This window comes from Lycium barbarum, chromosome 1, assembly GCF_019175385.1.
Source record: "Lycium barbarum isolate Lr01 chromosome 1, ASM1917538v2, whole genome shotgun sequence".
Lineage (NCBI taxonomy): Eukaryota > Viridiplantae > Streptophyta > Magnoliopsida > Solanales > Solanaceae > Lycium > Lycium barbarum.
In genome coordinates this window covers 168,539,145-168,663,478 of record NC_083337.1, presented here as the reverse complement: position 1 = coordinate 168,663,478, position 124,334 = coordinate 168,539,145, and the positions used below count along the sequence as shown (strand labels likewise).

General features: G+C 35.3%; 16 protein-coding genes, 1 long non-coding RNA gene, 1 other non-coding gene and 2 pseudogenes across 21 annotated transcripts; 11 read left to right on the top strand and 9 right to left on the bottom strand.

Moving 5' to 3' along the window:
- The first annotated feature begins 1,165 nt into the window (after window positions 1-1,165).
- On the top strand, window positions 1,166-5,647 carry LOC132606817 (cytochrome b561 and DOMON domain-containing protein At3g07570-like). Of its 2 annotated transcripts, XM_060320467.1 has the most exons (6): window positions 1,166-1,537; window positions 1,753-1,938; window positions 2,544-2,760; window positions 4,485-4,768; window positions 5,070-5,327; window positions 5,503-5,647. In XM_060320467.1, the coding sequence occupies exons 1-5, from the start codon at window positions 1,343-1,345 to the stop codon at window positions 5,298-5,300; spliced, it is 1,113 nt and encodes a 370-aa protein (XP_060176450.1). In that variant the 5' UTR covers window positions 1,166-1,342; the 3' UTR covers window positions 5,301-5,327; window positions 5,503-5,647. The 2 variants fall into 2 exon arrangements, with proteins under 2 accessions (XP_060176450.1, XP_060176443.1); XM_060320460.1 differs by lacking the exon at window positions 5,503-5,647 and having other exon boundaries at window positions 5,070-5,471.
- A 468-nt stretch (window positions 5,648-6,115) lies between these two features.
- TRNAI-AAU (transfer RNA isoleucine (anticodon AAU)) lies at window positions 6,116-6,189 on the bottom strand. The gene has a single exon. It is a non-coding gene; the product is annotated as a tRNA-Ile (tRNA).
- Window positions 6,190-6,350: 161 nt separating this feature from the next.
- On the top strand, window positions 6,351-7,721 carry LOC132626592 (high mobility group B protein 6). The gene is made up of 3 exons (XM_060341512.1): window positions 6,351-6,835; window positions 7,314-7,385; window positions 7,518-7,721. The coding sequence occupies exons 1-3, from the start codon at window positions 6,392-6,394 to the stop codon at window positions 7,584-7,586; spliced, it is 585 nt and encodes a 194-aa protein (XP_060197495.1). The 5' UTR covers window positions 6,351-6,391; the 3' UTR covers window positions 7,587-7,721.
- Window positions 7,722-16,303: 8,582 nt separating this feature from the next.
- On the top strand, window positions 16,304-25,940 carry LOC132606810 (auxilin-related protein 2-like). The gene is made up of 8 exons (XM_060320447.1): window positions 16,304-17,528; window positions 19,740-21,420; window positions 21,529-21,673; window positions 22,066-22,163; window positions 22,292-22,357; window positions 24,089-24,178; window positions 24,876-25,052; window positions 25,431-25,940. Exons 1-8 carry the CDS (start codon window positions 16,963-16,965, stop codon window positions 25,467-25,469), a joined length of 2,862 nt encoding a protein of 953 aa, XP_060176430.1. The 5' UTR covers window positions 16,304-16,962; the 3' UTR covers window positions 25,470-25,940.
- Window positions 25,941-37,040: 11,100 nt separating this feature from the next.
- LOC132606801 (uncharacterized) lies at window positions 37,041-41,491 on the top strand. Its single transcript, XM_060320435.1, has 6 exons — window positions 37,041-37,319; window positions 37,416-37,450; window positions 38,505-38,684; window positions 39,934-39,984; window positions 41,071-41,129; window positions 41,219-41,491. The coding sequence occupies exons 1-6, from the start codon at window positions 37,240-37,242 to the stop codon at window positions 41,321-41,323; spliced, it is 510 nt and encodes a 169-aa protein (XP_060176418.1). The 5' UTR covers window positions 37,041-37,239; the 3' UTR covers window positions 41,324-41,491.
- A 670-nt stretch (window positions 41,492-42,161) lies between these two features.
- Window positions 42,162-49,555, bottom strand: LOC132626591 (MLO-like protein 1). The gene is made up of 14 exons (XM_060341511.1): window positions 49,062-49,555; window positions 48,283-48,340; window positions 47,475-47,716; window positions 46,111-46,227; window positions 45,962-46,022; window positions 45,768-45,865; window positions 45,215-45,289; window positions 45,015-45,103; window positions 44,832-44,881; window positions 43,906-43,946; window positions 43,375-43,584; window positions 43,217-43,284; window positions 42,784-42,844; window positions 42,162-42,679 (listed from the first exon to the last, which is right to left on the bottom strand). Exons 1-14 carry the CDS (start codon window positions 49,188-49,190, stop codon window positions 42,485-42,487), a joined length of 1,494 nt encoding a protein of 497 aa, XP_060197494.1. The 5' UTR covers window positions 49,191-49,555; the 3' UTR covers window positions 42,162-42,484.
- A 1,399-nt stretch (window positions 49,556-50,954) lies between these two features.
- On the bottom strand, window positions 50,955-54,325 carry LOC132606790 (oligoribonuclease-like; annotated as a pseudogene).
- Window positions 54,326-59,347: 5,022 nt separating this feature from the next.
- LOC132606782 (mitochondrial import receptor subunit TOM40-1-like) lies at window positions 59,348-66,911 on the top strand. The gene is made up of 11 exons (XM_060320417.1): window positions 59,348-59,653; window positions 60,374-60,455; window positions 60,573-60,672; window positions 60,756-60,851; window positions 60,947-60,997; window positions 61,193-61,258; window positions 62,359-62,460; window positions 64,787-64,855; window positions 64,944-65,027; window positions 66,178-66,273; window positions 66,503-66,911. The coding sequence occupies exons 1-11, from the start codon at window positions 59,527-59,529 to the stop codon at window positions 66,557-66,559; spliced, it is 930 nt and encodes a 309-aa protein (XP_060176400.1). The 5' UTR covers window positions 59,348-59,526; the 3' UTR covers window positions 66,560-66,911.
- Window positions 66,912-67,178: 267 nt separating this feature from the next.
- LOC132606772 (small ribosomal subunit protein mS79 (rPPR3b)-like) lies at window positions 67,179-68,898 on the bottom strand. Its single transcript, XM_060320409.1, has 2 exons — window positions 67,767-68,898; window positions 67,179-67,654 (listed from the first exon to the last, which is right to left on the bottom strand). Exons 1-2 carry the CDS (start codon window positions 68,642-68,644, stop codon window positions 67,492-67,494), a joined length of 1,041 nt encoding a protein of 346 aa, XP_060176392.1. The 5' UTR covers window positions 68,645-68,898; the 3' UTR covers window positions 67,179-67,491.
- Window positions 68,899-69,703: 805 nt separating this feature from the next.
- LOC132626581 (LEAF RUST 10 DISEASE-RESISTANCE LOCUS RECEPTOR-LIKE PROTEIN KINASE-like 1.1) lies at window positions 69,704-71,505 on the bottom strand. Of its 2 annotated transcripts, XM_060341499.1 has the most exons (5): window positions 71,292-71,505; window positions 70,876-71,097; window positions 70,537-70,791; window positions 70,336-70,453; window positions 69,704-70,100 (listed from the first exon to the last, which is right to left on the bottom strand). In XM_060341499.1, exons 3-5 carry the CDS (start codon window positions 70,633-70,635, stop codon window positions 69,988-69,990), a joined length of 330 nt encoding a protein of 109 aa, XP_060197482.1. In that variant the 5' UTR covers window positions 70,636-70,791; window positions 70,876-71,097; window positions 71,292-71,505; the 3' UTR covers window positions 69,704-69,987. The 2 variants fall into 2 exon arrangements, with proteins under 2 accessions (XP_060197482.1, XP_060197489.1); XM_060341506.1 differs by lacking the exon at window positions 71,292-71,505 and having other exon boundaries at window positions 70,876-71,282.
- Window positions 71,506-78,523: 7,018 nt separating this feature from the next.
- Window positions 78,524-80,140, top strand: LOC132626578 (uncharacterized). The gene is made up of 2 exons (XR_009577449.1): window positions 78,524-79,274; window positions 79,397-80,140. It is a non-coding gene; the product is annotated as an uncharacterized LOC132626578 (long non-coding RNA).
- A 4,235-nt stretch (window positions 80,141-84,375) lies between these two features.
- On the top strand, window positions 84,376-86,921 carry LOC132606759 (calcium uniporter protein 6, mitochondrial-like). The gene is made up of 2 exons (XM_060320386.1): window positions 84,376-85,097; window positions 86,127-86,921. The coding sequence occupies exons 1-2, from the start codon at window positions 84,669-84,671 to the stop codon at window positions 86,610-86,612; spliced, it is 915 nt and encodes a 304-aa protein (XP_060176369.1). The 5' UTR covers window positions 84,376-84,668; the 3' UTR covers window positions 86,613-86,921.
- Window positions 86,922-87,058: 137 nt separating this feature from the next.
- On the bottom strand, window positions 87,059-89,250 carry LOC132606764 (LOB domain-containing protein 24-like; annotated as a pseudogene).
- Window positions 89,251-98,066: 8,816 nt separating this feature from the next.
- On the top strand, window positions 98,067-98,755 carry LOC132617886 (uncharacterized). The gene is made up of 2 exons (XM_060332958.1): window positions 98,067-98,514; window positions 98,628-98,755. The coding sequence occupies exons 1-2, from the start codon at window positions 98,067-98,069 to the stop codon at window positions 98,753-98,755; spliced, it is 576 nt and encodes a 191-aa protein (XP_060188941.1).
- A 1,530-nt stretch (window positions 98,756-100,285) lies between these two features.
- LOC132626577 (LOB domain-containing protein 4-like) lies at window positions 100,286-101,876 on the bottom strand. Its single transcript, XM_060341495.1, has 2 exons — window positions 101,680-101,876; window positions 100,286-100,759 (listed from the first exon to the last, which is right to left on the bottom strand). Exons 1-2 carry the CDS (start codon window positions 101,851-101,853, stop codon window positions 100,367-100,369), a joined length of 567 nt encoding a protein of 188 aa, XP_060197478.1. The 5' UTR covers window positions 101,854-101,876; the 3' UTR covers window positions 100,286-100,366.
- A 2,298-nt stretch (window positions 101,877-104,174) lies between these two features.
- On the top strand, window positions 104,175-106,483 carry LOC132606751 (large ribosomal subunit protein bL17c). The gene is made up of 2 exons (XM_060320377.1): window positions 104,175-104,454; window positions 105,978-106,483. Exons 1-2 carry the CDS (start codon window positions 104,253-104,255, stop codon window positions 106,385-106,387), a joined length of 612 nt encoding a protein of 203 aa, XP_060176360.1. The 5' UTR covers window positions 104,175-104,252; the 3' UTR covers window positions 106,388-106,483.
- Window positions 106,484-107,321: 838 nt separating this feature from the next.
- On the top strand, window positions 107,322-109,130 carry LOC132606739 (large ribosomal subunit protein bL17c-like). Its single transcript, XM_060320367.1, has 2 exons — window positions 107,322-107,605; window positions 108,615-109,130. Exons 1-2 carry the CDS (start codon window positions 107,395-107,397, stop codon window positions 109,022-109,024), a joined length of 621 nt encoding a protein of 206 aa, XP_060176350.1. The 5' UTR covers window positions 107,322-107,394; the 3' UTR covers window positions 109,025-109,130.
- LOC132606730 (reticulon-like protein B1) lies at window positions 108,938-112,365 on the bottom strand. Of its 2 annotated transcripts, none has more exons than XM_060320355.1 (6): window positions 112,066-112,365; window positions 111,400-111,603; window positions 110,292-110,472; window positions 109,937-110,078; window positions 109,777-109,846; window positions 108,938-109,643 (listed from the first exon to the last, which is right to left on the bottom strand). In XM_060320355.1, the coding sequence occupies exons 2-6, from the start codon at window positions 111,587-111,589 to the stop codon at window positions 109,474-109,476; spliced, it is 753 nt and encodes a 250-aa protein (XP_060176338.1). In that variant the 5' UTR covers window positions 111,590-111,603; window positions 112,066-112,365; the 3' UTR covers window positions 108,938-109,473. The 2 variants fall into 2 exon arrangements, with proteins under 2 accessions (XP_060176338.1, XP_060176345.1); XM_060320362.1 differs by having other exon boundaries at window positions 112,090-112,365.
- Window positions 112,366-113,382: 1,017 nt separating this feature from the next.
- Window positions 113,383-117,620, bottom strand: LOC132606723 (cytochrome P450 714C2-like). The gene is made up of 5 exons (XM_060320342.1): window positions 117,214-117,620; window positions 116,283-116,509; window positions 115,686-115,933; window positions 114,598-114,955; window positions 113,383-113,941 (listed from the first exon to the last, which is right to left on the bottom strand). The coding sequence occupies exons 1-5, from the start codon at window positions 117,482-117,484 to the stop codon at window positions 113,516-113,518; spliced, it is 1,530 nt and encodes a 509-aa protein (XP_060176325.1). The 5' UTR covers window positions 117,485-117,620; the 3' UTR covers window positions 113,383-113,515.
- A 2,182-nt stretch (window positions 117,621-119,802) lies between these two features.
- On the top strand, window positions 119,803-121,312 carry LOC132626570 (GTP-binding nuclear protein Ran-B1-like). Its single transcript, XM_060341493.1, has 2 exons — window positions 119,803-120,337; window positions 120,764-121,312. Exons 1-2 carry the CDS (start codon window positions 119,999-120,001, stop codon window positions 121,094-121,096), a joined length of 672 nt encoding a protein of 223 aa, XP_060197476.1. The 5' UTR covers window positions 119,803-119,998; the 3' UTR covers window positions 121,097-121,312.
- The last annotated feature ends 3,022 nt before the right edge of the window (window positions 121,313-124,334 follow it).

Sequence of the window (124,334 nt, the reverse complement as noted above, 5' to 3'; positions counted from 1 at the left end):
TCAAGCAGGCCTTTGACAACACTATTCTTGCTTCGAGCATGATTTTTAGTATTGTCTATGCAAGAGTGATGCTTGATTTATTATATAGGAATTAGTTCCTATGTGTAGTTCTACTTTGATTTCTAACAATTTGCTACATTGATGACATTGTCTCAGATATAGAAGTTCTTCCGAACCATTTACGGAGGAAGTATGCCTTACTGCGTGATTTAGATAAAAGTCTGCAAGGTATTACTTATATTCCAAATTTTATATATTATTGGACTATTATGGTTCTCTCATGCAAGTTAGTTGCTTTTTGACTTTCCATTGCTATGTGCTTCGTTAAGCATACTTTATGTATTTAAGTTATTCCTGATCCGACCCGCTCATTTGCCAACACAAGCGTGCTTATTTTATTTTTTGAACCCCCTGAACTGAAATCCTGCCTCCGCCACTGATCATGTTAGTCAAATCAATCAACTGAGTTCCAAATCTGAGTTAGTTGGAGTTAAATATATAAATTAACTAGAGGCATTTAATAACCGGGTTGGATCAAATCTAAACATGTTAAAACAGGTTATATCGATGAATAAGTAATGACCCAATTCATGGTTTAAGTTGTTTGATATGACCCAATGGATAAAATTCATAAATAACTTTCGGCCTATGTAATTTAGAAGTAGTCACTGTTATAAAGTTCCAAATTTGACAGGTAAAACTTCAAATTATCACAGAGTTTCACCTGTAAAATTTGAAACTTCATGATAGTGATTATTTTTCAATTACAGGAGTGAAAAGTGGCTAGCCCGCGCTATTACTATTAAACCAACCTCCTTGAGATTTCCATAATTCCTAATCTGCAAATTTGATTTTTGAGTTAAACTATTTGATCTGTTTTGACGAATATATAGTTTAATGGGTTGTGGGTCATTTGTAATTTAATCGGTTAAAACAAGTCAATAAATAGATAATAATTCAACCCATTTAAACTTGATTTTTTTTTAGAGGAAATGAGATTTCTTGCCGCTCTCTTATAATTTGAATAGAAGAAAATCACCTCTAATATAAAATGTATCCATTAATTTCAAATATTCACATGATTGATTATAGCACTATTTTTAAACTTGACATCAACAAATCACAATTCCCACCTTTTATTCCATTTCACATACACACCATGTTAGTTAGTTTATTTCCCAATACTATTTACTTGATGAAACTTCAACACACAACTTCTCTCTCCATGCACATAACCAACTAGGCCACTACTTCCACCCTTTACAATCATTTCTCCCACTTCTTTCACATTGAAATACTTTCTATTACACAAAGAAATAGTGAGAGATAAACAAGTTGAAAGATGAAGACATCTTTCAAATTCTCTGCCTTCTTGATCTTCCAAATATTTATTAGTTCCCAAATTCTCAAAGTAAATTCTCAAGGCAGCAGTACAGATTCATGCAGTTCCAGCCTCAACCTCGAAAACAAAATTCTCTTCGATACAACTTCTTTCCATTGTCTTTCAGTATGGGATCAACAAGGCTACATCCTCAGAGTAATTATTATAAATTTCCTTTCTCCAACTGCAGTTTTCATTATTACTATCAGAAAATCGCTAATTTTCAATGAAACTCGTTGAAATTTGGCTTGTCAGTAACATATTTTACGTCAAAAATCCTTTAGCGAGTCAATTAACGATTTTCTGGTAGTGTATATCTCATTAATTCTTCCATTAACATTTTCTTCCATATTTTTTTTTTCTCTCTAAAGTATATGAGAACAGATACAAATGTGTGGAGCTTTGTTCTCTCAGCACCAAACACAAATGCATACATAGCCATGGGATTTTCTAAAAACGGAAAAATGGTTGGCTCCACTGCTATTGTTGGCTGGGTCACTAATGACGGAACTGCCACTATGAAGAAGTATTTTCTTGGCGGACAATCGCCCAACGAGGTAGATTTTAATATTATCTTCCATTATATTGTGGGGTCATTCATATTCTCGTCATTAGCAAAAAGAAAATCACATTTGTCATTGATCTTAATGGAACTCTAGAGTGAAATAGGTGAATTTCATGTATTAAAATCCTTCGGAAAAATGTCCAAAATTTGAAATTATTCTTCGTTTTACTTTATCTTGAGTCCACGTTGAAGTTCTATTAGGGTTACGGGCAAATACTAGACGATTTACTAAACCCAAATGTATGAATAGTCCCAAATTATAGTGCATGATGAAATTAAGATATTTCGTTAATAATGGAGTATTTAAACTTGATCCTTTTCCCTTTTATCTATTGTCAGATCTAGGACACGTTACTATTGTTTTTGATATTTAAAAAAAAATAAAAAAATAGAATATCATTTTTATTTTGAATTTCTTGTCGATTTTATCTATTAGTAGTAAAATTTGATCACTTTTAATAAGAAAATAAAATCAAACTTTTCCACTCCTGTCGTTGTTTTTCTTTCTATTACTTCGAAAGTAACTGCTTCAGCTTTAGCCACTCAAATTTTCGATATTCTTTTTTGTGTCTGATCAAACGAATGGCCTTCGAGCAGGTATTGCCGGATGAGGGAAATCTCCAACTTGTCAACTTTACATCCTCCGTTGTAGCTAAGAACTCCAGAATTTATTTGGCTTTTCAGTTGAATACTGAAATGCCAAGCAATCGGCTCATCTACTCCGTTGGACCGACCGGAATGCTGCCGTCCACCGCTGATTTCCAGTTGTCGGAACACGAGGATCATACCTCTACTGCCTTGAATTATAACACAGGTTAGTGAATTGATCGAATTTTTGCTCTGGTTAATGGTTGTCGTAAGGACTTAATTTTGTTTTTCTTATATCAAACAAACAAATATTACAATTTAGATGTAACATAAAAATACACAAGTGTTTGAAAAATGTTAGAGTTAAATGGGCTGAAATGTGTCGGGGCTTAAATAGGCTAACATAATAAAAAATTTGTTCTTTATTTTGGCTATATATAACATATGTAAAAAAAAAAAAAAAAATTTAAAATATTCTGACAAGAGCTCTTCTTGATCAATTTGAACTACGTCACTTATCAACTCAACTTTTAAATGGGTTGAATTAGACGGATCAAAATGGATTGAGTTTATAAATGAATGTGTCATTGAGCGGGTTGGGAGGGGAGGGGTAATGTTTTTAGGGCTAATTGTCACTCTAATAAAAAGAGCTTCCTTTTTAACGGGTTTTATGCGGTACAAGTTTGAATTAATTTGGGAAACAATGTTAATACCAAACATCGATTGAGAAACAAGAAAAGTCTTACTAGTTACTACTATGGAGACTAGTGGTGGGTGGGTTCCATGAAAGCTTCTAATGAAGGCAATCATAATTGGTCAAAGAGTAAGAAGATGTAGTTGCCACGCACTAACGAATGTGTCAATTACTTATACTATTAACAACAATAATATTGAAGTACTAACAAACATATGTAGCTTTTAGTAGTTTTTACGTCTTTGACTTGGAAGTTGGAACCAATGTTGTTTGTTTAGTTTTCATGTTCTTTTAAAACAAGAATGGTCGTTTTGAGTTAGTTCAGTGTGGTACAAGGGGGAACTTCTTTTGATTTATAGGATGAACCTATCTTTAATAATCCCAATACCATTCAATCAACTATTTCTATAACCAAATTAGCTGAGATCTCATGAGTCATGCATGACTAGCAAACTAAATGTGTATTTCAATTTATTTAAGACCAAGCAAATCTTAATGTGGAAATATGAAAAGTACTACTACCCACAAGACAATTATGGCGTAGCAGTTAGTATAACATCTTAGTTGAATTCTGTCTTGTCAATTTAATAGTTTAAGCTTGTTGATTGAACTGGATAAATCAATGTGAAACAGACTATTGCATGATGCTGAATTTTAATGGGGTAGACATGATAGCTTATGTTTTCTCCTGATCTTTTGATATAAGGTGAATATGTTTAATTGAATCCTTTCAAGTACTCTCTCCGTCCTATTTTTATGTGCCACAATTTTTTTAACTTGTCCAAAAGAAGTGTCACATTTATATATTTTGAAACTTTATTATATTATCCCAAGAAGAGTGTCACACAACGTCGGTTTGGAGTAAAGTTTGAATCTTTACCATACACATCGTTATATGGAATTTTGATAAATGTTGGACTTGTGTTAATCATTATATGTTGTACTCGTTTACTTGTTGCATACATTTATGTTGTTATTGTGTTATGTGCCTATTATTAGACTTAGTGACATAATTTGTTAGGACCCACTTGATATAAATTTTCACCTTGTTATGATGAAAAAGAATATGTAAAACTCTAATAACCTGCAAGGCAAACCCAGTACTCATAGAAACTTAACGTATGTGTCAAAAATCTTCTTTTATTTCTTAACTTCACATCTGCTCAAATACTGCAACATAAAGTGGAACAGAAGGAGTGCGTTAGTTGAAGATGTTCTTGACAAGTTCTATATATCATTGTGTTGTTGCAAAACAGGTCAAAGTGAAACAAAGACACTTTATGCAAATCTGAGGAGAAGCCATGGGCTTCTAAACATGTTTGGATGGGCAATTTTCATGCCAATTGGAGTCATGGTAGCTAGATACTTGAGGCAATATGATCCAATCTGGTTTTACTCTCACACAACCATTCAATCACTAGGGTTCATCCTCGGATTTGCGGGTATTATCAGTGGGCTCGTTCTCAATGCTCGTCTTCAGAACAACGTCAATAGACACAAAGGCCTCGGCATCTTCATTCTTGTTCTTGGTTGCTTGCAGGTTTGTCTGAAGTGACTATACTTACAAAAATTATGAGTAACGTGACTCAATCCTAATATATATATATATATGGGTGCATGAATAGAGACACATTCAGGATTTTTAGATCACTAGTTTTCTGAATATCACTGCACTCATTACTATTTGAATATTAGTTAATCAGAAAAGATCTAATTAATATAAACCGCAGAGGCCAGTATTTTCATACATCTTTTATATAATTGAAAAAAAATTATGTCGATGATTTTGATTTTGACTCTTCATTGGTATTCATTTTGAATGCTTTTTCTTTATTGGACAGATTATTGCAATATTGGTCAGACCAGAGAAGGAATCAAAAATAAGAAAATATTGGAATTGGTACCATTACATCACAGGGAGACTTTTGATATTTTTGGCAACAATAAATGTTTTCTATGGTATCCATTTAGGGAATGCAGGAAGTTCTTGGAAGGGTGGTTTTGCTTTTGTGCTGGTTATATTTTTCATCACTGCTGCAGTGCTTGAGATCAGGATGTGGAAGAGAAAATAGAAATCATTTTTGTTATTGTTCATTCATGTAATATTTTGTTTATTTTTCTTGTTTGTGAAGGTTTTCCTTTGTATTTCACTATTCACATTGCATAAACTAACAGCCAATTCTTTCCAGAATTTAAGATTTATTCAATACAGTATGCACAAGACCAGTGTAAATTGATAGTAACTTCTTTTTTTCTCCAACAAAATCAATGTAGGTAATATCTATTAAGAGCTGGGAATAAGTGTATGTGAAGATGGGAAGACTTTTTGTGTTTCTGAGACCTTTCTTGGTTAGGAAACCACAGATACTACTGCAGTTTTTAAAATTCATGAGACCTTCTGACTTCTGAGGATTAAATGTCTCTGACCTGAACAAGGTCCTGATTCTTCTCTATTTTGTGTTCCTTCTGCTTTTGTCCTCAGGCCTCAACATATACTTCGTCATTCTTTGCTTTCAAGAAAACTCTTTCCACATGTTCAGTCACAAACAAATATGCCCTAATGGTCACTACTCTTCAAACTCTCATTTGCAGATTTGATTGATTTAATAAAAGAATATGGCCAAATCATTTTAATGTTTTTAAACAAGTTACTGCATTAAACAAATTTCGGGGATGCACTCAAAAGTTATTCCATCCAAAAATCAAGTAGAAAGCTACACGAAATCTATATACAGCATAGTTAATGAAGATTTAGTTTCATTTTGTATTTGAAAAGAAAAGACTATTTAGTTAAAAATGCAGATTACCCGTATAACAAGTGTAAAATAAAGTGACATTAGTAACAATTAAGTACTACAAATTTGGCAGAAAAAAATATGAAAAATTGTGGCCCATGCAGGTCTCGAACCTGCGACCTTCGCGTTATTAGCACGACGCTCTAACCAACTGAGCTAATGGGCCTCGTTGATGTTCTAAAGCATTAACTTACCTAAGTTACCTCTATTACCCACAAAACATTGAATTCCCGTGCCACATTTTATTTTTTTATTTTTGGTGCTACTTTCAAAATCTGCCACACACATTTTTATAAGTAGCCGTTGTTGTCCGCCTGAACCATTTCAAATTCGAACAAATAAAACTAAAGGTTTAGAAAAGAAAAAAAATGGCATCCACAGCTCCATCACCTTTTCCAAACAATCAGATCCACCCCCCAAAAATTGGCCGGAAACCACTTCAACCTAAAAACATTCCATCAATTCCACTTACCACCAATCCAAAACAACCTCAAAAATGCATCCAAAACTCAAATAAAGAGAATCTTGATTTTTATTCAGATTTTTCAACAACCAAAAAGGCAACAAATCCAATCAGCATTATTCAGGCAGAGCCATTCGATTCATCGTTAGCTGAGGAGCTTAGCGCGATTCGTGAAAAGCTAGAAAGACTGAGAATCGATAGAGAGAAAACAGAGAAGATGTTGAAAGAAAGGGATTTGATGTTAGATTTGCAGATGAAAGAGATGTTAAACAGAGGAGAGGAACAGAAAGAGCTTGAGCTTGAAGTTGATCGGCTTTTTCGATTAAAAGAACTCAGATTATCCTGCACGGTAACTCTATTTTTAGTTCTGATTGCTTTCAGGTGAATTTTAGTCTGACCAAAAATGGAAAGTTTTAAAAAAAAAATCCCTGTGTTTGAAAATAAGGTTATATTTGGTCACTTTAATAACTGCAGCGGTATATTTGACTCCAATATTAACGGAGGGTAAATCTAGACCATTTCGCATAGTTCAGAGGTAAATTTAGACCTTTTCCCTTTTGTAATTAGAGATTTATCTTAAGTGAAGATGCAAGAAATTTAAAAAGTAATTCGATTATAAGTTGTTTTTTTTTTTGAACAATTATCTTGTTTCTGGTTGTGTGAAATTCAATGAACTTGGAACTTGGGACCTTTTTTTTTTTTTTTTGGTATTTGAATGAAGTGAACATGATTACAGTGAAATGGATATAGAGATTTCGAAGAATAAACTGTTTCCCATTGAGATGAAGTTGATTGATTGATAGATTGAACGTGGTTGTATATTGCAGCTAAGAATTTCTCCAATTCGAACGCTGAGGGAGAAGGAAGAAGAAAAGAAGATAAAAGGAGATCATCTAAAGGCAAGTTTCACATTTCACATTTCATATTTATCTGGTGGAACTTAATTAATTTTAGTGCATTGAATCAAGTATAGAAAGCGTGTTCTGTTTCTTTTGTTGACAATTGATATGGAAAATTTATATTTCTTATAGGAGCTGAATTACGACGAAGAAGATGAAATCATGACCGATAGCTCATCGGACAAGGACCCAAGTGCATAGGGAATGAATTTTATAGCTATAGTCACAGCATTTTCCTTTTCATACAATTTCGAACCTTCAACATACTAGTTGTTGGTTAATTGTGTCATGTTGGACTATCATTCTATTGTATAAATATATCTTTGGTTTTATCAATGTGTTGGTGATAATATAATGAAATTACAATTACAATTGAAAAAATAAAATGAAGAAATAAAATTATCTTCGGCTGAGACGCGGATATCTCGCTCTCTTCAAGGAGATTCAAGCCCACTGCAGCAAATCTACCGGTCCAGCAGTAATCTTTCTGACTTGTCCCCTCCAGGATACAACAACCCGATCACGTCGTACAACTCAACAAATTCTGGACAAGATGTTGAGTCCAAAGTTCCACTAAAAACAAGAACACCTTCCTTCAACTAATAAACTCTCTTTTTTTTCCTTACTTTTCAAGAACTCTCCGAAGTATATATTTTTCTCTACCCCCAAAAGCTAAGGAAGACTCTATTTATAGTTTAGAAAATCATCCTAGAATTGAATAGGACATGAATGGGATAGTAAAATAGGTAGATAATGGAAGAATTATTATAAGGAGGTTACATAAGTTACAAAGGAAGAATAGTGGCCATATTCTTACCACTAACTGATTTGGTTTAAAGGAAATTAAGGCCACAATCTGGTACCGTGGGAGAAGAATTGACAGAGGTTACATGGGAAATTAATCTGCCACTAACTCATTCGTGTAATGAGGCACGAACATCAGCAGTAAAAGAACATTGAGGAACTTTAATATGAGGCAATTTAATATATTTTAATATTAAAATGCTAATAGGCACCATCACAATGTTTGTCCCTTGAAATTATTCTACTGTTTTATTGTCTTTCCTCGTTACTCTTCAGATGAGAATTCAAACTTTTTGCCAGTATTTCGTTCTGGAAGCAGGGGCGGAGGGAGGAAGGGCCGAGGGGTTCGACCCTGCGGTAAAAAATTATAATATTTATATATGGTTAAAATTATTTTTTGTGTAGGGCAAATCTGCAAATTAAATATACCCCTCAACTTTGCGATTTAGAGCAGATACCCCCCCCGCGGCCCCATACAAATAGTACAAATATACCTTTTTTTTTAAACGGGATTTAAAAATAAAATCATTTAGCTTATTTTTTAAGCAGGCGTTTGGACACGCGATAATGAAATTAGTGTTTGGACATGTGACTTCATGTCATGCGATGAAATCCCAAATCATGATTTCAAAATTTTTAAATGTAAACTTGACCCATAAGTTAATATTTTGTACAAAAAAGACACATACGTTTTAACATTTACCAACCTCATTAACTTCAACCAACCTTTATTTATGTTCTAACTTCGACCAAGTCATAGTTACATTACTATTCATATTAAATTTTCTTTTTTGTTGAACAAAATTTGGATTAATTGATGTTGTATTTTTTTTTTACAAAGGCCTTAAAATAGTGTATTAATTTTGTCATGAACTATGACCTGCACATTTGGTAAAATTGTATAAGAATTAGAAATTTTTTAATAATTTTCACAACTTATGGGGGTTTTATGCCTATAAGAAAAAATATAATTTAACAAATTCAAATTGCATGTCCAAACATGATTGCACCTCTTGGTTTCAAATCGGCAAAAGACATAAGTTGACCCTTAAACTTGTCCCCAAAAGTCATTTTCACACTTAAACTATCCTGACGATCCATTATACACCTAATATATTTAAAAGTGATTTTTTTACCCCTGATGCACATATAACCAGTTGCACTAGAGGAGAGTGTACACACTCTCTCGCCACGTCAGTACCACGTCGGAAATCCTCTAATTTTTAATTTTTATATTTTTTTCCTTTCCCCTTCCCCCAACCCTCCCTTTTTTCTTCATCCTTGCCCCCTTTCTTATTGTATAACCACCATTGTTTCTGACGAGCTTCAATATTGTATTTAAGGGTCAAATCATGTCCAAACTCCTAATTAAAAAAAAAATGCCATGTAGCTTTAAAAAAAAAAAAAAAAGGTCTACTCATTTTATTTTTAGTAGACATATTTTTCTAACACCACATGGTAATTTTTTTCTGATAGATCAGGTCTGGTTCCAGGGGCGGACCCACATGCTGCGGTATAGTGTTGGAGCACCCATTAACCCAGACGCAAATTATGTTTTTATATATAGAAATTTCTCCAAATTGGATATATAGGCCGAATAGCACCCACCGTTCAAAAGTTGGGGTGGGCGCTTTGGTTCAGTGCGTAAGTTGAAATTGCACAGTTAGCTGAGGATGTAGGTTCGATTCCCAGTGACAACAAAATTTTAAGAGCTCTCTTCTTTTTCTTCCTTGACTTTTCCTTAAATAACTTAAAAAATATCATGTTTCTTGGTTGTTCCAGCTGAATTTTCCTTCTTTTTCTCCAAAATATTTATATTCTTTGTTTTGCTTTTTTTTTTTTCCACTTCTTACGTTTAGTTTTAAAAAATTTCTTAATGTTCTTCGTTAGCTTTTTCTATTATTGTGTTCAAATAATTTTGCACTTCTATTTTATGAGCGGTAGCAGCTTTAAGGTAAGCGAATGCCAGCACCCACGACATTAAAATTTTGGGTCCGCCACTGTCTGTTTGTTTACAAAAATATCTCTGTGGCTTTAAAAAAATAAGACTACCCATTAACGAACCAGACCTGACACTCCAGAAAAAAATCATCATGTGGCTTTAGAAAAATATGTCTACTAAAAAAATGGGTAGACTTTTTCTTAAAGTCACGTGATATTTTTTTAATTAAAAAATAAACTAAATGATTTTAAGAAAAAAAATGTTGCGAAAAGGGTATATTGGCAACATTTTATAATGGCAGGATTATATTTACGCCATTTTTATGTAGCAAAGCAGTTGATGAAGTGTATTAGTTTTGCTAAATGACATGCAATACTTGTTTGAAGAAACACAATGGAAATGAAAATAATTGTTATGGACCGAGTCCGATATTTGAGAGAGATTGCATATATGTTTTTCTATTACAAGTGTTCTTGGAAAATGAAGAAGCCAACTCTCTCAAAGAAGGGGGACGAGCTCTATTTATAGTGTTGCCTCTATGGGTCTCACACAATTCAAATCATTAAAAGGTACGAAGAAGGACAACTCTGAGCGGATTAGGTAAGTCGTACTGACACACGCATGGTTGGTGGTTGACCATGGCAGGACGCTACCGACGCGTGGCTCACGCGCAACGGCTCTACCGGACCAATGACCACGCATAATCGGACTAACGGCCTCGACCAGCCCGGTGGTGAAGAAACCGGACCAAATGGTGTCTCTGCTTAGCTCCGGTCCAAGCGTTCCTCCGGTTCGGAATACAAGTCTTCATGTATGCTCTCGTCCTCTTCTTCCTTCGGTTCCTCGTCCCACCGGTTTGACTCATATCCGGTTTTACCGTATACACTACTAAGTAGGCGTTTGGCCATCAATTTTCAACCCAAGTTTCAAACCAGCGTTTGGCCATCAATTTTCCGTCATGGTTTGAACCCAAATCATCCAAAAAGCATGGTTTGGGTTTGAAACCATGGTTTCAACTTTTTTAAATACAAAATTTAATTCATAAGTTAATATTTTGTAAAAAAAGACGCATAAGTTGGTAAATATTTTTAACAATTACCCCCATCAATCATTTACCAATCTCATTAACTTCCATCAACCTTTATTTATGTCTACCAACCTTTAATTTATGTGGGAAGATTATATTAAATAGTAGTCACATTACTATTCATGTTAAATTTTCGATTTTATTGAAGTAAAGTTTGATTAATTGATGTTGCATTTTTTAGAAAAGCATTCTAGTAGTGTACTAATTTTGTTATAAACTATGATTTGCTCATTTGTTAAGATTGTATAAGAATTGAGAATGTTTTGATTGTTTTCACAATTTGTGGGGTTTTTATGTTTATAAGAGAAAATACAACTTAAAATATCCAAATTGTATGTCCAAACACAGTTTCAAATCATGACTTCAAACCATGTCCAAACGGGGCCTAAGTACTACTACTACTATCATATGAAAATTTAGTTGCTAAAAAGAAATTATGTAGTTCAGACATTTTTAGAGTATTTTTCTTCGATTAAACTAAAAGGGCTATCCAAATGGCTCTACTCTATGGTACACTTTTTGCACCTAGTAATTTTCTCGTTGATGTTTTTTTTTTTTTTTTTAACCCCTCCCCCGAGGAGCTCTGTCCTTGCTCCCTTGGTGACTCGAACTCGCAACCTTCGGGTTGAAAGTGGAGGGCGCTTACCATCTGAGCAACCCTCTCTTGTCTTCTCGTTTATGTTACATTATGTGTCTTATTTTATTTTTTGATTTGTTTAAAAGAGAATATCACATTTTATATTTATTAACTTTTTAAATTTTAATATCTTACGTGGCATATTTTAGATCATAAGATTCAAGTGAGTTTGGAGGAGGTATAGTAAAATGAGTAATGTTTAATTTCGAGTATGATATGCAATCACCCGGCACCACAAATCACCATGATCATAAAACCATTAACCACTAACAAAGATTACTACCATCAGTCACCACTATCGCCAAACACAACTATCAGTCACCACCGGTATTAGCCCATCTATCACTCACCACAATTATTAGTTGTCACCGGGGGCGGATCCACCCTAAAGGGTGGGGGTGGCATGACACCCCCTAGATTAATAATTTTTTTATGTACTTATGTTGTAATTTGCTTAAATTAGGTTAAATATTTGATCCTATCACCCCCAGTCTTAAATTAGACAAAAGTGTCACCGCTGGTAGACACAAGCTTGAATCTATCTTGAACATTTTTCGACTCCCATTTTTCTTTGTGCTTTTTTACTTCATTAGTTCAAGTAATTTCCTTTTCAGCTCTCCCAATTTTCTATTTATCTTTTATTATTTATATTGTCTTTCCTCTTTTCTATTATTTTATCTGTGATCTCTAGCGAGAACACACAAATATAAACTTTAAAATCCTTAAATTAAGCATTTCTCTTAATCTCAAATATGTGAGTATTTAAATCGAAAAACTTAGGTCTCAATGGGAATTTTGGATTGAGATCAAAATTCAATTTTTTTTTAAAATAATTTTCTTTGTTTATTACTCTTCCGTCCATGTTTACTTGTCTATATTTAACTTGGGACACTCTTAATAAGCAACAAAAAAAATGAGAAATGAATTGGAGTACTTCATAATAAAGGTAAAATAGGTATAAAATGGTAAATTATGTCTTGGTTTTTCAAACTATATAACTTACAAGTAAAAGGGGACATATATTTTTAGTATAATGGCCAAACAAAAATGGACGGAGGGAGTGTGCTATAAAAATTTATGCTATTCTATAATTGTTAAATTCAATTTAAATTACTTTACTAGTTAAACTGTGATGGAAATTTCGTAAGCACTGCTTAGAAAAAACATGAAATTTATGATTTATTTTTGAGAACTTGTAGTTTCTAATTTTACAATTACTTATTTGGTGTATTTATCTATTGAAGAGTTTTTCTATTATTTTTCTTATTTTGATTGGTGTAAATCTCTTATTGAAGATGTTATTTTACTTGTGCAAATTCATTTTTTAATATACATAAGAGATGCAAGTCCCTTGGTGAAAATGTTGATTTTACTTTTGTTGTTAATGGGTGTGATTCCTTGTTTAAGATGCTAATTATGTTCGTTCTTGATTTTTGAAATGTAATTTCATATTTGCAAATTAAAAAAAAACCTATTAAGTTGATCCGAATAAACTAAAAAGATATGAACCCGACCCAAATACACGTTCCTAACAAGATGGACATTGAAGAAAATTGCGGCACCCGCTGCCTTCAAATCCTAGATCCGCCTCTGATTGTCACTATCAGCTACCAACATCAACCATTAGTGTTAACCAATAATTTTGTTAATTACCATCACTACTAGCTACTATACACAACTATCACTATCAACCAACACCAACACCACCGCCAACCACAACCCCCCAATCGGCACCCACAACTACCATGTTATCCATCACTACAACGAACTATTATTTTTAAAATATATTTTCTTGGTATATTGTTGGATTAATTAGTGTATTTTATTTAAATTTTATATTTATAATCCAGCCATTTCAGCTTTTGTGTTTAATTTGATTAGACATGGGATTTTAAAAAAAAAATTGAATCGCATAACCTTAAACTAAAAAATGTGAATAATGTGTCAAAAATGTCCTTTACGAGAAAAAATAAATACCCCTCTTAGCCTATAAGTTAGTTTCCCAAAGCTATCTGGTTATCATCCAGGATTGAAATTAAAGACAATAAATCATGTTTTGCAACTGTGGTGGAGAAAGTATTATTGTAATAATAACTGAAGACATGTTCAAAGCTTCAAATTTCGGACACAACCTTAAAAAAGATTATGTTTTAAGAGGTGAATATCATAGTGGGGCCCCAATTGATTCCAAAAAGTGAAACGATCATGACATGATGAACATTAGATGGAACAATCTCACCCATTACAGCTGTGCAGTGGGCACCCATTGATGTGAGGAAAACAAAATCAAAACTTATAGTACTACTTTTTTTTTCACCCTATTATTTCTCAATAATCAAAGAGTCCATCCTCCAAAAGAATAATTTAAAACTGACAAAACACCATGAAGACTTAGGCCCGTTTGGCCATGAAATTTTTTCATTTTTTTCCTGAAAATGTTTTTACTATATTTAAAAATCAACATTTGACCATAGAAATTTCAAATATAACTTGAAGTTGTATTTGGAAGAAATTTAAAAAACACCAAAAAACTTATTTTCATTTTTTTCCTCACTTTTTCACTTTTAATACATTCGAACAATCAAATAAAGGGCAGCCCGGTGCACTAAGCTCCCGCTATGCGCGGGGTCCGGGAAGGGCCGGACCACAAGGGTCTATTTTACGCAGCCTTACCTTGCATTTCTGCAAGAGGCTGTTTCCACAGCTCGAACCCGTGACCTCCTGGTCACATGACAACAACTTTACCATTCGAACAACCAAATATTTTTTGTAAAAACTATAACCAAACATAACTCCAACTTCAAACTTCAATTTCAACTTCAACTCCAACTCTAAAATACTAAATAAAGTGAAAAATATTTGATTTTCATGGCCAAACGCCTACTTATATTCTAGTGGTATTGGTGCAATTCTTCACATTAATAACTGAGAGTTTGATTTCCACTTTTCGCATTAACAAAAAAGGATGGTTATTTTATATTTGAACCATATTTTTATAAAAGCTCAAGTGTCAATCACAAATGAAAAAAAAAGTCTCAATCAAAAACCGAATTAGTGGACTATTTACGGTAACTATAAACGTGTAAATCGAATAAAATATCATCAAGACCTTTTCTTTGATTGCAAAATTGTCGTACAAAACATAGAAACACATACATTTCAATTTTAATGTCCATAAATCAAATTATCATAAATATCATCAAGACCTTCATTTTGACCATTGTTTCTTTGTCATTTAAGCATTCTATTCTATCTTATCGTAAATGAAATTATATATGTTTCCATTGTAGCCAACAAATCAACCAGATAAGCATGCTTGTGCCAACAGTATGATAATCATTAAATAATTAGTGTAATTATTTTTTCAAACTACTACAATAAGAACAGTAACATCGATCTAACCTTAACAATTGAATATATAAAAATATCAAAACTATTACTAAAGCCGTTTACATTGCTTTATCCTGTTTATTTGTTGGACAAGATTGTACCACTTAATACAAGTTAAAGAGCAAAATCGTTCTTGATAAGGCAAGGTACGTTAATGATAGAGGACAAATGCTTAATGAAAAGCTTGGTAAAAAAGAAATTATTCGAAAATATTGCTACCAAAATTTGCACCAAGTCCACATAGCTCTAACAAGAGACATGTTCAGCACAAAAAAAGAAGAGACGGAGACCTGTCCAATATGGTATTGTTTTGTATTGTACTATATTAATGAACACAATATTTGGATAGACTGTATCATTTGTTGTGGTTTAATAATATTTGTGTTGTTTGGTTTAACTGTATGATACTGTATAATAACTTGTAAGTTTACTAAAATACCCTTAACTCTTAATTAGAAATTAGTTTATATATTTTAATAAAACTCAGGTAGAGAATAAAATAGAAACTTTAAAAAATAAGTAGGTAGTGGGTGAGAGTGGTGGAGGGGTCGGTAGGGTGAGGTGGGTGGTTGTGGGATGAGGGTGGAGGTAGTGGGTGGGGGTGATGGAGGGGAAACTGGTGTGAGATGGGTGGTTGTAAGATGAGGGTGGGGGTAGTGGGTGGTAGGGTGGGGGTGAGTTATTGTGGGGTGGAGTTGGGCGGTGGTGAGGGGTAGTGGGTGGTGGTTGGGGTGGGTGGCAGATGAGTGGGGTAGTTGGGAGTGGGATGGGTGGTAGGGTGGGATGGGGGCGAGTGGTAGGGTGGGGTGGGATGGATGGTGGAGGGTGGGACAGGGGTGGGGTGGGGTAGGGGTGAGTGGTAGGGTGGGGGCTGGATGGTGGAGGTGGAGTATAATGGGAAATGAAATACGTAACCACAGAAAAATCATCAAATTCATGGTTACAAAAATTGAAACTTTTCATGATTATATAATATAGAATGAACCACGAGTTTACGATACCATACCACATAATTTTAAAAACAATAATAAAAAACCATACATTAATGAAATAAAATTTCACATGAAACAAAAAAAGAATCATAATTTCGCCCAAAAAAGTAAAGGTTCTTCCACGAAAATGAACCCCAATCAATAACAACTGAGATAAAGAATCGCCGATAAACAAGAAAAAGAAAACGAGGTGGAGGAAGAAGAAGAAAGAGAGAAAAACACAGTCATCGATACTCAGTCCTCCCCTTTTCAAACCCTAAATTCACCAATTTTCTCTCTCAATCTATACGTACATATTAGTATTTCTATATACATATTGATATATCTATTCATGTTGTTGTAATTTCTGATCATTCACGTTTCTTCGTTGTAATTCCATTTACCGTATTGCCCTTCCAATTCCTCCTAATTTTCAGATCATACCAGCAGAAATTGTAGTGTTTCCAAGGGTAATTTCGTCCAGATCTGAAACAACTTAAATACTGACGGGAAATATATATATCTAATGGATGACCTGGATGTGCTGGCTCGAGATTTCGGATATTTAAATACACATATCATCATGTTGTTGTAGTTTTTGATTTATTCACATTTCTTCTAGGTAATTCGTTTTACCATATTACCCTTCCAGTTTTTCCTAATTTTCAGATCATACCAGCAGTAATTACAAGTGTTTCCAAGGGCAATTTAGTCCAGATCTGAAACAACTTGAATACTGACCGGAAATGGATGACCTGGATGTGCTGGCACGAGATTTCGGGTTCCGACCCGCCGGGAAATCAGCTCCGATGAGATCCGACGGTGGAGATCAACGTCGATCCTCATCCGTCCGATCAACATCAACATCTTCACCATTATATGATGATGACATGTTCGGTGTACCTCCAAAATACACAAAACCTAGTAACAACAGCAACAGTAATAAATCCTCATCAATGAATGATATCAATTACGATTCAATTTTCAACAATAATAATAAAACATCGTCTGTTCCGGTGTATGATAAGCCGGTTTACGACGATGAGGGTGATATTTTCGATGGATTGCCAGGATTGAAGAGTAAATCTGTATCTGAAAAATCATCTGTGAGATTTGATGATGATGTTTTTATTGCTACAATGACTTCGCCATCGGAAGCGAAGATTAAGGACGAGCATTTTGGTGATTTGTTGGGGAATTTGAAGTCGAATGAGAAGGTAACTGAGTCGAAGAGTAGTTCGAGCTCGAGTGCTAGAGAGTTTGATGATTTGTTAGCTGGTTTTGGGAATAGCACTTCCACCACTAATAAGAGGTACACCTTTTGTCATATTTCTCAAAGCTCCACCTGGTTATATGATCATAGTAGTTTAAAGAGTTAATGGTCAAAAACACACCTGAAGTTCAGTTAGAAAAAGCAAACAACTGATAGTTGAGGTGTGTTTTTAATAGATAGATGATGATAGTTCGGGTAGGAAAAAGGAACTGCTGATAGTTTGGGTGTCAAAAAAAAAAAAAAGGTTGAGTGTGAAACTCGCGAAAACCGATAGTTCAGGTGTGTTTTTGACCATTAACTCTAGTTTAAATATTTAGGCTGTTTCTCAGTGAAATTAAAGTCACAGCCAGAATTGGTATGAAATTTAGGCATAGTTGTTAAAGTTATTTATATGTAGCTGATCCCAGCTAGTTTGTGATTGAGGCATAGTTGTTGTAAAGTCTGAATAGTTGGATTTGTCTCAATTGCAACTAATGTCGATTTGAGTTCTCCATTGTTCTATTTCACAAGCCGAAAGTCATTTTCAAACACCTATTGTTGAACTTTTATTCGGGCTGCAGATTCCTAACTTGTAATTTGTTGTTTAGTTGGTTTAAGTAACTTTGTTAGATATGTCATAGAGGTATGAACTTGAGTAAGCTTTTGAAGATTTTCGATATACGTACAACAACTAGGCTTCAATCCATACTAGCTGCAATAGGCTGTATGAATCCTGAATATTCATTCCGTTAAATTTGGACCTGTGTTTCGATACTCAATTATTTTAGTTGACATACAAATCTTTAAAGAAACTAAAAGGACTCTCTGAAACGGCATACATAGGCTATTGAAACGGCATTAGCATGATATTTTTCTGGATTAAAGCGTACACAGGCTCGGAAGAAATGGTTCAGTAGCTGTATTTGGTTAATCAATTAAACTGTGCAAACTTAGATGGCCTTATATAGAGCAGCCATATTATCTGCTTCGAATAAAGATCACTGACATTGAAAATAATCAAAAAAGAAGAAAAGAAAAAGAGAGTTCAGTGACATCAAATTAACTTTTGTGGAGAGTCAACCTTGAAATGCTGACCTTATATAGAGCAGTTTAGTTAGCATGATTTGCTGTTGAAACTGGTCTTCTTTTTTCAAAAAACTGGTCCTGTACATGCTTGTGCCTTGTATGGAGTTATTTTCCCTTTGAGTTTTATTTATTTCCCTCTCAAGGGTGGGGGTTGGGGGATAAGGGGGTTATGGACTAGCAAAGAGAGAACATTTTTACTTCTTTAGGATCATACAAACATTTCTATTGTTTCTTTTTGTTGCTACTGCCTATTTTTCGTCTTTCTATGAGCCGAGGGTCTCCCGGAAACAGCCTTTCACACACACAAAGACCCCATTTGTGGGATTACACTGGGTATGCTGTTGTTGTTGTTGATCATCATACAAACATTATTGCCCTAAGGTGTAACAATGTATTTGGGTGCTGCAGAAGGCCATCTGCTCACCGGTCACGTGCATACTACTGTCTAGGGTATTGGGTACAGCTTGAAAGGGCTAACATGTAATGAACACTGCCCTCTTAGATGTCGAACAAGAATCTAAGATAGCCATATGGAATGTATTAGAAATTCTCATACTTCTAGCTTTTGGAAACTACGTATTTCTTATTCACTTGCCTTATTATGTCTATATGCTCAAATGCTATAATTAGGTGAAGAATAGCGTATTGACTCTAAGAGATGGCACGCAGAATATGTAACTGTAGTACCTTATCCATACTTACAAAAAAAATGGCGGTACTTTATCCAAACAATAAAACTATGTAACCGTTGTAGTGGAATACTATAATTCTGGTTAGCTTTATCAAAGTTATGGTAAATGTTAGTGCTTAGTAATTTTATGTGTCTTATCGTAAAGTGAAGCCAGTTCATTTCTCCATTAGCCCCTCACTTTTCAAGAATTTCTTTTTAAATTATCAGAGTGACTAGAAAAATTAGACTTGGCTTTTTGAGTAAATAATTGTAGAAAAAAGAAAACAAGATAGAACAGGGGTGTCTCAATGAAACGACATTGATAAAACAGGGGTGTCTCAATGAAACGGCACTGATTAGACTGTATTTGACATATAGGTGTATTTTTCCTTGGCATAGCAGTTGCGAGTTAGTGTTGTTGATTAGAATAAATTGATGTACTCAGTCAAATTATTATCTTATCTTTGTTATCCTGCAATTTGATTGTCTAATGAGGGACAGGTGGTTTTGCACAGGTCGTATACAGAGTCTAGTCATTACTCCAAACCCACTGGAAATTCAAATCGAAGTTCTAGTGTGCTGGATGACCCTTTTGCAGGCTTAGGGTCAACCTCTATGCCGGCTTCGTCTTCCCCGGGGGAGTTCATAGATCCACTTGAACAGATTGGTCAGCTTGGTAAATCTGGAAATGCAAAATCTGAAGCTTCATCGGTTAGTGGAGGAGTTCTTGATGATTTAGATCCACTGAATGGTTTTAGTAAGTCTGTCCCGCCATTATACCCTGCTAGGAATAACAGAGGGATGGAAGGGAGCCCTCAAAGGGCAGGATCAGGAAGAAGTGACACACAAACCTCTACTTCTAGAGAAAACATTGGAAAATCTTCTTCTAGATCTTCTGATAGCCGCTCAGAGAAAAAGGTGCCCGGGGATGGTTTTCAGGACTCTCCTCTGTTTGACATGCCTTCAGCTGATCCTCTGAGATCTTTTGGTCAAGCTGGTTCCTCTCCATATGCAAGTAACAATATTCATGAAACCAACTTCGGATCAGATACGTCCCCAAGATCGGAGGAACAAATGCAGCCTTCTGATGATGTGTGGCTTAGTGTATCAGAGATTCCTCTTTTTACACAACCTACAAGAGCTCCACCTCCATCACGGCCTCCGCCTCCGATTCCACAGCAAAATTTTAAGTCAGAGGCTAGTTCCTTTGCTTCGAATGCAAGAAAGAAGGGCGACGGATATTCTTCTTCTCCAAGTTACAACCAATACTCTCAAAGTCCTAAGCTTGTTCGTCCTGCAGCCAAGAGCCCTCCAATTTCTCAGTTGGATGAACTTGATGAATTTGCCATGGGTAGGTCTCACCATAGCGTGGATGAAAGTGCAGACGACGTTTCTGGTGAAGATATGAATGCAAACTCAGTAGCTGCTGCATCAGCTGCTGCTATGAAGGATGCTATGGATAGAGCTCAGGCCAAATTTAGACACGCTAAGGAAGTTCGAGAAAGAGAATTTGCAAAGGCAGCTAAGAGTAAGGAGGCTGTAAACCTGGACAGGGATGAACAAGCCATGCGTGAATCACAAGAAAAAGAATTGAGAGAAAACAAGGAGAGATTAGAACGTGAGTGTCAACAGAGGGAAAAAGAAGAGGAAGAGAGAGCACAATGGAAACTTGAGAGGGAGAGGCAGAGAGCTAGAGAGATAGAAAGAGATCGGGGTAGGCAAGCTGTAGAAAGGGCTACTAGGGAAGCACGTGAAAGAGCAGGAGCAGACGCTAGAGACAGAGCTGCTGCTGCTGCTCGTTTAAAAACCGAAAGAGCTTCCGTGGAGAAGGCTTCAGCTGAAGCTCGAGAACGGGCTGAAAGGGCTGCAGTTCAGCGAGCACAAGCGGAAGCCCGTGAAAGAGCTGCAGCAGAAGCTAGAGAAAGAGCAGAAAAGGTAGCTGCAGAAGCAAGGGAAAAAGAAGCACGTGAAAAAGCTTCAGCTGCAAAGGCTGAGGCTGAGGCAAGACGTCGAGCAGAACGAGCTGCAGTAGAAAGGGCTGCTGCAGAAGCTCGTCAGAGAGCTGCTGCAGAGGCTCGAGAAAGGGCAGCTGCTGCTGCAAGGATGAACCAACAAAAGAACGATGATGATCTCGAATCCTTTTTCAATATGGGTTCCAGAGCCAACAGTGCACCTAAGACAAGAGCAAGTTCTTCTGTAAGTGTAAACAAAACAACATAAGATATCAAGTTAAGCCTCTCGCGATGCTCTATCTTTTGTTCTTCATTTTGGTAACTGTTTCTTTTCTTCACCTGGCATTTCTAGGAGACTTCATCTGCTTCACAGTTTCAGAACAAAGCAGGTGCTGGAGGGCCAAAGCCAACATTTTCATCTACCACAACCTCCTCCAACAGGACAAAGGCATCTTCAACCACAAGTTTTGTTGATGATCTCTCTTCAATTTTTGGAGGTACCTACTTCACTAGCAAAATTCACGGGGCTAGACTGTACTACTAAGTCCTAATAAAGCCTCGTAGGCTAGAGTAACTACCTGGGCGACTAATTACTTTCTCCAACTTTACCCTCAATTGAATTTATCTCACGCAATTACAACTTAATTCAACCCATCAGTTATTAGCAGTTTTTTCTTGGATAACTCCCTCAATTGTACAGAAGGTGCCTTTTTTTTTTAACTGTCTCAATTTCTCACCATTTGTTTTTGTATTGTATTGTATTTATACTTTAAGGAGTCATTTAGGGAATACTATGGTTACAGATAAACTAATGGCATATCTACTGCGTGTCACGTTGTTGGTTTTTAGTCTGTCTCATCTATTTCCTAATACTATGTTACTTAACCAGCTGCCACGTCATCTGGAGACTTCCAAGAGGTTGAAGGGGAAACCGAAGAAAGAAGAAGAGCTAGATTAGAGCGCCATCAACGAACTCAGGACCGTGCGGTATGCCCCCTGGCACATGTGTTTTTCCTCTTATGTTTGGATTGTCAGTGCAAATTTCTGCTTACATCCTTTGAGCATGTATTGCATAGTTCAGCTGTAAGTATGATTTATGATATGTATATTCTCAGGCCAAAGCTTTGGCTGAAAAGAATCAACGTGACCTTCAAGTTCAGATGGAGCAGCAAGAAAGAAATGTAAGTAATGTTTTAATTAACTTGCAAATTACTTATAAATTAGGAAAGGTCGTATCACTTATGATACTACACTTCCTCAATTCAGTATATAATGCATGACACATGCTAAATGATGTAGCTCTGTTTTTTTTTTTTTTTTGGACAAAGGTAACATCAAATGCTGTAGCTCTTTCTTTTCCCGTTTGAGAGTATACTTCTGAACCTGCATCTCTTATTCATTTTAGTTAACACACTTGAATCACAAATTTGAATCCAGCATGTTTTTATGTTAACTAGTCTCTATAAACGTGCTTCGCACGTTACTCCTTGACAATCCCGATCATCGTAAAATTATTAGGTAATATTATTTGTAATTACATAAATTTGTTTTATGAAGTACGGAAATGTTGTTGCGTAAAATTGTATCTCTATCTTTGAAGATAGTGTTGTTGGTATGTTTTTTTTCTTCTTTTTCCCACATGGAAAATCCAATATTAGGAATTAAGTGACTCAACATTTATTTGTTGTCATTTACTTACAAATATAAATGTGTTGAAATCGTCACCAAACAAAATTAATTTATAAGAATGTCAATTAGTTTTGAGAATTTGTTTATTTAATTTAAAAAATTTAAGTTGTTCTGAAGTCATGATAGTGTTCACAATGGATTTTTTACGCGAAGAAACTATTTCAACTATTGTTTTTTCAACATAAAATTTTATATTTGCCAATTGGCATAAAATAATCGATCAACTTTGTGATGACTATTTAATATCTTTCGAGAAGTTTGTTGAATTTTTTTATCTTTTTTTTGAAGCAGTATCATAGCTTAAAAATTAATATTTCCTATAGAGTTTACGACGGGGAATATGGAATAATGGCTTTTTTATAGAAGTATCTGGCTTGCATATCATTTAAATTAGGAATAAAATTCAAATAGAAAAAGTAAAAGAGATCAATTCCTCAAATTACTATGAAAAATTGGTAATTTCAAAAACATAAAGGAATAGCATAGAAATAGGATCAGAACTTGAGTTAATTTCCTCGTTTAATAGGATAATACTCCTCACTTTTCTTTTAGGTTTTTAGGGAAATATGATTAGAGCTTATTAAGGGTATAAAAGTCATTCAATATTTGAAGGATATTTTGGTCAACCAACATTTATTTTTATGCTTTTAAAATAATATAGATGAATAGGTTCCTTGTTCTTCATGCAATAGAAAATTCACTTACTAAAGTGCAATCGAGGGGTAGGGAATGAACCTGTATTTCATATCCTCTTACACATGATAATTTTATCTGTAGATGTCTATGTTTAAGCAAGGTCGCTTGATCTTGTTGTGATTGGAAAAGCATTCTTTCTTCAATGTTGCCTAAACTTTGGGATCTTGTTTAAAATGTGAATTTGAACTAGCCATGTTATCAGTAGGATCACTTTCTTCTTTTTGGTGCTGAATGAATCAAGTTAAACTGAGAAATCGTCAAGGCCTTGTCTCTTTACGCATGGTGCTCTCTTGTATATAGCTAAATGAGTTGAATATTGTTCATTTCATTATTCTTGATTAAATGTGTGCTGGCAGAGCTTGGGTGCATCAATATTCTAGGATGAGCTTGCTTCTGTTTTTTTTTCTCTGTTGGCTTTGTGTTGTCTTTCATCCTTTTTCTTTTTTTTTGCTTTGAATTCTATGATATATCTTTGCTGTGATTTTTACTATTTTATCTATGTTATAGTTGCTTACTTTTTGTTACAGAGAATTGGTGAGACCCTAGATATTGAAATCAAGCGATGGGCTGCTGGGAAAGAAGGAAATCTGCGTGCACTGCTATCAACTCTGCAATACGTATGTTCCGTTTTATGTCCACTTATATTAGGAGATCAGTTGCACCCCAGAACTGCTAGATTCCACTTAACACACCACCTTGTTAACAAGAGAAAGGATAAATTTTGGAAGGAGTTATTTTTCCTTGAAGACTTGCCAAACAAATGACACGCACACGAGTCACATCCTATCCACTTTGCTATCTCTGTATTTCCTTGCTAATCATAGTCATGTTTTTTCTTTTGTGGGGGTGGGGGGATTGTTGCCTTCTACCTATTCACACCTTTAACAGCACTGGTGTTAAAAGAAAAACAAGCACCAGCACACGTATATACACAGGAAGCCATCATATCAGTTTACAGATTTTTCTTCCAACCATAGAAATTTATGCACCAACAGATTTACAGATGTATGGAACATCTACAGACCTATGTTGCTCGGACTCTTCAAAAATGTCAATGGGTGTGTGTCGGATTCTCCAAAACTAGTGTATTTTTGGAGAATCCGACATAGGTGCGGCATCGAAAGCGAAGAGTCCACCAACTTAACTACAGAGACATAAATACTTTGGATCTCTGGAAAATCGTGATTTTTCTGATTGACATTCAGCAAATTAATTATTTCTGAAAGGGAAAACCTATTATTTCTGATTTGTTTTGATTGTCTGTGCTTCTAATAGAATGGTTTTGATAAAGATCTAAATTGACTTGTGTCGTAGGTGCTTTGGCCTGAATGCGGTTGGCAGCCTGTTTCTTTGACGGATTTAATTACTGGTGCTTCTGTGAAAAAGGTATATAGAAAAGCAACATTGTGTATCCATCCCGATAAGGTGCAGCAGAAAGGCGCCACCCTTCAACAGAAATATGTTGCTGAGAAGGTGTTTGACATGCTCAAGGTACTTTTATCACTGGTCAACCTGATGTTCCATCAGTGCACACGAATTTGGTTCTTCGTTAACATGTCTCCACATTTGTTGTTAGTCAGAGATGTTACTAATTTATCACGAAACATTAATATCAATTAGTCTTTTTGGGCTGGGTGGATCTATCGAGTCCAAATTTCCAACAAGCCCAGTTTTCCCCTGGTATGTTGCTTTTTGAGTCATGGGTCAAGGGTTCTGAGCTTTATGAAGCCTCTTAAAAACAGATGTCCTGTGGTTTTATAAGGGAGGGTCTTTGTGCAGCCAAAAGACTTGAGCAGTCATTGCTTCTGCCATTTCTTTTACTCCTTTAAGTCTTTTGAGCTCTTCATTAAATTCTATATCTTGCAACAGGAAGCATGGAACAAATTCAATTCGGAGGAGCTTTTCTAGATGCTGCACTCAATTCTTTAGCTTTGAGCTACCTTCGGATTTTTTTTTATTTATAAAGAGGTAGGAATAGTCTCCAAGCAATGCTTGTGGTGACTCTGCATTATCTTCCCTCATCATGTGGCATTTGCTGGGCCAACGGAAGGGGCCTTTACAGCAGTGATGGTAAAGTGCTATATATACTCTGTTGCTGTAAATTGATGTGAGTGCCGGAGACATTTGTGGTGAATGGCACTTGAATTGACTGGTTCTGAGAGAAATGTCGGGCGTTGTTTATTATGTGCAGCATGAAAGGAGCATTGTCTCACTGAATTGTGAAGTTATACGAAATGTATTTTTCCTATTCATTTATGTCAAAAGATTTTGTTTCTGCATGAGAAGAACAAATCTCTCTTCCATCATTTTTTGAACTGATTTGTATTGAGTATCAGAATTATATTTCTGCACGATGTGAAAGGTATAGTTTAATGTGAACTTTAGTCTTCAGAGGCAAATTTTGCACTTACACGCTTGAGTTAGGGATGTGATGCGAGTATTTTACTCCTGCACTTGAGTTTGATACTGATTTCGGATATGCTTTTCCTTCACTCGAGATAAATACTTAATGCTGCTTGCTGGTTGCTACTTGTGGTAAGTTGAGTGAAATTTCTTTTTCCATGAAATTTTGCTCAATGTTTTAGCCAAAACTAGTTTAAAGCTTAAAAATTATTGGTGGAATAGCTGACAAAGACCAAAATCTGCTCTACAACTTGCACTTATCTTTTTTTTTTTTTTTTTTTCTCAAACGAGGATCAAACACGAACCAGTCTCTCTCTCAAAACTTATTACTATGATCCGAATAAAAACGAAGTCAAAATTAAAATTTTCATTGATTTACGGCTGCCTATAGGGAGAAGGCAATGTTGAAAGTTTCATATCATTTTATTATAAATACAAATAATGATTAATTTGATGAGATAAACAATGAGATAGTATTGACAGGCACTTTCTTAGTAGCAACAAGAAACAAAAAGAGAAATAATAAAACTTGACGGGCTTTCCTGAAGGATTCTTGAAAAGTTTGGGGATGAAAGTTATAAGAACCTAAGACTTTTGTAATCCCAAAATAAACTTTTGGAACCAAAATAACCCATTCAAAAAAAAAAAAAAAACGTAAATAGGTTTCACGCACAGATTATATGCGTAAAAGGACCAAAGTGTAGTTTTACACTAAAGTCCTTTTACGCATAGAATATGTGCGTAAAAGAGCCAAATATATCGGGCCCCAACCTTTATTCTTTGGAAATCAAACTGAAAATTAAGCTTTTTTTCATACTTTGACTGAAAATTAGTCACGTTTCAAAACATCGGAACATAAATATTTTATATAGAACTTAATATCTTTTTTAGCGTGCAATAATGTCGGCTCATTACATCAGGTATACCTATATGTTTGGATCGTCGTTTTAGGGGTTGTAAAGTGCTCCGAAGTAAGTTTGCAAACTTGTTATCTTTAAGTTTTTTTTGGTACTTTGACCGAAGATTAGTCACGTTTCAAAACGTCGGAATATAAATATTTTATATAGAACTTAATATTTTTTTCAGCGTACAATAATGTCGTCTCATTACACTAAGTATACATATATGTTTGGATCGTCATTTTAGGGGTTGTAAAGTGCTCCGAAGTAAGTTTGAAAACTTGTTATCTTTAAGTTTAATTGTCATATTTTATAGGGTTTTAATTAATCTAGGACGTCACATGAGTTATTAATAATCGACAATAAATACTAAAATAACTAATTATCATTAAAAATAATAATACCAAAAAATATATATAATATTAATATAAAATGTACATTTTAGGGAAAATACATAAATACCCCCCAACGTATACTTGGATTAATTATGACGCACCAAACCTTTGCGGGCAACCTATTACCCCCCCTGGCCTTATTTTTTTCAGTATTTTTGTGGCCTTTCAGGCTGGCATGGCACCAAAAAAAATTATAATTTAAAAATGGAGAGTGAGGGGCAGTATTTTAATAAAAATTAGTTTTTAAAAATTTATTTATATCCTCTCACCCACCCCCACCCTCCCTTTCTTCCACATTTCATATGCCCAATTGTTAAAGCTTCAATCTTTATTGATTTTGGAGAAGATTTAGCTTAGTTGGAGACCAACCCAAATGCTAAGTGTGAGTCCTTTATCTCAGCAAAATGTGAGTCCTTTATCACCACCATTATCACCACCGCCACCACTGCCACGTCAGCACCACCGCCATCCACCACCACCTCCAAAATATGTGCATTTTGCTCCGAAAACGACAACCTTAGAGAGTAAACACTCTAACCACGATAAAAACAACGATAAAAAGCATGATAAATCTCATGGGAAATCGAAAAAGAAGGCAAACTGGGGGATTTGTCACACCCCAATCCTGATAGGGTATGATGGGCACCCGATCCCATACTCAGAGCCGAGCAAACCCCTCTAGTTCTCGTTATGTTCATAACCTCACTGGACTCTTAAGTTACGAAATGAAATGCATAATAAAAACTTGTCAAAACCATTCTTTTCGTCGTTCTCAAATCAAGTAAAATCTGTAATCATATGGAATTTGTAACACAATGCATAATGGTATGTCGGCTTGCAGAGCCGCTTACAAGACTGACATCCTATGCACGTGACTCTGTCTGCAAAGTCTCTAACATCAATCAAGATACCATAACATGAATACTCTGACTCGGCAACACTTCGGAAGGAAATGGAGCTCGCCCATCCAGCTGATACGTCTCCTAGCAATGTCCTCTACTCATCTGTATACACCTGCGTGGCATGAAACGCAGCCCCGAAGAGCGGGGGTCAGTACGGAATATGTACTGAGTATGTAAAGCATGAAGTACAGTAAACAGAGCCATAATCGAAACAAGAAATATAAAAGTAAGTACACTATCCAAAATACCAAAATGCTTACTTTTAAAACACAAATCATGCATGTCAATGTCATATGTCATATCCGGCCCATTATGGGACTCGGTGAACAAAACATGGTCGCCACCCCGTCGTTGGCGCCATAACACATTATACTCCAGAATAGGGAATAACTCCGTACCCATCATAACGCCATAACACATCATACTCCAGAATGTATATACATATAACGTGTCCCGACCCTCTATTGAGGGACTCGGTGAACAATGCAGTGGAGTACGCACGAGAACGTGTCCTGGCCCGCGACTTAGTGAAGGACATATTGAGGCATGCACAAACAGAGTAGTGAGAAACCATATGCATATAAATCAATTTTTAAGACTCGATAGGTAAGTACACTAATCGACACTTGAAGGATCATAAACACGTTTCGAGTCAATCCGAGTTAGCGTAAGAAAGTTATGGACGTTATTCATGGCAGAAACCTCTATGAACGTTTCATAGCAATCCGAGACCGCCTATGAAAGTTAAGGACATTAATCCTTATAGAACCCTTTTAGGAACAGAAACTCTTTATGATTTGCTCGTTATTCAATCATACGATAGACTCGATTATACCAAGTATGCGAGTGTCAAGAAGTGAATAAGAATCATAAAAAATCTCGGAATTAAAGAATAGAGTTACCCTAAGGTGCGTTTCATACCTTACTTAGCTCTAGGACATGCCAAAAGAAAGAAAGGGTAAGCCTTACATACCTTGTCCGTTTCCTAGGTTAATCCAAACTTAAGTCTCGGCTTTTCCAAGATCTACAACAACGTCAAAAGATATCAAACATTAGCTATAGGTATTTAGGAATCCGGTTCTAAGCTAGCAATCCACCTACAGAAATTTGGGCAGCATCTCCCCTATAAATTCAACCAACCCTGAGAATTCAACTCAGCCAAATCATCAACAACAATACCAATCAACCACATTAGCAACTTCAACAATTAATTCAAAATGCATTCTAACATTAGCAACCCTTTCTACATAATTCGACGGCATTTCATTTACATTCCAATTAACCACAACAACCCAACTTACAATCTTCCAAACTCAATAAGAACAACAACAACACATCCCTCGCTTCCAAGCTCATGAATTACACCAACAACCACACATTAACAACATCATTCATACAAATATAAGAAACCATGCTAGTGTCACATCAACTTCTTCAACAATTCCACAACGATTACAACTTCATTTCAAGCCATCAAACCTTCATTTTTATCATGGAATCCACAACAACAACAATCGAAATACTAAATAAAATCATTTCATCACACCTTACCAGCATAGCCCCTATTTGGCCACAACCAACACACACATATTTCATGAATTTCATCCATTTCTACATACTACAACACTCACAAATGATCTCTAACACGTAGAAAAGGAGATTAAATCTTACCTTTACCCTTTCACTTCTCAACTTGGCTAGGGTTGGTAAATTGCACAAATGAATGCTTTGCTTGCTCCAACAACTACTCCATGTTAATAAGGGCCTTCCAATTGGTTGGAATACTAGAAAAACGTTATTTTTCTTGATCAATTTCTATGGCCTCAAATTCGGCTAGCCATGGCCGAATATGGCTCTCCCTCTTTCTTGAAGTTTCTTGAATTTGTAGAAGATGATTAATGTTAATGTCTTGCTTTGGTCATCTCTATCTATCTATCTATCTATCTATATATATATATATATATATATATATATATATATAACTCTCACAAATATAAGGTGGACACATGCCCCCACTCATTGCTTGAGTTAATTGGCCAAGCCATGGATGGGTCCCACTTGAGCCACACGGCCATGGTGGCTATTGTCATGAACCTTCTTGATTTTTTCCCCTTTTTACCCCTAGCCTTTCTCAATATTTCCATACCATTAATAAACAACTTGTGTAATAAAATAAAATCGGAAGGAAAATAATAGCCTTGCCCTTAACTTATCGCGATTATCTTGAAACATCCGAATGTGCAAAATACGGGATATAACAGAAACTAGGATTTATGTTTGTTGGTGTTATTGGGGATTTATGTTTGTTGGTGTTGTTGGGTTTTGCAGGTGTGTGTGTTGGGATTCTTGTTGATCAAGAGAAGACAATTAACTTTCAGTATTTGGTTTTGTTTCTTTGCTATATCTGTACAATCTCGATTTTTTTTGGGTGGTGGGGGGGGGGGGGGGGTGGGGTTTGGGGTGGCGGCCTGAAATGAAGAAGAAAAAGAAGGGGGGTTTATGATGAAATTGAATGTGTGTGTTAATGGAGGAAGAAAATGGGTTGAATGTTTCTTGAAAATAAGCTCTTTATGATTGATGATTAAATTGAATGTGTGTGTTAATGGAGGAAGAAAATGGATTGAATGTGTGTGTGTTAATGGAGGAAGAAAATGAGTTGAATATGTGTGTGTTAATGGAGGAAGAAAATGGGTTGAATATGTGTGTGTTAATGGAGGAAGAAATTGGGTTGAATGTGTGTTGTTAATGGAGGAAGAAAATGGGTTGAATGTGTGTGTGTTAATGGAGGAAGAAAATAGGTTGAATGTGTATTGTTAATTTTGAAGAAAATGGGTTGAATGTGTATTGTTAATTTTGAAGAAAATGGGTTGAATGCGTGTGTGTTAATGGAGGAAGAAAATGGGTTGATGGATTTCTTGAAATGATGAAGAAGAAGAAGAAGAAGAAGGGTTTAGTGATGAAGAAGACAAAATTAATGGTTAATTAGAGGTTAATTAGTGTAAATATAATTAATAAAAGAAAAATAAAAGAAAAATCAAATGAAAAAAAAAAAGGAAAAGTGGCAGTGACGTGGCACCAATGTGGCGGGGAGTGTGCAACACTCTCCACTGTGCAACTGAGCATCAATTGTTTTTTGCCACGTCAGTCAAAAAGGGGTACAAAAATACAGAAAAAATAAGACTGGGGGGTAATAGGTCGCCCGCAAAGGTTGGGTGCATCATAATTAATCCGAGTATACGTTTGGGGGGGGGGGGGGGTTAATGTATTTTACCTACATTTTATTTACAAATACACAATCTCCTAACGCCTAAAGCCAACCCCACCACCCTCACTATCATCAGAATTATCTCTCCTCCTCTTAATGACAGGATGATCTATGCCATGATCATCATTTCTTCCCTTCTTCAGGCCCTTGGTGAAAATATGCTTCCTGTGGGAGACGACGGCGGTCTCCACCTGAGTAGCCTCTGTAGATGCCTTAGGAGATAACTCAATCGGAGGAGACTGGACCACAGGAGCAGAAGAATGAACCTGAAATAACATATAAACAATTTAATGTTTCATAAACTAAACATGAAATAACATATAAACAATTATTTAATAAATTATTTCTTTGTAAAAAAACAAACCTGTGTGTCGACGGCCTCCTGAGATGGCTGGTCAGAGGGCTCCTTAGCTGGCTCCTCAACTGTCTCCTGAGCACTACCCAGAGCTGTAGCTGGAGGTGGAGATGGGTCAATCTGGACAGGCGGAGACGGGTCCACAGGCGCAGAAGAATGAACCTATAATACATGTAAATAATTTAGTTTAGATTAATAAAATAATTAATTAATACATTATTTTATTGTAAAAAAAAACCTGTGTGTCGACGGGCTCCTGAGATGGCATGTGAGAGGGCTCCTGAGCGGCCCGCGGAGTCGGAGATGCAGATGGTGCCATAGGCCCGACTGTAGAACGAAGAAAGTAGTCATCGAAAATAATATCCAAGTCCTCATCTCCGCCTCCCATATGTAGATCACCAACTGGCACCTGCGGAAATGATGCCCAAGGATCATAATGTGGGAACATCTCTGGCGTATATCCAGGTCTCTGTGAAGTTGACGGCCTGGAAGAAGAAGGGGTATCTGTAGCCGACAGAGCCTGACTGGCTATATCGTCAGGCTCATCTACTAGACCTCTGCCAGCCCGACCACCTCTGCCAGCCCGCCCACCTTTATCAGCCCTACTACCCTCAGGAACACACTCTGGTACATCCTCATCGACACGATGCCACTCCTGTGCCCGTGTCATACCAGTGTCCGTAAGATGAACTATCTGTGCCGCATATGCTGCTATCCCAGGGTCGGTGGACTCCGTAAGGGGAATGCTCTCATGGTGTATCATCAGAGTCATCCGTAGCTGCATATATTTGTAAATTTTAAGAATTGAATAAATTCGTAAAGTAATACATAATAAGACGACGATTGAATAAACTTACCAGCGCCTCGTACGCTCCTGAGAATGATACATATCCTAGGCCATCAGGATGCGGCGTCGAGGGGTTGGCAATCAAGGAGCGAGTGATATGCATGTACCAAGTCATGTACTCATGGACCGGAGTGTCATGTCCGACCGCCGCTAGAGTCGTCATTCTCGCATTCTATGCATTGACTTCCTGGTGCATACGCGCCCGCCATGCTGCACTATCGATCGAACGCTCGTCCCTGGTGTAGTGGTAGTGCTCCCAATGTGTAGCCGTGGGTATGTTCTGCACATGCCCAAACTGTTGTAATACACGGTCGGGTGCGTGATGCTCAATGATGTCCATATGGATCAATGGACACCGTGCAGTCCACATGTGCTCACCAGATCTACAAAACACCGGCAGCTGACCTAAAATCTGATCATACGGCGTCCATATGAAAGCCTATAAGAGGATTTCAACTAGTTAACAATAAAAGACTAACAAAAATAACAAACTAATGTTAAATCAAAAAAACTTACTTCGGGCACGGTCATGCGGTCTAACTGATCCCTAAACGAGAGAATGACATAGTGCGTCTCCACACCTCTGGTACGGCCTCGCGACCATCTCCGCGCATATAGCATATCCTCAGCAACATAGTCATCAGGAGGGTGAGCAGCTATGGGCTGAAAAGGTCTCAACCTAGTCCACACCCATATCTGTCATAGTCATCAAAAAAATTATTTATCAGTCGTCGTTTCGAAAAAATATATTTAGTGTTTTATCTACACACACTTAAATATATTACCTGAAGAAGAGGGCTAAATGCAGCGACCTCAAGCCTCTCGCCCATAGAGGCTCGATCAAATCCTCTGTACATGTAAGCCAGGATAGCGGCGCCCCAACTATAACATCCTAGCTGCTTTAGGTCTTCAATAAAGAGAAGATACCTAATGCTCATATCCGCACCTGACGTGTTCGGAAACATGATGCCCCCGAATATGATGAGAAGATATAAGCGAGCACGTCGGTCAACATCATCTTGTAGCGTCGCCTCGCCAATCGGATGCTGCAGATCTACGAGGCGCAAGTGAGCATGGAGGCAGGACTGCAACAACCGACTCCGTCCACGCATATCCCCCTGTAGAGGCTCGAAACCAGTGAGCCTGGCCATCTCCTGGCGATACGACAGCATCTCCGGAGGCTCAACTCTATATAATGCCTGTCCATCAATCTGTAGACCATAAATCACCTCGACATCCTATAGGGTGATGGTAGCCCAGCCATTGCAGAGATGAAACGTATGGGTCTCCGGTCGCCAGCGCTCAATCATAGCTGTCACTAGAGCCCTATCGTGCACAAACCGACCAACCTCGATGCACCGGTAGATACCGCCCCGACGTAGTATATCTATGACACGGGGATGTGGGGGAATAACCTCTACAATATCCCATGCTGACTCCCCCAAACGGGTACAGACCACTCTACTAGAGGATATCGGTGCATCCCATACATTCTGGGACCTAAGCTCATGCTGTAGATAAAGTACCTCTCTGTTGTCGAAGGGTCCCGGCTCCATGGTGGTGTCCTATCTATTTTAGGCATTTTAAATTAATCATTAATAAATGAAGTAAGGATTAAAGTGGTATATTTTTTACGCATTTTAAATTAATCATTATTTTTTTAATTAATCTCTAATACGTAGTATTAGTTATGTAATCTTTTACCGAGAAATTATACAAAGGATTGAATCCTAAACTACGGATTTTCAATTTCTAATTAGCAAATAAATAAATTAACAATTAAAGATATAAATATTAATAATTAACAAATCAAAAAATTAATAATTAGCTAGCAAACAATTAGCATATAATTAATAAATAAACAATTAACTAACTAATCAAATAATAAAAAAATAATTAGCTTATAATTATTAAATAAAGCGAGAAACTAACTAATCAAATAATTAACAAATTATTAACAATAAACAATTGGCTTAACAAAAACTAAAAAAATAATTAGCTAGTCTAACAATTGAAATAACTAATCTAACAATTACCAAATACTAAATAAGCGACTAATAAACAATTAACAAATTAACAACAACTAAACAAAAAAAATAATTAAAAAAAATGAAAAAAGGGGTTGAAAACAGTCCTTTTGCGCACAAAAAAAGTGCATTTTTTTTTTTGTCCATATTCACACAATAGTAATGCTTAGGTTAATAAATTAACAATTAACAACAAATGAAGAAAAAAAAATAAAAAAAAAATAAAACGGGCTAAAAACACCCCTTTTACGCACCAAAAAAGTGCGCAAAAGTATTTTTTCGTCCACATAGTAATGCTTAAGTTAATAATGTAATAGAAAAATCGTAGTGAAATACTTAGATTGAAGCTTTGATTTTAAGTTTTTGAATTGAATTATACGCCACTTTATTGCGAAGAAATTTATTCCTAGACTTCAATATACCACTTTTGGGTTGGAAATCAATAAGAAAATGATGTTTTTGATCGCGTGGGACCTCGGAAAGGGACCTTTAATGGCTGATTTTCGTTTTATTTTTCGAATTCGGGGGGACCAGTGGGGAAGATGATGGGCTCGATATATTTACGCACATATTCTGTGCGTTAAAGGACTTTAGTGTAAAACTACACTTTGGTCCTTTTACGCACATAATCTGTGCGTGAAGCCTATTTACGTTTTTTTTAATGGGTTATTTTGGTTCCAAAAGTTTATTTTGGGGTTACAAAAGTCTTGGCTTCTGCTAAAACATGATAGTATGATCTGCCCTTGCTATAAATATAGGAGCCCCGCACTTTTGTAACAAAAAATAAATAAATTTTGGAACCAAACTAACCCATTAAAAAAAAAAACCAAACTAGGCTTCACGCACAGATTATGTGCGTGAAAGGGTTTTTTTTTCTTTTTTTCTTTTTTCTTTTTTAAGCTATCAAAAATCAGGTTTTTTTTCATACTTTGGGCAAAGATTAGTTATGTTTCAAAACCCCGAAATATCAATATTTTATATAGAACTTAATATATTCTTTTGCGTACAATAACGTCGGCTCATTACATCAAGTATACCTAAACGTTTGGATCGTCGTTTTAGGGGTTGTAGAGTGCCCCGAAGTAAGTTTTGTTTGCTTGGAAACTTTATTTTTTGGAAATCAAACTCAAAATTAAGCTTTTTTTAGTACTTTGACCGAAGATAGTCACGTTTCGAAACACCGGAATATAAATATTTTATATAGAACTTCATATTTTTTTTAGCGTAAAATAATGTCGGCTCATTACATCAAGTATACATCTATGTTTGGATCGTCGTTTTAGGGGTTGTAAAGTGCCTCGAAGTAAGTTTGGAAACTTGTTATCTTTAAGTTTTTTTTCTTACTTTGACCGAAGATTAGTCACGTTTCAAAACGTTGAAATATAAATATTTTATATAGAACTTAATATTATTTTTAGCGTACAATAATATCGGCTCATTACATCAAGTATACATATGCCTCTTCACTCATGTAAAGAAAAAATAAGGATCGGAGCATAGGTGGAAAACTAGTTGTAAATTGTTGAAACTTTAAATGGTCATAACTTTGCGCTCGGATGTCCGATTTACGCGATTTTCTTTTTTGATTCAGGGTATTTTTTCGAGATCTACGCAGACAAAGCCAAGCCGATTTTCCAAAAAACGCCCGTTATCCCATTCAATTTGAATTTTGCCCCAAATTTGTGCAAAAAATTCATTCTTCTCTAGTAAAAATCTAATGATAAAAAATCTATTTCGAGATGCTAATCCCGTGGTAATGATGTTTTGAATGTCAATTTCGAGGTTCAAATTCAATTTATGAAAACGAGTTAGATAGCATTAGTGAACAATATAAAATATAAAAAGTGTCTACTTTGTGACATTCACCAATTTGGCTTGGTGGTTTAGCCTCCCATTTTTACTCACTTCTTTTTTGTGCCAACAATGTGGGATCAAACCTTGGTGGGAACATTGAATGAGATATATTATACCTTGGTTGAACCTTTTTGAATTGGATGAATTATTTTTTAATATAATATTTTTATTTCAAAACACTTAAATCAAAATCCTATAAAATATGACACTTAGATGACGTTATTGTACGCAAAAAAAATATATTAAGTTGTATATAAAATATTGATGTTTCGGGGTTTTGAAACATAACTAATCTTTGCCCAAAGTATGAAAAAAACGTGATTTTTGATGGCTTAAAAAAAAAAAAATACCCCTTTCACGCACAGATCAAACTTAAAAAAATATAGTTTGGTCCTTTCACGCACAGATTCTGTGCGTGAACCTTAGTTTGATTTTTTTTTCTTTTTAATGAGTTAGTTTGGTTCCAAAAAAATTTTTCGCATTACAAAAGTGCGGGGCTCAAGTTATAAAGGTGCAAAATTGGAGAGTGCATTCACTCTCCCATAGCGCGTAACTTGTATTGCTTAGAAACCAAGCAAAACACCACAATATCGATCAATCAAAACCCAAACGCAGAAAGCATGAACTTATCACACGTCCTCTGATGCTCAACTGAGAATATCACCGGTACTTCACATTAAGAAAGTGGTGTGGCGGCGGCGCGTGGAGGCGCGTCGAATACGAAGGGGGAGATGCCGGAACATCCTGCCGTAGACTCATTAGTCGCCGACAATACCGTAACTGTCAAACGTTATGCTCCTCCCAACCAGCGGTATCATAATTAATAATGATATTTATATACGAATTGCTCTTTCTAATTACGGACATGTTTTATGTAATTGAACTGATTTCGTGTGATTTTTACCAGGAATCGTTCACTCGGTAGGCGAAAATCTGGAGGAGGTAACTAGTTTTCATACATCTACAAGTAAAAATTTAGCTATTGAAGGATTAATTGAGATTATGTTAAGCTTAATGCGTCAATTTACATGTAATGTACTGTTATTATAGAGACTAATCTCACTTAAACGATAAACACAAGCTACTACAAAACGAGTTGTAGCTCTCATGATGAGCATTGTGTTCAATGTTCATCCTACAAGGCTATTTTTTGTTCTCAGCTGACCTATAATAAAAGAATATTCTCCTTTTGCTCTCAAATACTACTATCATCATTCACAGTGTTTTTGAAATATCTAATGGTGTAATTAAATGGTGATCATACATCAGAACTTGCCTGTGTCGATAGTGACAAGTTTGAAAGTGGCAAGTCTGGAAGATGTTGAATTTCCGATGAGATGAGTTAACTCTAATAGGACATAAGGATGCATTATACGATTGTCTCTATACCAGCGGCCAATCAGTGGAAGCTATCCTTTTGATCTTTTAAGCTGGCATTTTAAAGTTGGTTTCTTCAATGTAACTCCAAATGTTTCTCTTTTCTTATTGTTATAGCATCAGCAAAACATGCCGCTCAATGCAACTATTAATTTTTAGAAAGGAAACAGTTTTCATATTCGGTTTTGCTATAAACGCCTTCTCCTTGATTATATATATATATTTTTTTTTTCTAGGGACTCTCTGTATCATGTGTTTTTAGCTGTTATCAACTAGTAGAATTGAACCTTTTTTAAGGTTATACATGGTAGACTAGTAGTCATCAACAAGATTAGCCAATGTCGAACCCCTGAGAAAACATAGGGAAGGGTAAATAATTCCTATAATCTGGGTTGAACTATTGACATAGAATAAAACCTTTAAAGAGTGTTAAACTCTCAACTGGTTGACTAGTTTTTTTGTATTTGAAACTGGTGCTCTTACTGGTTGACTAGTTTTATTTGTGATGTATGCTTCGAAGAAGTAGGATAACTGGTGTACTTTGCCTATGAATGTTTGGCTGGATTTAGTCTTCTAAACTAGGAATCTAGATCGACCTTCCTAATATTTTAGTTTACAGATCGACTTGAACGAGCTAGCAGCTATGCTAGTGATGGAGAGAAGAACCAAATGAGTGCCTCTAAGTCTGTATCTACCGTAGCTGATGCTGGTGTCAATCGAGTGAATGAGTATCCTCCGACAAGGTTAATACCACTACAAGGGTGTTCTACAAGCGATGCTTTTCAGCTACTGAATGACCGTATGTATCTTAGATCAAATCATGAACTCCTAAGTTTATCAATTCCATTATCTATTTAATCACTTTTATCTCAATTATGTTGTCATACCTTCCATATCTTTTTCAGTTCTCCCATTTTCTGATGCCTTTTCGCGCCGTTCAGTTATTCAGATTCAAGTGTTTTTTCAGTTCACTTTTGTTGTGTATGTCTATCATATTTTGCTTTGTATATATTTCACTTGTCTTTGTTATCAACACCAACGTTGAGCTCTCTATCGATGCTGAATTCGTATAGTGAACTATAAGAGATCATATGGTGATTTGGCTTTTGATGTGATTCTTCCATCATCTATGAGCATTTACTGGTTCTCTTCAAATTATTTTCTTTAATTTAGCCTGTTTTTCATACCAATCATTTTGGACCTAATTGTTGACAAAGATGAGATACGTATCAAAGAGTAGTAGCTTTCATAACTTTTGACTTATTGGAATCCCCTCGACGATAAAGATGCTCTCAGTCTTTGGAATGTCAAAATTTTCCATTGGAGTTATTTCATTTTGCATTTTCCTTTGATGAAAAGCTTAGCATTTCAACTTGATTGAGGTAATCGAAGTGAAAGTTGTCGGTCAAGACGACATTTTAACGCAGAGTACTATCATATGTGTTGTTAACAGCATTTTTTGCACAGTGCTTTCATGCTTGTTTCACAGTAAGACACCTTATTCCTGTATCTATCAAGAAAATAACGAAAATTTTCATTTACTTTATATATATCAAGGAAACAACGAATTAATCAGGTTTAAGAGGAAAGAATTAATTGCTGCTTCTGACAATAAGAAACTATCAATAACAACAACAAAATCTCAGTTCCAAGTTAGTTGGTGTAACTTGTAAGTTATATGAATCATCTAGTCATTTTTCCCCATTGAGACCCACTCTTAGGAAACTGTCAGCCATAGCCAAAAAAGGGAGAGATATTGCAATCAAAACTTTGATCCTACGCAATAGAACACCGTACTAGCATGTTGACATCAGCAGTCCCTAGGGAAAAGCCAGCTCAATATTTTATGATGTGTGGGTTTTTTGTCCCCCCTCCCACGTGTCACCGTGCCATCATTTAGATATTCTGGTGATATATTTTATAATGATATTATGGTAATTTGATAACCAGCTTTCTGTCTTGTGTATGAACGTTGGTATGTTGCCTCTATTTACTATGACAAGAAGTTACAATGAGAATGGTGATGGAAGTTTCATCTCTTTTTGTAGGCTGGGCAGCTGCTCTGACTGCTCACAATAATTTACCTGAAGATTCTCCTGGTAAGTTAAAGGGTGGCCCTCTACTAATCAATTGCTCTGATTTCTTCCTTGAATTGCAATGTAGAGAAGTTATCCAGGAATAATTTTTTGCCACCTTTCGCAAATTCGATTTGTGTAAGAAATGCATATTTTGTGAACATCTAATTTCACTACGTAACGGATCCATTCTGGTGCTTCTTTCGAAGTAAAGTTCATTTACTCTTTTAGATGGCATGTTGAACGCTTCTAAGCCTGAAGGAGTCTGAGCTTTTGTTTTGTATATGCCATTCACCTCCTGGATGCTTAAAATAATAAAATTGACCCTCATTCATCCCAAAAAATGTTATAATACTTCTAAATATTGGTATGATGGGATTCTAGAATCCTTTTGCGTACAAAAGTTCATGCTTACCAGGTAAGTATGCCAAGTTTCAATGACCTATTTGCGTTTATCATCTTATATAGTAATGTCAAGTGTCGATGTCCTTGAGTCTAAAATAGGTTTAGAGCAATAAGATGGATTTGCATTTTCCAAAGGACATCATTCTACCTCTTTGATTTGGGTTACTTCTCTGTACCATAGAGTAAGTCAGCACACTCTTGTGAGAGTTCTAGCTTTGATTATATGGTTGAAAACTGCAGGAAGTGATGCTTTTGTTTTTGTAGTTCTCCGTGATAAAATAATGCAGAAAGTATTGAATTTGTTATAATCTGTTTAAGTGGTTGATAGTCTTTGGCTTTGTTTTATATTTGGTAACTAAGCTTTGATGACTGTGCCTATGGGCGTAGATCAGAAAGAATACCCTGGAGATATTGAGCATGAATAAATTTCACTTCTATTTGTAATGAAATCAGATGATTTCTCCAATTATCAGTGAAAACTAATAATAATAACCTTTCATCTACTCTTCTGATCACAGATATATATATTTTCATATGAAAAAAAAAAAAAACATATCTGCATTTTTTATTTATCGTATATAATTTTGGATTAAGATGAGATTAAATGGAGTAACATGGTCAATAAGGATTCATTTAGCCGCAACTTGCTTGGGATTGAGGCATTGTTTTGTTGTTCTATTCTGATCGGCTGTTCTGTTTACCCAGAAAGGCCAGTAATGTACACAAAAAGATCACCCTTGGGGCATGCTATGCTTCCACATCAAGTAAGATACAATCTGCTTATTATCTCCCCCTTTCTCTCTCCCAGGTCATCTCTCCAAAAATACTGAACCATTTATCTTTTTGCCTTCAGTTAATGTCACAAGCAGGAGCTGGATCTTCTACTGGGTTACAAAAGGACTTTTTAAGCGAACTTCGGCTGGCAATGCTCAATGCAAATGTCATTTCTGATTCGTAATTATTACCCATCAAGTGCCCAAACTAAGTTTGGCATTCAGAATTATTTGCAATGCAATGTTAGATACCTGTTTTAAGCCATCATCAATCTGGATAACCACTTGATATTTAATCTGTTTGAGAAAGACAAAACTCTGCGTTGTCTATCATTAAAGTTGCAATTCTGCAATCTTTCTCGTTTTTCTGTTTTTTATGTTCTTTAGTGCACTATTTTTTGTAACTACGGTGGCAGGGGCGGAGCTAGTAAGGCGAGAACCCCCTTCGACGAAAGATTACACTATATATATAACGTGAAAATTATTTTTTATGTATATATAGTAGATGTTGAATCCCCTTGGCTTCTTCATATGTTTACTTCTTTGTATTTTTGAACCCCCTTAGTAAAAATTCTGACTCCGCCACTGTACGGTGGTGTTCGGGCTAGCTCACATGAACCTTGACTATTTTACCAGGTACCTATTATCTCCCACTAGCACAGGCATCGATAACTCTGTCCGTTAAGTTTAGGCAGATGAGGAATCACCTATCGGCTTTTGTCTCGTCTCTCGTAGGTTTTCAGCTTCGGTTTTTTCATGATTTCACCCATTTCATTGATAGTTAGGCAACACCCTTGGGTGCTGGCTGCACTAATAAAATGGTTAGGGAGTGCGTAGTCTCTACCCTCTCCAGACCTCATTTGTGTGATTACACAGGGTATGTTGTTGGTCTCTCCGACCAATGCGACTGCTAATTTGGCGAGAAGAGAATCATCTCAAAGCTGTCTTCTTCAAGATGGCACAATTTACCTAAGAAGAAGGGGACAAATGGTACTTTTTGCTGAAATCAAGTGCAAGACATGGTAAACATTGCGAGCTGAATATATCTAATTCATCGAACGTTAAACATGCGAGGGAACATATACAAATCTCCCTACTTCAGCTTAGGGACAGCCCAATATTATTACTACAACAACACCTCAGTCCCAAACAAGTTGAGGTCAACCATGATTCTCCATTTAAACTCATCACGCAAAATAAAAATCTAAAGCCCAAGATTTATATGCAGGAACTAAATCTAAACCTTTTTGGCACTGTTATCATACATCCATATTTAGAAGATTGAATATTTGATCATACTCCAGTTTTACACAATACAATCTAAATCACATGGATCCAAGTGTCAGCTAAACCCCAGTTTGATTTAATTCTTTCTGCCCGTTTACAGACATTGGTGATCCTAGAGAAGAACCCTCAGTTGAATGGCTAAAGCTATCTCTAGCAGCCTTATGTCCCTTCTTCTTTTTAACCTTCTCAGCCCAATCCAGAAGACACGCTTGAACATGATCATCAAACATCGACTTCTTATAATGACTCCCCATCTATAATATCATGTCCAAAAAAAGGATTTAGAAGGACATTCAGGTTTAAATTTCATTGATAGAATTCAAACGTATTGCATTTAACTGTTTGAGTAAAAGCTTACCTGTGTGACTAAAGCATAAAGTGGCAATGTGCTATAGCTGCATAAAACCTGAATGAATACCCTGGAAAAGATGAAGACAGCGTTCAAATATGAGCATACAAATCAGATATAACGTAAGTGAAAGGAAGGCAAGAACATTTGCCCCAAGACAGAAGGAAAAGGGTGGGTGGGTGAGGGGTCTTGGGGGGTGGGGGGAGTGCAGGGACGGAGCTAGGGAGTTTAAGGGGTTCGTCCAAATCCCTTTCGTTGGAGAATTCACTGTATATATAAGGTTATAAATATTTTTTTTGTGCATATATATAGTAAATGTTACTTGGCTCCTTCATATGTTTAATTCGTTATATTTTGAATCCCTTTAGTGAAAATCCTAGCTCCACCACTTTGTTTTGGGGGGGAGGGGGATGTAGAGCTGATAAGGAGTAATGTACTCTACCCTATGACAAGCCGAGGAATAACGAACACGTATTTTCCCATAATGCAGGAGTAAAAGCCATACTGGTACTACAAAGATCAAAAAACCATGAAATTAAGAAAAGAGCATTGAACTGTATTAAACATTGAAATGAATGTTGTACTTGATTACTAGCTCACCAAGATCCAGAAGAAAAATGCTATCTCAAAAGCATTTTGGAAGAGAATAAAATGTATCAAGAAGAGGACAATTTGAGGTCGGTCGAACCAAAAGTGATTATCAGATGGTGTTACAATCAATTCACCTTCTACTGCTACATGTTTCTCAGCAATCTCATGAGCTAACTGTATAATCACATGCTCCAATTTTGTCCCCACAGCAAGCAGAAGCTGAAAAATACGAAAAGAAGAACAAAAGGACACAGAACTAAGTCAGCTTCTTGCTGCACAAGTGTTATAATGCCAAAAGAAAAAAAACTAATAATAAGAAACAAGACAGAAAACCAGACACATTACAAATGAAATTTTTCATGTTTAACTAGCATTGATTATGACTTGAACACGAGTACCAGAGAAGATACTCTATCTATTTTTCTTAACGACAAAACCTAAAAGACAGCAATCAGGAAAAGCGATTGCGTCCTAGAATATTAAATCATAGTATTCTGATAAATAGCACACACAAGTAAAATTTATGATGGGGTCACTCACAATAAAAGGGATGAAAGCAATCCAGAAATATGTATGCCAACCTGCACAAGCGTAATGATTTGTCAGCCGTCAAATCATAAGCCACAACCCAATGACCAGAACTATATGTGCAATTGAAGAACCTTGGTAACATGAAATTAAAGTAGCATGAAAGTTATTCCATGCAAGCATTCAATTTTCAAAATATTATCGTGAAATTTCTCATCTTATGAGTGATGAAAACTTCAGGTAAAACGATGTACAAAAGCATTTTAGTAAGAGTCTTGATTTTATCACAACTCACAAGAAAGATGGAAGAATACCTTATTCCAAAAAAAAAGAAAGATGGAAGAATACTGTATACATAAGCATAGAAACTACACCTCAGTTAACATTTGGCACATCAAATGTGTCATGGTTGGGTAATCAAGTGACTAACATTGTGTTTATAAACTGGGAAGTCCAATATCCTTATAAGAAACTATACGAAACACGGACTTCAATAGACCAAGAAGCTAAATGCAGCCAGAGGCGGATCCAGCATTTAAGCTTTGCCAATTCAACCTTAAGGTTTTTAGCATTGAGCCTATTATAGTTTTAAAGTTATGTGGTCATATCTACTATTTGTAACAATTTTAGTGGACTTTTATGCATAACTTTGTTCTATGTGTCGAAAGTACTGGGTTTAAATGAATCCGGTAACATAATGTTGCATCCGCCCCTAAATGCAGCTTCTTCCTCCAAACAGATATTCTAGTCTGTGATACTGCTAAAATCACTATAAGCAAATTATTACTACTCGTTTCCAAGAGAACAACAATCACTCCTCCCATGCCTTCTACATAAGAGTAAAAATCAAGTGGGCTATAGCACTTGAGGTGAAAAGAGTACAAATGAAATCGTAGCAGCAAGGTAAACAGCTCTATTCCAAGTTTTAACTGGCATACCATTAATATTGAGCAACAAGAAGAGGATTACGAATATCCAGAGATACCAACTGCAAAAACAAAAGCAAAGAACAACAAGTTAATTTGAAAAACCAGCGGTGAGAAATTATGTTTTCAAACCCTCTTTAAAGAGTTGGAGAGGAAAATGTCAATAGTTTTAACATCATCCTATCTATCACTTACCTGATACCGACAACTGTCCTAAAATCGTCTTCCAGTGCACGTATCATGTACCTGTGAAAATTGAATCTTGGATTTCCCCTGCAGTGTGTCTACAAAAGGAATATGCTTTTACTATATCATAAGCCAAGTAAAAGCACCCAATACATGGTAAAACAAAAGCCAATATCTAACAACTCAATCGGGCAAAATAACATACTTACCATAATGAATCCCAAACGAAGTGCTCTATAATCTGACTCGTTGACAGAAGAATAAAATTGCTTAAAGAAAGAGTGCTGCAAACTTTCACCAAAGCACAGTAAGTAGTAAACTTATGACTAGCATAAATTTATGATACTTTTCTGTTCTATTTGCACCGATGAAATTTCAACCAGAAACAGACCATTTCTGAACTAAGACATTTGAGGACCAGTTAGCAGGATCAATCTTGACAGTAACAGAAAGATACATTTATTTCGATCCAAAGTATAAAAGACTAATATATACTCTCCAAAACTAAAATCACATAAAGTCCTATCCGAATAAGTTTCTTGAACACTGAGAATTCTATGATTGCCTAACATATAATCATGTTATATTCTAAATTCAAATGCTGTGTTAACCAAAAGAAAAGAAGAAATGAGTATAGGCTGAGGTAACCTAAGATATGTGACTAACTATTAGACTTTTATACATGCTAAAAAAAGAGAGGCTCTTTTGCATGTAGTACCCGGAGAATGGCCAAGATACTCAGTAGGGAGGGGAAGTGCTTACCACCCAACCCAAAATGACTGACTGTTTACCGATACCCTGAAACCGGTTCCTGATAAAATCATGTTCATGGACATGGGTAACTGCCGGTCTCAAATGATCTGCAAAAAGGACCATCAATACTAGTTTCCGTATTAAGAAAAAAAAATTATGTGCCAAAAAGTTGGACGTAACTCTTCATGGGTGACAATTCATACCATGTTCGGACTCAGGATTATCTTGCACTATTGCATCCTCCCAGGACTTCCATTGACGTATCTAGGCCATTATTAAAAAGGTAACAAATTATCAATTAGCCCGAAAGACAAAAGTATAAGAAACTGAAGCAGAAAAGCTTAGTACTGACCTTTGTTCCTCCAAATATAATAGTCAGAACAGTGAAAGTCACATGCACGATAGCTAAGACAAAGATAAAAATATGAAGGTGATGCAACGCCTCAAGAGATAGTAACGGGACCTTATGCTGAAAAAAATTAAGTAAAAAGGATTATACTTAGAATTCAATGATATAAAAGGAAAATTTGATATACATATTTCGGAACCAGAATTTAAAATTACTCCCTTTAGCTTTAGCATCAAGAAATTAAGAACAGCTACACAATATTTTCACAGCTCGTCTTACTTGAAATCAGCAAGAATATGTTACCAACAATTGGTTTCTTTTGGCACAATAATGCAGTAAATGAAAAATTATAAAACCGAAAAAGTTCCAACACAATTTTTCTTTTTTTCTTTGTATAGAAGCATCGATCACATAAGTTCTCTTTAATCAAGACAGATACTCCCTCCATTCCAATTTATGTGTCTGAGTTTGACCGAATACGAAGTTTAAGAAAGTAAAAAAGACTTTTCAATCTTGTGTCTTAAACTAAAGATGTGTATATTGTACCAAACTGCCCTTTGAATCTTGTGGTCTTAAATATGCCCCGCAGGATATTGGATTCAAAGAGTTACTAAATATAAAAGGTGGTATTCTTGTTGAAACAAATTAAAAAAGGAAGGTAAGACACATGAATTGAAATGGATGAAGTATCGTATAAAAAGAAACAAGGAGTCTCTTGGTATCTCTCTAAATATTTTATTGTTATATCCCAGTTCATTTTAGATGATTTTTCAATGAACCGGCACAATCTCATGAATTGTTAACCACAGAAAGACTGCTACACATTTGTTAAATTAATGACAACCTTACACCATAGAAAACTAATACTCCCTCCCCTACAATTTGAGTGTCTTAGTTTGACTTGGCATGGAATTTAAGAAAATAAGGGAAACTTTTGAATCTCGTGATCTTAAACTAAAGATGTATCTAATGTACCAAAACGCCCTTTGAATCTTGTGGTCCTAAACATGCCATGTAAAATTTTGATATGAAAGAGTTACAGAATATAGAAAAAGCGTTCTTTTTTAACGGTGGCGGACCCAGGATTTTGAGTTCGGGGGTGCTGGACCCAGGAATTTTGAGTTCGGGGGTGCTCTATTAACTATTTATATATGTTTCCTTTATATTTTCTATACAGCTATACACTCCGTGACTGAGTTTAATGGGTGCTGGAGCACCCAAAATTTGCACATGGGTCCGCCACTGTTTTTTAAACAGATTAAAAAAGAAAGTAAGACACTTAAATTGAAGCAGAGGAAGTATACTAAAAATTCACCAATGCAAAGTACTAGAAGTAGGAGGAAGATAAAGAGCAAGGACTTAAGTACTTTTTTATGGCAGTAACCCTCAGCAGTCATTTCTTCTGCAAGCAAATGCCGATGGTGATGAGGACCAGCATGATAGTGAACCGACTGATTACTAGCATGAGGCTCTTCATGAGATGAAGAACCCTCCAAAGATAACGCGCATGGAAGTAAGTGTGTTATGACACGATGAGGCACACAAAATTTGACTATACGACTTTGAAATACTGTTAATAGCAGGGATATGAACCCCAAGAGCATCAACTCTGCACATACACATTCAAAAACCAGTTCATAAATGAAGCCTCAATTGATCAATTTAAACTTTGAAGATCTAGATGGAGAAAAGTTTACAGATATATTAATTGATCGTTATTAAGAATGTTAAGTGCTAGTGATAGAATAATAGAGTTAGAATATCAGAAGATTTAAGTTACATCATCTCACACTAGTAACTATTCCATCAAATATCTTGTGTTTGAAACTTATAATAGATGTGTCTTGTATTATCTTTTCTTTTCTCTTGATTTCTCACAATTACTAGTACAAATCAAGACAGAATAAGAGTCCTAGCCAGAGGCGGAGCTAGGATTTTGAGTTCGTCGGTTCTGGATTCTAGAAAAGGCAGCTAATATGGGTTCTGGATAAATTAGTTATACACGTTTAAGTAAATTTTTTAACACAAATACAGGATCTAGCCTAAATTTACGGGGTTTTGTCGAACCCGTTGACAAAACTATAGCTCCGCCCCTGGTCCTAGCCCACCAAGACTTGTACGTAAAATAAGAGTATCAACTTCTGCGTGACTGAGATAAAAGAGAGATTTTAGAACCTTCTTTAACTTTCTGTAAGGCTTCATAGAGATGCTTCTGTTTCTTCTTCTTCAGATGCTGCACATATTGTTAGCAAAATAAAGGAACATGAGCAACTATAGAAAAAGGCAAAGCAACAGCAAACAGTAACAGTGCTGATAACAATCGCTTTTCAAAGCCTAAACAAGTTTGAGTCCGCTATATGAATTCTCTGTATCATATTTCACTCTATTTAGTTTGGAACCGTTTCATAAAGAGGCGAAAAAAGATACTATTATGTAAAGATTCTTTTTTATTGTCATCTTCATAGTATTGGTTTCTTAACGTAAGACAAACTCAAATATGACAATCCTTTATATGCAACGTGACAACAAAATGGGATTGCAGACCCTGATCTTTAGAGATGCAACAAAAGATGTTATTACAGTTATCTAAAAAGTGACAGTCGAGTTTTCATGTGATCTTAAAAAGTGTTAGTGCTTTTTGGCTATGTTGCTCGGACTCTTCAAAAATGTTGATGGGTGCGTATCCGATCTTCAAAAAGTTCTACATTTTTGGAGGATCCAACTCGGAGTGACAACATTTTTGAAAAGTCTGAGCAACATTGGTTGTTGCTGGATCTTAATCTCTCTCATTTTTTCAGAAAATTATTAATTAAAGGACATAATTTCAAAATGTTGAAAAGTTTTCAAGAACAGAGTTTTTTTGTTTTTGTTAATAACCATGCACTTTTTCATATAACAAATTATATCCAACGAATTGTTGAAAAAGATGATAAAAAAAAGATGCAAAATAAGACCTTTCCAGTATAGTGGAGGAGACGTTCAAGAGCAAGAGAAATGGAAACAATGACGGTGCATACAGCAGCAACCACCCATGTTGGTGTAAATTCCAATGACCCTTCTCCTTCATCTCCACCTCCACCCATTTTTTACAAATAATTATATATCTTTTTTCCTATCAAAATAACTGCTTTGATTTCTCGTGAGTTTTTTCATGCAAGGTGTAATAGAAAAGGGAAGAATATTGGATCAATTAAATGAAATAGAGATATGTACTCTTGAGAAGGAAATTTAAAAAAACAAAAAAAAAAAAAAAAAACACACACACACACATACACACACACCCGCAATTACTAGCGGGAGTGATTATGAAATGTATAAATGATCAAGAAAAGAATAAACAATTTGGAAGAGAATTGGCAAAATGGCGAAAAAAGAAATTCGGCTATATTTTCGGACAACGATGGTCTGCATGAATGATATTTGATGTGTTTTAAATGAAATGATGTTTATATGTCGTCTCGTTTTGTTTGGTCTGTGTCACGTGTGGGAGGTTTATAAACGTAGGCATTAACTAATGTATATGGAAAAAATTGTTGCAATTTATTGAAGTAAAAATGGAACTTGCACTTCATTTTAAGATAATATATGGTACACTTTAATCACGTGACTACTTTGAAATAGTAGTAGTAATAACTCATTTAGACAACAGTATAGTGAGTTTTTGCTAGTGTTTTTTATAACTGAGTAACTATATCCACCAAGACTTAAACAAATAATAAGAAATCGCCCTAGTATTTTTGCATCCGATAAGATCTATTACATTGCCTAGGACGTCATTACAAAAAAAATGGAGTAGACGCATTTGGGGCTTCGCTCGGTGCCATTTCTCGGACCAAGCAGTAGAAAAGGAACAAATCATCCAAAAATGAAATGAATTTGCAAATAATATCACAAGATCGTTAACTCTTGAAAGTTAATATTTGTTATATGTATTTAATTAAATTGAAGAATCTGTGTTACGAGAATTCAACATATATTGAATAATTCTACCCCAACTTCCAAGCTACTACAACTCTACTACTTTACCCGAGTTTGAGAACGACAATATAAACAAGCTCACATGGGCAGAGTTATTGAGTTATCAAGTAGCTTGCCATCCCAATTTGCTCTTTTTCAACAACTTATCTTGTACACAGAGCAACACAGCTCACCTGATTACTAAATGAAAAGGGCAGAAATGGAGCGGAATGGATATGGAACGTCCAACCAACCCCGATTAGTTTGGGATTTACGCGTAGTTTTTGTTGTTTTACCAAATGGTACATGTGCTTCTCAAACAAGTCAGGTCACATACTCTACAAACATAGTATTCTTCATGTAATAGGCAAACTGAATTGGCAGCAAGACATAACGAAAATGATGCTTGCTACATCTCTTCTTTCTTTATACACATCTGAAAATAAGAGGGAGAAAAGGTAGAAGAAACTAATAATTTTTCCTACTGGAAATGTATAGAGATACTATTACACTATAGGGAACCAATTCAATACATGCGTACAAGTACTAAAATACCAAACGCTTTCTTATGGATATTAAGTGTTTGTTGTTTTCTTTGTTTAGTTCGAGAACTAGACAAAGTGCGTGCGAGAAAGAAAATATGTGTGTTTAGCTGACTCATATTGATAGACTTCTAGGAGTATTATACTATATTAGAATTAGATGTTTGTCTTGATGAATCTCTTACGTTAATATTTACTTAATGTTGAACCGTTCATGTAAATGCTATTCAATCTACAATAGTCTTATTCCTTGTCCTGTTCCCAAAATTATTATTTCTTCATTTCATTCCAAATATGATCACAGGATAGTTGGACTACCCTGCCACCGAGCAGGAAAACACAAACAAATGTACGAATCAATAAACATTAGTATGCGAACAAAGGGAAAAGCAACCTTTGTTGTGAAAAGCTCCAAATAGAGACACGGTAGTTTAGAGTGGAAGGAGCTCTAAGTTGGAACTCATCTACGTTACAAGCCGACCCATAACCGTGAACATTTAAGCTATGGTTTCAGGGTCGGGCGTAAACTTGTTACTTCTCTCTCCCCCAAATTACATATGATAGCCAATAATGTCATATTATAAATTCAGCTTGCCAAACCTGGCTAAGCTCATAATTTAGACCAAAGACCTCTACATCAAAAGCCATTATCATTTTACACTGGCAGGTAACACCTCAATTTGGGAATCATATCAAGAGAACCCTTAATCATGAGATGAGAATTTTCTTCACTGTCACTTTTTAGACTTGGAGACTTTGAATATGTGCTCCTTGTAGTATTTGAGTTCAGCTATGCTCTCCTTAATGTCATCCATCGCTCTGTGCTTGTTTTGCTTTTTAGGAGCCTTTCTGTTGTCTAATAAAAAAGCAGCAAAACTCAACATGTAAAAATGGAGAAACAAAGATTTTAACCTCAAAATGCAGTGTAGTTTTACCTCTTGGATACCAGCGAACACACAACGCCTTTACGCTACTGACGTCAACAAGTACATGCGAAAACAAACTTGCCAAATTTGGCATATATTTCTGTAACAAATAAATGAGAAAAGTAAAATTACTCGTGACCTTACATGCCTGAACATCGAAAGGCTATCAAGTCGACTAGAGTAGAAACATAGAATAATCCTGAAGTTAAGTGGCACCACCAGAAAGATATAGTAACCACATGTCCACATCCATCTATTTCTGGATGAGATTCCTCAAAATGGTATCTATAGATTCAGACAAACATACACCATACCTTCAAAAAAAGATGATCCGTATAGATTGAGTTTCCTGCGAGCAGTGGTGTATACGTCCTTATGTTCCTCTTGACAAATTCAAGAACCTGCACGGTGCGAGGAAAAAAAATAGGAATATTACTCTGATGAACCAACTTGTAGAACCCAGGACACATGAGGAATGTATGTGATTCATCTTAGCCAAATGGCCGAGAAAGGTGTAGATGTCTGTGGGTTCTTTCAGATCCAGAATTGTCATGCAGCTCAATCACGGCAACAATATCAAACGTATAGCAAAAAGTTGAAATGTGATTTACATTCTAAATCTAAATTCTTCTTTTGAATAAATCAAGGGTGTGGCCTAGTGGTCAATGAAGTGGGTTGAGAATCATGAAGTCTCAGGTTCAAATCCAATCCCAGCAGAGACAAGAAACACTAGGTGATTTCTTCCTATCTGTCCCAGCCTTGGTGGACACAGTTACCTGGTATGGTGGTACCTGTTGCGGGTGGAAGGTGCTTTCTGTACTCACGTCCCTTTTGCCGAGGGACACTTTGTTCATGTTGCAGGTCTAGGCATACAGGTTGGCAGACTTCCTTACTGGATAATGCGGACATTCAGCGGTAGTATTGTAAGCTCCACTTCTATCTGGAACTGAGTCAGGTCTAGCATCTTCATGTGTAGACTACGGGTAGATCGGGGATTATCCCAACGCTTATATCAGTTGTTCAGTCATGGGTTTTCGTAGAGGCTTCGTAGACAATATGGGTGTTTGTATTCGATTGTATGACAAGTGCATACCATAGGCCAGTGGCCACGTTTATGAACAAAAGTTACTTAAAGTTCTCATATGTCTTTTAAGTTACGTAATACAGTTTGTCAAAGATTCATAGTAGTTGCATGTAGAACATGGTCCGTCTCAGTCAGGTTTGGGGCGTGACAAAGTGGTATCCCGTGGAATTAGACAAGGTGCGCGCAAGCTGGGGGCCCGGACACCACGGTTATAAAAAATAAAAAAATAATAATAATAAAAAAAGAATAATGTCCATGACAAAAGCATATTAAAGACGCTTCGATGGTATTTGGATTGACTTTAAATTGGTCAAACCAGCTTAAAAGCACTTTTTGGCTTATAAAAGGAAATAGGATACCTGCTTCTCGGCTTCTTCTTCGGTGATGGTACTCTTGAGCACCTTCTGAGTCAAACCTAAATTACATTCAGTTTCATATTTGAACTCACTTTAGAATCAACAAATACTCTATTGTGAAATGTTAGTCATATGCATACACATTAAGCCACTCACCACTTGCCGCGTGATGGCTCTGACACCATTCTCCCATATTGTCCATACACTCCTTGGTTTGATGTATAACTAAATGAGGACCCTATTTGTGAAAGCACAAAATGAATTCCTTTTGGTAGAAGAATGAGAATATGTTGAAGAGATGTATAGACGCACAAGTGATCATGCACAGCTAAATTCTAATGATAGAGAAGGTGGACAAATTTCTGTAAATTTCAGAGGATATTACCACCCTAGAGCAAAGCAGAGACAGAAATTTCATCAGCCAATTGGCAGTATGGTGATAAGTACCATAACCATTACTTCAGATCTCTCCTCCTAACTCCAAACAATATCATACATAATTCAATCATTATTTCCCTTTACCTTAATAACCACGTGATCAGAGAAATAATCAACTTTAACAAAGAAATCTGTGAAATTGAATAGATGATGATGTTCACAGCGCGCAAAAATAGATTAGAAATATGGGATAAGTTAGAAAGGAGAGACAATTCTACCTCAATTGATTTGGTCAAATTTCCATCTGTAATTATACAAGCAATTTCCAATATCTGATCAACTTCGATATTCAAACCTACACAGGAAGGAAATTCAAAAGAAAAATTGGTTGAACTCATGTCTCTTAAGATAACAGTATTATCATCTTTCAGGATAATTTATAGTATTATCTTTATTTTGTGAAAATAGTAATTAAGGATGTGCAAAGTTGGTAATCATGTGCTTCAGTATGCCAACTTTAAGAACCAAACCAATTTCACCGGTAATGAACTAATAATTACCAGTCATCTCAAGGTCAATCCATACAAGTGGCAATTTGTACTCTTCTGAGTTGTCATCTTTTTCCTTGGCTTTACCTGCATAGTTCACAAATTGTCATTTTCTTGCAAGGATTAGCTAAATGTTAGGGTTTCTGGTATTAAAATTATGCTGAGAACTGGGAATTAACTATTTCCCCTCCTTTTTCTAATGACTATTCAATTATTTAACTATTCTTTTTTAACACAGCTATTGATCTACAAATCTTAGCATGACGCAGGCACTTAGTTACAAATTCTGCTTCCAGCCTTACCTTTTCCATTTACTGTCTCAATATCCCCAAGAGTGTCAGTGTCATCCCGGCTATCGGCGACATCCAAATTCAGCGATAAGAAGCCATTAGAGAGTTGACTCATTTCTGTGAAAGCCTTTGATCATTAAACTCCTGAGGAATGAAAAATAAGTTAGTAACGGAGCATAAAATATATGCAACTCCTCCACGTCACCATACTCTCATGAATTAATCATGGTTGGGTCTCTAGAATACTCGATGCTTCTCCTCGATTGCTCGAGAATATTCAGAGGGAGCGGAGAAGAATATTCACTCCCGCATTACAGCCTCTCTACCCCACAAAGGTAGGGGTAAGGTCTGCGTATATCCGACCCTCCCCAGACGTCACTTATGCAACTACACTGGGTATGTTGTTTTTGTTGCACTAAGAGAATACGCTGATAAATAAACATGATAGAATGGAACATCAGCAAGCCCTTGGCTTGTACTCCCTGTTTCCCAATTTATGTGAAGGTGTTTGACTAGACACAGAGTTTAAGAAATAAGGAAGACTGCTGAAAATTGTTATCAAGATAAGCTATAGATATTTGTGTAGCCATAAATCACCTCATTAAGGGTAAGAGTATTTTAAAGTTAAATTGTTACAAAATATATCACCACATACAAAGTCCTCGCATTACCAGGAGGATAAGGGTAGTATAGCCCCATCAAAACAAATGCAGAGGGGCGGATGTGGTATTGCTAAAAGCTGTCTTTTAGGGTTACAACAAGCTTTCCTCTAAGAGACTAAGTAGAGAATAATGCTTCCTATCTTTCTAGCCATACGAATATCTGTTTACTCATCTAGGATCAATGTCACTTTACTAAAATCATATCATATGTGAAACTTCCTTGAAACCTGTACTCCCATCAGCTTTCAAGTAGATAAAGAAGTTGAAGCTTAGTTACATCAGTTATTAACTACACACACAAACACAAATACAAAATAACTGCAGGTGTAGTGGTACTCTTTTTTCCATCACCAGTACTCTGCATCTTCTTCTACTAACTAAAAAACCTGAACCCCCTTGTCGTGCTAAGGCCCCAAAATGTTGAAACATGAAAAAGAAATGCAATACAAGAAGTAAAAAAACAGTTCTTGATCCCAAATGGCAGTTTGTCAAACACAGAAGAAACATGATGACATAGGTAAAGATAGTTGTATTTACATGTGTTTGTTTATAATATAATACATATAGGTGTAAGGAAGAACAAAGCAGTTTACCGGCAGCAGGGTGGTATAGGGGTCGCTGGAGGTGACTCGAGTGCTTGAACACTGTTGTTGATTGTCAGAATGAGTAGACCCAACTGACCCACCAATTATTTCTCCTTTTATTTGAAAATCTGGCATATTGGGTTTCTCCTTTGGGCATTTGGACAAAAAGTTCGCTTGTATCCCATTTGGATATTACTAAAAATCAGTATTTATTAAATTTTAGCACGTTTATCCACTTCAAAATAATTTTAAATTGGCTAAACTCATCAACAGACATCTGTGATCGTCCACTTCTTTCACTTGAGCATCTAAAGTGACCTTTGTTCCATCTAAACACTTCAGGTGGGTCATTCTTATTCCACTTAGACACTTTTTGCACCGTTATCGGAGCAAAACCAACACCAAAGGGGGCGTCACCCCATTGCACATCCAACCAGCCCAAAAGCCTCAATTTTTAATGGTCAAAACTCCACGAATTTACAAATTAGTGAATTTACAATTACAATGAATTGGCACAATTTGATTGAGTTGACACAATTTAAATGAGCTGGCACAATTTAATTGGCCACTTAATCCACGTAGGAGACGACTGGTGTTGGTTTTCCTCCGATAACGGTGCAAATAGTGTCTAACTGGAATAGGAATGGCCCACCTAAAGTGTCTAAATCAAACAAGGATCACTTTAAGTGCTCAAGTGAAAGAAGTGGAGACGGCCATAGGTGTTTGTCGATGGGTTTGGCCTTTTAAATATGCAATGTCTAAAGTTTTTAAAATAATACAATGTCTAAAATTAGATATAATGGGTATGAGGAGAGGTAGACAACTTCAACTTACTGACCTTAAATGTCACGCCCCGAACCTGGGCCTGGACGTAACACGACATCGGTGCCTGACTGCATGTAACCGAGCAAACCAACTGGCTGGCTGAATCAACATGTGATATCAAAACATAACTGAATGTGGAAACAACTAAACACATGCTAATATACTAAAGGTCTGACTGAAATCATAACGTTGAAATACTTAGACAATCTGAAATATCTGAACGTAGCCAACATAGCTAAACCAAAACAACTGAACAACTGCCAACAAGGCTAACATAATAAATATCTGACTGTCTGGACTATGTCTATGAAGCCTCTGATGAATACTGAAAGGTAACTGTCTAGAAAAACTGTAAGAACTGCATGACTAATATCGCCCCGGAGGAAACTGGGCTCACCAAAGTAGCTGATACGAACACTCCTAAGTAGCTGGATCGTCAATCTGTATGTCGTTGCCTGCATCGCGAGATGCAGGCCCCCAAGCAATAAAAGGGGACATCAACACATTTGAATTGTACTGGTATGTAAAGCAACTGAAGCAATAAAATACTGGAACTGAAACTGAAACTGATAAATGTAACTGTAATAGCAAGGAAGTAGAGATATGAATACTCCCTGCTCTGTATCTGAATCATCTGTATTATCTGTGTTTGTATATGTGGGGCCTCGACCCATAATAAATGCACATTGTGGCCTTGGCCTAGTAGTGCGTCGGTCAATGACCTCAGCCATGTATACGTATACACAAGACTGTACTGTGCCCTTGGGCAAAATCACATATGTTTAATTATGGCAAATTAACAATAAGGACTGAGACCACAATAATAATGAACAAAGCTGAACTGAAATAGACATGCTGGACTGAATTGGAACCACTGACTGTTTCTGAGCATACTGAATTTCTAGATTGAGACTCATGTGGTAACAATACATAAGTCTATAAAGATTACGTGCTGAGTTTATGATATTCAAATTGACAACCATGAACGAATTCTGTAACTGCAACCCTAGAAGATAAAGTTCTACAACATATCATGAAACTAGGGATAAACTGTATATTGAGTCAAATTACTTACAAGTATGAAGAATGAGGCGTAGGGAGAATCATGAACATTCCTTAATGTAGATAGTTAGCCTCACATACCTGTATACGCTCCAAGTCTTGCAACTATAGGTCTGAAATTGAGAAGAATCCCAAAAGCTTGAGTCTTGAATCCTTTAAATGGGTTTTCGTGAAAACCCTAGGTTAAGAATGATGAATTCTTGCTTAATGCTCATTAACACATATGTTAGAATCTAGTTGAAATAGGTTGGGATTGCTTACCTTAGCGTATTCTTGAGTTTTGGAAAGGAAGATTTCGTCCTAGGGCTGGTGGGATTGAAAAGTGGGAAAAAAAATAAGACCATACCCATTTTAAACCAAATTTTATGCCAAAAACGGTGAAAGTACGGCGACAAAGTACGTCCCATACTTTAAAGTACGTCCCGTACTTGTAGCCCGTACTTTGGCTGCCAAAAAAAGTGAGGAACGGAAGAAGGACGACCTAAAAGGACGTCCCGTACTTTAAAGGACGTCCCGTACGTTCTGGGCGTACATTGGGCAAAATTTTCAGCTTTTGTGCCCTTCAGTAAAACGGACATAACCCCTACCACAGAGATCCGTTGGCACTGGGAGACCTACCGTTGGAAAGGTATTTCAAAGGTCTACAATTTTGAAGAAGGAAGTTTTCTCAAATTCGTAACATATTTTCATGATATCTGGCTGGAAGTCAGACTAGCCGATTCTATCGAATCTTAAGCACCTCTCTACTAGCGATTTTTCAACGATCATATCTCCGAACTCTGATTGGACTTATCCTTATATGCCTGGAAAGGAATTTCTACATACTACAACTTTCATTAAGAAACCTTTTCCAAAATTCTCAACGAATCAAGGGGTTATGGGTTCCCGAAATAGGCCTGTCGACCATTTGTTTTTGCAAAAGGCACAAACTCTCAAAATTTTTCGCTAAACTCCAACGATACAAGTCTACCCTTTGTTGTAAGATACGGGATGTTACATTAAATATGAGGGTATAGAAGTATTGGGATAGAAGGTTAATAGGTAGTTGAGAATTGTCTTGCTTCTCTACCGGATTAGGCTTAGTGGCTCTGCCGGATTAGGCTTAGTGGTTTGTCTAGAGCATTATGTCTGTCATTGTATTAGCTTATTTACGTCGTTTTCTTGCTTTTGATATTTGTTACCATATGTTGTTTATTGTGTTCCGGTTATTATACTATTTTGCTGTTGTTACGGGGCTTTTTTCTGAACGCTCTGAACTACTTTCCTTATTATTTGTTATGTTTTATGCACTGTTGTAGTTCCTTTTTCATAGCTGCTTTAATTTGTTGCATTTGAGTCGAGGATCTATCGGAAACAACCTCTCTAATTCCACGAGGTAAGGGTAAGGTCTGCGTACACTCTATCCTTCCCAGATCACACTTGTGAAATTACACTGGGTATATTGTTATTGTTATTGTTGGTGTAGATCTTTAAAGGTTTTTAGTTGAAATCAGGTAAAATGACTAAATTTCAGCTATATATAGTTGAACTTCAAGCAAAATGGCTGAAAAGGATCGAAGTCAGACCAAAAAAAAAAAAACTCAAGCGAAAATGATTAAAGTTCAATTTTGTAAAGACATATTTAAATTAATGTATGTCCGAAGTTGTTTCGAGATGGCTAACAGTACAAAAACCTTTATAATATCAGCACTAGTTAAACTTATGTTAATAACCTTCCTTTTTTAATATCATATTAATTCTATTTGAGAGGTTTTTTTTACACACAAGTACCCTAATTAACGTATCTATTCAAATATTAAATATTTAAAAGTATATTGTTCGCTCGTAAAATTTCAATATACTGTTATATAAAATCAAAGCAGAACTCATAGTTTGTGTTTGCGTCGAAATAATAAATACAAGATATATATTTTGATAGTAATTATTTAACTATAATTAAGTGGTATAGTTCTTAAGATTAAATTATTGATTTTACATAAACATTAATTGTGAGTAAATAGTTCAATGTCAAATGGTTGAGTCACCCCCAAGAAATTAAAACAACTAGCAATCACAACCTAAAACGGGTCGGGTTTTAAGGGGTTTTGTAAGGGTTTTAACTCCTCGCTCTCACTGAACTCTTCTCAGGCAAATAGAAGAAGAAGGAGGAGGCTATATACATTTTTGTTTCACATTTTCGTTATTTGAGTTCCAAATTTTACACAAATGGCCACTTTCGTCCCTCCGGCAACTACAGATTCTTCAAAGCCAACGGTGATTGAACCGGAAAAAGTGGATTACTTGAACTTACCTTGTCCCATTCCTTATGAAGAAATTCACCGTGAAGCTCTCAGTTAGTACTATACCGTGTTTGATTTTCATTCCATTCCATTATTTTGCTCATGTGGCTGAATAGAGTGAAATGGAATTAAATGATTAATATGAGTGATCCTCCTCATTAGTTTTGGATTGAAACAAAGTTGGTCTTTTGCTCCAACTTGCTCACTCTTTAGTTAGACTGAAATGTAATTCAAGCTTGCAGTTTTAGCCTCATTATTTTGTTAACCTAATTGATAATATCACATAACCAGGGTGTGTTTGATATCGCCGGTTGGAGAATAAGTGATTTTACTACTCATTTTCTTTCTTGTGTTTGGTGCGCTAGTTGGAAAATGTCGTTTTAAGACCATTTGCACATATATTCAAAGCAAAACACGATGAGTTTTATGAATTTGGAGTGCAACTTCTGGTGGTGGGGGCTAGAAGGGGTGGGTGGGGTAGGCGCGGGGCGGTAGGTGGGGTGGGTGGTATAGTCCGCTGCAAGCTAGATTAGTAATCAACTGCTAGAAGAAGTTTTATTTGCATGTAAACTCTCAACTTGTATAAGTTTATTGTTAACATTGTTTTTATTGTTGTTCATGTTAGTGTTATTGCCGTTATCAATATTATGTCTTCAAATCGTCGTCAAGTTAATCATATACAGTGGCTGGCCTGCTGTTAAGGCTGCTATTTATTTGTGTATTTCTGTATACATAAAGGGATGTATTAATTAATGCATGTCTTATCTTGGCAGTGTCTTTAAAGCCTGAACTTTTTGAAGGCGTGCGTTTTGACTTTACCAGAGGACTTAATCAGAGATTTTCACTCAGTCACAGGTAGATTTTGGCATTTCCAAAAACTTGTATCAGATTCATTACTATGCTTTCTCCTTTCTTGGAGGGATACTGGTGTTTTCTCAATGGTAAAAGAAATCTACTTGCTACTTCTGTTAGTGTTTTAATGGGGCCCACGGAACTTCCTACTCAGTCTGCGGACATAGTCAAAATTCCGACTGCTCACTATGAGTTTGGTGCCAACTTTATAGATCCCAAGGTGTGTAGTTGATACTATCCCTATCTAGTGTCTGAAACTCATATGATTATCTAAGTGTTGGAGTAATGGCTGTTTTGTGACAGCTGATGCTTTTTGGGAGAGTAATGACAGACGGTAGAGTGAATGCAAGAGTGAGGTGTGATTTGTCTGAGAATCTTGCAATGAAGGCCAATGCGCAGGTATGCATATTCTTTGCTGAGCTTTGATAGTGTCAGCGAGCAATTAATATATATCAAGAATAAGTCATATAACTTGTGTTTTTCTACTTACCCAGCTAACGGGTGAGCCGCACATGTCGCATGGGATGGTTAATTTTGATTACAAGGTACTTTTCTTTACTTATATGCACAAAATTCATTGCATAGAATCCATTGGATTTAATTCATGATTTCAGTTGGATTGTTATGCGTCATTCTATTCTTGTTTCAGTCAATCTGTGCTATGCACAAACTATGGTAATAGCCTAGATGACTTGGGAAGACTAACAATTGCGTATTCTCGTCTTTTATTGTTTACAAAGGGTAAAGACTACAGAACACAATTTCAACTTGGGAATGGTGCATTAGTTGGAGCCAACTACATCCAGGTAAATGATCAAAACTTTTAACTCTGGAATTTAGCCAATGAAAGATATCATTAAAAGAACTAATATTTTACAAAAGTAAATGGCCTTGTCTCTGGTAATTTACAGTAAGAACCGATTTAAAGGTCTCGCACATTTATGTCCACGAGTTACATGAAATATCTTGAAGTCTCAAACAGAGTCAATTTTTGGTTCAAGCTAGGGACCTCCACAATTTGACTAAGTTGAAATAAGGTGTTATAACCTATAGGGGTTGTGTATCAAGGCTAGAGTAACGGTAAGAAGAAATATCACAATGGCAACTGGGACTGAGAATAAGCAAGAGAAAACAGCACGGGACAGGTCTCCAGCATGTCCTAAATGCTGATGAATACACAATTACCAGTTTCAAAAAAAAAAAAAAAAAACAGCACGGGAATTTCTTCTAGTGTCAGCAAGAGATAAATATCCTGTAGTGTCCCTATTTCAAAGAAATAATATCACACCGTGTGTCAAAAGATCAGATCATTTGGGCAAAATGCAAAGAAGAGAAAAAACCAGTGACTGATGCCAGCTCAAACGCTACCTTCGATGGCCAGGTTAAATATAACTGAGATATCTTAGTTTGGATTTAGAATATAATACATGTTCCTCACCACCCTCATGATCCTATAACCCAAAGTGGTAAGAAGAATAATAAACTGATTGTGCCACCCTTTACTCCATATGATGTGCTACTTATGCATAAATCTAGGATTTTTTGTAAATGCAGTTTCTTGTTTGAGGAAAGGTCATCTCATGTGAATAATATTGCATATATTATGATACTTTTAGCTTTGAATTGAAAAAGCCAGTATCTACTCAATGGTTTGGGATAACGACAATTTTGCTAACTCCCATGGGACTTAACTCGCCAACAGCTGGTAGCAATTTGATATTGCAGTCTTCATTACTAATATATAAGCAGGGTTATTTTTTGCCTATGCTTCCGTTGATTGTGATTGGAGTTCATTTTACTTAATTTTTGGGTGTATGTCACATATATTATATTTCTTTCAATCCTCTTGATGAAGCAATGTATTTCTGAATTAAATTTGCTAACGACACCTTTATATCTTTTGCAGAGTGTTACTCCGCATTTGTCTCTGGGTGGTGAAGTGTTCTGGGCTGGTCAGCATCGGAAATCTGGCATTGGCTATGCTGCTCGCTACAACACAGATAAGATGGTATGGTGCCTGTTATTGGATACTCCTATAACTCCCTATTAGAGTAGCGTGCTCTTTGTTTATTCTTTTTTAAATAAAATTTGAAGGTATTATGATGACAACAGATAAATAAATGTATGAAAGAACATTTAGAACATGAAGTTGTTAGTTGATGTTAGCAGAGGCGGACCGATGTGTTAGGGTGAGGGTGCACCGGCACTGGGAAATTTTAGATACATTTAATTACCTTCAAGAAGTAGAGATATATTAGTTGTGGCACCTACATGCACAAATTACCAGCTGGTTCATTGGTAGAAGGCTCCTTAAGTCCCTCCATATTGAGAGAGAAAAATCTTAATGAAGTGAACTAATTTTGTTTCACCCATCGTTTGTTTATAAATAAAAAATCTATTAAACTGAATTGATATTAATCATGAACCGACTGAATGTGCCAGCTATTATCAGTCCTTATGACTGGTGATGGGTTTGCATTTAATGTAATAGTGCACCCGTGGCTCAAATCCTGGGTCTGCGTCTGGATATTTGTAATTCGATTTTCATTAGTATTAGACAGATTTTTGGCAATATTATAGCAGTGTTTTCTTCTTTTTTTGGAGGCATTTGCCAGCAATTTAAATCGATCGACCTGCCCTATTCTGTTTCCTCTGTGATTTGTTTTCCGTAAATAAATGCATTTTTATCGTGTCAATTAGGCGTTTGGGATGATAATCATGGGGTGATGGTTGACATATGCTTGTCAGGAAAATATTTGATCTATTTAAAAGGTAAGGAAAATACTTGATGTATTTTCCTTTCTAGCCCTGCTGTCCTTTTTACTTCCATTAATTAATTTCCGGCTTAATACCTAGATAGCCCCTTAAACTTGGCAGGTTTTATAAGATAAACACTCAAACTTAGCTAGTGACCAGATAGACACTTAAACTTGGCAAAGGTGTATCTTTTAAACATCTCATGTTGACATGGCAAGTTGATTGTTTTGCATGCACATAGTAGCGCTTGATAACCCAAATTGTGATTCTGTTTTCCCTCAAAACGTGTATGTAATTGATTTTTTACATTTCAAAATAAAAATATTATTCCGTGTGGGTCCCGTAGTTTCAACTTACTCCTTCTTTAACTGTTAGTATTATCAGATTCTTCTCCTTGGATAATTAGCGTGTGTTCTCCATTTTTACAAAGATCAATTACTTTTTCATAATTAGGTTATTACTATATCACCAAAAAAACATAAAATTCAAGTAGGCTATCAAATTTTATGAAAGAAAACCCAATATACAAATAAATATCCCAATATTTTCAAGTTTCATACTGTAAAAACCAAACATTGTACCCAATTGATGAAGTCATAATGAAGTAAAAGGTCTGAGGACTGAGGTTGAGGTCCAATTTTAAGTAAAGCTTTTAACTCATCATAACCAAGTTGAGTTATTTCTGGAGTTCAAGTTGGTAGATGGAGCACGAGTTAATGAGAGGGCCGGAGTTTTCTTGAGAAAGAAGATGGAAAAAGGGGGTTGGGGGAGAGGGTGGTGGTGGCGAAAGGGAGGGGAAGGGGGAACTGCCTGGGTAGTGTATAGTGGGAGGAGGGTTTATTTCTTTTTTTCCTTACATTTTTTCTATATATGCTTTATTTTTTTGTAATACTTTTTAGTTATATTTGTCAATTTTTTTTCTTTGAAATTACACGTGTCATTTAATAATTGGTCCACATAACACATTAGAAGCAAGTGTATTTCACACACTTAGCCTTATGTACACAGGTGTCTGAAAGACACACTTCTACCAAGTTCAAGTGTCTATCGGTTACTAGCTAAGTTTGAGTGTCTATCTTACAAAACCTGCCAAGTTTAAGGGGCTATCTAGGTATTAAGCCTTAATTTCCTGTGTTTATTTACATAGTCGCCATTCTAAAAGTTGAGGGATTTAAATTTTTACCATTAGGTATTTTGTTTTCCTTTTAAAGAGTTCAAGTAGTAAGCTCCTTTGAAAGATATCTCTGGAAATGTTGAGGCCATTGTTGGGTCTCTCTATTCTCTGTAATATGAACTCCGTCACACTAAATTTGAATGGTCTTCCAGAAAGCAAAATGCTTATATTTGTAGCTTTTTAATATTTTCGTGATGCAAAATCTCACGGAATTGAAGCTGTTTCTTCTCTTCTTTTCTAAACATATTTAAGGAGTTTACAGAAGAACCTTTATCCATTGTGTTTTTATATGCTGATTTCACCAGCATTTAATATCTATGGTTTTTGTTTAATGAGTATGTTACAACTTGCTTGGTTGATTCAATTTTTCTGTTAATTAGTGCATGTTTCGTTCTGCGTGCAGGTTGCTACAGGGCAAGTTGCTAGCACTGGAATGGTTGCACTGGGCTATGTTCAGAAAGTTTCTGAAAAGGTTTTAAAAAGGCACCCCCTTTTCTAGAGATAGAGTTAATGGTGACTTGGTTTGGTAACTTTTTTCTTAAATCCTTTCTTGCATGCAGGTGTCTCTAGCATCAGACTTTATGTACAACTATATGTCTAGGGACGTTACAGCAAGCTTTGGTTATGATTACATCCTTCGGCAGGTAACTTTCTGTGATAAACAAACAATTAGAAAATGTTGACTGGAAAGCTTTGCACTTACAAGTTGTAGTTTTTTCAGTATCTATCCTGTCATCTGGTTTTGATGAGTGTATTGCACTGTTGCAATCATGTCCGCTATTTAAACAGGCGTGCCAGTTTGATGCTGGGAAAATTGTTTTTTATTTACGAACTGATTGCATGCTGACTCCAAGAGATCATTTGTTGCCATTAGATTTTGACACCTTGATGGCTGAACAACATCAATATCCACTTCTAGTAAAACTCTTTCTTCGTACCACCTCTTCCATATCTGTGTTATGGCATAGATGATCGGCGTGCATATTGTGTATGCAGCATGCGTTCTTGCTTGATTTCCATTTGCATCTCCTCTCGTTCATCAGTTGAAAACAAGTGTAAGGTGTCTTTTTTTTTTTTTTTTTTGGGCGGTAGACGGAGTGTGGAGGGTTGAAATTCCTCATTCCCGCACATAACCTAAAATCATCCCTCTTATAAAATATAACATATGGTATTTAGCATTTGCTTACTGATATTTCATACAAGACAAGGTAAAGAAGTACTTTCATCAAGTGTTTAATGCTATACATTTCAATTTGTCTCTTGTTTCTACATTGCAATTAGAGGTTGCTGCAAACTACAGAGGAATTACAAGTTTCCTGAATTTCGGTCGTTGTAATGCCAATTGATTCATGCATATCTCTAATTCTGCTCTAGTAGAACAACTTCTGGAAAGTGGCTTCTGATCCACAACATACATTGGGCTTTTTGCGATTGAACTATTTCTTTGATTAGTGGAGTGTCTTACCCATTAGCTGCAACTTAGGACATCTTTGCTGATAAATCTTACGCATAAGATTAGGCATTATTCTACTTATCAGAAAAAAAAGAAAGAGGCATTATTCTACTTATCAGAAAAAAAAGAAAGAGGCATTATTCTAGTTGCCTCATATTATCATGATTGCGAAACAGTTAATACTATAAGTTTACTTTTTAACTTTCTCATGCTGTTTTGGGTGCATACCTATAGTTGACTCATTTATTATGTCAAAGGTGGTCTGTATTGGGATGACTAATCAGCAGTATTTATGAAGACTTTACATTCTTTGAAAATCAGTAATATTTTGTGCATTACAGTGTCGTCTTAGAGGGAAGATTGATTCCAATGGCTGTGTTGCTGCTTTCCTGGAAGAGCGCTTGAACATGGGTCTTAATTTCATTCTTTCTGCTGAGGTGAGTGTCATATGTACTGCAGGTCTAATGCTATTTCTTTATATACTTGTTTCTTCCCCATCCCACTTCTCTTTTTCTCAGGTGCAGTTTTCTCTTTCTTAAGGATGACATACGATTCGATTATGATTTACTTTTTGAGCTTTTACTTTCAAATAACTACTTTCGTTGTTTTTATAAGTCTCCAGTCTCATGCACACTTCACTGTTGTCCCTCCTGATTGCGCCTGCAGGTTGATCATAAAAAGAAAGATTACAAGTTTGGATTTGGGCTGACAGTGGGTGAATAGAGGAGGCAGTTTAGACTAGGATTAATTTTTAATTGGTAACATCCGTGGAATTAAAAGCATCGTAGGTGATTCTTTTTCCTCACAATAAGAATCAAAGCATCAGTTTTGTATTTTTACTGAGCAACATGGTATGGAGCATCAGGTGCTGCAACTAGCCCACCAGATGTTGATTTTGCAGTGTTGGGGTGTTATTGTTCAATATTCAATAATATGCCCATAGAATGTTGTAGAGTTGAATTCATTCCGAAAGAAAAAAATAGAATTCTGATTTTAGTGTTTATGAATAGTGGCATTTGCCCACTGGAGCACTTGAAGTTTGTTAACAAGTGGACATTCATGTACTTAGTTTCCAGCCTCATCATTGTCACAAATTCAACACCTATCCCCACTTTTAGGTGGTTAAATAATTCATCTGCATACACTATATTAGCAAAATTATGAAAGACTGAGATGCTAGAGGTATCTGACTGAAAAATGTACACATTTAACTGTTCTCCATCAATATCTTTATCAGTATCACAATCCGCTGCAATGCCAGAAGTTACTTCTGCACCAGGACTTACATTGTGTTAGTTGTTCGAAATGATTGAAAGGCTTAAAAAATTCAAACCACGACAAAGACCACATTAACTGGTTACCAAATTAGGGCAAAAATAAAGTACAATATTAGTAAACCTATAGTTAATATAAGAATTGAAAATCTGTTCAAGATTTTTAATTTCTAGCTCTCGTCTAAGATAATAGTAGTAATAAATTTGGGAAATATATTAATGAAAAAGCTTTCCCCTACACACCAAACTAAAGTTTCTATAGTCCATCCAAGCATTCCTCAGACCTTGTCTAACTTCATCTTGAAGGCAAAATCAAGCTTGATACAAGCTCAAGTAAACAAGCAAAAGATTAAATCATAGGGAAACAGGGATGAGAAACAACTAGTCATGCAAAGGCAAAGAAAGCCGATACCGGAATCTCTCACAAGACTTGGCCAACTTAACCAACTCCTTTGCATTTTCAATCATAGAGTGCTCAACTAAGCCATCAACAACCCTCTGCATTATTGCTCTATAAACAAGTACTTGTGAATCAATAGCTTTCCTGCACAAGTGCAGCGCCAAATCAAAATTTTTTCGTGTCACAAGCCAAAGGAATAAGCATATGAAACGTTGCAACATCTGGCAGGCAATAATTTTGCACCATCTTTTCATACCACATTTTAGCCTGGTCCAAATTCCCCTCATCAACATACATTTTTATCATAGTATTGTAAATGAATTTGTTTGGCTTCAAACCCTTGTTAATGATCTCCTCGAAGAACTGAAGCGCCTTTGAAACCCCATTGACTTTAATTGAGCCTCTTAATCTAATATTATGGCTGCAAATATCAGGAACAATATTTTTCTTTTCCATCATAATCCACAAGTTTTCAGCTTCAGATAACCCACTTTCATAAAACGCGCTTAACAACGTATTACAAGTCACAATATCAGGCTTAATCCCATGCTTTTCAATCTCATCCATCAAAAGCACTGCAGAATCCAAAGAACCAACCTTGCACAACGCCTTCATCGCAAGGTTATACGACATTAAATTTGGCTCAATTGACAATTTCTCGGGCAATTCACGAAACAATCCGCCAATTTTATCATATCTCTCTGATGTAATGCATGATGTCAAAAGGGCATTGAAGGAATAGACACTCCGCGGGGGACAATCTAGTTGAGGCATTTCGTCGAACAGTTTACGTGCATGATCATACATCTTAGCTTTCCCGTAAAGACGAATAAGCCCAGCGACAAAGGACTCGTCGCGAATTTCTGGGTAGTGTTTTAAATGCTCGATAACTTCTTCGATGCCTGAGAAGTGGTTGGCTTTGGCAAGGCGGTGAATGGCAATTTCATAATTGGGACGCCAGCGTCGGAAACTAGGGCATTTTGATGATTTCTTAAGGAAATTTACAATTGCTTGGGGTGTGTCATTGGTGAGGTTTAAAGAGGTAAGGGTAGGTTTGGGGGTTTTGGTTGCTGATTTTTTGTTATTTCCGGCGAAGATACCTCGCATACGGCGGACAGTTGAAAGACTGGACATTTGAATGCTTGTTTTGGAGCTAATCAGCAATTTGCCAGTTGAACTTCAACTTTTTTTGCAGGGGCGGATTTAGGGTGCCTAGGGTGTTTACCGGTACAACCTCCATAAAAAAATTATATTGTATATATATAAGGTATATTTTTTGTGTTTATGTACATATATTAACTTCTAAATATTTTGAACAAATGTAAAAAGTTAGCTCAAGTGGTCCAGGATCTTCAAAATTGTCTTTGGTGTCCTAGGTTTGATTCCCAGTAACATTATTATTTTTTTATATTTAACTTTTGTTATTTTTCCGAACCCCCTGAGTAAAAATTCTGAATCCGTCACTGGGCGTTTGGCCACAGAAATCAAATATTTTTCACTTTATTTGGAATTTTTGAAGATGAAGTTGTGTTTGGTTATACTTTTTGCCAAGAATAACCAACATTAGTATGGAAGCTCTAAGTGGCGAACTAATTCAAACTGAGGATGTCCTTGATCACGAAGAAATTACTAAGTTCTATAAATCCTTGCTGGTTCTGCAGCTGAACAACTACTAGCCTTACTTGAGCTTGTTTCAAGCTTATTTTGCCTTGAAGACGTAGTAATACCCGGTAGAATAGTTGAGGTGCGCGCAAACTGGCCCGAACACCATCATTATTAGAAAAAAGAGAACTTATTGTACGGAATTGCTGATCTTTCATGAAGTGCTCCTTATTGTTAAATTTATTTTATTTATGTATTCATGTTTAGTAAATTAGATTAATCTAATTTTAAATTTGTAAAAAAAAAAAAAAGGGTGAGAAACTTTGTAATACCTAGCAAAAAGTGTAGATGGGGCATTTGTACTAGATCTTGAACCTCTTTTGATTTCTACTTCACCTCCACATATCCAGCCTTAATACATGCAATCCAACTAACTGATTCCTGTCTTTTTTATTTCCCGCCCGTTGTCCAGTAACCATATTGAGACATGATTAAATCCGGATTTGCACTTCCTAATAGAGGCACTCCTTACCTAGGACTTGAACTCGAGACCTTTAGCTAAGAATGAAAGAGTACTTACTACTCCACCTGTGCACCGCAACCCTTATTGGTGAATGTACAAAAGGGAAGACTAAATGATTCATATTAAGTACTAATTCTTATCAACAGAATACTAATTAACATTGTTCTTCCTTAATTGGGAGTTGCTCCTACCAAATTAGACAAATTGGCAAAGACATCCTCCATATGTGGGCGTTCATTTGGATCCTCACTCAGACATTTCACTGCTATTTCTGTGATGCTATTAGCAAGCTCATCATTATCTTGCAGAATTGATTTATCCACTATTGATGTTTTTCCTTCTTGGAGCTGCTTCAGAATCCAGGAGTGAGTGCCATTTTCCTCTTTATATCTCTGTAGTTATTGCCAAGCAATTCCACAAGTAGAACACCAAATATGGAAACATCAGCTTTTAAAGTCCGAACACCTGCATGGATCACAAACCATACTAATGTTAATGTCAGTTGCTCAAATTCAGGATGTTCTGCTGCTCGAATTTCCTGAGAAACAAAGTCATATGCACGTAGCATCAGAGCTTAGCTGGTTCTAGTAATCAGTTAAGAAAATAGAGGTGCCACTGACCATCAATTCCTCACCATAAAGTTCACTAGCAGTAGTATAGATATTGAAGTAAATAAGACAATAAAATTAAAGGGACGCACCGTATCTAGCTCTAGCCTCGCGAGCATCTACGTAACGAGAATAATACACGGGAACTCCGTTATCCTCCACCCTGACAGGAGCAAGGAAACCAAAGTCGAATACTTTTATGTTGAAATTCTGCAGGCCGGTTTGAACAGTAAATTGTAAAACGTCAAGAAGTTAGGTAGTCCAAAATTAACTAAGGTTCAGCTGTTATATACCTTGTCAATCATTATGCCAGAAGGCCTGACACTACCAAATGCAAATCGCCTCTCATGAAACCAGGCGAAGAGACATGCAAGTTGAATCGCCACCTTCATTCTACCATCCCATAATTCCCATTCAAATTTTTCCGTGACAAAAGTTTAGTTGGTAATTTCGTCATAAACCACTGCAAGTATGTACTGAAAACAGAACCCCTTTGTCTTCATCAAACATGGATGTTGGTTTTCAGCCGGCAGTATTTCAAGCTCGTTCTGCAAATTAAATTTTCCAGATATCTCAGCGAAAAAACGTTAACGGAGAAAGAGAGAAATGTGATCAAACAAATTAAAACATACACAAAATCTAGACTGATGGTCAGGATAACAGCATTGCTGTGGAACAAAGAAATCCTATGTTTTGATAGCAACATTGCATTCATCATGACCTACGAACATCCTCCCGTACATAGTCTTGTCGATTAAAAGTTGGCAATAGTCTTGTCGGTCAAATCTTTCAAATCCTGAAAGCTATAAGGCTCAGCATTTCTCACAGGTGTCAGTTTCATTACCCAAAGAGATCTGCAGACATTCAACAAGAAATAATCCTCAACGCGATTTGGAACTCATAAACAAATGATCAATAATCGTTAAGGTGATGTTCAGACTAGAGCAAATGATATTGCATTAGACAAAATGGAAGAAAATGACCAGCATATATGCATTCAAAAGAAAAATATACGAATAATTAAACATAAAAAGGAAGAGTATTATACTTGTTCAAGGCCTCCTCCATTTTGGAACAGCTACTCATAAACGAGTCAAGCAACATATAACCGGCTTTCTTTTTCGACTCATAATAGTTGTGCTTTTGATAGTAATACGCCGAATAATCCCAACGCTCCAATTCCTTCCTCAATTTTTCCAAGCTTTCCATTGATTAGGAGAAGAGAATGGATGTAACTTCCGTTCCGATTTGGAAAAAATGATCAAAATGGTCCTTGATGTACGGGGGTTGGACCATTTTGGTCCTTGATATTGTTGGGATATATACTATTAACCATGTGTTTGGATATAGTATTTATTATAGAACAATTATTTATTCATTGTTTAATAAAGAATTAAATAGATCATGTATCAGTATGTGTGTCATTTACTTATATAGTAGATGATTTAATGTATAGAGTTTAGCTTATACACGAAAGATTAAATCGTCGGTTCTTATAAGTATAAAATTTATGTTCACAATCTAAGATGGAAATTGGACAAAGCCATCGGTATGATTGTAGCCCAAGATTAATATAATGTATCTTCATGATGGGAACGGTATAGTTTCATCTTCTTGTGCTAGTATATTTTTTATGTATTGAACGGACCAAGTAGAGATAAGTGTTTTTGTACTGAATATATAAAACAAATTCTCTAGTTCATTAAATGTATTTATACTCTTAATCTTGATATAATTATTATGATCAGTGTGATTTGTTCATTATTTTGATTTATTAAAAGGTACGACTCAATTCGGGGTCTATGTATTCCTGGTGAATTGGATGATGACAAATTACATTTGTGAAATAATAATTAGTTGATAGAATTCATGTCTCGACTTTGAGATTGATGATACTCCTTTATGGATGCTTATAAGTCTCATGTGAAAACCCTGTAGGTGGATTTTGTATCCGTCACAAGATGTAAGTTAAGCATAAATATAAAGGATTCAATTAGTCAATGAATTAAATTGTCAGTAATTTAATTTAATTGATTGGTATTTGTAATCTTAACATGGGGAGTTAAATAAGTTTTAATGTATGATTTCGAAATTGAACTGAGGAGTGCAGTTACGATTTTTTAGTTGAGTAATTCGTAATTTATTATGGTAGGATTAATTCAGATTTCTTGAATTAATTCCATAATAGGAAGCCTCGTTAATTAAATTCTGTGGTCCCTGCTGTGCCCGAATAATAAAGAATTAAATGGAATATTATTTCTTGGTGAAAAATAAAAACCCAATAAGTTTTGGAAAAGGGGAAAACCCTAAACCTGTAGTGATAAAATAGGGGTCTTATTCCATAAGGAGTCTAAGGGTTTTAGGAGTTTCTTCAACTTTTTCATAGAAATTCGCCCACACGAATTTTACAAATTCTAGTATTATTCGGGTTACACAGCAGAAAACCGTGGAACTGAAGGATAACGATCTGGTGGATGGTGTGTGTTCGTGGTTGAAGATTCGATTCTTGATCGCGGTCACGCTTCAAGAGATAAGTATCAATTTTATGTTTGATTAATATCTTGATTATGTGTTGTCTGTATTACATGCAAATTCGATCCTGGATATTTGCTTCCGCTGCGTATGCCTGATTTCCATCAGATATATCCCCTTGACAGAGATAGTCCTTAATATGCATTTGCTCCGGCACCATAAATTTAGCTGTTCAACTCAAAAAATCCATTAAACTAACAGATGCTGCTTTTCTGAACTAAGAAAAAAAAAGAAAATAAACAAAAGTCGTTCCATAATTTAGCTGATAGACTCTGTTTATTTCTTTTCAATTTTGTCTTTATGTTTTTTGTTTGGCCAATTAATGCGACCAAGTTTCATTTAGACACCTAAATTTCAGGTACGTACCCGTTGAACATCTAAACTCCTTAAAAATGTATCCATTAGACACAGTTTATTGACATGGCAAAGTGTGTTTCCATTAGACACATTTTGTTCTCAATTTGTACTTTAGTATGCTCATATTTTAGAAATAGAAAAGCTACGGATTAGTGGTACTTGAATCTTTGGCGGTGCAATAACTTGTATTGTATGAGTAGTGTTTCAGATTCCTTTCTTTCCTAATCAGATTATGCCCCTGGATAAAGCTAACCCTCTTGTCCAACTGCAGGCTTTAAATTTAAGCATATGCACTTTGCTTTATGAGATGCCACTGCGACATCTATAATCTATTGCTTAATACTAATGCCAGAAAAGCATATGAGAGGGAGAAAGAGAGCTTGTTGTCACCTCTCGAGTCCTTGGCAAATTTAAGAGGTAATTACTCTCTCAACATAAATATCGAGTAACTCTGTTCACTTATAAGGTTTGAACATATGAAAAATGTTGCCTTATGATTTTCAACCACTTCATTGACCACTAGAACATATCTTTTGGTGTATGAAATAAATGAAATTTAACTTTATTAATGGACTCATTAGAAATGAACATAAATGATGATGCATAAATATGAGCTAAATTGATTGTAACTCGATGGGTTCAGACGTATACGTATCTATTGCTTTCAATCTCAACTATTTAAACTGTTTGTCTATAGTACATACACACACACAAAACATGGCTCTATTATGAAGAAACATTGATCGAGTACAATTTTATCTATTTCTATTGGACGAATAGTTACGTATATCTGACTAAGCTCCACATGCCAATCTGATTTGGCTATGATACAAAACATGAAAATAACACACAAAGGACGTGTCATACAAGATAGTGATAATGAAAACGAAGGCAGCAGTGCAAATTAAAAAAAAAAAAAAAAAAACCAAGGAAAAAAAAATCAGCCGTGCAAGTCAAATTTGACATGCCAACCAAAGCAAATTGTTGGCATAGAGCAGCCAAGCACCCTCGACGAAAGTCAAAACCCCATACACGATTAAAATCTTTTTTTTTTTTTGCGCGGATTGCCCTTTATTTGGGCTGGTCTTTAATTTTTGCCCTTCAAATTGGTGGTCTTTAAATTTTACCCCTCGCTAATACTCCAAGGTTGTGAGTTCGAATCCCACCTCAGTAAAAAAATAAAATCGCAAGATAGATTTTCGCCAAGCAAACTTTACAAAATTTTACCTCAGGCAGAATTTTACAAATCTGCCCAGCAAAATTCTGCCTAAGGCAGAATTTGGGCTGCAAAGGCAGAATTTCTGCCCGTGCAAATTCTGCCTGAAGGCAGAAATTCTGCCTGTGCAGGCCAAATTCTACCTGAAGGCAGAATTTAAAGACCACCATTAAAAATTAAAGACCACCTCCAACGAAGGCTGCAAATTGCCCGATTAAAATCATTGTTCTTTGATTGGTTACACAGAACTATTTTTAAATAATGTACTTGTATACAATTATTACTATCATGTACGTACCACTTGTTTTAATCAACAGGCAAACTTTAATTCAGTTTTAATAGTAAAAAAGAATTTAATTTGTATGCTAGTGTAACAAATTTAACTCTATTAGTCTTTTTTTTAAATGATCTAATTGCAGAAATATTTTTGACAATGTTATTACTTATTACAGTAACGTAAACTCTTAAAAGAATATTACAAAGGGTCCGTGGTCAGAATGTTTTCTCCCATTTTTGGTCAACAAAAACATATCAACGAAAGATATCCCAAAGAAAACAAGATGCAGGAATTTTTCTTTGTATATTCACTGTCTGTTTTGTATGCTGTACAAACGTATATTTATAGCTAGCCAAAAAGGAATCTCTATTCTAACAGAATGTACACCTGTCAAAAAAAAAAAACTATTCATCTTTATCTAGCTAATTCTAAAATAAAAAAAAGGAAATACATAAATGTATTTACAAGGAATGTTCTGGAGGAATACTATGTAAAGCATATCCTGTATACAGCTGAAATATTCTTTGTACAGCTGTATTGTACTCTTGAGCATATGGGCTTCAGGTTGAGAACGTGAGCACAAGGGCTTTGGAACGATATTGTATCCAAGCCCAAATTTGTCTGAAGCCCAAAATGATTAAATACCCAACAGCAGTGGGTAAAAAAAAAAACTTTACGGACAAAACAACTCAGTATTCATCAGAACACCATTTTCATCTGTACTTTGTTTGTCACTGTAATCTTTCTCACCAACACCCCCCCCCCCCTCAAGTTGGAGGGGGAGGTACGGACACCCAACTTGCACAAAATAGAGTGGTGAGAAGTCCCTGATAAGGGCTTTGTGAATAGATCTGCCAACTGGGAAGATGAAGGCACAAAGGAAAGGGAAATTAATCCGGCCAAATACTGCTGTCGAACAAAGTGACAGTCCAAATCCACATGTTTAGTCCGCTCATGAAAGATTGGATTTTTAGCAATATGGATGGCGGCTTGGCTGTCTGATTGAAGAGAGATGGGTAAACTTGGAGGAATCGAAAGATCTTCAAGCAATCGGACAAGCCAAGTGATTTCTGCAACAACTCTGCGCATTGAACGATACTCTGCTTCTGCAGAGGAAAGGGATACCGATGGTTGTTTTTTTGACTTCCACGAAATAGGGCTTCCACCCAAACTGATGAAGAATCCACTGACGGATCGGCGAGAATCTGGACAACTAGCCCAATTCGCATCGCAAAAAGCGAGCAATTGAAAAGAAGGAGTGGAAGACATAAAAAGCCCTAAACCGGGAGTGCCAAGCAAATAGCGAAGAACATGAATGGCGGCATTGTAATGGGGTTGTCGAGGCTGCTGCATATATTGACTAAGATGTTGAACAACAAAGGCGAGATCTGGACGGGTATGAGTCAAATAGTTGAGCTGCCCAATCAGTCTTCTATAAGAAGTTGGATCAGGAATAAGATCACCTTCATCAATTTTCAATTTCAAACTGGGATCCAAAGGACATTTAGCAGGAGCCAGATCAAAGCAATGATATTCAGATAGAACCTCTAGGATAAATTTCCTCTGATTGAGAATGAGACCTTCAGATTCACGGAGCACCTCCATGCCCAAAAAATAATGTAAGTTCCCCAAGTCTTTGATTTGAAATTCTGTGTGTAAAAATGATTTTAAAGCATGTATCTCTTCAATGTCATCACCTGTTAGGACTAGATCATCCACATATACAGCCAAAATTGAAATAGAACTCCCTTTGCGTTTGTAGAATAGAGAATAGTCATTTAAGGAATGAACATAACCTTTAAACTCAAGAGCAGCAGTCAAACGAGCATACCATTGTCGTGAAGCCTGCTTTAATCCATAAAGAGACTTCCTTAGGCGACAAACATGTGAAGGAGTAGGAGGTTGAACCCCAGTGGGAAATTTCATATATACTTCTTCATCTAATTCCCCATGTAAAAAAGCATTGTTAACGTCTAGTTGAAATAAACCCCATCCTTTCTTGACTGCAATAGTAAGAACACATCTGATTGTTGTAATCTTAATAACTGGACTAAAGGTTTCTGTAAAATCAACACTCTCCTTCTGAAAATCCCCTCTTATAACAAGTCGTGCTTTTAGCCTTTCGAATGAACCATCTGATTTAAGTTTGACCTTGTAAACCCATTTACAAGGCAGTGCCTTTCTACCGGGAGGAAGTTCAACCACTTCCCAAGTATTATTAGAAACCAAAGCATCCAATTCTTTAGCCATAGCATCCTGCCTGGGAAAAACTGTTAGGTTCTTGAATTTGAGAGAGAGAGTTCAAAAAATGTTGGTTAGGAGAAGATAAGGCATTAAAAGAAAAAGTAGGAGCTTCGACAGAAGATAAAAAACAATGATGAGAAACATTAGCCAGGTGAACTGTGCTGCATACATAATCATCCAAGTAGGCTGGTGTTTTAGTGGATCTGGTAGACTGTCGAAGGACAACAGGATTAGTAGTAGGAAGAGGAGGTGCAATATCAGAAATAGGAGGCGAAACAGAGGAAGAAGTAGAAGAAGATGAAAGAGGCGAGGAAACAGGAGAAGAAGGAGTAGTAGAAGGGGATAAAGAGGAAACAGAAGGTGAAATAGGTGCAGTTGGAGGTGCAAAATCAGAATAATCAAATGAAGAAGGCACAGTAGAATGGAAGGGAAAAATAGGAGCAGTTGAATTAAGTGTTTTGAAAGGAAAGATGGTTTCATGAAAGATAACATTTCTACTAACAAAGCATTTTTGACTTTTGAGATCAAGTAACTTATAACCTTTTTTTCCAAAAGGATATCCAAGAAAAACACAAGGGGTAGCTCTAGGGTCCAACTTGGTTCTTCCTTGACTTAAAGTAGAAGCAAAACTCAAACACCCAAAACTTCTTAAATGACTATAGGAAGGAACAGACCCAAACAAGATCTGATATGGTGTTCTGAATTTTAGCACTTTAGTAGGACATCTATTGATCAAATAGGCTGCTGTCATAACACAATCCCCCCAAAATTTAGAGGGTAAATGAGATTGAAATAAGAGTGCCCTAGCCATTTCTAAGAGATGTTTATGTTTTCATTCGACTACACCATTTTGTTGTGGCGTAGCCACACAAGAGGTTTGGTGGATAATACCTTGAGAGGAAAGAAAAGAAGAGTTGTCATGACTAGAACCAAGTTCCCAAGCATTATCAGATCTAATGATTTTAACCTTTTTGTTAAATTGCCTTTCTACCATAGCTAGAAAATTCTTAAGAACTGAAAAAGCGTTGCTTTTGGTAGATAAAAGATAAACCCAAGTTCCCCTACTAAAGTCATCGACAATAGTGAGAAAATATTTATAACCATCATAGGTAGGAATCTGAAAAGGCCCCCAAATGTCGATGTGAATAAGTTCAAATATTTGTTTACTAGTAATGTCACTGTTGGGAAAATGCAGCTTAGTTTGCCTAGCAAGGGGACAAATCTCACAAGGGACATCAAACTTTGATAAAACTGAAATAGGAATTGCATAGATGTTTTTCATATTGGACAAGGGCATGTGGCCTAGTCTAGCATGCCATAACTTGTTGATTACATCAGATCGAGAAAAACTAGAAAGAGCGGTAGAATTATTGCCTTTTGATTGAAAAACAGAATTGGAAATCCTACTACAAGAGTTACTAGAACTGGAAACAGTAGAAGTACTGCCTTTTGATTGGTGAACAGAATTGGAAATCCTACTACAAGAGTTACTAAAACTGGAAATAGAAGGTTGATTATGCTGCAGCACATATAGACCATTTTTGGATTCACCAAGCACTATTGGGCTCTTCATTGAAAGCCCCTGCATGAAACAATGAGAAGAAGAAAAATTAGTAAGTTTTGGAACTGTTGACATATTCTATGGGCAGAAAGAAGATTAAAATGGAAACTAGGGACAAAAAGGACATTAGTGATGATGAAATTAGGGAATAGTTGCACTGAACCTGTATGAGTTACCATAACTTTGTGAGAATTAGGTAACTTAACGGAGATTGCTTTAGGTAAAGGATTAAGGAAAATAAAAAATTTCTTGTCATAGGTCATATGTTGACTAGCCCCTGAGTCTATAATCCAAGAATTTGGTTTAATGGAATTTTGAATTTTAGTTTCAGAGTAAAAAGAGAATGGTAACAGTCCTATACCAGCACAGTTAGCAGCAGCTGTAGCCTCAGAATCAGTGCTCTGGTTTCCAATCTTTTCTTGATGGAGAAGTTGCATGATTTGGTTCAGCTGTCCTGGGCTCAACAACTTTCCTGTGTCTAATGAATCCATGTTATAGTAAAACTGATTACCAGCAGTTTCTCCAGTCATAGCAGCATTACCTTGAACTGAATTGGTATATGGCCTAGACTTAGTAAACTTAAAATTTGGCGGAAAACCATGAATCTTATAGCATTTTTCAACAGTGTGCCCTGGTTTTTTGCAATACTTGCAAATAAGTGAAGTTCTCTTGTTCTCATATGGTCCTCTTACAGGCTTAAAATAAGAAGGATCAGATCACTGATTAGAGGTGCTTTGTCCCATAGCAACAAAAGATGAACTCTCTCCTGGAAACTTTGGATTGGAATGAACTTCCCTCTGTTTCTCTTCTTGCATCAGAAGAGCATAGACATTAGCAATAGAAGGTAAGGGAGAAATCATCAAGATATTACCTCTAGCTGCACAATATGTATCATTTAGACCCATGAGAAACTGTACTAGTCTCACATCTTGCTTAGCTTTGATATTTTTGTCCTTTGCTCCACAGGTACAGTCACACTTGCAAATGATGAATGCGTCCAAAGTGTCAAGCTCATCCCAGAGTCTTTTCATCTTTGTGTAGTAACCAGCAATGTCATTGGTACCCTGAACAAGATCACTCAGCTCTTTCTGAAGCTGAAACAACTTGGCACCACTGCTTTGCCCAAATCTAGCCTCCAGTTCACTCCACAACTCTTTGGCTGTGGAGGAGTAAATGACGCTATCAGATATTTCTTTTGAGAGAGAGTTCAAAAGCCATGATATGACCATATTATTGGCCCTGGCCCAAGCCTTGTGAAGATCAGAGTCACCAGTAGGTTCAGTGCTAGATCCATCTATGAATCCGAATTTGTTTTTGGCTGTTAAGGCAATCATCATGCCCCTTTTCCAACCAGCATAGTTTTTTCCATCGAAAGGACTATTCACCAGTAGACTACCTGGTGAATCTGATGGTGCACTGAAGTAAGGGTGTGAAGGAGGAATTGGATCAGTGGAAGAAGCCTTTTGAGCCACCATTGCTGTACTTTCACCCATTGCTCAGAGAAGAAGAAAAATGATGACAGTGGAGAGCTTGAAGATGAACAGATGAAAGAAAGGAAAACAAAAGAAAAGAAGAATTAGATATCCTGCTCTGATACCATGAAAGAAAACAAGATGCAGGAATTTTTCTTTGTATATTCACTGTCTGTTTTGTATGCTGTACAAACGTATATTTATAGCTAGCCAAAAAGGAATCTCTATTCTAACAGAATGTACACCTGTCAAAAAAAAAACTATTCATCTTTATCTAGCTAATTCTAAAATAAAAAAAAGGAAATACATAAATGTATTTACAAGGAATGTTCTGGAGGAATACTATGTAAAGCATATCCTGTATACAGCTGAAATATTCTTTATACAGCTGTATTGTACTCTTGAGCATATGGGCTTCAGGTTAAGAACGTGAGCACAAGGGCTTTGGAACGATATTGTATCCAAGCCCAAAATGATTAAATACCCAACAGCAGTGGGTAAAAAAAAAAACTTTACGGACAAAACAACTCAGTATTCATCAGAACACCATTTTCATCTGTACTTTGTTTGTCACTGTAATCTTTCTCACCAACAGCTATCGAGACAATAAGATTCTTTATTTAAGATAAAACAATTTTAAATCAAAGTTAATGGCATTAATTTATTCCTGCCATGTTTGCTAGTGGATTCGTCATCATCAAGCAACTAGCGTATTTCTTCGCGCGTATAAAAAAATAAAAAAATAAAATTGAATACTAATATCATTACTTTTATAAAAGAAAATATTTTTTTATTAATCGTTATATTTAATTATTTCTTAAAAGACAACTTATAAACAAATTAGATTAAATACGAAACAACTCATTTAAGAGATTAGTATTTGTGAACTTGAAAAAGAAGAATATTAAAATTAAAGTTAATGAAAAAAATCTTTGGATGTAAATCTGAGATTTGACCTCCTTTTTCTTCTTCTTCTAAGGCCATTAGTATGATTTCTGACATCTGTTCATGAGATTCACATTTTTTCATCAAATAAAAATAAAAGACTAAAAGAAGAAAATAAAAAGAATTAGAAAATTTTGGAAAAATAAGAAATATCAATTAAATGCATCCCTGTCATAGATATTGATGGGATCAAATTCCCTAATATCTAGTTCTTTTCCTTTTCCTTTGTACACCCTAGTAATCCCACACTTTATTCCTAAAAATTCACTTGACGTATATTTTCGTTTTTCACCCATATGCAAACTTTGTCTCGATGGGTGCAATAAATGGATTAGACTTATGTAGAGAACTTAAATAAATCAAAAGGACTTTTTGTAACAGATGAATTTAAGAATTAGACATTAGTTTGTAATAAATTCAATAAATAAGCTAGAATATATATAGAATATAATTCCCAAATTAAGAAAAATAGGTTAATAAGTTACCAAGAAGAGAGAAAAGAGATATGTGTTTGTGAGTGAGCTAATTTAATTTCAGAATACTATTTTGTTATGTTAAAAATCGAGAAATAAGGTAGAACTATGTATATAGTTTGGAGATGAAATTTAAAGTCAGAGAAAAGGTATTTTTTTTTTAATAGTTCATCTTTGAAAATGAAAAGTATTTCGTCGACTTCTATTGAATGTGAGGTATCTTAGTGTAGACAAAAATTAAATTTACTTCATACTGATTATAAATAAAAAAGACTATTGAAAAAAAAAAATCTTGTACACATTAGAAATGTTACCTGCCACCATTAAAATTATAAATTAGGCCAATGAAAAAAGCAAAATAAAAAACTCCTCCTTGTCATTTACTTGTGCTTTATCTATTTACTAAATTCTTCAAAATCTGTCAATTAAAAACAGAAAAAAGAGAAACGTTTTAAGAGAGTTATCTTGAAAAGAAAAGAAAAAAGCGTTATTATTTCATACTCTCTCTAAAACAAATGCAACTAACAAACAAAATGAGACTTAAGAAGTAAACTTTATGCTATGAAATTTTAGTTGTTACATATTAGTTAAAGCTATATCATATATTTTAAATTCTAACGTCAATGAAGAAAAATCCTGGTTAACATGTGGAGGGAATAAATCCATCACAGCAGGAGAAAAATTGGCCTATGATCCTGGTTACCGGCCATGTCTATCAAAGCAAAGAGTTCCTTATTAAGCCTAAATTTAGGATGCTATCACCGCATTTTGTACCTCTTCTTCAGGATCTCAATTTATCTGCATATGTTGTTACACACATTAAAAAAAAAAGATACGATAGTCTTACAAATAAATTCATCCTGTAGCATAAATATATCCAGAATTGGATTTCATCCATAGCAAAAACTAATTAAGGAGAAGATAAACCTTTTCTCCTCCATTTGCTTAGCCGTGCATATGGTGGGGCATATATGAAGAAAGAAATTTGAAGAAAAAGAGCTACATGTTGCAGCCATATAACAATTTTTACCTTATTCGTTGCTGCCATGTAGACATTCCATAGCAAATGAAACAATAGTCATATCACCATTCACTCATCATTTCTCATTTAATTAGATGTAAAGATTTCTTTTTGAAACGGTTATAGAGGGAGGGGGAAAGGTGCAATTAATTAAGAAAATGAAGAGCTGCAAATTGCAATTAAGAGAATTAAGAGAGTAGCTTTTGATTTATTTTTTTAATATATAACACATTAAAATAAGAGAAAAGTCCAAAAAAGGAGAAAAAAGATAAATGCTATTCTTGGTATAGAGAGGTGTCATATCATCTTGTCTATACCTAGTTTTATATTATAGATTATCTGTGATAATGAATGCGAGTAAATTAATCAGGCTGACTAATAAATTTTGTCCTGATTATCCAGGTCCTGTCCAGAGTCCACAGTTGAGGGTTCAATTTTATCTTTATATTAGTTGACGGATAAAATTAAGACAATTGAATAACAATGATTAAAAGATTACTCCTATTAGATAGTGAACTCGTGACATTGTAACTCGAATCAGTATCTTTATTATATATATATATGACATTATATTCAACCAAAGATCCTTTACTGTCCACTGTACTCCATTCAAGAAAGAAAAAAAAACTGCAGTTAAAAGTGGTTTGGTTATAGTTTAGCTGGTTATAAGGAATTGTATTAATGCATGTTTTAATTTTACCGTGAAATGATAATCCAAAGATAATATCCCAATTCGCTAAAAATTGATAGAATCCCTTTTTACATCCCCATATTCCTTCCACGAGTAAAAAGGAACGGAAAGGTTGCCACCAGTAAATAAGTGTAGAAATATAATAACAACAACAATAATTTACTCCGTGTAATCTCACAAATGAGATTTGGGGAGAGTAGAACATACACAAACCTTAGCCCTACTTTAAAAGATAGAGAGGCTGTTTTCGACATTAAACTTAAATTATCGAAAATCAAACAAAATTTATGTGTATAAACTTTTATGCAATAATTAAGTTTCTTTTATCTCTCCAACCAACAACAACATATTCAGTGAAATCCCACATAGTGGGGTCTGGGGAGGGTAGAATGTATGCAAACCTTACTTCTATCTTGGGAGGTAGGTAGACTGTTTCTGATAGATACTCGGTACATAGAAAACAGTTCAAAGCAGTATAAAAAATATGAAAAAATACTGTAAAAAGCATGAAAAATTATAAATTACTATAAATTTAGAGATAATAGTAAAAAATACACCTCAAGTATCACCTTTTTTAACTTTCGTACCTGAACTATCAGGTGCGAGAGATTCCTATCTAAATTATCACCAATTAGTTTGCAAAACACACCTCAACTATCACTTGTTCACTTTTCCTACCACAACTATCACCAACTAGTTTGCAAAAGACATCTCACCTCAAAATTGATAGTTTCCTACCTAAACTATCACCAATTAGTTTGCAAAACGCACTTCAACTATCACTTGTTCACTTTTCCTACATGAACTATCACTAACTAGTTTGCAAAACACACCTCAACTATCAATTTTGAGGTGTATTTTGCAAACTGGTTAGTGATAGTTCATGTAGGAAAAGTGAACAAGTGATAGTTGAGGTGCGTTTTGCAAACTAATTGGTGATAGTTTAGGTAGGAAACTCTCACACCTGATAGTTCAGATAGGAAAAGTGAACAAGTGATAGTTGAGGTGCATTTTGCAAACTAATTGGTGATAGTTTAGGTAGGAAACTCTCACACCTGATAGTTCAGATAGAAAATTTGAAAAAAGTGATACTTAGACGTGTTTTTGACCCTTAAATTAATCAAATCGGTAAATTTTGGGAAACTCAAAAAAAGGTGGGGATTCTAATACTATCAAAGGATTCAAGGGCCCACTTTATCCCAGAAGAGCACACACTACAATGTTTTTTTTTTACGAAACTTCCTATGAACTGTCGCAAGGAAACAAACATAAATTGAACAGACCGTGTGACCGTGTCAAATGCGTGGTAAAAGGTTAAAAAACCCTAGCCCTACGCCGTGTTATTCTCTTTTTTTCTTCTTCCTATAATAAAAACTAGAAATGGTTCCTTCCTCTCTCATTTAGCGGGCTTCCATAAACTCATTTTCAACCGTTACAAAAACAGACACCGTCATTCTCGTATTATTGTTCTTTCCTTATCTCCATCTTATTATTATTTCTCTTGCTTTATCCAAGAATTTCATAGCAAAATCATGGCTCGATATTCCAACATCAGTTCTTGATTATATTACATTCATATTATTCGCAGTTTTAGTTTTTGTATCAAACGAAAGTATTTTAACTATTAGTAGAAAAAATGTGGAGAACTTCGTGTAATTTATTGAAACAGACAGTTACATCGGCTGTGAGGACAAATTCGATTAACTATGGCGGGACAAGGCCGATTCGGGTCGGGTTCTATTGTGGCCCGAACCGAATGATGGGTGGGTATTATTTTAGCTCTGATTCCAATAATGAGGAAAAGAAGAATGTGAATGTGAATAATGGGGATACTATTACACATGAGGAAGCTAAAAGGTTAATGAGATTGGTGAATGTTGAAGAGTTAAAGTGGAAATTAGGGATGAAGAATACTGAGGTTATTGGGTATATGGATCTATTAAAGGCTTGTGAAAATATTGGTGTGGCGAAAACTCGTGAAGAAGCTGTTGGTTTTGCTAGAGTTCTTGATGAAGCTGGTGTTATTTTGCTTTTTAGAGATAAAGTTTACCTTCACCCTGATAAGGTAAATTTGTTTTTCTCTTAGTTTTTTCATTGTTTTGGGATTTGGGGTTGTGTAGATTGATGATATGTGTTTTAAATTTGCATTGTTTAGCTGTAATATCTAAGAAATCATGAAAAAGGGGAGATCTTTGTGCAATCTTGATTTGGCGTTTGGTTTTATTAGCCTCTAAGATGGAGGGAGGAATATTGTTTAGAGGAGAAAATGTTATCGGTAACATAGAAGGGGAAATGAAAAAGAATACAATCATTGGCATCTGCTAGAATATCAAGAACCAACATGAAGAACAACATAGTTTCTGTAGCTTTGCTCACTTATTCTGCTTTTATTGTCTGCCTTCAGTATGTGCTTATAAAAAGGACCTATGTTGATCAGTTTATCCTGAGAATTAGCTGTTAAATAGTTTATAAGCGTTAATTACATCAGGAAATTTGCATTATTAATTCGAGAAAGTGGTGCCAATCGGTATAATTTTCCATCAGCACCTATGTTGATCAATTTGCGTTATTAATTCGTATTTGAATTTATGTTTCCTTAGATCGGTATATACTTAGCAGAATCATTTAGCGTTAATGTCCTGCCTTTGATTGTAGAATTTATGAGAAAACACAACGAAAGGTGTAAATGACGTGAGTTTGGGCATTCATAATTCATTATCCACCTTTTTGTGGACATTGTTTCATATTACCAAAAATGCGGTGGATTCTCAGTCGATAAGTTAATGGTGTGAAGATCCCTAAATTATTGTCATGTCATGCTTCAATTACTTCTTTTCTGTATTTGCATAACGTCATCCAATTACTTACTTTCTAGTTTTATGAGACGAGAATTAGAAAATCACGAGAGTTAGAACTTAGAATAATGCTTTCTTTGATCACCAATTTAACGCTTAAGTTGCCTGAGAAAGTAAAGAATGTGTGAGTTTTAAATATGCATACTTGGTTGTTTCCGAATATGGATTTGAGTGACATTTCTTAAGAAAAGTCCATTTCTAGCGGGCCCTCTTAAAAGCTTTCTTCCTTTTGTTTTCAGGTGGTGGATGAAATTAGAAAGGCAGTTCCCTTAGCACTTCTACCTGAAGATGACCCCACAATAGAGGAACTAAAGATTCTGACGGAGAAGAAGGATAAGATAGACGAGCTTGCGCATAAGTTTGTGCGCCGTATTTTATGGACTGGTTTAGGGGCTGGGCTTTTGCAGGTCGGACTCTTCTTCCGTCTTACATTCTGGGAATTCTCTTGGGATGTGATGGAGCCCATTGCTTTTTTTACAACTACTGCTGGAATAGTAGTAGGTTATGCTTACTTCCTTGTTACTTCCAGAGATCCGTCATACCAAGATGTGCTGAAAAGGCTCTTCCTCTCAAGGCAGAGGAAGCTGATCAAGAAGTATGATTTTGATATTCAGAGGTTTGTGGAATTACAAAAGAAAATCAAATTACCAGTGAATAGTCAAGCTTCCATGAAACATCGGTTAGGGGTGGAGCTGGAACCGGAGGATCTTTTACATGGTCACTAAATCACATATTCTCACATAATTATCTTTACTGAGCTTTTACTTTCCAACCAATGTAAGCCCTTCATTTTGTCGCAGAGGGTGAATATCTTAACTGTTAACAATTGTCCCTGATTTTACCTTGTAATTTGAAGATTTGAAGGTTGTAATACTAAATCTTCTTTTACAAGATAGGCTTAGATAGTAGTTCTGACCATCACAATTCCTTCAAGCCTCTTACTCTGAAGTTGTTGTCCTGTCATATATACTTGAAGTTGTAACTAGATACTGATGTTATATCAATGATTTTTGGATGTTTGTTCTTCCGGATAACCCAGTTATTGATAAATATTTCTTAGGCCATTGATTGCGCAAGAAGATTTTCATTGACTAGAATGCCCGGGTTTTTTACAAGCCCTTTTAATAGAGCTTTCGTCATAGTTTCATTTTGTGGGTTATTGTAATCATACGGCTGGATTTATTTAACTTTTTGCAGTATCGATACTAGATACTGATGCTATATTAATGATTTTGAATGTTTGTTCTCTCCGGTCTCCACGAATCAGACACAATGCTGGAAGGTTTTATTTGACTTGAATGCCTGAGTCTTTTACAAGCGCCTTTCAGATACCTTTTTATCATGGTTCTTTTTTGTTGGAAATTGTCACCATACAGTTACTTGATTTTAGTTTCTTGCAGTACAGAGAGCCCAACTATTTTGGTGCATAATATCATGAATCAGTTGCAGTGCTCACTGGTAGTTCATGCGTTATTCACCTGCTCTACTGACCAGCTTTGTACATTTGCACCATCAGGTAAAGTTGACCTACTAACACACTTAACTTCTGATATCAAGCATGATATGATGACCCTGGAGTTAAATTGCACCGATAGTGTAAAAGCTTTTACAGTGTTGGTGTCTATGATAGTGTAAAAGCTTTTACAGTGTTGGTGTATATAACTTAAATCTTTTTTCATTCGGAGATCCAAAGCATGAAGAAACTAGTATATCTGCGGCGTTGGAACATTATCTTAGTGAAATCCACTTATATATTTGACTAGATGAGTAGCAGGGGAAGAAAAAGAACATGATAAGGTGTTAAATGAAAGGCAAATATTGACAGTCTACTGTTGTCCATATTGGAGACCTATGTGCCCAAATAAGACAGTGGAAGAAGAACTTCAGTTTCTTGGAAACAATAATCTGCTGCTTCTGGAAGTAGAAGCAAGGCATCTGAGTCATTAGCATATGCATTTTGCTCCCTTGGATTCTGAGAATGGTGAAACTCATGGTTCTCTGGAGTGAATGGAGAACCTTCCAGCAGGGAGGGTAAGGATAAAGGATCGGGTAACTGGATTCTGAGAGACATTGCTTCACCTAAAGCTTTGTTTAACTCGGATTGTAAGTGAAAGACATGTTTCTGGAGGGCAGAAATGATGCCTACACTGCCATAAACTGGATCTCTGAGTCTTGCCGTAGCTTCATAGACCATGCTGATCACTGCATCTTCTCTATTCTCCTTTGGTATCTCCTTCAAAAAATAAATGCCAAACATACAAAGGAAATTTCAAAAAGTTTCATTTCGTGGAGTGCATCTTTTTAACTTGCAGTCTTAGCATTATATGAGTTCTATGGATTTAACTTGTATATTCTGATCGGAGGGGCAGAGCTAGGGGGGTAATCTGAACTCCCTTGGCTTGAAAATTACAACAGCAACAACAACAACCACCCAGTGAAATCCCACAACATGGGGTCTGGGGAGGGTAGAGTGTACGCAGATCTTACTCTTATCAAGGTAGAGGCTTGAAAATTACACTAGGTCAAAATTATTATTTATGTATAAATAGTAGATGTTGAATCCCTTGGGTTCTTAGTGTGTTTAATTCTTTGTAATCTGAATCCCCAAGGTGAAAAATCCTAGCTCCGCCACTAACTAATCGTTTATGGTGTATTATTTACTACTGGTAGCATGTTGCCTTATTTTCAAGTAACTAGTTCCACATATGCTGCGTAGTTGCTTGTAGTTATCTTTTAAGTGACATACTTGTGTAAAATTATGTTGCATTGTTAATGTATAGCACTTAAAATCTAATTGTATTATAAATAAATAAAAAGATAAATCTAATCTTTTATACTTAAGCATCCTTGGCATTGTATTTTAATAGTAAGTTATGGTTCAAAACCAAATAGGGACAGAAGGCGTGCAGTGATTTCTTCTTATTTGCCTAAAGTTTAGTGGTCATAGCTATCCAGTCTTGCAGCAGTTGTGCTGGTAGCAGATAGGTGGTGAAAAGACTAATTGTGCACAAGCTGGTTCAAACACGAAGATGATGGCCAGTGGCAAAGCTTAATCGCGCACAAGCTAGTCCATACACAGACTGCTGTCATAAAAAGAAGTTAAATGTTTTGAAATACGTACTTGTAACATTTTGCTGATGTTGCTAGCACCAAAAATGCGATGAACAGCAATAAATTTTTGTGGTTCAGCAGCTGGAAAATGAGGCTAGAAAATGCAATCTTCAGTGCAGCGTCTACGAAGAAGCTTGCATCCTGGGCATGGCATATGTTTGTTCTTCTTGCTTATAGAACTCATTAGAAACAATGAATTAAAGCAGTTTGCTTAATTTGGTAAGTATTTATTTTTAGTTGAAATTAACGCAAATGCACTTAGTTGAGTATTTGAAGGCACAAAGTAAAGCATGGGGCCTAGAAATTACAAAGGGGTCCAGAAAATTAGCTGGAGGAAAAGAAAAATCTTTAAAGATCCTAATTTTAAGATCTTGAGTGTAATCACCTTCTTACCTCCAGGGTCATTTTCATGGAAAAATTCATTGAACAAAATGAGAACTATTTACATTAATTGCTTTTGATCCCAGTTCGTCAGTCGTCACTAATATAATTTTGAGTTTTAACTTATATAAACAGATAGTATAAGGAAATTTTAATTTTCATGTCACTTTTACTTCTTGTAGAGGCAAGCTGTCTTATTTTCAAAGTCATAATTTTCTTTATGGATGGTTGCTGGTAGATATCTTTTATGTGACTTGATCAATGTAAAATTAAGTTAATTTGCTTATATCATCGGTATATATAACTTAAAAATAAAATATAGTAATACTTTCTTGCTAGTTATTGTGTGGAAAATTCGATGAATGATTAAGAGCCTAGTAATATTAAGAAGTACGACAAAAAAAACTTCACACGTGAGGGTCCATAACAATAATTAGGTGATGGAATGGTGATTAGTGGCAAGAGTGTACAAAATAAACCGACAAATCGCACTAAATAAATAATCCGAATCAAATCGGGAAAAGAAAACACGATTAGTGGTTTGGTGTTGGAAAAAAAAATCGATCATAATTGGTTTGGTTTGATTTTAACTTTAAAAAAAAAAAGTCAAACCGAATCAAACTAACCCCACATTACATGTATATAAATTTTTAAAACATTTTATACAAAAAGATTTACTTATAATGTAATTTATTAATATTTCTTAAGTTTTTTCATAGTTTTTGTCTTTTGACATATTATTTCAAATTTGGACTTAAAATTTTGAATGTTCCAATAAAATTTATAACTCATAGATGTTAGTAACTCAAACAAAGTCAAAACCAAATCAATAGTAATACTAACAAAAGTGATTCAAGCCTAACACTAGAAATGATAATAATGTTGGATATCTATTATTTAGTTTTGCATTGTTAATTCAAACAATGAAAATACATAGCTTAATATTTCTTTTTATCTTGTAATTAACATATACTTATTAGTCGTACTTATTTTAGCATAATTTAGTATTTTTAGGTGATGATCATTTTCATTATGCCTTATTGATTAGCTAAATTTATTCTATGCTATTTCATTATCTCTTTTGCTGAATATTTTATTACAATGTCATCACTCATTTCACATTTTTGTTCTTTTCTTAAGAAATACCTTAATTATATAGTTTATCTTACTAGGACTAAATAAATATTTGAAGTAAAAGTTTTATTTTGTATGAAAATTTTTTGGAAAAAAAAAAAAACCTGAAAAACCCGAGATCGAAAACCCGACTTTTATTAGTTTGGTTTGATTTATCGATTTAAAAACCCGACGCAATTAGTTTGGTTTGATATTTGAAAAACCATAACTAACTCGGTCCATGTCCACCCTAATTAGTGGAGGTGACATTTTGATAATATAAGTGAAAGACGTTTGAGGCTGAGACAATAAGTTTGAAAATACATGATTAATCTTCTACTTATTTGGATATGTATGCTTTTAGAGGTCTTATTTTTTTTTGCAGAATTAAATCAACTTATTTTGTCATTTGCGGTGGTTGCGCAAGATTAGGAATACGCGTAATTGGACCTATTTTTTACATATCTCTATTGGGACCCTATTCATCTCTTTGACTGAATCGAGAAATAGGTTTGATTGTCCATCCTTTTGATATTAGTGTTGATCTATTGTTGAAGCGTAGTAATTGTTGTTGTTGTTGTTGTTGTTGTTGTTGTTGTTTTCTATAGCGACACCCACATATAACAACATCTCTCTATAACAACCAATTTTTCTTGGAACCGGTTTTTTATGTTATATTTTACTTTTCTATAACAACATTTCACCTATAACAACAGCAACAAACAACTTTATAATAGTACGCTCTATGTAAAATTACCCCCATATAACAACTTTTTTTTTTTTTTTTTGGTAATATAATAATTAACCATCTTTATAAAAATAGAATATCTATGATTACCAATAATAAGTATAGAGATTTTGACCAAATATTTGATCATTTAATACACTGTTACAACAAAAAAATATTTTATATATATATAAAGTTAGGCGTAGACAAAGTGACGTGGCACCTCTCTATGAACAAGAATCATATTTATCTTTTTTCTCCTTTTCTTGGCCTTTCTTCCTATTTAGCTTACTTCATTGTTAAAGTAAATTACTTAGTTTAATTTATTATGAATACATGACTTAATATTGAAAGAACATTTACAACAAAGACTCTTCACATGCCAACATACAATTGCAAAGATAACGTATAGATGTTAGTCATTTCAGAAGTTATTAACCGTACGTGGTATAATTAGGATCCCATCTTAAATGTCTTAATCATTTTGTAAGATTAAAGCTGAAAAATTAAAGCAAAAGCTCTCCAGATACCATGACAAATATAATATACAAATGTTTCTCATTTGAGAAGGAGGTACTATGAACACATGTCATCCCTGTCATACGGTGCTTTCTTTTCACAAATGGTTGTGCTCATGCGAACTCTAGAGGATCCAATTTTAATAGGTATGTATAGGATGATTTTAATAGTTATTTGAAATATTGTTGAATATACAAATGTCTCTCATTTGACAAGGTACTAGCTATGAACATATATCATCCCTCTCATACGGTGCTTTCTTTTCACAAATGGGTGCGCTGATCCGAAATTCTAGAGAGAATCCAATGTTTATAGGTATGTATCGGATAATTTTAATAATTATTTGAAATATTGTTTATATATATATATATATATTTGAAATATTGCCCCTCAAATAATTTTTTATCCACTAAAATAACCCAACCCGACCCAATATATTTTCCAGCCAAAGTGATACGGACCCAACCCATTACCCCTCGGTTGGAAAAAAATATATATTGGGTCGGGTTGGGTTATTTTAGTGGATAAAAAATTATTTGAGGGGAAAATAATTTTGAAGGGCTGAGATGATGCCACGTGGCAGCTGTTAGACATAAGGGTATAATTGACCCCATAGTATAACGAAGGGTATAGATGAACTATTTCCCAAAGTTCAGGGGTAATTTTGGCCCTTTTTTTACTAAGCCAGTTTTTTTCTGTACCAAATAATTCATTACTTAACATAAATTGGGCAGTCCAAAGCAGAAAGAATCTAAAGTTACATATTATGTCACTTTGGTTATGTATAAGCAACTTTGTCTACGTGCTTATGTAAAATTACGCAATATATACCACCATAGAAAAAGGACATATTTTGAAAAAAAATGCTACATCTCTTTTGAGTGAGAAGAAGAAATTAAAGGAACACGCTATATAGGCAACAGATAATGCTGCGTCATATGTAGAATAATTTCCTACCAGAAGTATAACACTAAACTCTTAATGTATATAGGATAAAAAGACTTGTCTAAATTATTTGGAGTAAAATAATGCGATCGCACATGAACGGTATGTGTGTGTCTATATATATATATATACACGGAAAAGGGCCAAAATTACCCCTGAACTTTGGAAAATAGTTCATCTATACCCTTCGTTATACTTTAGGGCCAATTATTACCTTACCGTTATACTATGGGGTCAATTATACCCTTATGTCTAACAGCTGCCACGTGGCATCATCCCAGCCCTTTAAAATTATTTTCCCCTCAAATAATTTTTTATCCACTAAAATAACCCAACCCGACCCAATATTTTTTTTTCCAACCGAGGGGTAATGGGTTGGGTCCGTATTACTTTGGCTGGAAAAAAAAAATCGGGCCGGGTTGGGTTATTTTAGTGGGTAAAAAATTATTTGAGGGGAAAATAATTTTGAAGGGCTGGGATGATGCCACGTGGCAGCTGTTACACATAAGGGTATAATTGACCCCATAGTATAACGGTAAGGGTATAATTGGCCCTAAAGTATAACGAAGGGTATGAATGAACTATTTTCCAAAGTTCAGGGGTAATTTTAGCCCTTTTCCGAAAAATTAATGTAGAAGATTCATATATAACTGATAACTAGATTGGAATTGATGAATAACTGATTAAAATGAGAATAAGAATGAGTTTGGATTTTAATATACAGATAGTTATAAAAAAAAAAGATCATGTTTTTTAAAAATTGGACATAACATATGAAAAAAAAGTAAAAAATCCTAGGTGATTTTTCTTTTGGACCGGATGCTAATGAGTGTAGATTTTTTTTTTTTTTTAAATGAGTGTAGAATGCTTATAAGATATTGTGATATTTGTTTCCAGAAATTACATCATGATATAGACCGAAATGCATACTGAAGACGAGAATTCTGAAAAGAAAAAAGGATAAGTAAGAGGGTGGCAGATCAGTTTTTTTTTTTTCCCTCCGGATAGACTCTCAACTTTCCCTACTATCCTATCAAGAGGTCAGTCAATATCAGTAGTGGAGAAAGAAGAGTAGTACCCTTTTTTCAATTAGTCAACATAGTTTCATAATTCAACTAGTGGTCTTCTTGCAGAGACCTCGTCCGTGAAGTAAATCATCGCACCTACGATCCAACCAATTGGGTCATGATATGGAGGGAGGATTTCGTAGCGCAACATCGTGGTTGGGGCATTCCTCCTCCTTTTAAAAGAAGACTAGAGGACGAAAGAAGAAGCTCCTACATCGGATAAAGCCTACTCCTTGCTTGTTGAATATATATATACATTAACCTTTTTATTGGATACAAATCGCTCGAACAATATGATTAAGTTTTAATGATGCAATTTTTTTTAATTATCAAAAATTGTATTAACTTTTGTCCGCGATTGGGAGTGGAATATTGCATTATTTTTCAAGCAATATTGATCTACAGTAAACATTTATAATATTATTTTTAAAATCTATTTTATATATATATATATATATATATATATATATATATATATATATATATATAAACAAAATTTTCAGCGAAGCAGTTGCAAGTGACACCAATATATAATACACACAGCATTTTAAATTAACAATCAAAACGGTTTTCTCACTAAAAGATTTATTAATTCTATATATAAAGGCTTTCATGCACGAGGATAGAGCTTAAATACCTACCGGACAGTTTTTGCATTAAAATGATACTCCGTACTAAAACTTGTAACTATAACACCTTATATACGATAAACAGAACACAATTCTTCTATGATCGAGTAACGAATTAAGTGATGGGAAGTCAATGTAACAAAATAAAAATTGAATCTTTGTATATACTACTTTGTTCCACCTTCTTACATACAGTGGTGGAATAAAAAAGTTAATAAGAGGGGCAACGTCACATCTAGAATTTGAACCCGTGACATAAAATAATATTTGAACCTCTTCTGCCATTATATTAAAGTCTTTAATTATATCAAGAGAATTCAACAGTTGTTTATAACAAAAATAATTTGTTTTTGTCTTATTTGCTAATATGCCAATTTTTTTGAGCTTTTGCATTATATATTTTCTAATTATTATTACACTAAAATGGCCCGTCCAAAATTCAAGATTGGAAAACGGATCTTAGAAAAAAAAGAGAAGATGTTTAGCTGATCAAAGCTTCTAGGTTACATGGGTCTTATTAATCTTGCATGACAAATTTCAATCTTTTTTGGGGTTCAGGCCGGCTAAGGTCTCATTTATTTGCACTTATTGGAGGTCTGAATCTGAATAGTTCAGACCTTAAGTCATTAAGTGTATTTGTTTGCATTAAGATATAAACACTTATTGGGTCTGAATAAGTCTTAATCACTAAAATCTTGAACCAAGTTTTAATATCATTAAGAGATATTTTTGTATAAATTTTTTTTATCACCAGCTCCAATTCCAACCTCAACCCTCCACCTCAACCCCACCCCACCACCCACCCACCCTCCACTCCAACCCCCCATTCCCACCACCACCACCCCACAACCAACCCCAATCCTCCCTGCACACCACCCACCCCTACTCCCACCACCAACCCCAATCCCACCCCACACCACCCACCCCCACTCCCCAGCACCAACCCCTACCCCATACCACTCACTCCCCACTACCCCCACCTCCCACCACCAACCCCACCCCCACTCCCTACCAACCCCACTCCACACCACCTACCCCCACTCCCCACTACCCCCACCTCCCACTACCAACCCCGCCCCCAAAACCACCCCCACTACCTCCCACTCACCCTTTCACCCCCACTCACCACCTACCACAACTACAAAACATTTCCACCATTACTAGTGAACATAAATGTTTCATTTTTTTTTTATCAGATAATATTTTTTTTTATTAAATTTGTATTTATTTTCTACTATTTAGTCACTTTTTAATTTGAATTATATATTTATTATGTTTAAATAAATATATTATGCACATTTAGATATTGAAAAACAAACAGTCTTAATCATTCAGTGTTCAGACCTAGAGACAACATCTTAATCATTCAGATTCAGACGTCTTAATCTTAACGAAAAAAAATGAGGCCTAACTCACTTGTTGTGCTTTCAGTCTTCAGCAATTGAGATGAAGGGTTCAAATTAAATCCCATTAAGATCGAAAGATTTCCTTTTCCTTTTATCTTTTCTCCTTCACCACTAGAAATGTTTTCTACGACTTTCAGAAATTAGCTGATTTTTGGTAGTGCTTCCCCAGGTGTAACAGATCAAAAGTAATTGCAACCTCAAGGTGTTACCTTCCCATAGTATAAAACAAATATTCACATTTGAACATCAAGAAATCGCCAGGTAGATGAGATACTATATCAGACCAACCATTTAAGAGAGATTTCAAATGACCAATCATGAAGGTCCCAGAGTTTATATTTATTCGAACAAAAAGTTGGGATCTTTAATCCGTAAAGAAAGGAAAAAAATCTTCATTCCAGTACGATTAAGACAGAGATATTAATTAATGTCAAGGTCACACGTTTGCATTATATCTCGTGTCTATCAATCGAATTCATAGTATACATTGTTGTTGGTTTATGTTTGTTTGTTCTCCGCTATTATCAGGTCCGTATGATCTTGTTGGCTGGCTGGCTATGTAGGCGTTTTAACATGCGATTTCATGTCATGATTTCAAGTCATGAGATGAAATCGGCGTTTGGACATAATTTCATCTCATGACATGAAATTTCAAATCATCCAAAAATGTATAATTTGGGATTTCAAAATTTTAAATGTAAAACTTGACCCATAAGTTTATATTTTACAAAAAAAAAAAAAAAACCATAAGTTGGTAGATATTTTTAATAATTATTCCACCAATCATTTATCAATCTCATTAACTTCTATTAACCGTTATTTATGTTCGTACCATGTGGGAGGATTATATTAAAGAGTAATTATATTACTATTAATGTTAAAATTTTCCTTTTTATTGAACAAAATTTAGATCAACTGATGTTGTATAGTTTAGAAAAGCATTCTAGTAGCGTATTAATTTTGTTATGAACTATGACTTACTCATTTGGTAAGATTGTATAAAAATTGGGAAAGTTTTGATAGTTTTCACAACTTGTGGGGTTTTTATGTCTATAAGGAAAAATACAACTTAAGAAATCCAAACTGCATGTCCAAATATGATTTCATCTCATGATTTCAAAACACGTAAACGGCTCCTAAGTGAATTTCACTTGCAATTGACAAGTTTATTCATGGAAACATACAAAGAACGTCAATTAAACAATCACAAATAGCAAAGCAATCGCACTCAAGAGTTTAAGCACACTAAACTTCCATCCTAACTATACTTAAACTGGGGGACTCCTACACATCCAACAGGCGAAGAATTTCAAAGATGAAGAGTTGCAAATGCAATATGCAATGAGGGCAGCTCCCACGAAACGTTATTTTGATGTAGTAACTTCAAGCTTCTTAGTAGCCCGGTGCTACTGAGTTATGTACTTATTAAGTTCATTCCAATACAAATAAAGATATATATATCAATCAATCTCAATATTACTATATCAATCAATTTCAATATATTGTAGTAGCAATATTATTGTTGTTTTATGTTTGTTTGTTGACTTTGTTCTCTGCCTATAATAGGTCCGTACTGTTGAAAAAGTAAACTTGTTCACATTATTTAATTTATTCACATTACATTTAATTTAGTTCATGAACTAGTAAATTAATGTATTAGGAGATACATGAATTGGTGGAAAATTCTAGATTAGTCTAGTGAGTTTTTATTCATGTACTTGGAGGATGTGAAGAATGAAATTATTAATAGTGATACATGTATGCTAGAATAGATACATGAATGAATTCACCTATAAATAGTCATGTAATCTAGCCATTTGGATCAAGTCAAGTTGAATAGAAGATCATATTTCCTTCATTTCTCTTCTAGTGAGTTTGAGTATTATTTATGTTGTCTTGCTCTCCCAAATTTTCAACATTTAGTATCAGAGCCGGTGTGTTTGAGAGACAACAAAACGTAGAGAGAAAATTAATAACACCAATGGAACTCCATTCCAAGTTCCGATGCTCACTAAAGAAAATTATGGAAGTTGGCGCATCCGAATGAAGGCTTTGCTTGGAGCCTATGATGTATGGGAAATTGTGGAGAGCGGCGTTGATGAAGAAGATGATGTCGTTGCCGCAAAGAAGAAAGACCAAAAGGCACTCACACTCATCCATCAAAGTTTGAATGAAAAGATGTTCGAGAAGATTGCAAATGCAACCAACTCCAAGCAAGTATGGGATATTCTTCAAACTTCCTTTAAAGGTTTGGACAAGAGGAGAATTTGAATCGCTGCAAATGAAGGAATCCGAATCAGTTTCGGATTATATTTCAAGAGCCTTGGCGGTTGTCAATCAAATGAAGAGATATGGTGAAGAGTTGAATGATGATAGGGTCGTTGGAAAAATATTACGATCCCTAGATTCAAAATTTAATTATATTGTTGCCATTGAAGAGTCCAAGGACTTGGACACCATGACCATAGAAGAACTCACGGGTTCTTTGCAAGCACATGAAGAAAAGTTGAAAAAACTGAAACTAGAGTCGGTTGAACAAGCTTTGCAAGCAAAACTTTCTTCAAAGGAGAAAGATGAAAAGTGTGGCTCACAACAAAGAGGTCGTGGGCGTGGAAGAGGTCGTGGAGGAAGAGGTGGTAGTCAACCTCCGACCAAAGAAAATAGAGTCAAGACTCCAACCAAGGAAGAGGCCGCGGAAGAGGTAGATGATGGAGGTCAAATCAAGGAAGGTATGATAAATCAAATATTGAATGTTATACTTGTCAAAAATATTGTCATTTTTCCTCGGAATGTAAAAATAATTTGGAGGAGATAAATAATTTTGTGGAGAGCAAAAATGAAGATGAAGATGACACTTTACTCATGGCATGTAAAGAAGAAGAAAGTGTAGAAAGAAATAAATGGTACCTTGATTCCGGTGCAAGCAGCCATATTTGGGGGAAGAAGCATTTATTTGCTGAGTTTGATTAATACATCTTTTATTCATGTATCACTAAAATAAGAGAGTCGTGAATTTCATGTACATGTCACGTTAAAAACTGTTCATTTTAAGAAATTTCATGTACTAAAATCTTTGAAAAATTAGTTAGAATCTAAGGTGATAACACATATTACCTACATTTATTCCTTCTAATATAAAGAAACAATACATATTACCGACATTTATTCCTTCTAATATAAAGAAACACAAACTGTATCCAAATTGTTCCTTAGATGACTTCATATCTTCAATTGCACTATCCAATCGTCCGGCTAGAGTTAAACAATTAATTCAAAGCAAGCAAGTCAGAATAACGCAACAAGGGTATGGAAAAATGAAAATGGACAAAATGACAAAATTTCTTATATGTATCTAAAACTTGTGGGAAAAATTAGGAGAATGGTTTTGTAGCCCTTTAAAAAAAAAAATAGTTTTATAATTTTTTTGCGAGATATTCTTATCTTTTATACATACAAGATCTAATAAAAAAAATGTAAGAGATCTGAAAAAGTCATTTTGGGCAAGAGATCTCATTTCCTTGCAAAAATTACTTGATATATGCATTAGGGGGAACGTACTGTTGGGATCAAAATAACAGGACGTCATGCAGAAGCTTACAATTACAAACATTGAACGACAATAACTCAAGAACAAATAAAATATACTAAAAATACATAATATTATAATATGATTTGGTCAAACTAATATAAAGAAGCATAAACTCTATTGGGAGAATAATCTCCCCCTAAACAAGAATCTTTAGGGACTACATTGTGAATGCTTTTTTGTGTTGTGTCATATGAAAAAAATTCTTCAATTTATAGAGGTCTAAAACCTTTTCCTCCAAGAAAAGGACTAACCAAATATGAAAGAGAATTATGTTTTCCTTTAAGAAGAAGTAAAATGATTATGGTTATACTTTGACTTTCCTTTCAGAGAAAAGTAAAACTCAAATATGATAAGAAAATCAGGGCAAAACCCTAACACGTGCCAGGTATGATAAAGGTATGATAAAATAGTCTGAAGTGTGAACAGACTAACCCTAACACCATCAATATTATTTAAAGGGAAAAGGGTCAAATTGTCATTATACAGTTAATTGATTTCAGTTTTGTGCAGTACAGTAAGCCAAACTATTTAGTGCATAATTTCATGAATCCGCTGCAGTTACTCACTGGCTCTACTAACCAGCTTTATACAGTTTTTTTTTGCTGATAAGAATACAGTATAACTTTTGTGCAGTGACAGTGTGTATAATTTTTTATACCATGAAGTAAAATTGAGTCATTGACCACTACAATAGGTAAAGTCTTCATATCAAGCATGATATGGTAAGAAAATAGAGTGAGAACCTGCTATAACCTCTTAAATTGTGCTGATAGCATATAATGTATATAACTTAAATTCTTTTTCATTCAGAGGTTCCAAAGCATGAAGAAACTAGTATATCTGCAGCTTTAATACATTTGCTTGGCCAAATCCACTTATGCATTTGGTGATCTTACAAAACTTGACTAGATGAGCAGCACTGGGAAAAAAACATGATAAGGTGTTAAATGAAAGGCAAATATTAAGAGTCTATTGTTGTCCACACTAGAAAACTACATGTCTAAATAAGACAGTGGAAGAACTTCAGTTTCTTGAAAACAATAGTCTGCTGCTTCTGGTAGTAGAAGCAAGGCATCTGATCCATTATTAATATTAGCATATGCATTTTGGTCGCTCAGCTTCTGGAAATTGTGAAACTCGTGGTTCTCAGGAATGAACCGAGAACCTTCCAGAAGCGAGGGTAAGGATAAGGGATCGGATAGTTGGGTTTTAAGAGACATTGCTTCAGCTAAAGCTACATTTAACTCGGATTGCAAGTGAAATATGTGTTTCTGGAGGGCAGAAATAATGCCCACACAGCCATAAACTGGATCTCTGAGTCTTGCTGTAGCTTCAAAAACCATGCTGATCACTGCATCTTCTCTGTTTTCCTTTGGTATCTCCTGCTGAAAATGAATGCCAAACATTCAAAGCAAAAAAGGGTTCATCTCTTGAAGTATATCTTTATAACTAGCACTGTTAGCATTATATGTTATTAGGAGTATATAGATTTAACTATATATACTGATGAGATTTAACTATATATACTGATGATCAGTGGAGCTAGGGGGCGCAATCCAAACTCGATCCCTTCACCAGAAAATTACGCTATATATTCGAGGTCAAATTGTTTTGTATGTATATTAAGTTACTTGGACTCTTCGAAAGTGTTGCCGTACCCGTGTCGGATCCTTCAAAAATACACTACTTTTGAAGGATCCGACACGCACCCGACGACATTTTAGAAGAGTCCGAGTAACTTATATATATAATAGATGTTGAATTACTTGGCTTCTTAGAGTACTGTTTAATTCTACTTATTTTGAATCTGCTCAGTGAAAGTCCCCGCTTCACAACTGACCGATCATTTATTGGTGTATTATATATGTAATCCGATCCGTTCCAGCATGTTGTCTGCCTTATTTTCAACTAGTTCCATTTATTCTGGGCTGTTACTTGTAGTTAATGTATAGAGCTTAAACTCTAGTTATATTATAAATAAATAAAAAGATAAAAATCTAGGTCTTTTACACTTAAGCACCGTTGGCATTGTATTTTAATATATTAAGTTAAAAGTTATAGATCAAATCCAAATAGGGACAGAAGGCGCTCAATTATTTTTTCTTATTTGCTAGTCTTGGTGATCAAAGTTTTTCAGTGCTTGTGTTGGTACGTAACAGATAAGCGGCGAAAAATCTAATTGCGCACTAGCTGGTTCAAACATGAAGATGATAGCCAGTAACAATCATAATCGGGCACAAGCTAGTCCAGATACGGAGACACCATTGTCATAAAAAGAAGTTAGTAAAATGTATGAATTACGTACTTGTAACATTTTGCTGATGTTGCTAGCACCAAAAATTCGATGAACAGCAATAAATTGTTGAGGCTCAGCAGCTGGAAAGTGAGGCAAGAAAATGCAATCTTGAGTGCAGCGTTTACGAAGAAGCTTGCATGCTGAGCATGCCGTATGCTTGTTCTCTTTGCTTGTAGAACTCATGAGAAACCAATAAATTAAAGCAGTTTCTTAATTTGGTATTTATTTTTGGTTGAAATTAACGCAAATGCACTTACTTAACTGAGTATTTAAAGCCACAAAGTAAAGCATGGGGTCCAGAAAATAGCTGGAGAAAAAGAAAAATCAAAGATCCTAATTTTAAGGTCTTTCAATAGTTGTAATAACTTTCATATCCCCATTTTCATTTTCAGGGGGGAATTTCAATATTGAACGAAATGGAAACTGCTAGACAAGTAATATTTCCATTAATTGCATTGATCCCAGTTCATCACTAATATATTTTGAGCTTAAACAGATAGTATAAGGAAATATTCTAATGGCCATGTCACTTTGCTTGTTGTAGCACATAATTTATTTTATTTTCAAGTTTACAAGTTTTTCTTTTTATGACTGATTACTTATAAATATATTTTGTATGATCTGATCAAATATCAAATTAAGTTAATTTGCTTGTCGGTGTATATATGAGCTGTAGCCATATAGTACTTTTTTGTACTTATTTATGTGGATAATTTGATGAATGATTAAGAGCCTGGTGATATTAAAAAGTACAACAAAAAGCTTCACACTTGAGGGTCCATATAATAATTAGGTGATGAAATGATGATGTTGGTAATATATCTGCAAGACGTATGAGACAATAGGAAGAAAAAAAAGAGGGATTAATAGGGAAACCATCTTTCTGCCGATTTGACCATGCTTGCACGTCTAGCTTTTTTGCAGAAATATATCAAACTTATATATTGGAAAAGTAGTTTATGTAGTCAGTCCGAAGTGGTTGTACAGGTATGAAATATTTAAGATTTAAAGTTTATGAGTTTTGGGTTATGAAATAATGATAGTAAAGCTCGTAACTGAATTTTAAATTTAATTTTTGTATATATCTAGTGAATTTTTTACTAGATAACAAGGTCTATAAACAAAAATGATAAAGGAAAAAAGTGTAAGGAGTATTAATGGAATTGAGAATATGGTTATTTTGGAAATGATGGAGAATCAAAATTGCAAAATGGATCTTGCTTGAGGTTATTAGATTTTGTTTGTTTTTCAAATTTTAGCTCTTTTTTAAATTTGGTATCATTTGGATCCCATTTTTTGCTTGAATGTGAAAGTTACGAATGGTGCAACTAGGAAGGTAATATTTGTTCTTAATAAAAGATGTTTTCTTTGTCTATAAAAGTTGGTTCCCACTTGCACTAAATAAATAAAAACGAATAGGTTCATAATATGATGTGGTCCGTTTTGTTAGATTTTCAAAAGTTTGCTTATGTTTTTTAGTTGGTCTTTTGTAATTGACAAGAGACTGAGATTGGTTGCTTGGTCCGATGATTAGAGAAGGACCGTTTATAATTTGTTTCTCTATTTAGGTTACTTATTTGATTATTGATCAATGTAATGTCAATTGGGAAAGAAGTGTTCACCTCACTCCATATAATACAAACAACTAATCGATTAGGAGAAATTATCTTTTTTATATGAAATTTAGGACTCTAATCATATATTCTCTTTTAATTTATTTAATAACCATGTGAAGTATGATAAACAACAGATTACATTGTCCTTCAAAATCCTAAAGTTGTTGATTTTTTTCTTATTCTCTTCAAGGGTGTTGTCAAGACACTTGAAATGCCTAAGATTAGAACGTCAATATTAATAAGAGCATTGGATGAAAATATTAAATCAAGTGACAAACTAATAAAAAGTTACATTGACAATTTAATAGTATTAAGTAGTGAAAAAGTAATAAAGAAAAATGGGCAACAATTAAAAATTATTGGATGACTTTTTGATATAATTATTTCCTTTAAACAAAATAAAAATTAAACACTTTGTTAGAATATTATGATCTATTAGACTTTAAAATTAGAACGCCTCAAAAAAAGAAATCAGTTGTCTAATCTTAGATAGATTAAAGAAATTCCAGCATTATGTATAACTTATTGTAGGTATTAAATAGGCTTTGATGGTAATAATTTATTCACACTTAGTATTTACACTAAATCATATTAATCTACTTTGGTTAAGTTATAAATTAAAGAGGAAATGTGTAATTAATTAATATTTGGTGATAAGAAACATATATAGACATATGTCAAGTAGTTATTACCGGTGCGGGTAAATTTTTACTATTTTCTTATTATAATATTTACATAATTAATTTTTTTAATATCAACCGCGTATCGCGCGGGTAAGAATACTAATTTAAATAAAATAAGAATAAATATGAAAAAGGTAACAGAAGCAAAAGTTAATAGGGTCGGAAGGCAATATATAGAAGAATTGGGGTACGAAAATTGACTTATCCATTCAGATAAAACCCACAACAACTCATCCCCAACATAACTAGAGAACCAAGAATTGAAAGCAAACCTTAGGAGGATATGGCTTCTACAACATGGAGTATGTCTTGTCTGAAATCTGCACTCCCTTCAATTCAACCAATTTCAAACTCTTCACTTCGATTCTCCTGTGGGCCTTCCCCATCTCGTCTCAGGATAGGCAAGCCCAAGCCCAGTTCAAGAATTCTTCAGTCCTTTGTTGGTCTTGCTCCATTGCATCCACTCTTGTCCCTTTCATCCCATGGTAAACTTTCTGATTACAATTTTGTGCAAAAAATTGTATTTCAAGATTGTAACTTTTACTCCAATGGGTGCCACTTAATTTAAATAATTCCTTTTTAGTTTCAACTATGCATAGAGTTCAAGTTAAGGCATTGGATGACTTATGCTGCTACATGTATTAAAGGGGTTCAGTCGAAGAGACAATTTCTTTTTATATAAATAAATTGTCGAATTCCTTTAACATAAGGAAGTTTCTAGTTTACAGCCAAATGTGGCTCAAAATTTGCTTTAGGCTGCAACTTCCAATCTAAGATATTGCATTCTTGCAATTTTTGTATCCCTATTAGAATTGCTGGTTTTGGGGTCTTATGCTTGTGTTTCTGAGACTGAGTGGGCATTGTCATCCATTCAAAATTAATGTGTTGTCTGTTAGTTTGTTCGCCATGGCATGTGAATAAACAAAAGTTTGCATCTTTTTAGTGTAAGAAAACCCAACCTATCTTTTTGTGTGGAGTTGGAAGGCACTCCCTTCGTGCCTTCAAGCTATGGAATGGTACCAATTTGCATAGAGGAGGGTCTTTTTTCTCATTCTTTTTTCCATTATAGTTGTGCGACGATAATAGCAATGAGCTTAAATGTAGAAGTGGGGATTCAAATAGCCGGCCCCATCTTGTTTTGGACTGAGGCATAGTTGTTTTTTTCATTGTAGTTGTGGAATGTTGTGGTTGGCGAGGTGTGAAGATGCTAGTGATAGCGGCTGCTGTTGTGATATGGTAATCAAAGTACTTCTAGGAAAGGGGAAGTTTTAGGTGCTTAGCCGGAGAAGTCACAGTTTTTCTCTTGCGTTGTCGAGAATAAAATAATTCGAATGTGGAAAATATGTATACCATCTGTGAACTAGGTAGTGTAACGTGGTTACAAAAGTTTTATGGATTTTGTGTTAGGTAGGAATGATAAGACTTTGGTTAAGGTGGTACTGTACTAGAGAACGGTTGTTTCCATCTTCACACCTAGTTCTATTGTCTACTCCTAGTCAAGTTTTAATGTGTAGGTGCTTTTCAGTTGGTCTAAACCATGCCCAATGTTGTCAAGAAGTCCGTGAACATCTTTCTCCCATACATCATGGAGCTTATTATGCTCTCCTTTTAATGTTTGCTTAAATATATATTGCCGTTTTAGGATTTTTGATTAAACTTACATAGATTCTGATGTATGGATGTTGTATCACTCTAAACACGCTACTATTTATCTGCAAATATTGGATCTTGTGATAATTGTAAAGTTAACAGAAGTGGGAGGCTTGAACGAACTGATTAAACAATGATGTTGAGACATCATGTCGAAGATGTTGATGTCTGAGATTTGAAAATATCTCAGGAATGTGAATGCATAGGGAAATATCTTGTTTACTCTTGAACTTTGAAGGTTACTTATTTAGTTAATTCTACTCTAGCCTTTATAAAAAGAAGTTTAGTTTACTGATGCCGCTTTTGCATGTTAAGTTGTGTTGCTCTACCATTATTATACCTTTAATTTATATTGCAGATTCAACAAGTTTTGAGCACTCATTCTCCGTGATTGAAAATGGCGGCCGGGTTTTTGCCATGAGACATGGAAGGAAGGTGCCCAAACTGAACAGACCTCCTGACCAGCGTCGGGCACTTCTGAGAGGTCTCACAACACAGCTCCTCAAGCATGGGCGTATAAAGACCACCAAAGCGAGGGCCAGGGCAGTGAGAAAATACGTTGACAAAATGATTACAATGGCAAAGGATGGCTCTCTTCATAAGAGAAGGCAAGCTCTCGGGTTCATCTATGAGAAGCAGATAGTGCACGCATTGTTTGCTGAAGTCCCGGAAAGATATGGAGAGAGGAATGGAGGATACACGAGGATAATAAGAACTCTACCAAGGCGAGGGGACAATGCACCGATGGCGTACGTCGAGCTTGTCTAGGACTTAATATTCATTTTTCAATGTTATTTTTTGTTGGTTCGGAATTCTGATGTGAACTAAGAGAGTTTGTTAATTACACCAATTATTCCATCCCAATTTCCCGTATGCCATTCAATTTTAATTTGCATCTCTACTCTGTTTATTTGGTTTGTCTCCTTTGATCTGTTTCAAGTTTTTATATATGTTAGAGGAAGGTAGCAGGTACCCTCGATTAAATGTAAAAAAAATCACAAGGTACCTTATTCGGACAACAATATTTAATCTGTACCCAATATTTTATACTTTTTGCAAGTCTAGCCATTTCGGAACAACTTCAGAGATGTGGTGTCTGAAGTTTCATATGGTTAAAGTTCAGACATTTCTGCCTGTTGTTCAGGCTAAAATGACCAAACTTTAGCCGTATGTTGCATGGATTCATGCAAAATTGCAAAAAATGACCGAATCAACCATATACTTAAGCTATATGTGCTTGAAGTTCAGGCAAAAATATATGACCGTTTGTTTGAAGTTGTTCCGAAGTTGATGGACTTGTAAATTATTATGTAGCACAAAAAGGGCAGTCCGGTGCACTAAACTTCTTGCTATGCGCGGGGTCCGAGGAAGTGGCGGACTACAAGATTCTATTATATGCAGTCTTACCCTGCATTTCTGAAAGATGTTGTTTCCACGGCTCTGACCCATGACCTTAAATGTAGTGCAAGTATAGCTTAAATGATGATCCCAAGATTGGGTACTTCGACCTAATAAAATAGGGGAAGTGGGGCAAAGACAAACTAACCCTGCACTAAGGTGATTCAAGAAAAGAAGTAAAAAGTACCTAAACAATAAAAGAAAAGAATGAGCAAGTCAAAAATGACAGAAGCAAAAGTTAGAGGGGCGGAGGAAACATATAGAGCAGAATGGGGGTACCAAAATTCACTTATCCATTCAGATAAACCCACCACAACTCATACTCCCTCAACATGAGAACATAACCAGAGACCAACAAAGCAACCATAGGAACAGATATGGCTTCTGCAAGCACTTCAGCTTCTACAACATGGAGCATGTCTTGTCTGAAATCTGCACTCCCTTCAATTTCGAACTCTTCACTTAGGTTCTCTTCTGGTACTTCCCCTTCTCGTCTCAAGATTTGCAAACCAAAGTCCAGTTCAAGAATCCTTCAGTCCTTCGTGGGTCTTGCTCCCCTCCATCCTCTCTTGTCCCTTTATTCCCATGGTATGTTTCTGATCACACCCCAATGTCATGAAAATTTAGTATTTGGTTTGGTACAAATATTAGGTGCTACTGTGTGCATAAGTTGTTTTTTAGGTGCATACGCTGCCATTGATGTTGCATTGTCTGTATGTGCTCCCTAACAAAAGTCTGCACTCCCCTGTTGCATTCCAGCTATAGAGGGGTGGATGTACAGTTGACTAGTCGAGTTCATCTGACTAGCATAAATTTATGTGTAAAAATTCACTAAAATTGCAACAAATGGTTGGTTTGAATCCATCTTGTTAAAAGTACATAGGTTCCATGCTAAGAACCTTATAAGTTGAACACCTAGAGTTTAAATCTTGTATCCACCTCTTTGCTATTGACTGGTAATCTGCAATGACGGGGGTTTTACTTTTCTATTCTTTTAAGTTTTACCATTGTATTTGTGGGATGTTTTTCTTAAGCACCTTGTTAATTGCCGTGTATAAGGGTGGCCGAGTTGTGGAAATCCTATGTATAGCGGTTGCTATCACTGTGTAGTAAAGAATTCTTTAATTAGCTCCTATCCATAGTTCAGCTGGTATTGCATTTCTACTGCTAGAGATAAGTAAGGTGCTGGAAAGGAGATGTTTTGGATATTCTTACTGGTGAATCACAACTATTTCCTTCAATTGTCAAGAATAATATAATCCAAATATAGAATCCACCATGTATGACATATATGAACTAGGTAGTGATCCATTGACACAAATGTTTTATGGATTTTCGGTTGGGTAGGATCATGAAACTTGGCTTAATGATGAACTGAATTAGACTAATGGTGTCTCCCCTTCACAACAGTCTCTTGTATCGGTAATTTTAGGTCTAGTATGAAAATGTTCTACCTTTCTATCCCTTATATAGTTTTCTAGATCGTGCCCAATGATGCATAGAGTTTTGAGCACTCATTATCTTTGATCACAGTGATCAAATTTGCATGTGAAATTATGCTGCTTTACCATAAGTACACCTTTAATTTATATTGCAGATTCAACAAGTTTTGAGCACTCATTTACCGTGATCGATAATGGTGGCCGAGTTTTTGCCATGAGACATGGAAGAAAGGTGCCCAAACTGAATAGACCTCCTGACCAGCGACGGGCACTTCTGAGAGGTCTGACAACTCAGCTCCTCAAGCATGGGCGTATAAAGACCACTAAAGCGAGGGCCAGGGCAGTTAGAAAACACGTTGACAAAATGATCACGATGGCAAAGGATGGATCACTTCACAAGAGAAGGCAAGCTCTTGGATTCATCTATGAGAAGCAGATAGTGCACGCATTGTTTGCTGAAGTTCCAGAAAGATATGGGGAGAGGAACGGAGGATACACTAGGATAATAAGAACTCTACCAAGGCGAGGGGACAATGCACCAATGGCGTACATCGAGCTTGTCTAGGACTGAATAATTCATTTTGCAGGTTCTTTTTTTGTTGGTTCTGAATTCTGATGTGATCTAAGAGATTTTGTAAGTTCCACCAGTTATTTCATCCCAATTTCCTGTATGCCATTCAATTTTAATTTGCAATACTACTCTGTTCATGTGGTTGCCTTTGATCTGTTCCAAGCATTTAGTTGTTGACCACTGCATATTATATCAAATCTAGTTGTTTTCATGGAAATTTCCGCAAATTGAACATGATAATTTCAGTGTATAGAAGTGAAACGCAGCCAACAAATGGATGAAAGAGAAGAATAGGAGGGGCTTGGATGGGGGAAAATTAGCCGATATTGCTAGATGAAACTGAGTGTTATAACATTTAGTACTGCTTATGAGACAAAAATGAGTTGAAGGCTGCATCTATTCTTGAAGTGATCAAGCAATATCTGGCTGAGAGAAGATTTGCATCAGTCCTGCTTACTGTCTTTTAAGAAAGGAAGTGGTAGTTTCTGAAGAACCTTCTCATCCACTTGACTATACTGTTTCCTGAGTTCTTTTATAGCCATTTCTCCGTAGGCATCTACTTGATCTTCATGCTTCTCATAGAAATAGGGTACAGTCAACATCATGGCAAATACTGTCCAAAAAATGAAAAATAGGTTAGTTTGGTAAATCACTATTGACCAAACCACTGAATTTCCACATACCAGTGAGGAAATTTAGGCTTGTGCAGCCAACAGAAACAAAATGGAAGTGTAGAGAGAACTTACTGAGGTATACAAGGGTCAGTAAAGTGAACCATCTGCCAACAGTGGAAACAATCCACAAACCAAAAATTGCCTGCAAATGAACATATAATCATATGAACTTGTTGAAGTTGAAATGGACTCTAATAGTAATAACAAAGTTCTGGGTGTGAGAAGGTGGTACATAAAGAAACTTCTTCAAATCATTTCCAGATGCTACTTCCCGGAAGATACCAAATGCACAGGTGAATTGATCCCTCAGTAAGAGAGCCAATTGCATGCACAACTCTTCTGGCAATTCAATCTTTGGTAACTCTATAAAACTCCTGCCAGGAATAAAAGATTATCAATATCCCCTTAAAATAAGTACCTTGGCGGGAACACTCAAGCGAGAAGCATACAGCAAAAGCATGTAATGCAGATCAGGGGTGGAGCCAGCTGGTTGAAACAGGGTTCAACTGAATCCCTTTTGTCGGAAAAATATACTATGCAAATAGGGTAAAAATAAATATTTTGATATATAAAGGAAGTGAACTCACTTGTTGACAAATAAGGAGAGGTTGGACCAAAAGAACAAGAAGGCCAAGGAGACTATGAGAGAATGGCAAATCAAAGTGAGCAAATGATAACCAATACATTCAAAGAGAAACCATATGGCAGTGGCACCAGCAAGCATTCCTCCTGAAATCTGCTTGTTCCTCCATAGTAAAATATCAGCAACTGATCCATTCATTTTCAGCACAAGTTATTAGTTACCTCAAGAATGATCAATAGTAAAAAGTTTTTAACGCCAAATGGTCCCTTGAGATTGGTGACAAGAGTATTTTTGTCCTTGTAATAGTACTCGGGGCACATATGACCCTTTAAGTTTGCAAAATTGAGCACTTTTAGTCCAGCTGACGAAACTTCCAAATGAATCATTTTAAATATCGGAAATGTCTTACGCGTCTTCCGTGTGCCCAATTTTGTTTTCCTCCCCATGGCGGCTTAGTTTTGTTGCTGATACACCTATTCTTTTCTTTTTAATATACGAGTGACACTTATTTGAACTTTTCTGTTTTTCCTATGATCAGTGCTAATTGGAAAAGAAGAAGGATGGATTGGGAAAAAAGAAGTTGCTGTTACTGCCTATTAATTTGTTGTCTTGGAACCTTCTCTTGAGCCGAGGGTCTATCGGAACTAGCCTCCCTACCTCTCAAGGTAGGGATAAGGTCTGCGTACGCTCTACCCTCCCCAGGCCCCACCTAATGGGATTCACTACAAAAAAAAAAAGGGGGGGGGGGGGGGGGGGGGGGGGTAATTTGCGAAGGTTGAAATTTGCAATTCGCATGTAAAAAAACACATTGTTTCTGTTAGTTATAGTACTAGCTTGTCGATGTTTGTCAATTGGACAATTGGGGAAGAAGATCTCTATCAGGATCGTCTCTAGACACGTAAAAGAACACATTATTTCTATTAGTTATAGTACTAGCTAGTCTAGATGTTCGTCAGTTGGACAAAAAGTGCTCATTTTTTTCGCGAACTTAAGAAATGATATACGTTCATAATATAATGATAAGGACAAAAATGTACCTACCTCTTCAAACTTTAAGAGACCATTTATATTAAAAACTGGATAATGCACATGAAGAAGTTGAGAAAACATACATTTGCCACCACCTAAAGCAGTGTGGAGGGGTTTGTTACGGTCAAAGAGGCGAATCTTCTTATTATGGACAGGGCGTTTTAAATCATTATCTGTTGATGATGAAGAAGAAGAACCATTGTCATTATTAAGGGCCTTCTGCTTATTCTCCACTGAAGTTTCACTAACAATTTCCTCCACTGGATTGGACATTATGATCAACTCCCCTGCAAAGCTCAAACTCAAAAAAAGGAACCAATAACAAGAAAAGGAAAAAGTTCACTGGACATGCATGAAAAGATACATGCGCACTGCCAAATCACCTAAAAGATACTCCCTCCATTTCAATTTATGTTAACGTTTTCGGAGTATGAGGGTCAAACTTTTTAACTTTGAGATAGATTTTTCAAGTTTGTAAAAATAAAATTTATATATTTAGAAACTATATAAAAAATACTATAAGTCATGATAATTTATAATTCAAATAATTTAGAAAAAATGTAAAGAAAATTAGGTCAAAGAATCACCTCGAAGCCTCTCTAAATAGTAATAGGTTCACATAAATTGAAACAGAGGGAGTATAAACGTTTCATAAAAGGTGAAATTAAGAACTTGGAAAATATATAAAGCCAGTAACTCCATGATACAGCAGGGAAAATACACTGATAATGTAAAGAAAAAAATTATACCAGGTAAAAAAGGATCATTCTTACTGTGTACGAGGATCTAAGTAAGAATTGGGTCCGTGAGTCTTGCTCGATTTTTCTCCTTAATTTTAATATCTTTCTTGTTTGTTGTGTTGAAGAGTGAGGATTAATGGAGAGATATTTTCCTTCCAGCTTTAATTTGTTGTTGTTCTTTCTCTATCTACTCACAGAGCTATTCAACTCTTCTTGTTTCTAGACTGTTACTGAATCATTCAAAGAGTCCAACGACCTAAGAGCCAATGGGCTAGCTCAAAATCGCACGATAACCATATGTTACCCATATTTTTCGCATAATTCAATGGGGAACTCCCTCTATTTCCTAGTAAATTCAAGTATTTCTATTATATTGAAAAAAATAAGTTTAAGTTATATACACTATTAGTGTAGATAATTTTTACGCTGTCGTATTTACAGGTAATATACTTAATTACAAATTGATATGTAGATATCTTTGAGTGACTTGACAATTATGTGAAAAATTATATTTAGACGACCACCCTCAGGGGGACCCACTCCAGGTATTGTCCGTACAGGGGTACTGCCAGCTCACCCATTTATACCCTTGTTTAACCAGTTGGGGATGCGGGTTCGATCCTCCCTTGGGCTCTGCATGGCCTGGTTAAACGAGGGTATAAATGGTCGAATACTGGGCGACTGAGTACGGACAATACCTGGAGTGGATCCCCCTGAGGTAAGATTAATCAAAATTAACTTACTCGCACCTGATGTTGGATTATATTTCAACTTTCGATAAAATGATGTTAAAGTGTATATTAATTAATCATATGTATGATTAAGTGATAAAAGTTAATATGCAAATCATATCATGTACTTGTTGATTTAGTTAGTACTTATTGATTTAATTAGTGTAAAAAACACCACGTCTAGTTTAAGTCTTTTCCACCTAAGACCCCTTCGAACACTTCGATAAAAAAAAAGTTATTGAAAGTCCTTTATGAAAAGAATTTGTTCGAAAGGTAGATATCAATTTAAACATATAGTTTTTCTTTTTCTGAAAACATGTGAGTTTTGCGTCCGTGGAAGATGGATTTTTTTGTTCAAAAAAGTGGCTCAAGGTACTTAATTCTCCATATTTTTTAAAACTAACTAAAAGCTTGAAATGGAGAGGAGGAAGAGAAAAAGTTCGTAATTAGACATGAAAATATTTGTTTGAAGGTATGTATGCCATTTCAAGAAAGTTAATCCAGAATGGCATTACAATAATCGTCTTTGTTCCTGAGTGTTACTGCGGAAAAATTAATGTAACTTGCATCTATTTATTGTGAACACATAAGAATGTGAACTTATACATAAGACTAAAACTCAATATTCTTTTTCTTTTGCATCAAAAGTTACCGATATAGTTTACATTGCCCGCATTACATAAATAAAAAAAATTGGAAAAGTAGCATCCAAGATCAAATCAATTTGATCACAACTTCCTCAGTGATAGATACACACCATGTCCAGGCTCAATGACCAAATTGAGAGCTGGAGAATGAACATACTTTGGTGAAATAGTGAAAGAAAATTTGGTCAAAATTAAAGAAATGAGTATTTTAAGTTCCACCATAGCCAAATTTTGTCCCAAACACACCCTTGGTCCAACCCCAAAAGGCATGTACACATGTGGAAACTTACATGCACCTCTAATTCCATTTGCAAATCTTTCTGGATTAAATTTGTAAGAATCTGTCCCCCATATTTTTGGATCAGTGTGTAATGTTGTGACCAATGTCCAAATATTGACACCCTTAGGAACATTAATTTCTCCGAATTTCATTTCTTTTAAGGCTTCTCTTGATACCACTGCTACTGGTGGATAAAGACGCAATGATTCGTTAATCACCATTGTTAACTGCAAAATCAAAATTTCATAGTACTAATTAACATGTGTGAAAGAAAAAGAACTGCAAAATCAACATTTCAAAGTACTAATTATCATGTGTTAATTAATAATATTGAGAGTACTTATTTTAACGTTTGGAAAGTTAAGAAAGTCAAGGTTTTGGAATAGGAAGTATGGGATTAATTTCATGGATAGTCATTGAATTGAGTGTCTATTGTAACTGACAGAGTTATAAAATTAATGGCATTATATTGTAACAACTAAAAAAAATCCTCACTCCTATATCCACATAAAATGAAAATAGCCAAAAACTTATCAATTTTGCGAAGAAAATTACAACTAAGTCGCCACATAAGATAAACTTGCCAAATAAGCACTCTTACATCATTCATTACTTAATTATATTTAATTCATATGCGTCTTGATGTGCTTATAGGCAGAGGGGATCGAGAAATTAAGTTTGATAGGTTAAGGTTTTTCTCACTAAATTGATTGTACTTTTAAAATTAATTCTAAATTCAAAATAAAGTACTTATTTATGTCAAAATATTAAATTCAATTGAACTCACAACTAATATCATCAGCCATTGCTTATAAAGTACTTTAATTATATTTTGCAAGAAACCTTTAATCCGACGATCATACGTGAAATTAACTCTAAGTACCTGTTTCATCTGTCGAATCATGTCAGCATCAGGAACTTGGCCCTTACAAATTTGTAACACTTCATCACGAACACGTTGTTGCCAAATTGGATTTGCAGCCAAAAGCATGAGGCACCACGTGGCAGCAACAGCAGTGGTCTCATAACCAGCCAAGTAAATATTTTTGCAGTTATCAACTATGAAACTATCAATTGCATTTTGACTCGGTTTACTCTTTATTGTGGCTCCTTCAAGAATCATTTGCAGTAAATCTTTTTCACTTCTAGGTTTTGTTCTTTCCTTCACTATATTCAAGATCAATGTGTTGATCTCCTTCTCTAATGCCCATGTCTCCCTGTTGTTCTTGCTAGGAATATATCTGTTACATCCAAGAAAGGAGCTTGAGTGAAAGCTATATAAGAGTAACAAAAAATCAATCCATGTTTTTAATTACCAGTTAAATTAGTTCAAATTAAACGGGTTAGATTATGATCCGTTCATTGATTTGACTCAACAGGTCAAATAGTGTAACATTAGCTTTCACATTGGATTATTTTGGGAGGGTTGGGCTATGGAGTACTCAGAATTTTACCCATCTTGGCTCAAGCATATTTTGAATGGATTGGATCATGACCCGGTTTATGTGACGTCTATTACGGAAGGTAGGCCGATGAGGGCCAAAGAGAAAGACTGACAGGTTTCTAGCCGGTCAAGCTTGATGAGAAAGGATGCATATGACACCTTAGGAAAATCCTATAGAAATGGAGAAAAAAAAGTGAAGAGTTAGCATATGCTCGCACGGCAAACATGTCTTTTGGCTCAACGATTGTGTAGTCTTAGGAATAAATTTGTGAGATCTATTTGGCCAAAACGGACAATACGAGTCATAGGGCTGCGACATTTCATTCGCCCAAATTTGACCCAACCGTCCATTTGCAACCTTTAATGCTATAAAAACTGCTCACTAGCCAAATTTTCAACATCTATCACTACATACGTAAATTTGGACTGAACAACTTAAATAGGGTGTGATATGATCATTGAAGATTCTTGTAGCTGACTCAAACTAGAGGCACAATTTTATGTATCAATATAGAGGAAAAATTTACCTCATGCCAGGAATTCCAGTAGACAGGACCCTTTTGGAAGAAACCTCTTGGAGAGCTCTGAGCTTAAAGAAGATTTCTTTTCCTTTGGAAAAATTGCTACCAAAACATGCTTTAGAAATTACATCTCCAGAGAAGCTTCTCATGTCTGGATCAATTTTTATTTCAGCAATCCCACCTTGAACTTCAATTTGTTTATTCCATGAACTCAACAATGTTAATACAGAATCCTGTACTAAATTTATCATACCCTGCACACCCCCCAAAAGGCACAAAAATCAATAACTTTTGTCAACAAATATAGAATCGTCGAATCATCTGCTACAACAGGTTAAATTACGGTTATACTGTAAAATCATTTTACACTATCAGTGCATAAAATTTAAATAGTTAAACAATACATAGAGTTAGAGACAGGGGCGGAGCTACATTTCCGCTTAGTACATTTGGACCAAATTATGTATTTGTGTTCAACATTCATTTGATATGTATAAATAACTTATTCAGAATCCAATAAGGTGCCTTTTAAAGAGTGCAAATCTCATAAACTCAAAATTTTAGCTCCGTGTGGAGAACTTTTTGGAGCTCAGTACTCTTTACCTTAACTTTTTCCATATATAACTCAGGAGCAAGAATCTTTCTTTGATGTGCCCAAAAAGGTCCATTTGAAGTTAAGATCCCATTGCCTAGCAAAGAACCCCTCTCTTTTGCTTGATATGTTGGCTTACCCAAATCCAAGGATGTGCAAGTAGTGATCTCTCTCACCATTTCTGGTTGTGTCACATGCACAATTTGTGTGTTGCCAAGAGAAAACATAAATACATCACCTGTTCATTGCTCACGCACAAAAAAATTAAAAAAATGATAAACAAAAACCAAAGTCCTGATTACAGAACAATTTTTGAAATAGCAGAAAACCAAGAAGGTTGTTGCGTTTTTTTTTTTTTTTTGAGAATATAAGGTTGATTATATTATTAATTAAATAAAAGTGCATTCTCTCTAACCGCTTAAACTTTTAAAGAAAATAGTAAGCACTTATCAGAATTCTTATAGCATAGTGTCACCTTTACATGTCGTCGCAGGTAACCTGGCTATTTTCACGATTATAAATTTCACATTTTAACGAGGTTTTATCTGTAAATGCCTTTTGGATGTATATAACTTAAATTCATTTTAACATACTATCAACCTGAACAGAAGTTGGGTTAAGTCTCCCACTACCTATTAGTATAAAAAAGGATTGTTACGTGCTTAGCTCATGAAAAAAGAATCAGATCGCACGTGTTTAGTGTGTTGTAGACATCATTAACTAAATAAATCATGCTTGCTTTGACAAATTAAGCTTTTAAATGAAGTGATCACATAAGTTGACAATATTAGAGCAAATATAGATACTGAATTTAATTAAGTCCCAACACCATCTATTATCAGAAAGAAACTTTACATGATCGGCTTCTGAATAAGAATTAAACCCGCAAGTGAGAGTTTGTAGAAGACATAATTTTAATATAATAACAGAATTTTAACATACCATATTGTCTCTGCCATTGATCAAAGAAGGGAAGGAGAGTTGCTCCACAGTTATGGGAGACAACTACATCTCCATTAGAGGCAACTTTTGCAGCCGCCTCACGTGATTTTTTAATCTCCAAAATGTTCCCAAGAAGAAATTTTGGCTGTGGCCCAATTATTCCTTGCTTTCGAAGAGCTGATTGGAGCCTTCTTGGCTTTGTTACAAGTGAACTGTAAAGATGAAAAAATGAACAAAATACACACAGTACTAATGCTATTGAAAACAACATTTTTGGATATGGTTCAATCAATTATCTTGTTCTTCTTTTTTGTTTTGTTGTGTGTTAGTTGTGTTTTGGAGGATTATGTATGGGCTGGTTATTTGCTTTTTATTTTGGTCAGAAAGCTCTTTATATAGTTAAAGGTTGGAATGGGAAATATATGCCAGTAGCCAAACGTCATAGACTAGGAGGGGAAATTGGATGGCGCTTCTAGTACCATAGCTGAGTCAAAGTTTTATTCCATGAGGACATGATGCATAAGTTTCCATCGATAAGTGATAAATTCGTATATGAATACATATTGATTTATTATAGTTGAGTGATAATTTTATGTAAAATAATAAAAGACACATAATATGCATTTATTACTTTAGGACATGCGACAAATATTTTCATCTGGAAATCCTTGAATGATAAAATTAGTGCTCCATACTTTCTATTGTCGATGATGATCGATTATACTCACTTGTCAACCTTGGAAAACTTTATCCTTCATCAGTTTTTGAATGGAAGTCAATAGTGTATATTACCTGTCTGCCCTTATTGTCTAAAAAATCTGGCATAATCAATAGATTAAATGACGTTGTCTTAAGTTTTTAGGTAAATAAATACTAGAAAAAAAGATTGGAGAATACCCACTTAGCGTGTCAAATTTTGAACCAAGTTAGTTTTCCACTTTAACTAACTTACACTGCATAGTGGTGCTCTTACGCTTAATAACCAATATTGTTATGCACCCGTATAATCAGGACTTTAATTTTCAGCAAGTCCATCAAGTAGGCACTCAAACATAACTTAAGCTAAACTAATATGAGCTTATAGACTATATATTTTTCTCAAAATTTTCATTGAGACACTATGTGATTTGCTAATAATAATTTGATTATTCTTTAATACACTTTTTTTTTTTTTTGGAAAAATATTTTCATTCACAACTAAACCCTGAAAAAATATTTTTCAAATGAATATCATCCACGATAAAATATGTCTGCGTAAATTGTTTTCATAGAAAATGACTTTCGCTGGATCAAACATCAGATTTTGTTTCTTCGGTAGACAAATATTCGAGGTGGACCGTGAGAATTGAGACATTTTCTTATCTCTTACATCTTTTGACTTTTTTTCCTACATTCCTTGACTTATTATTGCAACTTCGGACTACAAAAAGAATTCAGCCTAATTATTGCGTCCCCCTCAATTAAAAGAATTGATAGTGCGTTAGAGCATTATAACACAATTAGCCAGTTAAGCCTGCACAAGTAGCAGATTGCATCAGTAATAAGTCACTAAGTAGAACTAACCAATGACCTTTTATTTTTGGTTAAAAAAAAAAAGTCGAAATACAAGGTGGAATTAATATGGTGGGGTTTCATCTAAAGTGGAGAAAAAGAAAGAAGTCACTAAATACAGTGCGCATTAACCATCAAAAATTAATGTTGCCTTTAATCGGTTTTTATGAAAAAATATTTTTAGAGAGCAACAGTTTGTGTTTAATTAATTAAATTACATTTCGCTGATAAAGTTCCAAAAGTGCCCGTACTTTTTGAGTTTATGAAATACAGTTTCTGCTATTATTTAAAAATATTTATTCAAAAAAAAAAATCTGACGCCTCAAATCTCTAAAATAGGTAGTTATGACTCCTTCGTCCTTAGAAACATGGCCAAAAAGTTTACTTCCTTTTGTCTTGTGAAAGCTTATGTTTGATTTTTGAAACAAATGACTATATCAAAGCCACTAATACCGAGACATTTATGAAGAATTTAACTCTGTTGGCCATTGGTGATCTAGTCTAGCTAGTAACTCAAGAGGTGTTTTTTTTCCTTCGGAATCACCATGTTGGTGCGGTACGGTTGGTTTGAGGCTCAACTTTGTATCAAACTTAAATTTTGGCTGGTCGAAGTAAATGCGGATTCAGAATTTAAATTTTATGAATTCAATTTTCAAGTGTCTTAAAATCAGAGTTTGTAATATATTTTTTAAATTATGAGTTCAAATTTACTATTTATATATCACTACAATGTTAAAGATTTTTTACACATAAATATATAATTTGGTGTCGAGAACATCTCAACATTGGATTAGGATAAATTTAGAACTGCCATGGCATCGGCCTTTGTGTCCAAGTGTTTATCGTTGCAATACCGATTGATATTGTACAAATAAGAATTTATTTTGAACCAATTGTTATTTCTTTACAGATTAGGAGAAATTAGCGAATATATAGGTGAGTATATCATTACCGTTAATATACCTTTATTTACTAGCAATAGGCTATCAACTTTTTTCTAATTAATTTTCTTTTCTGCTTTTTTATTTTTCTCCTCTTCAAAATTTCCCGTCTTCCTCGGACTCTATAATAATCCGAATACACAAAATTAATTTGCCTTTAAGTTAAGCTAACTTGGCTTCAAGTTAAAGCTATTTGCCCAATATATAAAGCCCACCTTGGCGATTTACTTGATTAATACAAAAACCATAGCCCTCCCTCTCTTGATTAATTTGCTGCGTCTTTTTTCTTCCATATGGCTCTACAAAACCAACAAATTGTAGATTATCCAAGCTTCAAGCTTGTAATCGTTGGCGATGGTGGTACTGGAAAAACAACTTTTGTCAAAAGGCATCTCACTGGTGAATTCGAGAAAAAATACGAACCAACTATTGGTGTTGAGGTTCATCCATTAGACTTCTTCACAAATCTTGGGAAAATTCGTTTTAATTGTTGGGATACAGCAGGACAAGAAAAGTTTGGAGGTCTTCGTGATGGTTATTACATTCAAGGTCAATGTGCAATTATCATGTTTGATGTTACGGCTCGTTCGACCTACAAGAATGTTCCTACGTGGCATCGAGATCTTTCAAGGGTAATGTTGGTGCTTATTTGCGTTTTATTAATATTAAAGTGCATTATATCTTGTCATGTAATTAGTGGCTATAAGTTGACAAGAAAGTGATCATTATTTCTTAGCTTGGTGTAACTCATGTCATGATCCACGTACAATTAATTATCCCCCACCAATCCATGTTCTGCAATAATATCATCCTACTACTTTGCTATTTAATCTATTTATATGAAAGAATTCTAGCCCTAAAAATACTCAATATTTATTCCTTGTGTTGACGTATGAGAAGTATGAGAAGTGTGGAAGAATATTGTAGTGCGCATGGAAAAGGTAAGGTCGGTGTAGTGAAATAAGAGAGTTGGGAATCCGTGCCTCAACCTAAATTTTATTTATTTATTTTTGTTCATTTTATTTTTCAACAGTAATGTATTGTATTCTCACCAACAGGTTTGTAAAAACATCCCTGTTGTTCTTTGCGGAAACAAAGTTGATGTTAGGAACAGGCAGGTTAAGGCGAGGCAAGTTACTTTCCACAGGAAGAAGAATTTGCAATATTATGAGATCTCGGCGAAGAGTAATTATAATTTTGAGAAGCCATTTTTGTACCTTGCTAGAAAGCTTGCTGGGGAATATAATCTTCAATTTGTGGAGTCGCCTGCACTTGCTCCACCAGAAGTACAGATTGATTTAGCTGCACAGAAATTGCATGAACAAGAGCTTTTGCTAGTCGCTACTCAGCCGCTTCCAGATGACGATGATGATCTAGCCGCCTTTGAATAGAAAGGATAGCTGATCAGAGGCGGGCTAGGATTTTGAGTTTATGGTGCACCTTTTTTATGTTCCTAGTTTTTAGTCTTTTGAGGATTTGTTTGATGCTTCCTAGTACTATTGTGAGGCCGTGCATGGTTTATTAGGTTAGATAAGTGTTGTGTTCGCGGATCAGTTTATCCATGTTGCACCTTTTATATATATATATATATATATTCCTAGTTTTTAGTCTTTGACGTTTGAAGATTTGTTTGCTGCTTCCTAGTACGTAGTAGTATTATATTGTAAGGCAGTGCATGATATATATTAGGCTAGATGAAGCGTTCCTGATGTAAGTGCATGTTTTTCGAAGCACTAAAACAGCTAAATCGGTGCACAAAACATTCCGTGTTAGCAGGATTCAGAGAAGGGCCGCACCCAAAGGGTGTGATGTAGATAGCCCCGTGACTTATAGGTCACACGGATACAACTTTACTATCGCTCCAAGGCTCCCCTTCGTTTTTCGAGGCTCTGTATGAACTTATTTTAGTTTAATTAATATCCACCGATGTAAGATTTTTTTACACATTCATTACTTCTCAAGTATAGTCACTTTTTAAATATCTAAATTCCAAATAAGGAAAATTAGTAGCAGTATAAGGCAACTTGACACTACATTTAATTTATTCAATCAGAATTTACTTAGAATCATACTAAATTTTGCACATAGTATCGTTCAGGTGTTTTCAATTAATTTCAACCATACCCACGCACACTCATTCAATCCAAGGAGGAGGAGGAGGAGGAGAAGAAAGTTGAAATAATGAATGTTAATAAGGAGATATATATATTTCCAAGCGTGAAACAAAGAGGAGATCCCCTATTATATAAGGAAAGGACACAAATGGTCATCTGGGTGAAACTATTGACATCCGATGAGCGATAGCCCAAGAATCTTAAAAGTCATTTTTTAGACTTTTTCGAAATAATTCCATTTTCTAGCCATTTTCAATGAATTCCAGCATATGTATATAAATTGTATCATTATTGTATATGTATCACTACTACATATGTATAGAAATGTATCATACGTATAAAAACCATATCATTGTTGTATAGAATATGTATCACAACTGTATATGTATAGAAAGTATATCATTGTTGTATAATTTGTGTATAATAAATGTATAATCAACGTATAATTAGAAAATGTATCATTGGTGTATAATTTTTGTTTAATAAATGTATAATTGATGTATACTCACTAATTATACGCATATTATACATATTTTGATATATTTCGTGGAGGCACAATTAACGTATACTTACTAATTATACACATATTGTACATGTTTTGGGATATTTTTTGAATGCTCAATATGAATTTTTTTTGTTGATCTTTAGTGGCAACTATAGCATATGTGACCTCAACAAGAGCAAGATGAAAGCGTATTCACAACAAGATCTATACAGAGAAGCAGAGATTCCAGATGAATAGAGACATGCTCGAGCAAATTTAGGGATTCAAATAATTTTTTGTTGCATTTAATTTCCTTTCTTTCCATTTTTCTTTTTCTTATCTTTATTTTTGGACAACTTTTTCTTTTGTGTTTTTTTTTTTTTTTTGGATTTTTTCGTAGGAACCAAAAAAACGCTCGATAAAGTTCATTAATCTAGCTCTTATGCAATTCCTGGCCCTTATGGAATGTTAAATTTACCATGCAACTAATTTTAGCGTACGTGCGTTACACGTGCATATCGCGTCAATCTGTGAGGAAGCGGCTTTGGCGATACTCCGCTTAATACGAATTCTTACCACACAATCCTATTAAAAGAGGAAGCTAGCATTTACTTTTTGTTCACGATTCAAATACCCATAAAAACTCTGTTACAATATCTATAGGAATTGAACATTGATTTAAGAATTTAAAAGTGTAACCTAGTGATCAATGAAGTAAGTATAATTTTAATAACGTTCAAATTCCGACAAAACTAAAAGTACGTAAGCGACCGACAAAACTAAAAGTACATAAGCGACCGACAAAACTAAAAGTACGAAAGCGACAAACTAAAAGTACGCAAGTCGCTGAATGAATAATAAAGTGGGTGGACATCTTCGATACGTACAAATTCAGGCAAAACTAAAAGTATGTAACTGACTTAATGAATAGTGAAGTTGGTAGACATCTTCGATACGTACAAATTCCGGCAAAAACAAGAAAAATAGGTGATTATTTTGGCTTCTTATCTCGTGTTAGCCCCGCTTAACTCGAATTCTTACCACACAATCCTATTAAAAAAGGAAGCATTTATTTTTTATTCACGATTCAAATACATAAAAAGTCTTTTACATTATCTATAGGAGTTGATAATTGATTTACGCATTAAAAAGTGTAACTCAGTGATCAATGAAGTAAATGTAATTTTAAAAACGATCAAATTCCAACAAAACTAAAAGTACGTAATTGACCTGATGAATAGTGAAGTCGGTAGACACCTTCAATACGTCCTAATTCCAGCAAAAACAAAAAAAAAGGTGATTATTTGTTTTCTTATGTCGTGTTAGCCCCGCTTGATTCGAATTCTTACCACACAATCCTATTAAAAGACGAAGCATTTATTTTTTATTCACCATTCAAATACTCATAAAAACTCTTTTACAATATCTATAGGAGTTAAAACTTGGGCATTATAAAACAAATTCCTTTTGCATTCTCTTTTGATTATAGAAATTTGTTTAAATCGATAATTAATGATTAATTAAAATACCGTGAGTGGTCTGATACACCGTTTGATCTGATAGCTCTGAGAAAGATAGAAGTTCCGGGTGATTTTATCTCATATACATTAACTGTATAAAGTTCACTATCATATACTTAAAAGCCGGTAACCACCTGTAATTACCCGCTATCATCAAGAAATTTCATTCATTTAAGCCTTACGCAATTTTTTGCCCTTATGGTATGTTAAACTGATTGTACAACTAGTTTCAGTGTACGTGCCTTGCACATGCATATCACTTCAATTAATAGTAAAAATTTATTTGACGTTAAAATGAATTCAACTTTCACTTAAATGACAAGTTTTAACACTACTAAAAAATTGTATTTTCCGACCTGAAAAAAGGGCCATTTCTGACCTCATGAGGTCGGTTTTGGGCAAAAACCGACCTCAAAACCGACCTCAAAATTAGGTCAGAAAAGAGTGGGTCGGAAATATTACCGACCTCATGAGGTCGCAAAAAAACGACCTCATGAGTTCGGTAATATTT

What these genes read in the sequence shown, in the direction of transcription:
- LOC132626577 (XM_060341495.1), bottom strand. Translation starts at nt 101,853, where the DNA reads ATGAGTTCTACAAGCAAAGAGAACAAGCATACGGCATGCTCAGCATGC. An exon ending in ACATCAGCAAAATGTTACAA is followed by an intron (nt 100,760 to 101,679) that starts GTACGTAATTCA and finishes ATTCATTTTCAG; the next exon opens with CAGGAGATACCAAAGGAAAA.
- LOC132606782 (XM_060320417.1), top strand. Translation starts at nt 59,527, where the DNA reads ATGGCCACTTTCGTCCCTCCGGCAACTACAGATTCTTCAAAGCCAACG. An exon ending in AGATTTTCACTCAGTCACAG is followed by an intron (nt 60,456 to 60,572) that starts GTAGATTTTGGC and finishes TACTTCTGTTAG; the next exon opens with TGTTTTAATGGGGCCCACGG. An exon ending in ATTTCATTCTTTCTGCTGAG is followed by an intron (nt 66,274 to 66,502) that starts GTGAGTGTCATA and finishes TTGCGCCTGCAG; the next exon opens with GTTGATCATAAAAAGAAAGA.
- LOC132626581 (XM_060341499.1), bottom strand. Translation starts at nt 70,635, where the DNA reads ATGAAGGTGGCGATTCAACTTGCATGTCTCTTCGCCTGGTTTCATGAG. An exon ending in CTGGCATAATGATTGACAAG is followed by an intron (nt 70,454 to 70,536) that starts GTATATAACAGC and finishes ACCGGCCTGCAG; the next exon opens with AATTTCAACATAAAAGTATT. An exon ending in CGAGGCTAGAGCTAGATACG is followed by an intron (nt 70,101 to 70,335) that starts GTGCGTCCCTTT and finishes TGATCCATGCAG; the next exon opens with GTGTTCGGACTTTAAAAGCT.
- LOC132606759 (XM_060320386.1), top strand. Translation starts at nt 84,669, where the DNA reads ATGTGGAGAACTTCGTGTAATTTATTGAAACAGACAGTTACATCGGCT. An exon ending in TTTACCTTCACCCTGATAAG is followed by an intron (nt 85,098 to 86,126) that starts GTAAATTTGTTT and finishes TTTTGTTTTCAG; the next exon opens with GTGGTGGATGAAATTAGAAA.
- LOC132617886 (XM_060332958.1), top strand. Translation starts at nt 98,067, where the DNA reads ATGAAGGAATCCGAATCAGTTTCGGATTATATTTCAAGAGCCTTGGCG. An exon ending in TGGAGGTCAAATCAAGGAAG is followed by an intron (nt 98,515 to 98,627) that starts GTATGATAAATC and finishes GCAAAAATGAAG; the next exon opens with ATGAAGATGACACTTTACTC.
- LOC132606730 (XM_060320355.1), bottom strand. Translation starts at nt 111,589, where the DNA reads ATGTCCAATCCAGTGGAGGAAATTGTTAGTGAAACTTCAGTGGAGAAT. An exon ending in TGCTTTAGGTGGTGGCAAAT is followed by an intron (nt 110,473 to 111,399) that starts GTATGTTTTCTC and finishes TGAATGGATCAG; the next exon opens with TTGCTGATATTTTACTATGG. An exon ending in ACTGACCCTTGTATACCTCA is followed by an intron (nt 109,644 to 109,776) that starts GTAAGTTCTCTC and finishes TTTTTTGGACAG; the next exon opens with TATTTGCCATGATGTTGACT.
- LOC132606801 (XM_060320435.1), top strand. Translation starts at nt 37,240, where the DNA reads ATGCCGGAACATCCTGCCGTAGACTCATTAGTCGCCGACAATACCGTA. An exon ending in TAGGCGAAAATCTGGAGGAG is followed by an intron (nt 37,451 to 38,504) that starts GTAACTAGTTTT and finishes TTTAGTTTACAG; the next exon opens with ATCGACTTGAACGAGCTAGC. An exon ending in ATGCTATGCTTCCACATCAA is followed by an intron (nt 41,130 to 41,218) that starts GTAAGATACAAT and finishes TTTTGCCTTCAG; the next exon opens with TTAATGTCACAAGCAGGAGC.
- LOC132606739 (XM_060320367.1), top strand. Translation starts at nt 107,395, where the DNA reads ATGGCTTCTGCAAGCACTTCAGCTTCTACAACATGGAGCATGTCTTGT. An exon ending in CTTGTCCCTTTATTCCCATG is followed by an intron (nt 107,606 to 108,614) that starts GTATGTTTCTGA and finishes TTTATATTGCAG; the next exon opens with ATTCAACAAGTTTTGAGCAC.
- LOC132606772 (XM_060320409.1), bottom strand. Translation starts at nt 68,644, where the DNA reads ATGTCCAGTCTTTCAACTGTCCGCCGTATGCGAGGTATCTTCGCCGGA. An exon ending in TTGGACCAGGCTAAAATGTG is followed by an intron (nt 67,655 to 67,766) that starts GTATGAAAAGAT and finishes GCACTTGTGCAG; the next exon opens with GAAAGCTATTGATTCACAAG.
- LOC132606810 (XM_060320447.1), top strand. Translation starts at nt 16,963, where the DNA reads ATGGATGACCTGGATGTGCTGGCACGAGATTTCGGGTTCCGACCCGCC. An exon ending in ACTTCCACCACTAATAAGAG is followed by an intron (nt 17,529 to 19,739) that starts GTACACCTTTTG and finishes GGTTTTGCACAG; the next exon opens with GTCGTATACAGAGTCTAGTC. An exon ending in TGGAGCAGCAAGAAAGAAAT is followed by an intron (nt 22,358 to 24,088) that starts GTAAGTAATGTT and finishes TTTTTGTTACAG; the next exon opens with AGAATTGGTGAGACCCTAGA.
- LOC132606817 (XM_060320467.1), top strand. Translation starts at nt 1,343, where the DNA reads ATGAAGACATCTTTCAAATTCTCTGCCTTCTTGATCTTCCAAATATTT. An exon ending in AACAAGGCTACATCCTCAGA is followed by an intron (nt 1,538 to 1,752) that starts GTAATTATTATA and finishes TTCTCTCTAAAG; the next exon opens with TATATGAGAACAGATACAAA. An exon ending in TGCCTTGAATTATAACACAG is followed by an intron (nt 2,761 to 4,484) that starts GTTAGTGAATTG and finishes GTTGCAAAACAG; the next exon opens with GTCAAAGTGAAACAAAGACA.
- LOC132606751 (XM_060320377.1), top strand. Translation starts at nt 104,253, where the DNA reads ATGGCTTCTACAACATGGAGTATGTCTTGTCTGAAATCTGCACTCCCT. An exon ending in CTTGTCCCTTTCATCCCATG is followed by an intron (nt 104,455 to 105,977) that starts GTAAACTTTCTG and finishes TTTATATTGCAG; the next exon opens with ATTCAACAAGTTTTGAGCAC.
- LOC132606723 (XM_060320342.1), bottom strand. Translation starts at nt 117,484, where the DNA reads ATGTTGTTTTCAATAGCATTAGTACTGTGTGTATTTTGTTCATTTTTT. An exon ending in TCAATGGCAGAGACAATATG is followed by an intron (nt 116,510 to 117,213) that starts GTATGTTAAAAT and finishes AGCAATGAACAG; the next exon opens with GTGATGTATTTATGTTTTCT. An exon ending in ACTGGAATTCCTGGCATGAG is followed by an intron (nt 114,956 to 115,685) that starts GTAAATTTTTCC and finishes TGGATGTAACAG; the next exon opens with ATATATTCCTAGCAAGAACA.
- LOC132626570 (XM_060341493.1), top strand. Translation starts at nt 119,999, where the DNA reads ATGGCTCTACAAAACCAACAAATTGTAGATTATCCAAGCTTCAAGCTT. An exon ending in GGCATCGAGATCTTTCAAGG is followed by an intron (nt 120,338 to 120,763) that starts GTAATGTTGGTG and finishes TCTCACCAACAG; the next exon opens with GTTTGTAAAAACATCCCTGT.
- LOC132626591 (XM_060341511.1), bottom strand. Translation starts at nt 49,190, where the DNA reads ATGGGTGGAGGTGGAGATGAAGGAGAAGGGTCATTGGAATTTACACCA. An exon ending in TTATATTTGGAGGAACAAAG is followed by an intron (nt 46,023 to 46,110) that starts GTCAGTACTAAG and finishes ATAATGGCCTAG; the next exon opens with ATACGTCAATGGAAGTCCTG. An exon ending in CATTTTTCTTCTGGATCTTG is followed by an intron (nt 43,285 to 43,374) that starts GTGAGCTAGTAA and finishes TGATCTTTGTAG; the next exon opens with TACCAGTATGGCTTTTACTC.
- LOC132626592 (XM_060341512.1), top strand. Translation starts at nt 6,392, where the DNA reads ATGGCATCCACAGCTCCATCACCTTTTCCAAACAATCAGATCCACCCC. An exon ending in AACTCAGATTATCCTGCACG is followed by an intron (nt 6,836 to 7,313) that starts GTAACTCTATTT and finishes TGTATATTGCAG; the next exon opens with CTAAGAATTTCTCCAATTCG. An exon ending in TAAAAGGAGATCATCTAAAG is followed by an intron (nt 7,386 to 7,517) that starts GCAAGTTTCACA and finishes TATTTCTTATAG; the next exon opens with GAGCTGAATTACGACGAAGA.